At 47.8% G+C, this 141115-nt stretch overlaps 4 protein-coding genes across 16 annotated transcripts; 2 read left to right on the top strand and 2 right to left on the bottom strand.

Annotated features, from left to right (window-relative positions):
* Window positions 1-4359: 4359 nt before the first annotated feature.
* On the top strand, window positions 4360-22810 carry RAB11B (RAB11B, member RAS oncogene family). 2 transcript variants are annotated; one of them, XM_064469798.1, is made up of 5 exons: window positions 4361-4518; window positions 10787-10982; window positions 12930-13123; window positions 14706-14786; window positions 19330-22810. In XM_064469798.1, exons 1-5 carry the CDS (start codon window positions 4440-4442, stop codon window positions 19473-19475), a joined length of 696 nt encoding a protein of 231 aa, XP_064325868.1. In that variant the 5' UTR covers window positions 4361-4439; the 3' UTR covers window positions 19476-22810. The 2 variants fall into 2 exon arrangements, with proteins under 2 accessions (XP_064325869.1, XP_064325868.1); XM_064469799.1 differs by lacking the exons at window positions 14706-14786; window positions 19330-22810 and adding an exon at window positions 13561-14676 and having other exon boundaries at window positions 4360-4518.
* Window positions 22811-24952: 2142 nt separating this feature from the next.
* Window positions 24953-74077, top strand: MARCHF2 (membrane associated ring-CH-type finger 2). 7 transcript variants are annotated; one of them, XM_064469571.1, is made up of 7 exons: window positions 24962-25040; window positions 32760-32976; window positions 33668-33859; window positions 38881-39116; window positions 43502-43697; window positions 65241-65450; window positions 73279-74077. In XM_064469571.1, exons 3-7 carry the CDS (start codon window positions 33821-33823, stop codon window positions 73435-73437), a joined length of 840 nt encoding a protein of 279 aa, XP_064325641.1. In that variant the 5' UTR covers window positions 24962-25040; window positions 32760-32976; window positions 33668-33820; the 3' UTR covers window positions 73438-74077. The 7 variants fall into 7 exon arrangements, with proteins under 7 accessions (XP_064325643.1, XP_064325644.1, XP_064325641.1 ...); XM_064469572.1 differs by having other exon boundaries at window positions 33664-33859; window positions 38884-39116; XM_064469570.1 differs by having other exon boundaries at window positions 33664-33859.
* On the bottom strand, window positions 56007-94785 carry LOC135316365 (lon protease homolog, mitochondrial-like). The gene is given in 14 exon segments (XM_064469580.1): window positions 56007-60991; window positions 77419-77506; window positions 78213-78391; window positions 81609-81747; window positions 83627-83737; window positions 83739-83842; window positions 85519-85602; window positions 85992-86121; window positions 86693-86754; window positions 87321-87549; window positions 90216-90335; window positions 90749-90837; window positions 94441-94651; window positions 94653-94785. Coding segments are annotated over 14 exon segments (1848 nt in total). The 5' UTR covers window positions 94739-94785; the 3' UTR covers window positions 56007-60775.
* Window positions 94786-97345: 2560 nt separating this feature from the next.
* On the bottom strand, window positions 97346-124231 carry LOC135316272 (excitatory amino acid transporter 4-like). 6 transcript variants are annotated; one of them, XM_064469243.1, is made up of 12 exons: window positions 123708-124225; window positions 119570-119827; window positions 118550-118687; window positions 116479-116683; window positions 115585-115627; window positions 114633-114973; window positions 112110-112343; window positions 104468-104662; window positions 103896-104030; window positions 102343-102446; window positions 100053-100080; window positions 97346-99394 (listed from the first exon to the last, which is right to left on the bottom strand). In XM_064469243.1, the coding sequence occupies exons 2-11, from the start codon at window positions 119781-119783 to the stop codon at window positions 100076-100078; spliced, it is 1614 nt and encodes a 537-aa protein (XP_064325313.1). In that variant the 5' UTR covers window positions 119784-119827; window positions 123708-124225; the 3' UTR covers window positions 97346-99394; window positions 100053-100075. The 6 variants fall into 6 exon arrangements, with proteins under 6 accessions (XP_064325313.1, XP_064325312.1, XP_064325311.1 ...); XM_064469242.1 differs by lacking the exon at window positions 100053-100080; XM_064469241.1 differs by lacking the exons at window positions 97346-99394; window positions 100053-100080 and adding an exon at window positions 123193-123286 and having other exon boundaries at window positions 102058-102446; window positions 123708-124223.
* Between the last annotated feature and the right edge of the window lie 16884 nt (window positions 124232-141115).

Below are 141115 nucleotides of genomic sequence, written 5' to 3'. Positions count from 1 at the left end.
CAGCCAGTACTCAATGCCAGCTGGGGGAAGGCTAGCCCAGGAACTACAGCCACTACTTTCTCCTGTGTCTCAGTCTTGCCCTGTTCTGCCATGCAAGTCTCCGCATCCCATCAGTGTCAATGCCACTCCCTGCCCCCAGATCACAGTCCTATGCTGGAGCGTGTGGCATCCTGCAGCCCTTCCAAGGTCCCTCTGCAGATGAAGCCAGTTCTGGCTGTCTGTTTTCAGCTGGAATCCTCCAGCTCCTTCGTTTTTAACAAGTACTTGAACTGCAGCTTGTCGTTAGCATCTGGGAGCCCAAGGAAGGATGGGGCAGCTCCCTCTGGCGACACAGAGAGAAATGGCACCGTGAGCTGCTGAAAGCACGAATATCCTTCGGGTTCCGGAACGTGGCGGCTCCCCAAAACCGGCTGCTGCAGGGGCCGTGATGTGCTGTGCCAGCTCCTGCCGTGACAGTCCACCCAGGGCTTCGAGTCCTCCCAGCAAAAACCTCACCGAGCAGCTGGAAGGAAGGGCTGCTGCTCGTTTTGCATGCTTTGAGGGGCTGCGCTGGAGGCGGTGATGGGGTCCAAGCTCAGCACATGCCAGGTGGGTAAAGGCTGCGGGGTCTGGATATGGTGGGACAGAGCTTTTTGGGGCCAGAAGCACTGTGGGACGGGCTGGGGCTGCAGCCCAGCAGGGTGACACAGGGCTGGCATGTGCCTCGATCTGCAGCTGGGACTCATCAGTAGAATCAGATTGAACCACAGCTGCTTTGGACCTGGGGGTTCTTGCAGAGCATCATTAGATCAAGAAGTTGCACATCAGGTACCAATGTCCTGACCCGTCTGCGTTTGGCAGCCCCAGAAAGTGAGGAGAGCCCCCTCCAAATTCAGCCTGCGTCTGAAAGGCAGAAACAACTGCCTGGAGATCTGACAGTGGGGCCTCAAGCCCTTTTTTATACAACAGTGGAACCCAAATAGCTCTTAGTAAGGTTTAGCAAAGAAGGAAGGCGTTTGTGCATACACAGAGCTGCACCAGCTCAGGTGGTCAGGCTGAGCTCCCTGCACTGGTAGCACCGAGGTCCCATGGAGTGGGGGAGCCAAAGGCATTGCCCTGAGCCCCCACCCAGCGTGACCATCACAGAGCACCACTGCGAAACAAAACAGTCAAATTCCTGCTTGAACCTGAAACCTGCTGCAAAGCCAAGAAACAACAAATTAATAACAAGTGACGAGTTCTCCACCTACCGACACTCCCCAGGTCCCCCCCAGCCCAGCCTCCAACCCCTGGCCTCACCAGCGCCAGCAAGAGTCACGCTTTCAAAGCCGTCCCTCGCTCCAAATGCCTTGGGGTGCCTGGCGGCATCAGGCCTTTCCTGGTCCTCCCAGTAACTTCAGCTCTTCTGCTGTAGCTCAGCACCATCAAGCACAAATTGAGTTTCCTGAGGACGTCTGGCATGGCTTTGCAAGCACCTGCACCCTTACCAGGGACACCTCCCACGCAAGGTGGTCTGGGGTGGCTCCCTTGGGGGTGCTTGCAGACACCCAGGGGACCAGATCCTACTAAGAGGGTGGGAAGGGGAACCCCTGGCTCAAGCATCCCAGGCAGGCAGCTACGCCCCAGGGCACGGCAGGGGCTGAGGCACCCAGGACAAGAGGCAGCATCTTGGGTGACTGCTTTGAGCAAGTTTTTAATCACATAAAAAAAGAAGCATATGGCATAGGCCTGTCTGCTTTTAAGTGTATGTGCCCCAGCATAGCTTAAGAAAATATTTGGGGCTTGTAGAACCTCTTGCTGCCTGAGGCTTGATGGCCGGCAACCAGTTCAAGAACACACATTGGATTTCCAGAAAGGGTCCGCAAACACAATGCTCTGTCAGCAACCGGTGACATGTGGCTGGTTTCGGCGACACGACCAACGCGGAACATACCACAAGCCTGGGGGGCTCCTGAGGACGAAGAACACAGGGGCTCCAGGCTCATGCTTCACTCCATGCCGTCCCGGGGCAGCATCTCTCCTCTAACTCCAAGTCATTACCTGCACTCCCCTCACTCCCTGCAGCCCATGTTAAAACTCTACCACAGGGGATTTCGGAGCCAGACAGCACTCACGAGGATACCTCTGTTGTATATTGCTCTTTAAAACTTATGGCAACAATTCCCAGGCATTGGAAGAAGGAAAGAAGAAAGGGATTTCCATCCAAACTGATAAAAATATAACTTGGGGTTTTTTTACACCACCTCCCCATCCCACCCCACCCCCCCACCTCCAATATTCAGGTCAGAACCAATTAAGCTACTTGTGATAATGAAAATATGATGTTTTACTTCTGCTGTGCCCATTTTACCCAGCACAAAGTGAGGGAAGCAAAGGCCTTGTTTGTGAGACCAGCAAGGAGCCGCCCTCCTCTCCTTCCCTTCACCCAGCCACTTGCAGAATGCAGCATTATCAGGTGTGGGAAACTCAGCACGGGATAATTCCCCTTCCCAGGAGTTTCTGCATCCAACAGGTTCCAGCTTTGCTCCTCCTGAAGCTATTTAACTATTCATCGTTTGGATGCTCGATGTCTCTGGCCCTGCTCTAATCATTGCTTCATAGGGCCATTTTCTGTGGTCCTGCAGGGATACAAACAGCATCAAGAGGAGAGAGTGACAACGCCTCCCTGCAGATCCTGGTTGTTAAAACTCCCTTTGGCATGGGAAGGTTTAGAAGTCCAACACCCCACGCTGAGCACCAAAACTGCAAAGAAAAGGTGAAAAGAAAGGTTTCCTCCCTGCTTCAGCAGTCGCTGCCTGGCAGAGAGGAGCAAATGGCCCCATCCATTGCTAGATCAGCATCTTCTCTAGACCCCTGCTTCTATGAATTTTTGGCTTTCCTTCCCAGCTGCTTCCATTGCCCGATACGCAGTGGGGATGCCTAGATGCAGCTTCCCACGTGGCAGTGGGATTGCAATGCATTTGCAGCATGCTTTGTTTTTCACCCCGTTTTCAGAACCTGGTTCATAAAAAGAACGATTTTCACTGAGCAGGAGCTGGATGCCCCCACCAATAGCTGATAGGCTGGGTGCTGCCTCTTTGCGTGCTCCCACACATTTATTAGCACTTATATTTGGGAAATGGGACCCTTTAGAAACCACGATCCTGCTCGTCTGGGGTGTTCGGGTGTCTGGGGGAAGTCAAGGGCAGCTCAGTGCTGCACGGCCCAGAGGGTCTGAACCACCATCTCCCCCTTCCCCAATGCGGCTCGTATGTTGAGCACCTCCCAAGGCTGGCAAAAATAAGTCCAAAGCCATCTTTTTCCTCCTCACTGTCTCAGCCTTGCTCCCACGTGATACTGGAGACCCACTAATCCTTCAGCCAGCTAAAGACTCCCCTGGGGAAAGTAGGGCAGACAAGCCGTGATGAACGCAGCCCAGGAAAGCGAGAAATCCATTTGATGAGCAGAGCGGGTTTCCCCACACATCACAGAGAGAGAAGGGAGGGATCCATTGTCTTCCCCGTGAGGGTTTGTCACAACTGCAAATCCAACACGCCCAGTGCGTGCACATGCTGTGTGGGGCAAACGCCGGAAGGAAGGGCACCAGAGCACCCAGGATGCCCCAGGCTCCCTGAGCAGCTCTGGGGGCTGGCCCTGCAGCTCAGGCCAGGCTCGCAGGGTGGGTTGCCACAGCCCTGGTGTCAGGAGGGCCAAGGGCCTCCTGCTCAGAGCCCACGTGGCTACACCGCACCACGGGATAGCCTTTTGCTGTCATCGTCACCTCATGCAGGAAATTGCCTCAAGCCGTGCCAGGAAAAAAAAGGTGAAATGTTTTCCTAGAACAAGTTGTGTCAGTGTTCAGGGTTGGTTTTTTTTTTTTTTCCAGAGCAGCTTTTTCAGCCCTTATTTCACGCAGGAAGGTGAAGCCCTGAGCGTGGCATGGGGCAGGACATGCCCCAGACCCCAGAAACCGCCTGAAGAGCAAAGGGGGAACGCGATGGTGTCGAGCTGCAGCTGAGCACAGCTTGGGGCAGCTTTAGAGAGACCCCCCCCCCCGGCACTTTCGGCCCTTCCCGACTCCTGCCCCGCACCGGAGCGGGCCCCTCTTCCCCGCCGGGCCCCTCCCCCGGCCCCGCCCACCGCAAACCCCACCCCTCCCGCCACAGGCCTCGCCCACCCCAAACCCCGCCCCTCCCGCCACAGGCCCCACCCCATCCCGGGCTCCGGCACCGCCTCGTCTCGCCGGGTCCCGGTTCAGGCATCCAAGCACCGCCCCTCCCACCCCACCCACCCAAGCTGCTTCGATTGGACAGCGCCGCCCCCCAGTCAGAGGCGCGCCCGCCGTCTATTGGGCGCGGTTGACGGGTCTGGCGCGCAGCCCGCCTCCTGCGGGCTCTGGCGGCCGCTGATAGGCGGTGGCGGGAGAAGTTGTCGTGTTCCGTCCCATCCCCCCCCTCCCCCTCCCGGCTGGGCCGCGGTCGATGCCTGGCAGCCAGAGGGTCGGTACCGCCGTCATCGCCATGAGCACCCGCGACGACGAGTACGACTACCTCTTCAAAGGTACCGCCGCCCGTGCCGCGCCACGTTGGCAGCGCCCCTCGGCGGGGCCGCGGCGGCGCCGCGCCGGGCCCGGCCCGGCCCGGCAGGCCGCGCTGCTCCGGGCCTGGGGCTGCCGCCGCGGCCTTTGTGCGCGGGGCGGCCTTGTGGGGGTAGCGCCCGCCGTCTCCGGTCCCGGCTGGGCCTGGCGCCGGGCTGCGGCGGGGAGCGGGGCAGCCCCGCGGGCCCGGTCCGGTCCGCCCCGCCGGGGGCTGCGCGCTGCAGCCGCCGGTTCTGATCCCCGCGCCGGGAGAGCGGCCCCGGCAGGGGTGGGCCGACCCCGGTGATGGCGCCGCTAGTGCGGGTCGCTCGGGCGGTCGCCCCCGGTGTGGAGCCGGAGCTGAAAAGACTTGAGCTTCGGTGGAAACTCCTTCGTGGGCCGAGCCCGAAGGCTCGTGACCGAGGCTAGGAAGCGTTAACAGCGCGAATTCGGCTTTGCCGGGGGGTATTTTGATATTTCTTTCCCCGTACTTGTGACATTCTGTGTTGTCCAGCAGCTGCGTGAGAAAATGGGGACCCGCTGGGTGGATTTAGTGCTGCTTTTCACCGGCTCAGGTGCTTTTAGTTGTTGTTGGCGCCCTGCACGCGTGAAGGCTGCCGCAGGCCGGGCTCCTGTGGGTGTGAGGATGCTGGGGCTCACCTTTCCCTGGCGTGTCCCTCAGCTCTGCCTTTGAGGCCTAAGGAATAGGGTAGAGGGGGGAAAATCGCTCGCCTTCACGTTTCCCAACCTGTTTTACTTTTGGTTCTTCTGTGGTAGCGTGGCTGAAGCCCTGAGATTCAGCCAAAGATGAAGGCGAGGTGAACGCTGCCGTCTGTGGGTGCTGGGGGGTCTGGGAGGTGTCTGGCTGTGCACTCGCCCCCACTAGAATTTCCTGGCGTTTGATGTTGGGGCACGCCGTACCTGCCTGGCCCCTAACAAGGGCAGCAGCAATGCCACACTTCCTTCTTGATGGAAGGAAAGAGCAGTTGCTTGTCTGTTAGGCAAATGCATCCATAAAATATTTCTGTTTGGTGTATTTGTTTTACAGGCTTTAAGATAGCGGGGGGGGGGGGGGGGGAAGCCCTTATTTCTTCTCTGCCTATAAAGCAGAAGACTAGCCTCCAAAGATGTGCTAAACTGTCTGGGTCTAAATTAGTTTCTTTCTGAAGTAATTCTACTGTCTATTTCCCAGGTGGTTTAATAGCCAGGAACTTGAAAGCCTAAAAATTTTATCTCGTTTTTTATTTCTGTGAACAGTCAATTAGGGAGGCAAAACTGCATTAATCTTTAAAAATACTTATGCCCCTTTGGAATGCATTTTTAATTTTATCTGGAGTAGAAACTTAACCTAAAGCTCTTTGGTTAGGAACCATGCTCTTGTCTCGATACTGCAAAGCAACTTGGCATATTTTGTATCACTTAATAAAATGGGGGAGAGAATTGTCCTTTTCTGTGCGTCCTTTGGGTGGGGGTAGTTGTGTGGATTTTATTTTTAAATGAACAAACCAACCCACAAAAACTCCCTTCCCTATCTACTCATCTTTTCCTTCTTTCTAGACTTTTTGGGACTAGGCAAGAAATAATGAATATAAATGGGCCCAAGTGGGATGAGGTCTTTGCTGTAGGACCAACTCCCCTTCCTTTCCCTTCTGCCCCCTCCAACAGTGGAATTAAATATCAAGGGGAGTTGACATAATGAAAAAAATAATGTCCCAGGGTTTGATTGACTTAGCCCCTGCTTAGCTACACAGATGGCTTTTGGATTCTCTTCTAGCAGACACGTGTAGTGGTCAGAGGTAGAAATAATGGTGGAGGAGGGTTGCAGTCTGGGAAAGTTTTTTATTAAATTTAAGGTTTGACTGTTTCCCCTACCACCTATTTCCAAAGGGAATTTGGTTGGACTCAGATGGGTGTAACTGTAAAAGCTAAAATCAAAGAAATGTGCATCCTTGCGTTGTAATACTATTTGGTATGACTCTGAATGCAGTGTTGCTTAAGTCACAATTTTTCCTTTTCTATGTAGTGGAAGATCTGGAACTGCCTGTATAGGAACTTCTGTCATTTAGCATAGGTTATATCAATCAGCTTTGTGAAAAGTTTAAAAGGCAGAGAGCTCCGTTTACTGTTAGTCTCTTTCATGTGAAATACTGTCTAAAAAACAGTTGTTTGGGTTGAAAACAGCCAAGGAGTTTGTAGCAACAGTTTTTGTGCATAGCTGGCTCATTGTTCTTGGTATTCCCTTGCATGCAAGAGTGACCGCTCATGTTGTCTGGTGGCTTGTGCTTTAGCACTGGCCGTTTCAATAGGGCTGCAGGAGAGACGAATGTTATTGGCTTATCAGGTCTAGCACACAGTAGGCGAAAACTAATTTAAGGTTTGGTGGCACTCTGGGGATGCGAGCGTGGTTATAGTCAAAGCTGCTCTGCCAAACTAGTGCCTCTTTATCTTTATTCCTAATTTCCCTTTCTCCTGTGTGCATCCCAGCAGTCAGAACTGCTTATTTTATTGATCACAGCAAAATGTTGTTCTTTAACAAAATGACCGAGCCAACCTTTGGGAGAACGAGCTGAATTCTGTATGGGGGCTGTGCAGGATAATGGGGCTGTGAGGATCCTGTTGGAGATGCGTTTTGGTGGTGTAACCCAAGCAAAGCCAGTGGTTCAGGGCTCTGTTCCCAATTAGTTTTGTAGCTGGGATGGTTAAAAAGCAGGAACTTTTCATGATGAGTTTTGAATGGGTTGGATCTGGAATTGGATTCATGACCTTTTTAATAGTTGTTAAAATATGGGAAGCCTTGTACCTATTAAAATGTGATCTGCACATTAATTTTCCTCTCAAGATGATTAGCTATTATCAGTGTTTATTTTAAAAATTAAATCTGACGTTGTGCAGATGTATGCTGGCTCATGAAAAAGGAAGGAAAAAACACCTGTAGAAAAAAGAGCTTCCCTTTACCTTTGTGGGAATTTAGACTGCTCTGATTAGTGCTTAAGCCTAACAAAGGCTGTGCTTGTTAAAAACAAATGCATGTCATATTAGTCATCGATATCTGGCAACCTTATGTACTTAATATTTATAATGAACCCTGCTTATGTGATCTCTGCTAGAGAGAGTTTTAATCTTGATTGTTTAAAAGAATATGTTCTTTTTGCCAGAATAATAAACTAGTGTATTTAAAATTCTATCATAAACTTGATTTTTTTTTTCCCTTACCCTGGATTTTTAATTGTCTTTTGCTTACTGTGGACCAGGGCCCTGAGGTATGACACAGGTGTCTGGGTGGTGGGATTGTGCTCCATCGGGTGGCTGCAGGTCTGTGTGTTGTGAGGCCTGACATGCTGTGGGAAGCAGAGGGGTGGTGGCGGCTGAGATCTGAATGCTTTGCTGTTGACAGACGGGTAACGGTGAGCGGTGACCCGCAGACTGGTACCGTGTGGGGGAGGAGAGAGAAAGTCAGGGAAGACTGAAGGAGCAGTGCTGCGATTTGGGGTGTAATCGGGGCGCTAAGCGTGGCTTGTGTGCTTACAGGCATCTGATGATGATTGGTGCCGGTTATTGGTTTGGGTCACTTCCCAGTTAAAACCAGTGCATCTTTGTGTTACCAGTGTGGCCCTAAAGTCTGTCTGGGGAGTGTGGCTTCATAGATCCTGGTAAGCTGGGTTTAGGGAGTATTCAGGTTCTTAGGTCTGACTTGGAACTTTGTCTACTCTGATGAGACTTCTGCATTTGAACAGGCAATGCTGTCTGGCCTGTTCCTGAATTTAGGAACTTTCCCAAGAACTAATAATTTAGTCCAGAATCTTGAAGGTATCTTCTTGCTCTATTCCTGTAGAAAATAAGTTTGTGGTCCTGTCTGCATGTGGGCCTCCAGTCTTAGCGTCTTTTTCCTGAAAGTGAAAATACTAGTTTAATGCTCAAGATTGAGTATTAACAAGAAGCACCTGGAGACTGGAAGGTGGAAAGAACATTATGTACTGAGTTGGGATCTGGTTGCCTTCCTTTGTTACTTCTGCATCCATTAATTTCTCAAAAATACTCACAAGCTCTGCTAAACATGGAGCAGCCTGGTGCTTTGCTGCCAGATTGCAGCAGAGGTGAGTAACCAGCTACAGTAGTGCAGGACCCCCTGAATTTTCTTCCTGTGACAGATGGAGTTAATGACCTGGGAGCCATTTGCATGGTTTCTGCACAAAGCTGATAACTTTAAAATGCCAGAGGATAGGTGGCTAGAACCTGGGGAGACAGCTGGGCTTTCTTGAGCTGCAGATTCAGGAGAAGGTAACTCCCTTCAGAAACAGTTGGAAGCTTCAGGGTTTTTCCAAGCTGGTCTAGTTTGTGTGGGTGTTCTTACTTCCATCTGGTTATGCTCAGGGCTTTGCTGTAGGATACAGCCTGCTCCAAGCCAGCAGATCACTGTGCAGGATGGGTGACTTTCAGCTCGTTCTTGGAACGCCCTGTGGAATCAGTGATGAAAAACTGTTTGTCTAGAAAATAAAGCTAACAAAATCTTAGAGTTAGAACTCATAATAGAATATTTTTTTTTATATATCTGTTCTCATACCCTAAAAAATGGTTCAGGCTGTTTGCCAGTGAGGAGCTGATTTAAGCTATCCCGGGTGGGGAGTTGTGGTGCTTTGCCACGATCCACTGGCTGTCTGTTCCTGCCTCTGTTGTATTTTGCCTGTTCAACTGTGCTAGCACAATTGTCTGTCTGTGCTGTCAGCCAGATGAAACGGCGTGGAGGGAGTCCGGAGCATTTCAGCAACTTCCCTGTGCAGCTTGGGAACTGTTGCAGCAGAGTAACGGAGGGCTACAGCAGAAGTTTGGGGATGTGCTAGCAGGGGTGGGGAGGTATGTGAACTGGAGCAGCGTGCTGCCAGAGCTGTAGCCCGAAACAATAGCCGGAGCAGAAAAAAAAGCTGTAATAACACTAAAAGGCAAGTACGGCCCTTGGCCCTGGGAGAATGCTAGTGAGCTCATTCTGGAAGTGTGTCATGAGAAGAGTCTTCTGTAATTTGTTGTGGAGGGATTGGGGATGTTTTCTGCCCATGTCTGCTTTTCTATAGGAAAAACAGATTGTATGAATGAGGAAGATCAACAAATCTGTACTTCGAACTGAAGCAGAAGACTGCTCACACCAGGATACTGGTAGCTTGAATACCAAAGTTGTATGTGATACGGTATTTGCTGAGACTGAGGGAGGATGGCCTAGTCACTTTTAGTCTTGTTTCCCTTTACGCATTTCTTGCTCTAGTCAGTAATACAGTGATTTAAGAAAATGTGTGTAGTTGCATTAGCTGCATAGTGAAGAACCTAGTGTGACAAATCTTGTCTTTGGCGTTGTTGTTGATAAGGTCTCATGGAGAGCCTGCTCTAGTGTGGCTGGGTATGAAGCAGCAGCGTGTTCAAGCAGGAATAGCCAAGAGGTGTGCCTTGGGATCCACGGAGAGCTTCAGCCCCAAACTAGGGGGAACTCCTATTACAAGATGTACTTCTTATTTTCACAGTTCCTTTCAGTAAAGCTGGGGTTTGTGTGCTAAAGATCTCTCCGTGCTAACATTTTTCTGTTAACACGGCAACACCTCATGTGGAGGCAGAGGTTTTTAGCTCATCTTTTACTTCTCATGCAATCTACTGGAACTCGTTTTGCTGGATGAAGTTCTGCTGTGCTTTGTATCTTGTTTGTAGTATCAGATGACTCCTATTTTCCCCTTTTTGTGGCAAACATATTTATGAATTAAATTATTGAAATAAAACACCCTGTATGACCCCAACAGGGACTACAAATAATTGTTTACTTACTGTGTTGGGTTTATTTTCTAAATAAAAATAGAGTAGGCTTATACTTGCCATGTTCTTGACTGTAGTGTTTCTTAAAACATGGGTTGCAGCCTTCCTCTGCAAAAAGTTGAGGATGCATGGGACACAGTTACCTCTAATTACCGGCAGTGGCTTGGGACCTCCAAAGCAACGTTTATCTCTTGACAGTCGCTGTAGTGATTTCTCATTTCCACCTCTGAGGAACCGAGCAGCTGTGAGGAACAAAAAGGCTTGGGGCTGCTCTGGGCCTGGGGAAGCAAGCTGTGAGGAGGAAAGTCTGAGGTGGTGTCAGTGTAACTTTCTCCTATGTATGTGGCTGCACAGCTCCTCTGGGTCCTGCCTGCGAGGCAATGTAGCAGCCAGGTAGCACCACTGCATTATGTAAATGCTGGTATGAAGAATTAATATAGAAAATAATGTATTTTCTTTCAGTTGTGTTGATTGGAGACTCTGGAGTTGGGAAGAGTAATCTTCTGTCACGTTTCACACGCAATGAGTTTAATCTGGAGAGTAAGAGTACCATTGGGGTGGAATTTGCCACCAGGAGCATCCAGGTGGATGGGAAGACGATAAAAGCACAGATCTGGGATACTGCAGGACAGGAACGATACCGGGCCATTACCTCAGCGTGAGTACTGTGCCTTTGCTCAGGCTAACAGCAGAATTCTGGCAGAGATGGTACAGATAAACTTATGGGTAGAGAATTAATGAAACATATTTGTGACACGTGACAAAATCATTATGACAGACTTCAGTGTAGATGCAAGTATTAAGATAGCAAATACTTCTGTGTTCCTTGATTAATGTAATGGAAGTAATTTTTAGATTCTAATGATACTGTTCTAGAAAAAATGGCAGATTAAATAGAAAGTGTGGGAAATTCTGTTTGAGTCTTATGATTTGGGTTTTTTACCTGCCCTGGATGTGCTATCTTCATCACGTGGAATGAGTGTCATTTCTGATGGATGCCATCAAGTTTTGGTCTAGGCATGGCAGCTTACCATAATGCCAGTGGCTTCTGGTCTTCATTGGCCCCCCAGTCTTGAGATTTAGGGTATTTTTAGGACAGTCTGCAGCCACAATCTCCCTTGAAATCTCAGTGACTTTGAATCAGTCACAGCCCTGAAAATCAGGTCCAAGAGTGCATGCTGAATAACCAGTAAGTAGGAAGGCAACTGTGATAATGCTGACTCTGCAGCATTAGGCACATCCCTATTTAGAGCAGTGGTGTTGAGATCCTTTCATGTACGGCACCTTGTAAATCCAGACAGTGTCTCAAGATGTAACCTCTGGGTATATCTGTTTCTGTGCAGGTAGTAGGCAAAAGTACCTTTTAGAGGGGGGAAAAAAAAAGCAATTGGCAGGCCTAGTTATCCTGGCCATGTTCTGATCAGTGAGCTGAAATCTTGTAGTGTTACAGATGTATATCAGTATTTTAAAGGTACAAACTTAAGTCATGCACAGATTGAGCCATTTGTAGTAAACTCAAGGTAAGGGGAACTTTTTCCATTGAGGTGAAATAGGGTAATGCAGAATAGATGGATGAAAAATAGAAGAGTGTGGATGCCCAGAGGGAATAACCTCTAGGGAAGGAATGCAAAACTAAAGTAACGCAGAAGCAGATGTAAGTGGCGATTTCAAATTGCAGCTTTTCCCTAATTGTTAGTATGTTTTTCAGAAATTTTTTTGGTGACCCTTCAATTGTTGTTACTGCTGTAAAAGGTTAGCAGAAAAATTGCTGCCTGAATGTGGTTCAGCAACAGACTTGACCGATGAGAATCAGTGCATCTGTAGTCCTGTGATCCTGCCTCTCCTTTGTGCTGGCATGAGCTCTTCCTTGACACATTGCTAGGCCAGTTCAGCTTGCTAAGACAGCAGAATGCCAACCAGCAGTCAAAAGTGAATGTGTTCTGCTGACTTGGTGCCCTGAATCAGTTCAATGATGTGTGGGACAGGTGCTGGTGGAGCAGAGGAGTAAAGGTAGGGTTGTGTGGAAGAGAGGTGGATGTTATAGGATTGCTGATACAGCTTGGCTTGTGGTGTCCTGAGCCCTTGGCTTGAGCTGAAATGGGCCCAAACCTGCACTGAGGGAGCAAACTCTGTTCTTGGATTATGGGCTTGTGCATAAGTGTCAGTATAACCCAGAGTCCCCTTCTTCCCCCTTTAATTTTTAAGAGGGACAGAGGTATTTGAAAGATCAGCAACAATTACTGACATCTTACTGAGGACCGTTTTCCTGGTAGAAAGAGAAGTTACAACTTCAAAAATCTCACAGTACTGATTCTGAGATCACTGTTTTAGCAGACTAAAGATGTCATGGCTTCTGCAGTCTCTCCAGCATTTTGTTACACACACTGGAATTTTTTAGGAATGCTGTTAAAAAAACAGCATTTGGAACTTGATTGTAGGCTTAAAACCTCAACAACAGTATTTGCATGAGCACAACTTTTTCTGAAGTAGGTGGGGGGAATGTTTTAACTTTTTAGTAGCAACCAGTATAGAAGAGCCGAATACCAGGTTTGTCGGTATAACTCGGACAGAGCTCTCTGTAAAGGAATGCGCCTTATGGTTTCAGATATTACCGTGGTGCTGTTGGGGCTCTTCTTGTCTATGACATTGCCAAACACCTCACCTATGAGAACGTGGAGCGCTGGCTAAAGGAGCTGAGAGATCATGCAGACAACAACATTGTCATCATGCTGGTGGGTAACAAGAGTGACCTCCGCCATCTGAGAGCTGTGCCCACCGACGAGGCCCGGGCTTTTGCAGGTTTGTAGACAGTGTGCTCTAGGTTGATGCTTTCTGAACTAGATGTTGGTGTAAGCTGTCATCACGTTATTGTTTTCCAGGACTGAACTTTCACTTCAAGTTTTATTTTTGACCCTAAAAAAGGCATTTACTTTTTTTTTTAAAAAAATGGAAATATCTTGGATGATTAAATAGCGTGTGTGGCTGTGGGTATTTGGGAGTTGTTTTTGTGTGGTTGTGTGTTTTTGGTTTAGCTTGGGTGGTTTTAGTTTTTGGGTTTTTTTTTAATATCTAGTGGTAGTACATGTTTTTGAAACACTGTCCTTGAGCTGCCTGATAGCTGAAGATTGAATACTTCCTCTAGCAAGGCTAGGAACAGTAAGCAACATTTAGAAGAGAAAATGTCACAATATAAATATAAAACATCACAATGCAAAATGTCTTTCCTTCCTTCCTAGAGGCCTGGTTCTACTGAGTACATATCAATGTGGACAGCTGCAAATGAGTACTGAACTTTCTCCTAGATGGTGTAGTTTCCCCTCCAGAGTGCTGATGTAGTAGTGTCATCTAGTTTAATTTAAACGTATCAGACTTGGAGATTATAAATTGTTGGGAGAAATCGAGGGTTACATGAGCTGCTGCCACTGCATACTTCTCTCTTCCTATCTTGTAGAGCCCTGGTCAAATACACTTTTGCCCTATAGGCTGAGGGACATTCAGCTTGCTTTTGTGTGGCTATCAAGCTTGGAGGTGGAATTTAAAAGTATAGATTTTAAAATCCTCCTAGGAATATTGCTAGGGCTTCCTTAAATGTGTTTTCTGAAGGTTGTTAGTAATCAAGTACCCTGTGGTTAGTAAAACCACTTTAAATTTTCAGATGAATGGGAAGTGAAGTCTATGTAAGAGAAGCAAAACAAGTTAATAGCACCCGAGATAGCGCGTTACTTTAGTCACTTGGTTCAGCATCTTATTTTTTACCCCTGACTTCCTACTAAGGCTGTTTTCAATAGCTAGTGATGGTACAGGCATTGCCATTTAAGCTCTATGACTGAAATGTGCCTATTTCTGGGCAGACAGTACCATTCTCAGTGTGGTGTTTGGGTGTTAATCACAATCTTTTTAAAAAAAAAAGTATGTTCCATTGTAAGAAGAAAGAAGAAAATAGACTGTATTACCAGGGGTTTTATTGTAATTTGGAGGTGGGGTCTGATTTGGAAAGTGTAGGTCTGTTTATCTTTTTGGGGTTGCAGAGAATTGTGACTCCTGTTGCAGCCAACATGCTTTTCCCTGAGCTCTTACTGAAGGTATTTCTGGGAGTGATCCGTAGCCAGATGAGAATAATATTGTATTGCTTGATTGAACAAGGGCTGCAGTGAGGAAAACATTCTCATGCTATGGAGAGGCAGCGGTCAAAGGTGATGCCACTGAAATGCTAGCAGCTAAATAAATGGTGCAGAAAGTTGTTCCTAGTGTAACAGGAAAAAAAACCACACGCCTGTGCCCCAGCTGATTTGGTGTAAAAATAAAGGTGAAAACCTCAAAGTAAAGGTGAAATAAAGCACTATTAAAGTTTTTTAACTGAACTACTTGTTATTTATTACAGAAAAAAATAACTTATCTTTTATTGAAACTTCTGCTCTGGATTCAACAAATGTAGAAGAAGCCTTCAAGAACATCCTTACAGGTATGGTGTGTTACGCATGCAGAGAACCTCCTGAGGCAGTGGATCTTCTTCATGGGCACATTTTGCGGTTATCTAGAATGTTTTAGAAATTAACGTTGGGAACAGTGGTTAGTTTGCAAGCCTTCTAGTCTTTATAGAATCATGGAATGTCCTGAGTTGGAAGGGACCCACGAGGACCATCAAGTTCAACTCCTGTCCCTGCACAGGACAGCCTGCACAGGACAGCCTTGTCCAAGTGCTTCTGGAATATTGCCAGCCTTGGTGCCATGATGCCTCCCTGGGGAGCCTGTTCCAGGGTTCCACCACCCTCTGGGGGAAGAACCTTTTCCTAATACCCAACCTAACCCTCCCCTGGCACATCTCCCTGCCATTCCCTCGCGTCTTACCTTTGTGTTTTGCCTCCAGCCTCACACATACCTTTCTGCCCAAGAATATGGAGGTTTGTAGTCTCCTGATGTTCCATAAATTCAAGCTGTTGCAATAGCACTGTTGTAAAGGCACTAGTAGCTCTGTGCCTGCACAAAATCTAGGCAGTGAAGCAGCCACAGCCGTGCTAGCAAGTTGAATGTTCCAGTTTGTTCTTTTGCACCGAAACAGACCAGTACATAATATTTTTGTCTGGACTATTGAACTCTTGTTCTCGCTGAATGGCAAGGGTTGTAGGTGACCATGCACCAACAGCATAGCTGCATGCAGGCTACCTTCTGGGGATGTCCCTGAAGAGTTCCTGTGATAGTGGCCATGTGCCAAAATGAGGCTAGGGTTTATGACTTCCACTGCCCAAGAATGCTCCTCAGCATGTGTAACTGCTGTAGATGTGGCTGCTGAGTGCACAGTGTCCAGTTGCAGCTTCTGACTTGCTCTGTGTGGGAATGCTCATGCCATAGGCCCACTGCATGTAGTGTCAGGTATTCCAGGTCGTAGGAGTCTACTACTTGCTTTTTTCCTCTTTCAGACTGGGGCTTAGAATTTCCATTCCTTAAGTTGGAGCTGTTGCCTGCATATATTCTCTTGGCCCTGGAGTAAGGGTTTAAGGGAGCAACCTACTGCACAGGAGGCCTAGGATTCACCAGCAAAGCTTTATCATTGTTGGTACACCAGCAAGGCCTCCTTACTGTGCTAAGCCTACTTTTGTTAGTAAGCTCACAGGGATTTCCAGCTGGTGTTTTGCAAATTTGACCTGGGTGCTCATTTGGCCGCTGGAGGAGTGCAGCTCTGTTCTAGGCTAAATGTGGTACATGGGGAACTTGTGGATTTCCTTCAACGTGAGGTTGGCCTAGAAGTGAGTTGTATGGGCATGACATCAGAGAAGGAGGAAGGACAGGGCTGAAGTGGCAAGGATATGTGCTAGGAGATACGTAGCCTACAGACAGTAGAAGTGGGAAGCACGCAGAGTGAGAGAGATGCTTAAAATAAGCATTGCTCATTTCTGTGTTGTTACCTCGGTCGGGGTGGGTAACATTTCCTGAACTTGGGGTTTGGCCTAATCTTGCTCTAATTTTAGTTAGACTTTAGTTTGTATGAGTGTGTCAGCACTGTACGCTTTAGCACTTTGTGTTCCAGAGGATGTATTGTTCTGACACCAGTGTGAGGTGACTCTGCATTTGGGTAGCTCTGTGACTGAGCTAACCCTCGGAAGCATAGTGCTGTTGTGCCGAGGGATGTCTGAAGTAAACAGGCTTGGGCCTGCAGGACTGCAAACTGGAGCTAAGAAATCCTGATAAACTTGAGTATCTCTACTTTCAGAGATTCTGCCTTCCACTGTGTGTTCTGCAGTAGTCATATCTCAAAATACTGTTTGAGGTGACAGGGAAGTCGATGCTTCAAAGCATAGTCTTCCACTCCTAAAATGAATGAATCAGTAATTGGCAAAGAACCCTTAAAATAATCTCTAAATAGGAAGAGGGCTATCAAACAGGTATTGGATTACTGTTCTGCCTCTGGCTGCCCCATGAGGTCTGAATCTTGTCCTAAAGAGGGGAAAATGCCATATAATTTGTCAGTGTCTTCGTTCCGTCTCTTGAAAAGCTCTTTAAGATCCATACCATGAACATGAAGAGTTGGCAAGATTCAATTCCTGACTACTGCTTACCATAGACTGAAACTATCTCTACAGTCTTACCCCATACATTGTTTTGTGAAGTTGTACCTGATTTACATGTCCCACAACATCTCAAGATGAGCATTTTCTGAGCTTTGTGACCAGATATTGATTTCAGTTAAATGAGAATGAGCCTTTGTTCTGGTTCTAGCTGATTATCAGAAGGGTCTGGTGTATGTTGCTTATGGGACGCTGACCAAAGAATTGTCTTTGTATTATTGTTTATTGATTATGTATGAATGACAGCCTATTGCTGGGGAAAAAAGCTGAGTTTTAATATGGTGAATTCTGTAAGGCAGGATCTTTTAGGTTTCTTCTGCAGAGGTGTGTGGGAAGGAGTAGGAAGTGTTGGGATCACTAGGTCTGGTGCTGGCCAACTCTGGAACCAGAAATGTGTTGCAATTAGAGGAAGTTGACCAAGAAGAGGCAGGCAGGAGAGAAAGGATAGCTAAGCTGCTCCTATAAGTAAAAAGCCTGACAAACTAGGAATGGGTTATATTTGTTCCCCAGCAAGATTTGCGTTGTTATTAGTGCTGCTGGTGAAGCAACTGGAGAATACTGCTGTTGAGAGAAAGCCAGAGAAGATCATCTGGTGCCTGAGCTGGGACTATCTTCTGTAAGGCTGCCCTGCACAGAAGATTCACTGCTTATCTGTGACACTTGGCTGGATCTGAGGCAGCTTGCCTGGTGCTTTGAGATGGTATCCATGGTTTTAGTGCTCGGAGCATAGTTCAGCAGTCAGCACCCATCCTGTCTTCCCTTGCAGTGTTGTCCTGAGACTGACCCTGGGTAAAGAAGATAGCCTAAGGTTGCTCTAGGAGAGAGTTCCAACACAGTCTGCTGTAACAGATAAGATACTTAAGGAGCCAGAACTCGAGCTGAGGTCAGGCCTGGGCAAACTGACCTCAAAGCACTATCTCTTACAGCATCCTGGGCTCCCAAAAGTGTTTAGATTGTCCAGTTCAGGCACAGTGGGGATGTGGCTAGTAACACTGAGTAGTCCTGAAAAGGCTATTCTTGAAGTGATTACCTGGTGGAGAATCATCCTTCTAAGGGAGAAGAAACCTGGGAAAATGTGCTGTGTAGAGCAGTGAGTTGGGAGCCACTGTGGGGGACTTGGAGGAAGGAAGAGGGTGGTAGCAGCAGGACAGGAATTTCCTTACTGGGGACCAGTTTGAGGAATTACTAAAGACTGGAGGAGGGGGAAAAAAAACCACCACCAACGTAAAACCAACCAAACAAAAAAAACCCCACACAGATGCTACCCCAAAGGAAAGAGGGCTTGGCAATGACTCTGAACAGCTAGTGTTAAAATACATCACTGAGCATGAAGGGGGATGTGACAATCTCTGTACAGCTCCCCTCATCCCTTTCATAAAAAGAGCTGAAGGTAGCCAATGGCGACAAGATCAGTCTTGGGTTAAAGGTTTCCATTTTAAACAATGCAGGTATGTGTAGCTGCTTAAAAAAAACAAACCCCCAAACCCATAAACAAACCCCACATAGTCCCCCATGATCTTTAATCCTTATGAAAGACTTTGGGTGTTGCTGTTTTGAGGCTGTGGCTGTATGAATGTGACCATAATATTTACTGCAGACTTCCAGGGAGGTACTTGCCCTTTTCCAGTCTCACAATGGAGGGAAGTCAGAACGAGGGCTTATAGTCAGTGAAATAAGTAATCTAAAAACCTTTCAAATTATTTCTTCTAACTAGGCAGTTGAAATGGTTTGTTTCTGAAAGATTTTAACCTGGTAGTCAGTCTCTCTTAATCAGTTACAGCTTTGTGGATCTGTGTGCTTTCAGGCATAAATTAATTTGAGTCAAATTAATTTTCTCAGGAGAAGCATTTTTGGATCAATATGGGGCTTTATGGAACCATGTGGCTTTTCACTGTCATAGATGGGAAAACTGATTTGTTGCAGAGAGGAGCAGGCATTTCTGTCCTTTGGTAGCAGCTTGCCAGAAGCTGAAGTGTGAAATAGATAACCATCATTGCTGCCGCACAATGCTGTTTTGCAAGTATCCTATTGATTGGTGTTTCTAGATTGTTGCCCATATTTTTAATCAAAAATAAGATTATTCCCTATTTTAGAAATTGGCATTCCTGCTCCTTTCTCATTTAGAAAGCCTTTTAAAAATATCCATGTTTGTGGAGTCATTGAAAAAAGACAGTGATAGGAAGTGCTATTGTGGAAGACAGTAAGGATTCTTGTCTTAATGACTTTTCCAGACAGAGCTGGCATATCCATTACAGAGCTGGAAAGCCAGCCAGATGTTACATGCCACAGCTGGTCAGACTAGATTCCCTTTCACAGCTCTCAAGTTAAAATCTTCCCATTGTTGGGTTCTAGCATCATCTTTGACAGCTTGCTTTGACGCGTGCATGTGCTCCATTGGAGGCAGTGGCCTTCTGGGCTCTAACAAGTCTGTTCTCATTTCAGAAATCTACCGCATTGTTTCGCAGAAGCAGATTGCAGATCGGTCTGCACACGATGAGTCTCCTGGCAACAATGTAGTTGACATCAGTGTCCCACCAACCACGGACGGACAGAAATCCAACAAACTCCAGTGCTGTCAGAACCTGTGACCTCCTGTAGATGACTCTTGTGCCCTTCACTTCATCTGCGCTTCGTCTAGAAACTTGTGTGCACTTCTTAACTCCTGTGATTCAGTGACTCCCTCTTCCCCCCTTTACCCCATTCCCAAGTCTCCCCTTTCATCTTAGAGCTTTGATTATAGGGCTAACATTCCCCTGCCTCTGAAATTCCCTTCAACATGGTGACTTTTGGGCTTGAAATGTAGGCACTGATCTGATAGACATGTTTGTGTTGGAACATCTGCTGCTGGATATTATCCCATGAAACACTCTCCTCAAATGGTTTTGGGTTGTTTTTTTTTCTGGGAGAGAAACCATGGGGACTTGACTATAACAGTTGAAGAAATAACTACATCTAGGTGACAAGGTTGTTTTCCTTCCATAGTCAGATATTTTTTCTTGTGTTTCTGTAAACATGGGGGAGAAATTAAAAGAAAATAGCTATCCTACCAAATGCTCTGTTTTCTGTCCTGATAGTCTTACAGTGAGGTTTTTAGTGGCTGCACACACATAAGAAAGCTGTTTAAAATAACATTACTTATTATGTAATTACCCCTAATACAGTTAGTCTGGCTGTGTAGTTTACAGTTTCCTGCTTAGGAAATCTTTCTTCTTATTTGGGAACAATGAAGTATGTCTGCATTGCTTTCTCTGCCACCATGAATGCCTGTGCTGCTTGTGCCAGCTTCATGAAATTGTTTAATATTTATTCATGGCTTATGTTAACTGATTAACGTTATTGTACAGTAAGTGTCAGCATATTGATTTCAGAAATCTTTTGCAACCTGTACAAGCAGGCTTATTTTGTACTGTAGATCAGTGTCTGAAAGCAGGATCTTCTATAGTTCCAGGATTTTTTTTTTTTGCATGCTGATTTTTCTCTAGATCTTTCCTACCCCTGTTTGAGTGAAGCAATATTTTCATGTCATGTATATACCTGCACTTGGGTTTTGGTTGTTGTAGAGAAACACAATGCTTTATACATTTTGTAAAACTTATGCAGAACTATAGCATCTTGAACTTTCTCTTAATGATCTTTCATTATTGACCTTGTGCATAATCTTCTTGACCTGTACTAAAACGCATAATATTAAGATTTCACACAATAACTACTAACCTGTTGTTTTCCTCTTATTCTGTTTTACTGAATTGCAGACTAATTCTCAAACGATTGTACTTCACCTGATGTAACAGATTTGTTAGCAGGGCTAACTCCTATCATACTTTGTTTTGCTGAATGGGAAGACTGTTATCACAGCTTCGTGTAGTCAGTCTCTTGCTAGCTTGTGAAAATCATCTATGATGGCTTCTCATCACTCACTAGCTCTTACACACTTGCATCCCCTCTGGTATATGCCGAATGTTATGATGAGGCAAATACCTGGTGGAACTCTCTAGAGGAAGAGTTGGAGACCATCTGTTGCTCTCTGAGGCTAGTGAGGCAATTTGCAGTGAATTTTTGCTCTGTGTTCTGAGACTGTACCTCACTCGATGAATCCTATCTGCATATTAGTGAGTTGATTTTTCTTTGCTGATACAAAGCAAATACAAAACTGTGAATTGTGCTTGAAGGGGAAATCTGACATTCCAGTCTCAACTGTTCTGTCTGGCTATGTAATAAAATTAAGGGCGGTTAACTTTGATGGCTTTTCTTTTATAAGATTTCCAGACCGATGCCTTTAATTTTGTACTGTATGCACCTAGAGGGCTATAGTTCACAGTAAAGGGTGCATGTGGTGCCTAGCACTTTTCAGCTTTGTTTAGAGGATGAATTCAGGGTGAAGGGGTGCATGCTTGCAGCCTAATCCCATTGAATGAGGATGTGAACTCCTCTTTAGGCATCACAGTGCTCTGCCCTAAGGGTGTCCCAGTTCAGGAAGCACTTTCAACACTTGGTATTGACCTAAATAGCTGGTTGAGAGAAGGTGCAGCCAGTGGGAACTGGAGATGTCTCCTTTTTGTGGTCCTAGACCAGCATGTGATGTGCCGTCAGTATTTAGAAGGCTGGCAGATGAGCATACCATCAGAGAGGATGGAAAATTCTGAGGTGTTGAAAATATTTCATTCAAGAAGAGGTGGACACTAGTGGAGCTGGGCTCCTTAATTTTGAGCAGAACTTTTCAACTCATTTCTTCAGGAATAGCGTGAGGATGAAGCATCATGCTGTTAAGAAGACTTATTAGTTCGCAGTGATGTATTAATGTGTTTACTCTGCAAATCCCGTTCTTAACATGAAGTTTCTAGAATCAATCTGGCCTGGTATAAGAAGCTGAGAAGCAGTTTAGTCACTTCCTTGTATCTTAAAAGATATTTTCTTTAGTATTTGACTTTGTGGAAGGCTCTAAACTTTGCCTCAGATTCCCAACAAAAGGTTCATGTCTAGGGCTTAAGTGCTGTTAAATTATATGGGTATCGAAGAGACCTTGTACAACTCGATTGTGTGTTGACCAAAGTCCCCTCAGGGCAGGTGGCTCTTGGACCTGTATGGTTCATGCCAGGCAGGATGGTTTGTTCTGAGATCTGTTGTGTGGTGTGGAAAGGCCTACCGCCTTTTGCTGCAGGACTGTTTGGTGTACCCGAGATGTGGGAAGCACGTGTGTGCATTCATGTGCGCACACATAGCTTATGCGAGTGCTGTAAACTAAGCAGTGGTTTTATCTGCTGTGGTCACTCAGTTTATTAGACTATATTGACTCTTCCCAGATTGCTGTGTGGCTCTCCAGGCAGTTAGACATAATCCTTCTGTGGATTTGAGATGTCTAGACTAAGCACAGGGCCATTAGTGCCAATAGGAAAAGGACAGCAGACCAGTCAGTTCTGCCTGGTAAAACCATCTTCCTGTGCATAGACAGGGGAAAATGCTTTTGACCTTGACTGCCCTCGTTTCCTGCTGAAAGCACTGTGCACTCCTCAAACTATAGTTACAGCCCAAGCTGCTGTTGGTGATGGCTACTGAAATTGCAAAGGGGAAGGCTTAAAGGAATTCTGAGGAAGCTTGAACTGTGGAAAGAGCTGTCTGACATTCAAAGCTCTCCAATAGGCCACAATCCGTAACTGCGCTTTCCTGATGTGAAAATGTCCTGGTTTCGCTTAAATGTAGCCTCACCTGGACTGCTTCATACTGCAACTTTGCTGGCTCTGTGTGTCTCAGTATTGCCGTTGGGGAAAACAGAAAAAGTTCCAGCACTCTTCTGTCTGCCATAAGAGGTTTGAGGGCAGAATTTGGCTTATGTAAAACTCGCGATGACGGGAAAGCTGCCTGTGAAAGAAGGAACATGTGCCATACTTGCTTTACTTGGATGTTGAGGATGACTTTCACTTAACTATAGAAAAATAACACTAAAAAGCGCTGGGTGCTTAGCACCCAGTGTCAGTAATATTAACCTCAGTTGAAGGCTCCTGCTGATATTTAGACCAGGTCCTCCAGTGCAGAATTAAACAGGAATCTTTTCTGCTAACTACCCTCTTAATTATGGGGACAGTAAAGGCCAAAATTCACATATAAAAGTGCTTTGGTGGTGAGCACACAAACAGGTAATTGGTAAAATAAATTCATGGGGTAGACTGCCTCAGTCTAAGATCTTTTCTTCCTGTTGAGTGAGATGCCTACAGACTAGATGACTTAAAGTCTGGGATCCCCACTGAGAGTTTGTCTGTAGCCTGCACAGGACAAAGTTTGGTTCATAGGAGAGTTTTAAAGCTCTATACTTGTATTCATGTAAAAATCCAGTTGATGAGTGACTGCTTGCTACTTTGTTGAAAAGATTTTTGCATGTGCTGTGGAGACCATCAAAATTTGGTAGGAGGAAAAGGCACTATGATCTGTTCTTCCCCCTGTGGCTGCTTCTCAGCACTTCTAGCAGGTTAGAGGCAGTAGAAAGACTGTTGCATCCTAGAGATCCCCCCCTGTTTGGGTGCTGTTCTGTTAGACCACTTGCAATGACCCCACAGTATGTGGAAAGGCTGGTAACAGGGTATTCTTGTGCAAACAGGAGAGCGTGCTCTCAGCTGGATGTGCCAGGATGGTAACGATTGGTCTGTGCCTTTTACTTGAGTAGGTCACTTACCAAAAACCACTTGGAAAAATGTACAGTAGGTATTGTTGCTTCCCAACGCTTTGATTCCTCCTGCATGCTGTACTGTTGCAGAAGTTGTGGATGTGATCTGTTTGTGGGCTGTTAATGGATGTCTTGCCCATGCTTGGTGATCGTTTCCCTTCCAAGCATGAAGGAAGAACTTGCTTAGAGGTTCTGGACTCTGTAGAAGGAAAAAGATCCTAATGAAGTGACTCAGTCACTTAGGGAGGCCTTTTCCCTTCAGAAAAAAAAAAAAAAAAAAACAAACCAAAAGAACCCATGAAAACCAGTATTGAAGGTAGGGGCCTGAATTTCAAATAAGAAAAGAAAAATCAGGCAATCGGAGGTGAAGACCAACTGTCCTTCAAGTAAAATACAGTGAGCCAGGGCTGAGGTTGGATTCTTTTGACTTGCAGACTCTTAATACAGTCTTAATAAATAATACAGTTTGAATGGTGATTAACAGAATGTTTCCATGAAACTGTCTCCAGGGCTGCACTGTTTCAATAAGTAACAGCCATTCTCATTTTAAACGGGTCAGATAATGCACGGTAGTGTTGTCTCTCAGGCTTTGTAGGCTATGAAGAGCACTGGACCTTTATGCAACCCAGAAGAGAGGTTCTTTTAATTTATTCCTGGTTCCTGTGTTAAGTGCAATTCACTTTGTAAATATAGACATCACTTAATTTTTGTGCATGGTTATGATGTATTGTGGATATAAAGATTGCCAAATCATACTCTGTGTGTAGTGTTTGGAACAGAACTTAACTGTAGACTAAGGTGGGAATGTAACTTTGGAGCCGGTACAGTGCTGCCTCGAAGCCCAAGTGCTGGGCTACCCCTGCCATGGTGGGGGGTGACCCCTGGGCTGTGCCCCTGCAAGGGTCAGTTACCCTGGCCCTCTGCTACACCAGGAGCCGATGTTCCTGAGGGCTCTTCCCCTCGCTTCAGCCTGCGGGAGCCCAGTGCTCTCTCGGATCCGGTCTGGCACCGACAGCAGCCGCGGCCCTGGGGGAGCCAGCGTACGGGTCGGGGGGGGGGGCGCTCCCCTGCGCCGAGGGGCGGAGGAGGCCGGTCCGCGGTTTCCAGGAACAGCCGCTCCGAGCAGGCGTGTGTGGAGCCGACCGAGGCCGAGCAGGCATGGGGCCGCGCCGGCCCCCCCCCCCCCGGCCTGGGGGGTTCGGCTCCGCCGCCCCGCGCTGCGGGGGAACCCTGAGATGAGGGAACGGCGCGTGTGCCCTTGGCCGGGGTACTATTGGCTAGCGGCTGTTGCCAGCGGGGTCGCGTTGCGACGCCGGCCGCGTCCCGCTCAGCCCATTGGTTGCACGGCCGCTGGCGTCAGCGCATCGCGGCGTGGGGATTGGCGGTCGGCGCCCCTGTGAGGGAGGGCGATGGCGGGTGGGTGGTGCCCGGCGGTCGCAGGAGCCGGCGCTGGGACGGCGCGCGTTGAGCTGAGGGGCCGCGGGCGGCGGGACCGCAGGTACTGGGTGGGGCGGGCGGCACCTGCGGGTCTGGGGGCAGCAGCCGGCCCGGCCCGGCGCAACCCAGCGCCCCGCTCCCGGCTGGGGCCGGCTGCCCTCAGGTGCGGGGCTGTGGCGGCGGAGTGGCGTCCCGGGCGGGCCGAGGCGGGTGGGGTCCTGAGAGCCCTGATAGCCCTCCCACTCCCCCAGCTCCGTCGGGGGGGATGTCGCTCAGCGCCCCGGTGCCCGGCAGTGTCCCGCACTGGGGTGCCGCAGCCGCGCCCTAAGGACGCGCCGCGGGGCTCGGGAAGGACAGCTGGCCGGGGGCGGCGGGGCCTCTCCCGCGGGAGCTCTTCTGCCCGTCCCGCCGGCCCTGGGCTGACCCCGGGCTACCGAGGTGTCTTATGGAGCGTTCGCCTCCAGCTCCGTGCCCCAGGCGCGGCTATCGGCAGGCCCGGCCGTGCCTCCGCCGCCTGCCCCGGCCGTTCGGGCTGCGGCCCTTCCTGGCGGAGCCAGGGAGCGGGCTGATACCCATCCCCGGCGGGGAGGGCTGGGGCGTTGTGTAGAAACAGCCTGGGAGACAAATGGTGTAAGCCCGGAGGCTGGAGCAGCATTTTTTTACATCTGCCCGTCAGTCTTTCCTTCCGCAGTTACAAGTAGTTAGGAGGTGACTTCTCTGCAAATGGACTCTGCCTGTTTTTTCTCCTCTTTTGGAGTGCTACTGGCTCTTGTTCTAACACATATATTTGACCTGCGGAGTGCTGCGTGGTGTGACAGGGAATGCACTGTCTTGCAGAGCTTGTTACAGAGATTTCTCGAGAGTGAGCTCAGCGTCACAGCAAAACTCAAGAACTTGCTACGGTTGTGTGCTGGAGCACCAGCTGCCTTCCTCTGTGGCATAAGCTTAGAGTTGGTGGTTGACTTTTCTTAAACTGGGACCTATGAATCTCTCTATCTCGCTTAAACCAGTTTTCTTGAGACAATTTAACTGCTAGCAACAGAGACCAAAACTGCTCGTTTGTGGGATTTGTCTGAGGGACGGGTCTGTGGCTCGTGTACAGGAAGGCGACTGTGACATTGAGGGTACTTTTCTCATGGTCTCAAACGTTTGCCCTTGTCATATGAGCGTGTTCTCTATCTGATGGGGAGACCAAGATTAAAACCTGAAATGCCACGCAATGGCCTCAGACTGAGACTTCTCGCTTATCCGTGCAATGGCCTGCGCTGTTAGTGCCCGCAGAAACGATGCTCACCTAAACGTGGGGTGATGCACTTGCGCTGTGCAGTGCTGCTACCCCAAGGGTTCAGGCTGTTGTGCGACTTCTCTTGGCAGAAGATGTGCAGAGCTCAAATCTTACAAGTGGGCAGGCGGGCTGTCTCTCAGGTCAGTGTTGATGATGACTAACTGGCCAGGGTTAGCCGGAGCAGCTCTGGCTTTTCGTCAGGCTTGTTTGTATTCAGCACACCATCCCTGCAGTGTCCAGAGAGGAGGCTGACCTGCCCCAATGTGTGTGTGATAAAGATCTGTTAGCGGGGATGTGCTTCTCATCCCACCCTGTGCCCTTTTTCTGCTCACACTCAGGACTGTTTATATCCCCCATTCAACCCTCCCTGCTACTAGCCCTCATTTTCCTTGGGCCTCTCATTCTCTTGCTCCACTCTCCTTCCAGCAAGCATTTATCTCTGCGTCTTTCCCTTCTGATACAGTTTCTAGCACTTTCTCGACCTTCTTCCAGGTTCTTGTCAAGAATGCCTGTGATGCCACTGTGGTAGGTCAGCTCCGATGGCCGTGGCCAGTCCCATTTATCCACCCCGCTCCTGGGGATGTACAGCCCTGCTCAGCTGCCGAGCTTGCACATGCACAGAATAATCCTTTTAACAGCTGGATGTTAGCCTTGTCTTTCCAAGGCTTAAGTGTTTGAATACTTTTTTGCATCTCCAAAGGATTATGGAGATAGCTGCAGGGGAAAGCGTGTGGAGAGCTAGAAGAGCCCTGGTTTTCCAGATGCGTTTGAAACTGTGATGCTGTGTCACCCTTCGGAAATAGAGGCTTGAAGGGAAAGGAGCTGGGACTGGAGAAGTGCCACGTGCGCTGTAACAGTGAATTTAATACCTCCAGTTGAGGACGCAAGGTCTAACCGCCCCCAAGCACGTGCAGTGGGCCGTCACAGGCAGCCTCCATCAGTAAGGAAGTCTTAACTTTGCCAGGAGCGGACCAGGTGGCACAGGAAACAGCTGAGTGTGAGCTTAATGTGTGCGCCATGGATGTTACATACCAGCTGTAAACCCAGGATTGTCTGTGTGTGGTTAGTTAATTAACACCACTGGCAGTCTTTAAGTGGAAACAGGAAAAAAAGCACTGGAACTAATGGTTTCTTGTTTCTGAGGTATTTGACTGCCCTTTTTTTGCTGTGGAATTGCACTGAGGCTGCCGAGTGAGGTCACCCCGCGCTGGACGCCAAGGAGACCATGCAGATGAGCAGTATTACAGATGTACTAATTGTAAACAGTTTCCAACAGAGTTCTTGCCTCAATAGATGCTGGAAGATGGGCTTTCCTATTCTAGCTTATTGATGCTGGGCAGGATCAAGCGAGTGCAGGACACGATGTTCTCCTGGGAGGAAGTTAGCGTAGATTCTTTGAAACGGCATGACCAAAATCAACCCAAAATGCATCCAGCACAAGCTGGGCAAATTGAGGCTGGATATGGGCTCTTGAGACACTGTAAGTCCTGAGGGCCAGCTGCTGGCCCTCAGGATGTGACTTTGTAGTAGTTCTGGGGGCAGAGATACAAAGTAAAACGCACATTTAGGGGCTTTTTTCACTATTGTTTAAAATATCTTTGCTTTTTACACTAAAAACCACAGAACCTTTCCTTAGAACATGAAGGGAGGAGTCAGGCATCCTGAACTATAAACTACAGGATGAGTTTATTTTTCCCCCACTTGACTTTGACTCAGCTTTGGATATTTAGAGATTTCAGAGTTTCTGTTTTCTAAACTGTTGTGGGTTTTTTTTTCCCCGTTCCAGATTAAAGTTCATAACTGGTCTCTTCTGCCCCCCAGTCTTATTTACTCTGGTTTACTTATGCTTCTGCATGCTCTTAGCTCAAACCCTTCCCATGAGAGAGAAATTATCTCCGTTTACTTAAGTTTGAAAATGTAAAAATCCCCTTGAAAACACACTCTGCACTTCTAAGTTGGTAAGAAATGGGCACGCAGTTTCTGTGATTTGAGAGATGAGCTGTATGAAAAACAAAGCTGTGGGTCACTTTTATGTGAAGGAAATGAGCACAGCACCAAATCAGTGTGAAGGGTAGGCAAGCAGTTTCCATGAAGTTTGTGTAAAATAGCTTTCTCTGGTGCTAAAAGGATGGATGAATCTGTGCTGAGGCACAGTGTGTGGCTTATTGAGACAGTTAATGTCATGCATGTGAATAGCAGGTTCTCCAAGTCTGGTCTTGTTCTTTTCTAAGCTCTGACTGCAGTGGTGCTGCTCCCTGGGGAGGATGCCATCGCGCTTGCTCTGTCGTCTTTCTGTGTTTGCTGTAGTTAGACCAGGTCGGCCTTAGCTCATCAGCATTGCAGCAACAAATGCAGGTTTGCTGGGAGAGGTGGTTACCCACTTGCTGAGCATTTGAGAGAGTGCTCGGCTGTTTATCCCACTGTTTAAAAGTGGAAAAGTCACTGCCAGGCTTCTTGGGGTTTTGGCCACCTTTCCTGGTGGAGCTGTGCTGGTTACAGTTTGTGGGAGCTCTAAGCACTGATGGTAGAATGCAGAACGGGCAAAATCCTGAAGGCATGGACTGACAAAGTGTCTCAGGGCAGGGACTGAACCGTTTGTATCCTCTGGGAAAGTGAATATCCCGATAGGAGCTGTACTGACCTGCAGCTCTCCCTACCTGTCAGCCATGCAATGCACTCCCTGCCCCAGACCTCTCTAGGACAAGCAGTGTTACAATTTAGAATCTGATTTGTCCCCATTTTCAATCAAAATGGGCATCTGTAAGTTTTCTTCCAGATTTTACATAGCAATTCTAGCTAAACTTTTCAATTCCTGATAATAACACAAGAGGTGTCCTGGGGTGCATTAAAAAGAGTGCGGCCAGCAGGGCGAGGGAGGTTCTCCTCCCCCTCTACTCTGCCCCAGTGAGGCCACATCTAGAGTGCTGCGTCCAGTTCTGGGTCCCCCAGTTTCAGAAGGACAGGGAACTACTGGAGAGAGTCCAGCAGAGAACTACCAAGATGATCAGGGGCCTGGAGCATCTCCCTTGTGAGGAAAGGCTTGTTCAGCCTGGAGAAGAGAAGGCTCAGGGGGGATCTCATCAGTACTTATAAATATCTGAAGGGCAGGTGTCAGGATGATGGGGCTGGACTCTTTTCAGTGGTGCCCAACAACAGGACAAGGGGCAATGGGCACAAGTTGGAACATGGGAAGTTCTACTTAAATATGAGGAAAAACTCCATTCCTGTGAGGGTGCCAGAGCAGGGGCACAGGCTGCCCAGAGAGGCTGTGGAGTCCCTTCTCTGGAGACATTCAAACCCCACCTGGACGCAGTCCTGTGCCCCTACTCTGGGTGTCCCAGCTCAAGTAGGGGGTTGGACGGGATGATCTCCAGAGGTCCCTTCCAGCCCCCACCATTCTGATTCTGTGTGGTTAACCCCAAGGGCGGGCATGCTGTACCTGTTCTTGCAATTTTAATCAGTTGTCATGAAGTCGGTGACAGAGTGAAGGAAACATCCTCCTGCTGCTCCCAAAAAGAGGGAGCCAAAGGGCAAGGAGTGTTCTGGCTTGGCAAATATAAATACAAACAAATCAAGCCTAGTTTCTAAAGCACTTCCCTACAAATAGGGGAATGCTCCAAGCTCTTGCAGTCTTGGCTTTAACACCTATTTCTTTCTTTGGAGCTTTGTGAGCTTTAATTGTGTTTCAGCTGAAAGCTGTTTGGGTTTAGATTTGAGAGTGGTGTGAGGGAAAAGGTAGACTACAATTGTGGACTGTTCTCAACTTTTTTTATCTCTTGGTTTTTCTTGTACTTCCCTGTAGCTGAATCAGTTGAGGCCTGTGTCTCCAGAAGAACTGGAAATACAGCCTAAGCAAAGCATTGCAAACTTAATTTGGGGGGAGGGGGAGACTGGGATTTTGCAGCACTGATATCAACTGTGAAGTTTCACTTCAGGGTTGAGAAGGAGATTTTTAGTGGTAAGGAGTGGGCAGAAGGGAGACACTAGTGAAATCAGCTAGGATCAGCTAATCCTCCTCTTTGACCATGGAGAAAGAGGATGTACTCGGTGCCTGCTTTGGAGCTCTTCAGATGCAGGTGGGTGGTGGGGTCGAAGGCTGTGGTGGTGCCTTTGCTGGAAAGATCTTTGACAACTGAGCATGCTTGTGCTGGTTTTGCCTGAGAAGGGGTTAATTTTCTTCACTGTCGTGGTTGGCTACCTTTCCAGCTTCCCATGCTCTGTCACATTGGCAGGAGGCTGGGAGGGGCAGGGCCACGGCTGGGGCAGCTGACCCCGACTGGCCAATGGGATGTTCATTCCATACCATGTGACACCATGACCAGTACATTAAGGGGGGGGAGTTGCGGCTCAGGGAGGCACGGCATCGGGTCGGCGGGTGGTGAGCAGCTGCGTCGTGTGCTGTTTGTTTCAGCAGTTCATCGTCCCCTCTCCAGGACATCACTGCCAATGAGTTTGCATACGAGGATAGTGCACTCTGTACAAACTTCCGCCACATGGGTCGTGTGCACTCGGCTTCATCTGGATCTTTGGATGACTGTTGATCGTCCAGGTCACCATAAATCACCTCAAGCACAGCTAATTCCCTTAGATACTGGATGCCTTTCTCCATAGTTGTCCATTTTCCTGGGCGATATGTAACATCTTCTTTAAAGGGATACCTTTCCTTCACTCCAGACAGGAGTCGCCTCCAGAGGCTGAGGGCTTGTGTTCTTTTTCCAATTGCTTTGTCAACGCCCCCTTCCCCAGAAAGGGATCCCAATTGTTTGGCTTCTTTTCCCTCTAGTTCCAGGCTACTGGCCCCATTATCCCAGCATCGGAGCAGCCAGGTGACAATGTGCTCACCTGAACAACGGCCGAAATCTTTTCGCATATCTTGCAACTTGCTTAAGGACAGGGATCAGGTGGTCTCTATTTCATTTATGACTTCTTCCTCCTCTCCTTGTGATGGCCCTGGTTCTTCATTATCCCCTTCTAAACGAGTTGACGTCTGCTTCCAATATTTCTTCTTGTGTATGGGGGCAACTGATACTGGTACGGGTTGATTCTGAGTCAGCTCCAGTACTTGTCCTGGGGGTTTGAGTAGCCACAGTGCCAGTCACTTTGCCTTTCAATCCAGACGCCTTCTCTTCCCCTTTGGGAGCACTGAATACTGTTGAGCAGGGCTCGGTATGCATGGGCCAGACCCCAGCATGTTGCAGTTATCTGTGTCTCTCTGGAGTTCCCAGCGTAACAACATACTTTCTCCAAATACTCTACTAGTTTTTCAGGATTCTGCACTTGTTCGGGGGGGAAACTCCAAAACACAGGGGGTGCCCACTGCCCTAGGGATTTGCCCATGCTATCCCACATGCCCTGCCACTCGTAACTATCAAGCCTTGGGGCAGATTTCTGGGTGATATTCTTAAGTTGCTTAGTCAAAACCAAAACAACATGCCCAAAAAGTAACAATAAGTGCACCTTAACCACCCAAGGATGTTCAAGATACAAAAAGGTTGTTGTAACAAAGGCAGAGACATCATAGAACAAAGTTGCAAAGGTATTATTCTGTATTTCCTCCATATAAAATCTCTCAGAGGAGGAGGTATAATTGCTAATTGCCTCAGCAAGGTGGTATCCAAAGTACAGTAAGGGTTTCAGCAAAAACCCCAAATACCAGATAAAGCTGGAAACCAGTGTTTGCATAACAAATCTCATAGGCAAAACGTTACTAATCACAGCAGAACACAGCAGACTCAACAAACCAACACCGATCTTTAACACCAACTGCAAAAAGGACAACATGGTGCTGTGACCAGCAGCTGTTGTTATCTCCAACCCTTGAGCCCCACATTGGGTGCCAAAAAAGACTGTTGTGGTTTAGCGGCAGCTCAGCCCCACACAGTTGCTCGCTCACTCCCCACCGGTAGATGGGGGAGAGAATCAGAAGGGTAACGCTCGTGGGTTGGGATAAGAACAGTTTAATAATTAAAATGAAAAAAACAACGATAAAAATGCAATGAAAAGGAAAACAATGAGAGGTGTGAAACCCCCAGGGGGTTGAGGGGGAGGGATGAACCTCCAAAACAAACCACACATGACACAGCCACCCAGCACCACACCTCCCTGAGCTGCAACTGCCCCCCTTAATATACTGGTCATGGCGTCACATGGTATGGAATGAACATCCCATTGGCCAGTCGGGGTCAGCCGCCCCCACCATGGCCCTGCCCCTCCCAGCCCCCACCCCCCCCGCCACGCGGCAGAGAGCGGGAAGCTGGAAAGGTCCCTGACCACCACAGGCACTAGTGAAGAGAATTAACCCCTTCTCAGCCAAAACCAGCACACCAGTCACTAGGTTGCCAGCGCTGCAAGATCTGGTGATGAAGTGCAGCTACTGCAGAGGTTCATCAAATACCCTGAAAGATTTGGAGAGGAGCGATGTGTGTGGATGTAGGCTTTGGAAAACAACAGTTTATTGATCATGAAGGCTCACTGCAATATTTTTTTCACTAACAGGGAATAGAAGTCAGATCCTGGCAATGTGTCTGGAAAAAAAAAAAAACCAAAAACATAATTTTGTGGAAGGCTGCCTCTTCATCTGTGTCTGGAAAACAAACTCATTTGCCATCAAATCGTAGGCTAGATAATCAAGACTTCAGAGAGCTTCTAGAATATGCCTAAATAGTGGCTTGGTATAGAGAAGTTTTGATCATTTCTCCCCAGTGGGAGCTGGGTAAGTGAAGGCTTGCATTGCTTTTTCACTGTTGCTGAGTTGTGTTGCTGGAATAGTCAAAAGGCAGTGGAGTTGAGTCCCTGGCGGTGGTAGATAATGTACAGATATGACAAAAACAGGAGTCCAAAAAGGCTGCTTCCTAGAAGCATCTAACCTCCTCCTGGGTGTTACACGGTTAAACTTGGAGTAGCTTATGAACAGCTGAAATTCAGCCCTAGGGATGAGGCAGGTAAGCCTCTGTGGACAGCATCAGTGCTTCACAGTAACTCAGCCTGTATGTTCTGCTGTTAAAGGTGTAGGAGGAGGGTCCTGGTGTGATGCTTCATTAGAAGGTTCATGAGCTCCCAGGATATTGTTCCCTGATATTTTTTTTTCTTGCTTTTTGGGGTTTGTTTTGTTTTGAGCCTAGGGTCAGGTCTGTCCTGTGACTGATTCACAGCTTTGCTCCACTGGCACCGTCTGAAGAGCAAGTTAATGCTGAAGTTTTTACAGCACCTCTTTTAACTGTGACTGTCAACCAAATGTTGCAGGCAAGGCAGGAAATTGAGAAGCTGCCTGGGGAGTGAAATGCTTTCTTGTGTGTTATTTACTAAATTTTAAAATGCTTTAAAAGCTGTTGTGTAGCATCAGATCTTATTTCGAGTGTTGGGTATGTGTCATAAAATGCTGTGTCACTTTTCTCACTAGGTAGGTCTTGCTGCACCCTGACTTATAGGACTGTTGCATTCAGATGACTTCTGAGCATATGACTTGAGATTTCTGTCCAAGTCCTGGGCGATGCAAGAGTTGCAGTGAGGTCTCATAGCAGAATTCCCTCCTCTGTGGGGGGAGCTATCTTCAGCTGATGGATCAAGTGTGTGCGGATCTGTTGCTGGCTTTTCAGGTACTTTTAGGGTGTTATGCAGGAGACCTGCAGGGTAACTTCTGGGAGTCAGTTGATGTACAAAATTGTGTACTTTTTTTAAAGAACAAAATCATGCTGCAGTCTTCAGTCCTCAGCAGAGAGTATGTTTAAACAAACCAAACTGAAAAACAAAGCCCTGCAGCAGTTTGGGACCTGTTTGGGGGTGTTTTTTTTGTTGTTGTTTTGTTTTTTTTTCTTTAGATTAAACCTTTTAACAGTAGCAGGGAGCACTTCAGGACACTAATTGCATCCTGCCCATGCATATCTTTGGTGGCAGTATCTCAGGGTGCGTAATTGCTGTGGGTGCGAGGGTCTGGAGGCCAGAGCTTGCTCCCGGTGATGTATAGGAGTTGGGGTGCGCTGCCCAGAGCCTGGGTGCCTGTGCCTAGAGCACGGGGGCTGCAGGTACACTGATTAGTCACTGCAGCCACCTGCAGCAGGCAGTGCTGGGTGCTGGAAGACATGTTGCAGGCCTGGGATTGGACTTGGGCTGTGGAAAGATGTGTGTGAGCTGGATGAGACAGGGTGTGTAGGAGCAGGTGCTTAGATGTGGTGAAGGAAGCAATTCTTTGTACTCGTCTCCCTCAAGAAGTTTTTCTTCAGATGATCTTAGGGCCTCAGGATTTGGGCAATCCAGTTTGTGTGGTGAAAAGGAAAGCATTGATGTTTGGAAATGCCCTTTAGCAACTGAAACCCTTCAATTCACTGATGACGTTTGCAGGATCATATGATTAGAAAACGCGGTGTCTGCCTACCCAAGTTAGCTGAAATGGGTTTGGAAAGCAGGCTTGGGTGGCCTTGCTCCTGGGGGTTAAATAAACATCAGCTTGTGTGAGCGGCAGTCGGAGCTTTGGCAATCTGCACACAGAGAGTGGGTTACTAGCTAAATCTTTAAAAGAAAAGAAAAAAAAAGGTACTTGCATAAAGCTGCGTGGGTTATGTTGGTTATCTCCTCATGTCACTGCAATGAGGTGCCAGATCTTGGTTACGATAATCAGGGAAACAGGTTGCTCAGTGGGAGGAACAGACTTAGCCGCTGGCAGCCTTGCCAGGAGGTGTTTTGGGTTTTTTTTTTTTCCCCTCAGTGCAGATGTTCCAGGGAAGCTAATCTGTATAGAAGCTGGTGCATATGAGCTGCACCCAAAGAAGGTGGAGCAGTTTCTAGTTGCAGTTTGCTCTGGAACCTATCAAAGCCTCAGAATTTCTCCAAGGGTTTACACCAGTTGAGATACTCATGTAGGCAGGCCACAAGCAGCCCAGAGGAGCTGTGACCTGTACCTAACAGTTCCCCTTTACCATGATCATTTGGCCTCAGCCTTTCCTGTTGTCTTTCTCCTCTTGACTGGCTTTTCTCCTTGTGGCTTTGATCAAGGTATTCATCTGGCCTGCTATGGTTTCCCTGTCTGGGAGAAGTAACTGTCTTATTGGGCTGCAAAGTCTAAATATGCAGAACTGAGCTGGGGGACCCTTTAGCTCTTTGTCTTCTGTTTTTTCCTGCTCTGCATGTCTTCGGGATGGAGAGCAGCGGTCCAGCCTGATCTCTGCTGTTGAGCTGTTCAGACATTTGAGGGAGTTTTGAAACCCCTGTTGCCCTTTGGATGATATACACAGGATCACATATCTCATTGCAATGCCTGAAGGCTTGACAAGGGGGATGTTTTGCTGGCGTGTTTTGCATAAGCCACGGAGCAGGCAGGGTCCTGCACCAGCACCGTGGTCTCTGCCTTGGAGCAGTGAAGAAGCACTAGCTGCTCTTCGAGGAACCAACTCGTCTTGCTGTATGTGTTTGGGTTTTGGAGTCCTAGTGTATAACTCGCTCTTCTGAGCCAACTTTCCACAAACAGGGTTTGTTTTTCTTGAATTTGAGTAATCTCTACAAACGCAGCCCTTTATATCCTGGATCTGCTCAGAAGCTGAGGATATGGTGAGAAGAGATTTTTGATTTATTTGCTCATGTCTAACTGCAGCAGCAGAGGGGATATTGATAATAAATCTAATGTCTCAGAGACTTTTTTTTAAATTAAAACAAGAAATGTATCCCCAAGGAACAGGCTCCAAAATCACAGCTGCCCAGAAAAAAACAGTATGTGGTTCAAACCAACTGTTTGGGTCTTGATTCTGACTCCGAGTTTTTGGTGTTTCTGCTGTAATGTTGGGTTTGGGTTCAATGACCTGTTGACAGTTGTGAGAGAAGGCTGCATGTTGATGATCTGAGCCTTTAGGGAGCCAGAAAAGGGACTGGCTTGGCTGTACACAGGAACTGGTTCATGTTCAGCTGGGTATGAAATTGGAACTAGAGTGCACTGCAGATGTTATCTTTGGATTTCAGTTACTTCCTCACTAACTGTATCCATGAAAATCTTGCTGCTTTTCCTTTGTATTTGCTGAATGGCATGAGTCAGATATTAAAGCAGTGACTTCAGGTTCCACCCTGGGATGGACCCCGACAAGGAAACGCCAAATAACTTTTAATAGAAAACTGTGTTTCCTGGTGGACGGCAGGGTGGCGATTCCCTTTCAGCCCTGAGTAGGGCTGCAAGGCAAAGACACGGTGCTGCCTGTATCTGTCAGATGTGGAGCACAAAGAGCCTCAGTATAAATACTCTCAGGACACAGGGAGTGGGGGCAGTTTTATTCCAGTACGTAAAATGTACCGTTTTCCTCTGGACTTAAAAATAAACAACATTTTGCCTGAACAAATGGAGCCAACCTTTTTATTAAAAGCATATATCTTCTCGTGCCTGGTTCAGTAAGAGGCTTTTAAAATTGAAAGAACTCCTTAACTTGCAAAACAGCTGACTTAAGTCATTCCAATAGCATTTATCATCTTACTTTTTGCTCCTTAAAGTTGGAGAGCTTGTAGCTTTTTTTCTTTTTTTTTAAAGGAGAGCAATAGGAAGAGTAGCTCGAAGCCTGTGTACTCTTTGCACAGGTGGAGAGAGGCTGAGTCAAGGCAATGCTGAGTCTGAAAGTTCATTTTTAAGTTTATGGAAAGATTCCCATTTATTTTGATGGGGATTGACCTGCCCCCAAGCTCACGCCTATTCCTGTTCAGATGCGGAGGAAGGATTACAGATAGTTATCAAGAGCAGCTTTTATGAAGCTATTAGAAACTTTTCTACTAGAAATTAGGAAATATTCAGTAACTTGAGGGGATGGTACCAAAGCTGGCATCTGGTGATGAGACACCAGTGCCTCTCTCCCTCTTGAACATGTTCACCACGAAGGGAGCTGTCCTGACAGATGAAGCACTTGCTTGTTTAACATTTGTTTAATTTCCAAGACACAAAAGAACACTTGTGCTTACCCAAATCTGTTTTCAGGGCTTCAACAATCACATTCTCGTTTGGGCTTTTTTGTTTTCTTCCTCTGTAGTCTGGCCAAGCCTCCAACCAGCAACAAGCCCTTGTTTTCTTTAGCTATTTGAGTTTGATTTAGGCTTAGCTGAACCTGACGAAACTGCTGTTTCATGGGAATGTTTGACTCCTGTTGTGCACAGAGATCTCAAAACAAAAAAGCATTTCCTTGCATGGGGTGGTGAAGGTCTGTTTGCCCGCTTCTACCTCCAGGAGACAGAGATTGAAGATTCCCCACCCCCATGCCCTAAATTAAACAAACCTAATTATTTTCATCTTTCTTTGGTAAGTTTTGGGGTTGGGGTTTTTTTGTTTGGTGTTTCCCCCTGCCCTTTTATCCTTTTCATTGCTTTCATTTGAACTTCTTTTATGGGTTTGTTTCTCTCTTGAAATCTGGCCACCAGGATGAGACACCATTCCAGCTATGAGCCCAGCAGGACTGGTGCACGGGAATTATTGTGCATGCCTTACATAAGGCAGTCCTGTTTACAGACACAAGGATTTTGGTCTTTACCAGCAGTACGATGTTGTTGGCTTGTGTTCAGCTTGTGACTAATTGTAACCCCAGCTCTTTATTTCTGCACAGCAGCCTCTTAGGGACCAGGCTAAAGGAGATTGGAGAAAATGTTTTTTTTCTGAATCTGCAAAGCACGCCTACCTTTGGGACTGAGATATTCCCTGTCAGGCAGGAGCACAACTGTTGCTGTCATCCTGGGTGAGCTGCTGCCTTCCTTCAAAGGCAGAGAGCTCTCCCGTCTGCACATGGCTCATCTGAGCCAGCTCCTGGTTTGTCACGTTGGGCTTTTTCTCTGCATCTTCTCCCCAACTCTTGCATTTGCTGCTTGTTCCTTGCGTTCTCTTTACGGGGTAAATTGCAGAAGAGCTGAAAACGTGATGGTGTGCTTTGCTGTTTGCACGTGGCTGTTATAAACATAATAGGTCTGAAACGTTGGAAAGGAGGAAAACCTGCCCGCTGCCCTTTCTGTGGAGCTCTGGGAGGGTTTGCAATGCTTTTGGGTGGTCAGTACCTGCACGTTTGCTGTTGGGGTGTACCACGTGGGATGTAGAAATGGAAGTGCTTGCGTTTCTGTAAAGAAATGAAAAAAATGGAGAATCAAAGATGGGGGGAGCCTTTTGAGTGTGGTGGACAGGCTCAACCTGAATGCAGCTGAGAGAAGGCCCTCCCTGAACTGAGCCATGCAAAGTGGTTTAAGTGCCATGTTCAGGTGAAACTGCAACTTTTACAGAGGGTATGAACATAAATTTTCAGGATGCTCTAGGCAGAGCGTTGTTGGGCCCGTGGGGCTTCGGGTTGTCTTCAGCATCTCTGCGTTGTCAGCACTGCACATTCGGTTTGAAAGGCTTCATCAGGTTAAAGGGTGTGTACCTGGAATTCTCTTTGTGAAAGGCAAATTTGCAATGCTGATGCTAAATTATGTAAGTGGGACACTTGGAGCCTTAATTTTATGGTAAGACAGCCTCACAAAGCCTATTAAAGGGGATAGAAGGCTATCAAAACCCATGGTTGTTGGGACCCTGGGGTGCTGTCGGCCTCTGCGGAGCTGGAGGAGGGTTGGCAAGGGGGTTCCTGCGCCCTGGCTGGGTGGTGCAGGGAACCCAACTCTCACCGCAGTGCCGTTCCAGCAGGTCTCCGTGCCACTGGTGCCGGTCTCCGGAGCAGAGGGGCCCGGAGCTGCCCGGGCCATGACGACGGGCAACTGCTGCCACCTCCCCGGCTCCCTGTGCGACTGCCCAGGAAGTGCCCCCCTCTCCAAGTCGGTGGAGGACACTGACATTGGTCGCCCGCAGTATGTCACGCAGGTCACCGCCAAGGATGGACGGCTCCTCTCAACGGTGATCAAGGTGCTGGGTGCACAGAGGTAAGGCTGCTTCAGGGTAGGGGCTTGGGATGAATGCATCTGGGCTTTTTTTTTTTTTCCCGCTCTAGAGGTAGAGGGAGATGACAAAGTCTTGTTTGGGAAGGAGTTTGCTGGGGCTCTAATATTGAGTGTGAATCCTCGTTAGCCACATGCTTCCCGGGCCTGTGCTCTTTGTGAGAGCTCAAGCCGGTTCTATGTGCTGGTGGACTGGAACTCACGTGTTCATCAGAACCCCCTAGGCCTGCGGGCTGCTCCAGTGTGAGGCAACGCAGGTGGCCTCTTGCCATGCACCTCTGCCAAGTCCTTGCTGAGCAGCAGTGAAGATGGGATGCTGTGCTAGCAAGGGCAGCGTGCTGTTTGTGGAGATGATTTAAAGGCTGAAAATGGACCACAGCCCCTGTTCCAAGATGGTTGTGGAGTAAAGGTGTGGTGTCGATTTGCAGCCCCAGGGAGAGGAGGGTATTTGTATTGCAGGAACTGCAGTGTCCAGCTATTGCTAGAGGGGATGTGTGGCAGCTTTGCTTGCTCAGACTCTTCCTGATGTGACTTCCTAACATGTATTTTGAGCAGCTTCCAGAGCAAAGGACACTTGTCAGCATTGTTCAGTCCAGCTAGTGAGACCAGTCACATTTTGTGTTCAAATCCCGTCTGAACAGCTGTTGTTTTTTTAAATGAATTTGGCCAAATGTTGATGAGGTGTGAAAGCAGTGTCTGCAAATGTTGGGGAGGAAGGCTAGATGAGAACTGAGGCAAATGTAATTGCTGTATCTAGCAAACCTGGAGCAGGTGAATAAAAATGCGAGGGGAACTGAGTTTGCTCTCTGACAACAGATAGGCTGGACTAGAAGTTGTGTAACCCCTTAAAACTTGTGGAGGTGTAAAAATTGGGTGGGGAAACTGCCTGGGATTACAGGTTAAAAAAAAACACAACAGGATTCCTCATGTGAGTGTATTCATGGGACACCAGTTCATTCACTTTAGTAGTGGTGGGTTTCAGTCTCTTCCTTGTCACCAGCACTTAGCAAAGCAAAGCCAGGAGCAGTGTGACTGTGCTGGAAGGTTGGATTAGTGATACAGTCCCTACAGCCTGCTGGAAAACTGTGTTTGTGGGTGTATTGTGTGGGAGTGTGATCAGGCCCCCTCCTCCTCCGTTAAGAAGGAAGGAAAATGGAGTCTGGTAAGAATTCTTTTTTCCTTGCACTGTCAGCAAATTTTTTCCTTCTGGATTGTTTATTGGTAGCCAAGGTTATATTAATGTGCTGGAAATATGAAACTTCTCAAACAGGAAGAGAATGGATGAAATATCTTACAGATGCTTTTCTTAGGAAATAACAGATGCACGAGAGCACTGGAGGCTTGGGGGTTTTTTGGTCTGCCCCTGTCGCTAAGGCTGTGTGAGCAGACTGTAATTTTGTCATTCTGGTACAGCACTGAGCTTTATGGCAATAAAGGTTACAGAATCATCAAATAATTCATATTGAAAGGGAATTCTGGAGGACATCCGGTCCAGCCTCCTTTCGGAGCAAGGCCAACCTCAAAGTTGGATCAGACTGCTCAGAGCTGTGTCCGATGCAGTTTTCAGTGTCTCTGAGGATGGAGTTTCTACCACCTCTCCAGACTCCCGTGGCAGGGATTGTTCTGGCTGAAGAAGTCCCCTAAATAAAAGGCACATGAAAAAGAGGAGGGAACAAGGGTCAGTGGTTCACTGGTGATGTTCAACAGAGAGAAGGGGGCGGTGCAGTGGGTATATGTTGCTTCACAGCCCTAATTATTATTTAAAAGTTCAATTGGGATGAAACCTGCTAAACATTGAGTTGAAAGTGGTAGGGATTTCTTACCTGTGGTGCACCAGGAGTCTTGCTTCTCCTTTAGTGAGCTGACGCGCACTTTCTTGCTGGCTCTTCTCTTCCCTTTGTGTCCCACCAACCTTTTTCACCAGTACGCTCCTTTTCCTTGCACTGTGTTTCCATGTCTTGCTCTTGCTTTTTCTGTTTTGTCTGATTGTGTGAACTAATGGAAGTAGCACTGCTGCTTTTGAAGATTGCAAATTGCTTGTTCTGACTGTTGTGTTGCAATTCCACAAACTTCTTTTGCAGTCAGGTGGGTTTTTATTTTTCAAAGTCAGAATAGCAGTGTTATATGAACTCTGAGGTGGGATCAGTGTGGCTTTTGTACTGTCAGCAATATGTGGAAAAAGGTGATAGCTGATACAGCTCACCTGTATTTCAAGAGGACATGCAGTAGGGTCTTTGAAATTAGGATGTTCCTTTCTCACCCTCCCTCCCACCCCCAAATCTGTGCAACTATGTATTTAAGAGAATTATTGTTGTGTGAAAGAAATGGCGGGTCAGAAGGTGGGAAAGAAGTGAGATACTAGTAAGTGGCTTGTTTTTGTGGTCCAGGGAGGGTAGCCCTGCCCTGGGCCTCTGCTGTCCAGCATTTCATTCCTAAATTATCTCAGCGAATGGCAGACACTGTAGAGATGTACTGAACTGCTGAGGATAGCCAGCTTTGGTGTCTAGAGCCATGTGAGGGTTCCCAGGGAGCCCAAGTCATCCTCATTATGGGGCTGGCAGATGTGGCACAGGGCTTCAGATGTCCCTAGGATACCCTTGGACCTAAAACGGCACTAGAAGCCTGACTTTAGAGAGTTGAACGCATTGGAAATGACTGCAGGCTAAACTAACGGTTGCAGTTCTGTGTGCAGTGATGCAGATGAAGAACAGTAGTCTGGGATTTACATACGTGCTCGCAGGTTTGGAGGAAGGAGATCTTGGGCGCACCAAGGCGTTTCTGCAGTTACGTGCAGCAGTGACCAAAAGGCAAGTAAGATGCTAAGATTTAGGAAAGCAATGAAGAACAGAACACAGTCGCTGCAAAAATCCCTGGTGTGCCTGCATCTTGAAAACTGTAGCTCTGGTCCCTGTAGCTCTAAAAGGATGTTTTAGAAATGTGAGAGGTGGAGGGAAGGGTAGCGAAGGTGATCGGAAAGGTGGGTGTGTTTCTGTCTAAGGTATGACTGAATAGGCTGGGACTCTTCTGCTTGTGAAGGAGGTGACTGAGCAGGCTATGATGGAGGTCTGTAAATCTGGGGGGTGCCAAAAACATTGTCTTTTAGAGGACAAGAATTAGGGGATAGTACACAAAACAAACAAATGAGAGGTTTCAAGCGAAAAGGACTTGGTTCTTTGTGCAGCTAGAGAAAGTCCTTGCAACAGGAGGACACTGGACACTCTGAGTTTACATAGGCGCAAAAAAAATTACTTTAGTCTGTGATGGAAGTTTGTTGCATGAGTATCACCTGATACACCTGAGCTAATGGCTGCGGGATGCTGGAGCAGTAGCACTAATCGTCCACGGTCAGCGATGCCAGTTAGAGGTGTGAGGGAGTGTCTTGGGAACAAATGGGTGGTTTGAGTGCGATCAGCAGTGCAGGCCTCCTGTGGGGAAGGTTGCAAGTGTCTCTGAAAGCTTTAGATACTTCCCTTGATAAGCATTTCTGGCTCTGTGAGGACTCAAGGGAGCAGATCTTGAGCATGAAACAAGAGATTTGATTCTGTAGTTGAAACTTCTAGCCAAGGAGGGGGCGAGAGGTGGTCGTCGGTGAAGCACCAAGGCATTTCTGCAGCCAGTTAAAGGCCTGAACGCTGCAGAACAGTGCTCTGCACAGCGGCATGCAGATAGGATGCTGAGTGAGTTACTGCGGTGTGATAGCAGAGGGTTTGTATGCTGAGAACTTAGTCTGGGTGACTGCTTGACATGAAATACGTTGTGTCCTTGGAGAGCTGAGCTTCCAAGGTCAATGTAGTTGTCTTTAGATATCGCTGTTCCTTACCCAGGATGCAGAGCAGAGATGGGGTGAGAGTGGGTAGGAGATCTGATAAATGCTACTATACTGCAAACCTCTTGAGTGGCTCCAGGGGTCTGGGGGCACGCCGTGACTAGCATGGATCATCCAGCTTCACTTCGGGCTTCTGGATTTGCATCAGTGCCTCAGAGTTGGTTTCAGGTCCAGTGTCAGCCTCTCTGCCCTCTGTGAGTGGAGCTGGAGACAGGGGCATGTGCGCTGCGGTCCCTTCTGCAGCCAGCTCAGCTGGCCAGGCTGACATGCCAGCTTCTCTTGGGTGTTGTGGTGCTCATCAACACAGCTTCTAGATTTTACTGACTTAAGATGTCCTGGGTACTTCCATGCTCTCCTGAGACTGGTTTCTTGCTGCAGCAGGCCGCTTTGCAGAGTGGCAGCACACCTGGCATGCTCTGCCACGCGCTGCCTGCTGTGCGTGTGCCCTTCTTGGGCTTGGTGGACTTGGACCCCATTTTCCGATGTGGCTGTATCATTCTGCCTGCTCTGACCGTGATTTCATTCTGTTTGTCTGCCTCTTTAGTGACGGTCCCATCTGTCGAATCTGTCATGAAGGTGGAAATGGGGAGGGACTGCTTTCCCCGTGTGACTGCACAGGAACACTGGGCACCGTGCACAAGAGCTGCCTGGAAAAATGGTTATCCTCCTCCAACACAAGTTACTGTGAGCTCTGCCACACAGAATTTGTTGTAGAGAGAAGACCAAGACCTTTGACAGAGGTACCACTTTCTTCCTGCTTCACTTTTATTTCCTTACCATCTGAGAGAAAATGACTGATTTTTCCATACTGTCCTTATGGTTCTTGCTGTCTCCTCCTCCTCGCAGTGTCTTAGCACTCACAAAGAACAATTTGTTTAGAGAGATCAAGTCTCTCATCAGACCAAGTGATGTAGTTGCAAAAATGCAGTGGCAAGGTTTCGGGCAGCTCTTACCTGTGAACCCTCCACACGCTACCTGCCCGTGGCAGGCTGTAGGACTACAGAAAATATCGCAGTTGTAGATATAATTTAATGCCTGAGCATTGAAATGCAGAGGTCACCACGTGACTGACTGAAATATGATGCTCGCAGAAATATTTTTTCCTGTTAGTTTTAATCTTATCTCACAGTGTTGCATTAGCTCTCACATGTGACTTCCTTGTTGTGCTCTGCTCTGGAAAGTGAGATGTGGCGATTGCTGATACTGTTCATAAAAGACCTGTCCTCCCTTCACTAATAACGATGTGTGCTTCAGAGCCTCTGGGTCTTGCTCCTTCCTGCTGAGCTGTGGTGCCCTGCCACTGCCCTGTGTTCCCCCTAGTCGAAGGAGAAAGCAGGACATGGCTCAGCCAGTCCTTATGTTCCTCTTTGCCTTGACCGTAGAGGGACCAGGTTCCTGATGGGTCCATCAGCCTCCCAGAGTTGGAAAGTACAATCCAGGCTCTGGTTGGTGGGTTGGCTTAGGGTTTTTTTGGGTTGGGCTTTTTTTATCACAAGGCTTTCTTCATTGCCCAGTTTAGGCAGTCTGCTGTGCTCACATTTCAGACTTCCTTTGGCCCCTGAAGTTTATAGCGGTTGCCTGTACTGATGCCCTTTACATGTGGGGAACAAGAGCAGCTTGGATTAGGTTATCTTCTGACCTCAGCATTCAAGTGTACATCCCCAAAGAGGAATAAGTTAATCAGTGAGTTAGAGTACAAAAGGCTGTAACAGTTTGTTTTAGAAGACAGGTTAATCTCTCTAAATATCTGTGAGTTGTGTTGCCAGGTGAGCAGGTGATGTTGGTATGGCTACCGTTTCTGACGGTGCTGCAGGACTATGTAAGGGGTGTTGCTGGCACACCTGGGGTCCACCTGGAAGGTCAAAGGAAGGTCCTGCAGCCCTTGCTGCCCGCACCCCATTCAGATGCCTGTGAAGCTGCAGGCAGGCCCTTCCCTGTGTCAGCTTGCTGCTAGGCTGGGCTTTTGGGTGTTCATTCAACACAGTGTGCAACTGCAGAGAATTATCAGTCTGCTGGTGGGGATTTACAGTTAAGAGTTTTGGGAGCCCCCCAGTCCTGCGGCCATCAGCAATGAGAGAAGTAGAAAAGCATCATCTGGAGCCACCACTGCAAATACTGCGCTTCTTTGCATGCACCCTGACCCTGCGGGGTTTTTCATCACATCCCTCCCTGGCTGTGTTTGGACTATGGCACATAGCTCTGTTTTTTGTTTCAAAAGTTACTTTTCCTGCTGATAGTGTTTCAAACCAATGCAAAGCAGTGCTGCTGCAGCTGTGCTGTCATCAGTGAGGCTGCAGAAGGAGGTCTGTGAGCTGATTCTTACCAACAGGCTCCTGTTACCTGCCAGCTATCGGGGGTTTGTTGGTGCCTGCCACCAGAAGTGTATGTGTGGGGAGGTGGGGATTAATCTGGTTTGTAACTGTGACTGCTCTTGTCCACTTTTTCCTTCCCCTTGCTCCATCAGTTAGATTAAAACCAGGTCACAACTGGAACTCGCTGTTGCTTTTCCCATCTCTGTTTCCATTCCCATCAATTCTAGAGATTATTTCCTTTCCCTTCCCACCTCCCTTTGGAAACGATACCTGCCCCTTCTTCCTGCAACCCCCAGCTCTCCTTCCCATGCTCTGATCTCTGGGTGCCCAGCAAGCCTTGGAGGGGAAAAGAGCCCCCCAACTGGGGAAGCATTCAAGCCTCTGTTTGCAAAATTGATGATCAGTTTTAATGATTGTTTAATTTACAGCTGACTGTCACTGATTTGGCAGCCCCAGATAGGAGAAGGCTTTAGACTACAGTGCTAAACCAAACCACATATTTAGCAAAGCAATTTGTAAGAGACCATTACATCAGTGGTTAGTGATGTCTCAGTCTTATTGCTTTCCTCCCAGCTGCTAAAACATATAAAATAGCTCTTTGACCAAAAACTCTCAAATGGTTGTTTCAGAGGTTGAAAACCATTGCTTTAACACATTTGGGAAGGGCCGTATCTTGGCTTTGAGGATGGACTGCAGGTGAGCCCAGTAACAGTGAGCTTGCTAGGTCCTAAGTGGGTGTCGTGGTTTAGCGGCAGCTCAGCCCCACACAGTCGCTCGCTCACTCCCCACCGGTAGATGGGGGAGAGAATCAGAAGGGTAACGCTCGTGGGTTGGGATAAGAACAGTTTAATAATTAAAATTAAAAGAAAGCAACAATAGAAATGCAATGTAAAGGAGAACAACGAGAGGCGCAAAGCCCCAGGGGAGGGGGAACGAACCGCCGGAACAAACTGCCCGCGCCGCAGCCGCCCGCCGACCCGACGCCGCGCCGCCTCCGCGCTGCCACTGCCCCCCCTCAATATATTGGTCATGGTGTCACATGGTATGGAATGAACCTGCCATTGGCCAGTCAGGGTCAGCCGTCCCCACCATGGCCCTGCCCCTCCCAGCCCCCCCCGCCACACGGCAGAGCGCGGGAAGCTGGAAAGGTAGCCGACCCCCACAGTGAGGAGAATTAACCCCTTCTCAGCCAAAACCAGCACATTCTCCACCCCTTATTCCATACCATTTACACCATGCCCAGGTCCCATATGATGCAATACAACCATACCAACCACCACCCCTCCCCTTCCCATCCTTTAACATAATACACAGACATCATTCCCTTAGTTCATGGACCTTCCCTGTACAATGTCCATTAAAAATGTCCATTGAGTTCACCCAGTCCATGACTCTGGGCTCCATCTGTTGTATCAGTCTTTCCGGGTGGGAGAGATGGTGTGTGGCGTTGGGTTGCTGCATACCGAGTCAGTCATCGTTCCATCACTGCTGCACGGCTTGTTTCATAGTTGATCTTCCATGGGTTGGGAGGCTCGTACTCTGATATCATTGGTACAACACAGAGGTGACACACAGTATTATATAGCAGTTCACATTGTGCCATGCAGTTCATTGACTGTTTTCACCCAAAATCAAATCCCCTTGAGGCACACATCGGATTTCTCCATCCTCCCGCATCACCCACCAAGTGCACCCAGGTCCTCGAGCAAACGCAATCCCACGAGTGGGTTTGCCTCTGCTGGAAGCAGGAATAACCCAGACTGTCTTGCCCAGCATATTTTTTATGTGCACTACAGGGACTCTATCCCCTTCCACAGTACGTAAGGATTCTGATTGGGCCGGGCCAGCTCGCCTGGCAGATCCCCTTGTGTTGACTAACCAGGTGGCTTTTGCTAAATGTGTATCCCAGTGTTTAAATGTTCCACCCCCCATTGCTCTCAGTGTCATCTTTAATAGTCCATTGTATCTTTCGATTTTCCCAGAGGCTGGTGCGTGATAGGGGATGTGATACACCCACTCAATGCCGTGCTCTTTGGCCCAGGTGTCTATAAGGTTGTTTCGGAAATGAGTCCCATTATCTGACTCAATTCTCTCTGGGGTGCCATGTCGCCACAGGACTTGTTTTTCGAGACCCAGGATAGTGTTCCGGGCAGTGGCGTGGGGGACAGGATATGTTTCCAGCCAGCCGGTGGTTGCTTCTACCATGGTGAGAACATGGCGCTTGCCTTGGCGGGTCTGTGGGAGTGTGATATAGTCAATTTGCCAGGCCTCCCCATATTTATATTTCAGCCATCGTCCCCCATACCACAGAGGCTTTACCCGCTTCGCTTGCTTGATTGCAGCACATGTTTCACATTCGTGGATAACCTGCGCAATAACGTCCATGGTCAAGTCCACCCCTCGATCACGAGCCCACCTGTATGTTGCATCTCTCCCTTGATGGCCCGAGGTATCATGGGCTCACTGAGCTAGAAATAGTTCGCCCTTATGTTGCCAGTCCAGATCCACCTCAGCCACTTCAATCTTGGCAGCCTGATCCACCTGCTGGTTGTTCCGATGTTCTTCAGTGGCCCGACTCTTGGGGACGTGAGCATCCACAAGACGTACCTTTACAACCAGGTTCTCTACCCGGGCAGCAATATCTTGCCACAGTGCGGCAGCCCAGATGGGTTTGCCTCTGCGCTGCCAGTTGCTTTGCTTCCACTGCTGTAGCCAGCCCCACAGGGCATTTGCCACCATCCAGGAATCAGTATAGAGATAGAGCACTGGCCACTTTTCCCGTTCAGCGATGTCTAAGGCCAGCTGGATGGCCTTTACTTCTGCAAACTGGCTTGATTCACCTTCTCCTTCAGCAGTTTCTGCTACTTGTCGTGTAGGACTCCATACAGCAGCCTTCCATCTCCGGTGCTTTCCCACAAGGCGACAGGACCCATCAGTAAACAGGGCATATTGCTTCTCATCTTCTGGCAGTGTGTTATACAGTGGGGCTTCTTCAGCACGTGCCACCTCCTCCTCTGGTGATATTCCAAAATCTTTGCCTTCTGGCCAGTCCATAATCACTTCCAAGATTCCTGGGCGACTGGGGTTTCCTACTCGAGCCCGCTGGGTGATCAGTGCAACCCATTTACTCCACGTAGCATCAGTTGCATGGTGTGTAGAGGGGACATTTCCTTTGAACATCCAGCCCAGCACTGGCAGTCGGGGTGCCAGGAGCAACTGTGCTTCAGTACCAACCACTTCTGAAGCAGCTCGAACCCCTTCATATGCTGCCAATATCTCTTTTTCAGTTGGAGTATAGCGGGCTTCGGACCCTCTGTATCCCCGACTCCAAAACCCTAGGGGTCGACCTCGGGTCTCCCCTGGTGCTTTCTGCCAGAGGCTCCAGGTAGGGCCATTCTCCCCGGCTGCGGTGTAGAGCACATTTTTAATATCTTGTCCTGCCCGGACTGGCCCAAGAGCTACTGCATGAACTATTTCCCGTTTAATCTGTTCAAAGGCTTGTTGTTGTTCAGGGCCCCATTTGAAATCATTCTTTTTCCGGGTCACTTGATGGAGGGGGCTTACGATCAGGCTGTAGTGTGGAATATGCATTCTCCAAAAACCCACAACGCCCAAGAAAGCTTGTGTTTCCTTTTTGCTGGTTGGTGGAGACATGGCTGTTATTTTGTTGATCACATCCATGGGGATCTGACGACGACCATCTTGCCATTTGATTCCTAAGAACTGGATTTCTCGTGCAGGTCCCTTAACTTTACTTTGTTTTATGGCGAAACCAGCTTTCAGGAGGATTTGAACTATTTCCTTCCCTTTCTCAAAAACTTCTTCTGCTGTATTGCCCCACACGATGATGTCATCAATGTATTGTAGGTGTTCGGGAGCTCCACCTTGTTCCAAAGCATTATGGATCAGTCCATGGCAAATGGTAGGGCTGTGTTTCCACCCCTGGGGCAGTCGATTCCAGGTGTACTGGACCCCCCTCCAAGTAAAAGCAAACTGTGGCCTGCACTCTGCTGCCAGAGGGATTGAGAAGAATGCATTAGCAATATCAATTGTGGCATACCACTTGGCTGCCTTGGACTCCAGTTCATATTGAAGTTCTAGCATGTCTGGCACAGCAGCACTCAACGGTGGAGTGACTTCATTCAGGCCACGATAGTCTACCGTTAGCCTCCACTCTCCATTAGACTTCCGGACTGGCCATATGGGACTGTTAAAGGGTGAGTGGGTTTTACTGATGACTCCTTGGCTCTCCAGTCGACGAATGAGCCCGTGGATAGGGATCAGAGAGTCTCTGTTGGTGCGATATTGCCGTCGGTGCACTGTTGTGGTGGCGATCGGCACCTGTTGTTCTTTGACCTTCAGCAACCCCACCACAGAAGGGTCCTTCGAGAGGCCAGGCAAAGTAGACAGCTGTTTAATTTCCGCCGTCTCCAAGGCAGCTACACCAAAAGCCCACTTGTAACCTTTTGGGTCCTTGAAATACCCTCTCCTGAGATAGTCTATGCCAAGGATGCACGGAGCCTCGGGGCCAGTCACAATGGGGTGCTTCTGCCACTCATTGCCAGTTAGGCTCACTTCGGCCTCCAATACAGTTAGCTCTTGGGATCCCCCTGTCACTCCAGCAATGCTGATGGGTTCCGCCCCTATATAGTTTGATGGCATTAAGGTACACTGTGCACCGGTGTCCACTAAAGCTCTATATTCCTGTGGGTCAGATGTGCCAGGCCATCGGATCCACACAGTCCAGTAAACCCGGTTATCCCTTTCCTCCACCTGGCTGGAGGCAGGGCCCCCCTAGTCCTGATCATAGTATTCATCACTCACTTCCGGTAGATATGAATCACGGGTGTCTCTGTTAAGATCAGTCAGGCCATCAGCACTTCTGCTCCTCTGCCTAGAGAATTGCTTACGGGAAACTGGGGCAGCAGCTCTCCTGGAGAAACTTCCCTGAGTAATTGTTCTCCCTTGCAGCTCACGTACCCGCGCCTCTAAGGCTGAGGTAGGTTTTCCATCCCACTTCTTCATGTCCTCTCCGTGATCACGCAGGTAAAACCATAGGGTGCCCCGTCGTGTGTATCCCTTCTCTTGAGCCAAGGGACGGTTACTCCTAATGGCTGAGATACTGGTCCGTACTGGTGGGGAGTAGGACATATCTTCTTTGAGTTGCTGGAACTCTCGGGACAGTTTCTCAACAGCAGAGACGAGCGAGGAAGAGAGATTCGCTTCATATTCCCGGAGTCTATCAATCAACTCAGCCACCGTTGGTGTCTCGTCATCTTTCCAGGACATCACTGCCAATGAGTTTGCATACGAGGATGGTGCGCTCCGTACAAACTTCCGCCACATGGGTCGTGTGCACTCGGCTTCATCTGGATCTTTGGAGGACCGTTGATCGTCCAGGTCACCATAAACCACCTCAAGCACGGCTAATTCCCTTAGATGCTGAACGCCTTTCTCCATGGTCGTCCATTTTCCTAGGCGAAATACAATATCTTCTTTGAAGGGATACCTCTCTCTCACCGCGGCCAGGAGCCGCCTCCAGAGGCTGAGGGCTTGTGTTCCTTTTCCAATTGCTTTATCAATGCCCCCTTCCCTAGAGAGGGATCCCAGTTGTTTGGCTTCCTTCCCCTCTAATTCCAAACTACTGGCCCCATTATCCCAGCATCGGAGCAGCCAGGTGATAACGTGCTCACCTGAATGACGCCCGAAATCTTTCCGTATATCCCGCAACTCACTCAAGGATAGAGATCGGGTAGTTTCCGTTTCTTGTACACATGGTTCCTCCTCCTCCTCCTCTTCTCGTGATGGCCCTGGTTCATCGTAATCTCTTTCTAAACGAGTTGACTTTCTCTTCCATGATTTCTTCTTGCGTATAGGGGCGACTGATACTGGCACAGGTTGGTCCTCTGGTTCAGCTGCAACGCTTGGCACTGGGGTTTGAGTAGCTGCAGTGCCTGTCGTGGGGGTTTGAGTGGCAGCCGTGCTCATCACCGGGGTTGGAGCAGCTGCAGTATCTGTCGCAATGGGTTGGGTGGCCGCCGTGCTCATCACCGGGGTTGGAGCAGCTGCAGTATCTGTCGCAACGGGTTGGGTGGCCGCAGTGCTCGTCACCAGGGTTGGAGTAACTGCATTCTCTGTTGCGGCGGGTTGGGTGGCCGCCGTGCTCATCACCGGGGTTGGAGTAGCTGCAGTCTCTGTCGCGGCAGGTTGGGTGGCCACAGTGCTCATCACCGGGGTTGGAGCAACTGCAGTCTCTGTCACGGCGGTTTGGGTGGCCGCAGTGCTTGTCGCTGGGGTTGGAGTAGCTGCAGTGTCTGTCGTGAGGGTTTGGGTGGCCGCAGTACTTGTCACGGGGGTCGGAGTAGTTCCTTTCTCTTTCCCTTGGGGGTACTGAATAGTGTTAAATAGGGCTCGATAGGCATAAGCCAGACCCCAGCACATGGCAGTGATCTGTATGTCTCTGGAATTGCCAGGGTGACAACATATTTCCTCCAAATGTTCTACTAATTTTTCAGGATTCTGCACTTGTTCAGGGGTGAAGTCCCACACCATGGGGGGTGCCCACCGTCTTAGGCATTTGCCCATACTTTCCCACATACCCTGCCACGCATAGCTATCAAGCCTTGGGACAGATCTCTGGATTATATTCTTAACTTGCTTACTAACCTTAGACAGATCTGATACCACTTGCCAAAGCAATATCAACAGATGTATCTTAACTACACAAGGATGTTCAAGATACTGAAAAGTTGTTGTAAGGAGGGAGGAGACATTACATAAGATATTAGCTACGGTGCCATTCTGTATTTCCTCCATAAAAAACTCCTCAGAGGAGGAGGTATAATTGCTAATTGCCTCCATGAGGTGGTAGCTGTAGTACAGTAACGGCTTCCATGCAAAACCTAAATAACTGATAACAGTCAAGGCCAGTGTTTTAATAACAAGTCTCCTAGGCAAAATATCTCTAATCACTGCAGAGCACAGCCAGCTGACAGAACCAACAGCAAGTTTTAACATGTACTTTACAATCAGCATGGTAAAGACTGGACAAGCTAATACTGCGAGCAGATTAATCAATGCTGTGACCAGCAACTGTTATTATCTCAAACCCTTCTCGCCCCACGTTGGGCGCCAAAAATAGACTGTCGTGGTTCAGCCTCAGCTGGCACCTGAACACCACGCAGCCGCTCGCTCACCCCCCCCCACCCCTGTGGGATGGGGAAGAGAATCGGACGAGCAAAAAGAACTTGTGGGTTGAGATAAGCACAGTTTAATAACTACAATAGAATGATGATGATAAATGATTATGATAATAATGACAGTAAGGTTAATATAATAAAAGGGAAAAGGGAGGAAAGGGAAAACAGGGAACAAAAACGCAGAAACACGAACGATACAACCGCTCACCACCCGCCGACCGACGCTGCCCGTCCCTGAGCCGCGATTGCTCCCTCCCTCCCCCCGGCCAGCCCCTCCCAGGTAGCATACTGGGCATGACGTTACATGATATGGAATATCCCTTTGGTCAGTTTGAATCCACTCTCTTAGCCGTGCCCCCTCCCCTCCCGGCTTCTTGTGCACCCGGCAGAGCATGGGAAGCTAGACATGTCCTTGACTAGTATAAGCGCTGCCCAGCAGCAGCCTAAACATCTGTGTGTTATCTCAACAGGTTTTTTTCCATGCTAATTTCAAAGCACAGCACTATACCAGCTAGAGTGAAGAAAATTAACTCTATCGCAGCTGAAACCATGACACCCAAGTACAGTAACAGTTTCAGCAAAAACCCCAAATACCAGATAAAGCTGAAAACGAGTGTTTATATAACAAATCTTGTAGGCAAAACATTACTAATCACAGCAGAACACAGCAGACTCAACAAACCATCACCGATCTTTAACAGCAACTGCAAAAAGGACAACATGGTGCTGTGACCAGCAGCTGTTGTTATCTCCAACCCTTGAGCCCCACGTTGGGTGCCAAAAGACTGTCGTGGTTTAGCGGCAGCTCAGCCCCACACAGTCGCTCGCTCACTCCCCACCGGTAGATGGGGGAGAGAATCAGAAGGGTAACGCTCGTGGGTTGGGATAAGAACAGTTTAATAATTAAAATTAAAAGAAACAACAGTAGAAATGCAATGTAAAGGAGAACAACGAGAGGCGCAAAGCCCCGGGGGAGGGGGGGGAAGGGAGGGGAGAGGGGGAACGAACCGCCGGAACAAACTGCCCGCGCCGCAGCCGCCCGCCGACCCGACGCCGCGCCGCCCCCGCGCTGCCACTGCCCCCCCTCAACATACTGGTCATGGTGTCACACGGTATGGAATGAACCTGCCATTGGCCAGTCGGGGTCAGCCGCCCCCACCATGGCCCTGCCCCTCCCAGCCCCCCCCGCCACGCGGCAGAGCACGGGAAGCTGGAAAGGTAGCCGACCCCCACAGTGAGGAGAATTAACCCCTTCTCAGCCAAAACCAGCACAGTGGGCCAAAATTTTGAGTGTGGGTTTCAGATGTTTTAGCTTAAGAGCTAGCAAAATATTCATGCTCAGAAACAAACATGTGGAAGTGCGTTTAGCCATAGTTCACAGATGCCGTAGCACCTCGTAACAAGTACAGGCTTAGAAAGGCTTAGAAAATGGCATACTGGAATAAAAGCTCAAAGACCAGCATATGTTGGAGGAGTTTCTCCTCTGACACTGAGGTCTGCGCCTTCAGCAGGCAAGTGGAGCTTGCTGGGACAGTGTGACAGGAAAGTTGTGGGTCCTCCGTGCACTTTCTTGCCTGTACTCCAAGGTGGATGAGTGCGTGGCCCAGGTCAATCAAATTTTAATTCCTGTTGAAATCTGGCTAGTTCTGCCCCTCTGAACTGGAGCCTGTAAGGGTATGGTGACCAACAAGCAATTTGTGAGTGCCGAGAGGTGATGCGTGGGCAGCATTTAACGAGCCTCAGACACAAGATAAATGCCACTGTGTTTTCAGAGAGGACTAGACCCCTCAAACCATTACTGGTAGCTGTCAAAGGCTTTGGGATGTGAATTATTTGTTACTTCCCATGTTTGGAGACTGTCTGCGAGCACAGCAAAGGGGTTGATCTGCCTCGTTCTGGTGTCTCCTGTGTCTGCTGGGGGAACAGCTTGCATAAAGTGCCATTAGTGCCTCATGAGTTTGGAGGCTGGTAACCACCTGATGAAAAGCTGCCAGTTAGCTGGTGAGAGCAATCCCTGCCATAGAGCAGAGTCTAACGTGCAGCTTGCCATCATCGTACAGCCCGAGAGTAATTCCCTTGCCTGCAGTTCACTGGCAGCAAGCGTTTTCCCTGGCTTAAGGAGCAGCCTGCAGCCTGGTTTGATAAATCCAATGGTAGTGGCCTGCTCTTGCTCTTTCCCAGGGGCCGGCAGCGCTTCCCCACCATGTTACCGAAAACGGGAATAAACCTCGTAACACCAATGTAGCGTTAAAAGGCAGGCATTCTTTATTCATGGCACCAGATGCATGGGGGATTGCTCCTCCTAACGTGCATACCTTACCTTCCCATGTGATTTATATAGACTAAAAATATACATATTCCTTTTATCCATACATATTCGATATTATTCTCTTTGGTGATTGGAACAAACTTGCTCGCTTCACAGGTAAATTATTGCGCAGGCTCAGTTGTCCTTTCCCATTGTTCTCTTTTGAGTAGGTGGTATTACTTGGGTTGGTGGTCTGTGAGTCGGTGGTCGCGATCTCCCCCTGCCGGAATTACCTTTTACCTACTTGGCTCTTAATCTTGGCAGTCTTGGCTAGTTTTCTCAGTCCACTACACGAAACCACATTTTGTCATCCTTTTCTGACAGAAGCACATTGTCTATTGTTTTGTTCACATTAATGATTACCGAGGGACTAAAATGCAGATCAAAGAATACACTGATTGATATACTCCATGTCCCCAGACTTAACGCCCAGTTGGATAGGGCTGTACAAGGAGTATAGCAACATCCATGGTTGGTTAATTCCATCACTCTGGTTACAACCACGCGACAGAGTGCTGGGTGTCTGGTACAGCCGCACTGAGCAGCGCCCGTGCTGTGGCTGAGGCATGTAGGGCTGCCAGGCCTCCATGTGACACAGTTCAGCTGCTAAGCGTGTGGCTCAAGTGGAGGGCTCCTGCTAGAGTGCAGTGGCTCACCTGGCTGGAAGGACCTCCTCTTGTTCTGCTACTTACACCAGGCTGTAAAACACTGATCCCTGCCTGGAGTCTGGGTTAGACGTCCTGGAGTTCAGTTACTTGTTTTCCTTGGGAGTTGTTAGAACTGCTCTGAGCTTCTGCACCACCTAAATCTGTGTTCATCAGAAGCAGTGACAATGAGCATGCTTCGCTATGTGATGTTTGCTTGGGCTTCTTGTTCACTTAGAGGCCAACTTACAGAACTTGGCCACCCTCAGAAGCGTGCCTGCTGTTAGCAGAGGCTCTGCCCTCAGTGCAGAGCCCTTCTGAAAGAGCTGATAACCACTTCGCCAGCCTGCTGGTGCTTTCTATTAATACCCTTTGTCTGCAGTCTGGTTGTGCTGGTTTTGGCTTAGAAGGGGTTAATTCTCCTCACCGTGGGGGGTCGGCTACCTTTCCAGCTTCCCCGGCGGGAGGCTGGGAAGGGCAGGGCCATGGTGGGGGCGGCTGACCCCGACTGGCCAATGGCAGGTTCATTCCATACCGTGTGACACCATGACCAGTATGTTGAGGGGGGGCAGTGGCAGCGCGGGGGCGGCGCGGCGTCGGGTGGTGGGCGGTTCGTTCCCCCTTCCCCCCTCCCGTTGTTCTCCTTTACATTGCATTTCTGTTGTTGTTTCTTTTAATTTTAATTATTAAACTGTTCTTATCCCAACCCACGAGCGTTGCCCTTCTGATTCTCTCCCCCATCTACCGGTGGGGGAGTGAGCGAGCGACTGTGTGGGGCTGAGCTGCCGCTAAACCACGACACTGGTGTTAATCTCATCCCCACACCAGATTGGGCCAAAACTCTTCACCAAATACTTTTGGGAAGTGTCATCCCCAAGTTATTAATCTGTTTCTGAGAAGAGGGCTGAGGAAAGAGGCTGCTTAGTCATTTAAAAATGACACAGTTCCCTCAGCCACCTTATCTGAGAAATCCTCTGCTCCTTTGTTGCAGGGAGGGAAGTATTTTGAAACTTACAGGGAAATGATGCTCGTGTGTGTGCTGTTTAGTAGCGCTGATAAAAATCTGTTCACCAAGTAAAACTGTGAAGTCAAAATAGAAATCAGTGAGCACTGGAGCATAAATGGGATAGAGACTAGGAGTGGGAACAATGTGGGAGCATGCTTTATCGCAGTGGTGTTGATAAAAGGGTCTGTCCCAGGTGTGAAAGGCTATCCAGGCATCCTGGTCCTTTTCTGCTTTCACATGGCCACCGTGAAACCCACAAGAGAATTAGGTGACATGCTACCTGCTGATGTCGGTCCTCACAGGAGAAAGCAGCTAGCTCTTGCTGTTTGCTCTGCTGTGTCCTGCCTTGCCAGCCTGGGGACACTTAGACCTGCTTGTAGTGGCTGCGGTGGTCACCGGATGGCACAGCTGATCTCCGTGTGAATGGGCCATCAGCCCTGTGAAAAACTAGCTCTGTCTATGTGTGTTTGAAGAGCTTTCAGAAGGAGAGAGGCTGAGAGCTGACTGTGGAGGCGTGTTGGCGAGCCCTGTGAGGAAGCTACATGGTCGAGTCTAAATGCTTCTGCAGAAGCTGCAGAAAGTTCTTGAAAGTCAGGAAATGCCACAACCTTAGCTGCCTTAGTTTTTACTTTGATCTTCTTGTATATCTGCATTACAGTGTGGTATCTGCTCTACATGGTCACAGACTCGTTTTCCAGGATTGAAAGTATGGGTGAAAGATGCCCGCTAGCTAACTTTGTTTATGCCACTGCGTTGTGTGGCTGTGTGCTCTTGCATCCCTGCTCACAAGACAAAATTATTCATTTCCCCGTGGGCTTCTCTGGGGTACTTATAGCTGTAATATCTGAGCACTTCCCAAACAGTAATTTAATTTTGCAGTCTCCTTTAGGGATTTTTATTTTCTTTAAACAGCCATTTATTTATGTTGTGGACTGTTCAACATAAAAACAGTGTTTTCTGCCAGTGTGCCTGATCCCTGAACTGGGAGTGGGGCACTTGTCTGAGCCCAGAGCCAGCTCTGACAGCTGTGGGCTGACTCATGGCTGTGGGGAGGATATCTCCTGCAGTTCAGCCTAGTTCAGTTATTTTTTAACTAAGAAGCTAGTTGAAAGCTGAAAAAAAAAGACTTTTGTTAACTGTTAGGCTGTGAGATTGATGGGCTGAGTGCTTTTTTGAGGGCATGTTTTGAACCACTGCAGGTGAAGATAGAGAGTTGAACTGCAGTTCCAGGTGCCCGGGGAGGGTCTGTAGCCAGAGGTGCCTGTGCTGTGGAAGGACAGAGTGCCTTCTGCTTGACCCTGAAATAGCCTCCAGCACAAGAGGGTCATGGTCTGGGGCTCTCGCGTGAGGAGCATGTCCCCAGCAGAGAATGAGATGGCCGAGCCTTGGAGGGGGATGGTTTTTCAGTACTTGACTTGCCTAAATCAATGTTAGTTTAATGCACATCCATATGTTTCCAGGGAAGCGGTCTGAATCCATGAGACTCTAGCCAGCATTGCTGGCACAGTCAAAAAGTGCAAAATACATTTCTGTGTCACCTGGAAGGCTTCAGCAACAGGTATTTAGATGAAATGTTCAAACCATAAGTTGTAGTGCATACAGCTTTCCTGGAACAAAGAAGAAACTACCTGTTCCAATAACATTAAGCACAGAAAGTGCTCAGTTAGCGCCTAGGATTCATCTTCAGGAAATATCTGTATCTTTGCTGTCCAGGGCATTGTAAAAGAAGGAGCGCAGGCCTTTGAAAATGAAGCATTGCTTCAGTCTAGGCAGCTCTTTCTCCCAGGACATGGATGGTCACCCAGTTCTCTAGGCAGGGTTGGGTTTATTTGCCCTGACTTTTTACATCTTAAATTTACCTCAGCCAAACCTTGTTCTTTAGAGTCCTGTAGTCTATGGAGAGAAATAAATGCCTCTAATGATCAATTCCTGCCTCCTTAGAAACCTAAGTTAGGATGGGTCACCTTGTCTGGAGGTGCCTGCCTTTTTCTGGCTCCAGGAGAACCAAGGTAAGTGCTGCTACGGGCAGCTTGTTGTACAAGTCTCAATATCCCCCCTCTTAGTGTTCTCCCTTCCTTGTAAACTCCTTTCTTTTGTCTGTGGCTAAGTCCATCACAAATGTATTTTCTCTTACAAAGTGCTCTCCCTGCTGAAGATGCTTTGTCCTCTAGGATTTTCAGGCAGAGCCATTTGGTACTGTATTGGATGCATTGTGTATTTCTAGGAAGCATTATCAAGGGTGATGCTGTGGCTTAGGTTCTACAGCCACAAGCAAGCGTGGCCCTTCTGTACAGCTCCTGGTCTTCTCCCTGGCTGCAGCCCGCTGCCCAAAGTGAGGTGGGAGCATGGGTTGGTCCGTGTTTTGCGTACGTGAGCCCACTCCTGCCCGTTTGCCCTCTGCTTTCCCAGGTTACCGGCAAAAATATTTCCTTTCCATGGCCACCCTGTTTTGTGTATTTTGCTGTGGCACTGACCCTCTCATTTCTCTTTTAAATTCATTAACCGCTTGTAAAGCATTTTAACTTTAAGCTATGGTTGATTTTCTCCCCCTGAGTGTTTCTAAATGGGAAACACTGCCTCTGCTCCTCCGAGACTCCCATTTCAGGCCATCTGCGACTCAGCTTTGGTTTCCCATCTCCTTTGGCCTGCATTGTCCATTGGGCAGGCGCTGTCTGCTTGGCCTGGCGCAATCCTGCCGTTGGGCAGTTGTCGCCAAGGTCTCTGTGCGGAAATGTCCCGGGCTGGCAGCTCGGGCAGGCGTCAAAGCAGCGGCTGTTTGATTCCAGCAAAATGTCAGTCTGTGTTAAAGAGGAAGGATGTAAATTTTTTCCACACATCGTGTAAATCCTAGGGAGAGGAACCTGGGGGTTACAGGACAGCTCTGAGAGTGGGCATGAATCTTTGGTGCTGAGGCCAAGGCTCTGGCTTTGCTAAAATTACCAGGATGCTGAAAGCCAATGTATCCTGGAGGTAAAAGCTAATGAGTGTTATGCATGACTTGTTCATAATGCTTCTCTAAGTGTTTAATACCTGTGCTAAAGCAAAACTCATTTGAGACAGCTCACTAATCCCAAAAAAGATTTCTCTGGTGAATCAGTCACCGCTGGAGCAGTTTAGCCACACCCTTTGTTCCCATATTTCTGTCCTTGCAAGCCAATTTCATGATGGAGCCCCAAGAAAATTCTGCTTCCATGTATTCAGTGCTGGTGCTTTCCTGCAATAGGTGTGTTAACATGCTTTATTTAAAAATGGCAGATTTAGTACTATCCGTGTGTCCCTGTCCTTCTAAGGGTAGCATGCAGTATAGGAGACTGACCTTTTTTTGCTCCTACTGTTTTTCTTTGTGTTTTATTATGCAATTTAGATTAAAAGATGCTTATTTTCCACTGACTGCTAATACTTTTGGCTCACTTAAGCTGGATATTTTATATAGGTCAGTGGAATTTTTTCTTTTTTGTCTCATAAGAAAGTACGACTTCCAAGCACACCTGTCGCCTGCAAGAAAGCATGTTTGAAATTCTCAGGAGATGTTTGCTTGGCTGTTTGGGTCACGCTGGAGTATGAGCCACCTCCTGTGGGTCTGCCTCACGCAGTCGTTCTGCTACACCTCAGTAGTCTCCTGTACCTCAGTTGCTGTGGGAGATGCTGCTGGGATGTTTTCGGTACAAGCAAAGTGAGGTTTGCAGGGAGCAATAGTGATGTTGTTGTTATTCCTGCTTATGTTGTTAGGAAAAGAAATTTTGCCTCTGGGTGCAGTGCCCGGTGCAGCAATTGCTGCCCCCCCCTTCAGTTCAGAGAACTGATGTGACGAAAACTCTCCCCCACCCTTCCTCCAGCCTTATCTTCCTCGCAGAGACTTTTTTTCTTTGCTTTCCTTGAACTCTTCTGCTGAACTCACTGCACCATTCTCTTTCTTGTCTGTGCTCCTCTCCCCCTTCCCTGTCTCTTTCCTTTCTCAGTGCAAGCCCATGTTAGACTCCCGTATCTAGTGAAAAATAAATCACTCTTGGCTCCAGCTGAGTCCCGTTCCTCTCTCATCTCTTCCTTTCTCTCTTTGCTTGCATTTGCTGTCTGGAGATGCTCTTCTCAGATCCCACCCTAGATCGTCTTGGTATTGCTCTGTGCAGTCCCTGGCACTGCTCTGCAAACCTGGCCTCTTTGGGGCCAAAACTGGAAATACTTCATCCCTGCACTCTTGGCACTTACCAGCGCTAGTCTCTTCCTTACATGTCCATCTTCACCGTTTTGTCCAGCCCTGTCTGTGCCCTGATGATCCAGAGGACCTGCTACCAGTGGGGTTTCTCTGGGGTGCAGCTGCTGGTGGTGCCATGACCTTGTATTTGTGCATGTCATGGCACGGCATTTCCTGTGGTGACGCCAACCACAGAAGCACCTGCTGCTGTGTAGGAAAGTGTCCTGGTGACCCACAACACTGCTTGGGTCGGTTCCCCTCCTGTCCGCCATCTCTGTCGCCCCTGCAGCTCTTGCTCTCCTTGGGTCAGCCCAATGCCCTGTGCTTCCCGGTGGCTGGAGCCAGGCTGAGTGCATCGGGAAGGCTCTCGTGCCTGTAAAAGGAGATATTCAGCTTGTTGAGGTTTGCGGAGCAGGAATTTGTGCAATGGGGAAAAGAGGATGAGGAGGGGCAACTTTGCAGCTTTTAACTGCTCTGCTTGCAGGACTAGGGGTGTGTCTGGGTCTTGGCTTCCTGAACTCTGGGTACTCCATTGGAAAATGTCACTCCCCGCCTTGGTAAAGGAAAGAGGATCATCCTGCTGGGGCTGCCCGTGGAGCTTGCTGGCCTGCAAGGAGGCTTTGGTGGAGAAGGGATGTGACGGTCCTTCTGAAGCTGCGTTTTTTGATTTGACACGTTTCTCAGAGCAGTGACAGGGCTGATAGTGCTGTTGTCAGTCAAAGTCATGTTTTTCTTTCTGGCTTACACAGCCAGGCACCAGGTCAGCAGTGAAAGAAAAACAGGCTCTGAGCAGCTACAGGCTAACTGGTGCACAGAAAGGCCACGGGATGTTTTGTAATGCAGTTGGCTTTACACAGCTAAATACCCCTGTTGTTGCTGTGGCTTGCATCATACCGTAGCTGTGAAGCACACGGGGAACTTTGTGGCAGGGTAAGCCGGTGAGATTGGCAGGTCACGCTGGTCCTGACAGTCACCAGAGTGGGTGGTCTAGCTGTGAGGCTGGGAGAGACCTGAGCACATGCTGACCGGAGACTGCTGGCCCCACTGGTGCTGGTCCCGCACCGTGCTGGTCCCACTTGCCACAGGACTGCCATGGGGGATGTGTGAATGCTGCATGCAGTGTGTTTTGTGAAACAGAGGCTAATAGCTCACAGCCACTTACATTTTGCAACACAAGGTAAATGAGCTGTAAAAATCAATGTACGCTTATTCTAAAACACCCATTTATAAACCCCCCAGAAAGACTGCAGGGTGCTGAGCACTGTTGGGGCAGTCCTTCATCAGTCCATTCCCCCGGTCCCAAGTGGCAGAATGCAGCCCAGCTCTGAGACATGTGGAGTAGCAGGGGCTGTGATGGACTGCCTGGGAGACTGCTCTGTTATACTTTGAGCTCTGCTCTTGGCTTCCAGAGGAGCTGATGATGTCCGGTGTCTTTTTCTGCATGCCCTCCTCCTGCCTTCTGTCACCTGGGGCTCACCCTAGTTTCATGGGCCCCGCAACACCCAAAGATACTTCTTTTTTTTAGGTATTCTTTTTTTTCTTTACTGTGTCAGTGCATATTGGCAAAGTAAATCAACTACTTCAAAAGGAAATTAATTTGTTTCCTGCCTTTACATGTTTGGCTCCCATCTTAGGGAGGAAGAAGGAGTTTCAAAGGTCATGAGGAATATAAATAGAATAAAATTCAGTAAAATACCTATCTGCCTTCAGTCCCTGAGGTTCTTATTGTATGAGGGTTAAAAGTGACCCAAGATGTTTTCTTACAGGGGATGGGGTGCTCTGGGATTGCTGCTAGAGGGATGTTCGCCCAGTTGGGGTAATTCAGGGTTCACCTGAGTGCTGTGTAGCTGGGGCAGCCCTGTGCTGGTTGGAATAGGGAAAGCCAGGCACACGGCCAGGGGTTTGAATGATGGGACTGCCAGTGCACTGTTTGTAGGTGCAGCTTTACTGCGTAGCTGTAGAGCTTTGCTGTCCAGCCTTGCTTCCTCTTAGGGTTGCTCAGGACTGTGTGTGGTCCTTATCTTCCCCATGCAGCTCATCACCACTAATCTCCTCTGCAGAGCCACACAAGGGGTGACTTGCAGGTCTGCCTCCCTTCTCCCAGCCCCTCCTGTCCAAACCACAGTTGTGGCTGCTCTGAAATTTCCTTCTGGATGTCTGGCCATCAAGTTATGCTCAGAATGGCCTTTAAAATGCTTCTAATTTGTCATCTGTTACAGCAGGAGCATTACTAGATCCCCAGATCTGTGTTCTTCAGCTCCCAGCTTGCTCTCTAGCTTCACTTGTGCTTGCTCTGTTTGGGTGTCTCACATGCTTCAGGTCACACCTCTAAAATATCTTGCTTATCAGTCCTCCCAGCTGAAATTCCTGACCAGGCTCTTATCTGTTGCTGCAGCATCCTCTTCTCTGTTCTTGGCCAGCTCTGTGTGCCATCACAGGTGTCTGCAGAGCATGCTGCTACCGAGGCTCTGGCCACCCCAGCCACAGTCCTGTTCCTTGCCCAGGTTTGCCATCTCCCCGTTCTCTTTACAATTTCAACAAAAGTTGTCTGCATTTCTCATCCTCACACCCCTGCTGTGTCTCGCTGTACATCCCTCACATTAGACTCTCTCTGTAGTTAAACCTACACCAACTTGTTTGCATCCTTCTGTGCTCCCCTTCTGGGCCAACACTTTCTGCTTGTCTTTCTGGCCAGCCATGTCTTCAGGTTACCTGTGCTCTGTGTTGGCTGGTGTGGTCTCATTAATTTCTTGCATACCTGCCACCACTCCTTCTATATTGCTATTTAAACTCTGGTTTCCCCGTAGGGAAGGAGCTTTGTGTGCATAGCTCTCAGATGGGTCCCTTCTCATGCTGCCTGTTCAAAAGCAGGCACCCTACCCCAAGTCTTGGCAGTGGGATGTGCCTGCCTGGCCCTGGCTGCCTTGGGGATATTCCCTTCCCTCTTCTGACTGTGCCTTTTTGATCACGTACTCCCAATTATTATTTTTTAGAAAAAAAAAATCCTAAATGAGACCAGTCATCCTTGTGCAGAAAAGGAGGAGGGATCCAGCAGCCTGGCATGCAGAACTCCCAGTAAAAATGTGCTGTAACAACTCTGGGTATTGGTAGGAACCACAGCCGCTTGCTATGCTAAAAAAGGAAAGGAAAGGCTGAAAATAGCATAATCCCAGGAAAGCTAGGACAATCGCTGTTGTTGATGTCAAGGATCTAAAATGAACCCACATTGGAAGCAAGTCAGGACTCTTAAAAGTAGAGCTGCTTTCATTCTGCAACCTGCTAATTTTTGAGAACTGCAAGAGAAATGCTTGCAAAGCTTCTTGATAACACAGAGCAAAGTGCAGTAACCTCCACTGGGATGGATCATTTACTGCCTGGGAAGAAAGCGAGCCTGAAAATGGGAAGGAATACACCAGAATTTGCTCTGTCCTGGTCCTGGTAGATCTCTTCTGCCTGTAACGTGGTGGCCAGCAGATGGCCACCAGCAGTAGAAAGGTCTTGGGGATTTTGCAGTTGTGAAGGTGGAGTTTTCAGCAGCCTGTGTGATCATGCCTTGTCCCATTGTGGTCACTTGTGATCCACGGAGATCTGGGAGAAAGCAAAGGGGGATCTTTCCCCAGCCAGCCAAGCTCTGTGGCCCTCCTCACCTGACAGTCATGCTGCTTTTTCTTTCTGAGAGAAAGAAACAGATTTGGGCACAGGTTTTTTATGTAAAAGAAAATGGATTTGTGTTACCTTCCTCTGCTGGGCCCAGCCCAACACCGTGGCCCCTTGGTTCCTGTCCTGCTTTGTCTGCTCAGGTGCAAAGCTTTCTGCTAGTTACTCAGTTTCCTTTTGCTTTTCTGTTCCTTGGTTTCTTAGTTGAAGTTATATGCTTTTTTCCTCTCTGTCATCATCTCAGTGAAAATACTGGGTGTGTGGGTGTTTGCGTTCCCCACTGAAGGCCCTGGTTGGGTGCCAGGCTCCCTGGTGAGCAGCACTGCCGCGGCCCGCTCAAGCCCCGAGGACAGCGCTGTACCCTTGAGAGCACCCTTTCTGCAGAGCTGTCTTGCACAGTCTTTTAGGCAGACCTGGGCATTTCAGATTTGATGTAAATCAGGAGTGAAACTCTAAAATGCCATGATTCTCCAAAAGGAACCAGAAGGCTGGGTTTTGGGACAGCTGCTCTTATGGCTTGGCCTGGCCACAGACCCCAATGCCCCAGTTTCCCATAGTCCCTGCACCAGTTGCAGAGGCCTGGATGTGTTTCTACTGAAGCTCAATCCAAGATGTGTTGGATCTTTATACTAAGCCAGACTACTTGAACCAATGTCCCTCTGTCTGCTAGCTGCTGCCTGTTCCTCGCTACTCCAGTGAAGAGCCCAGGCAGCTCCTGTATTTACTACTGCCTTCCCCTGCACATATCCTTCAGTTGTCTCTTCTCTTTCTCTTGTTGGTTGTTGAAAATATACTTGACACTCGCTAGCTCTATTTCTGTGAAGGTTTATGTGAGTTAAGTGTATGCACCAGGTGCATGCAGAATGCAGAGAGCACGTGAGAGCTTCCCAGCAAAGCAGTCCTGTTTTGCTAGTAGCTGTGCGCTCTGCGTGCTGCTGACTAATGCCCTCCCTTCCTTCCTGCAGTGGCTGAAGGATCCCGGTCCCCGCAATGAGAAGAGGACCCTTTTCTGTGACATGGTATGTTTCCTGTTCATTACTCCCCTGGCAGCGATCTCCGGCTGGCTGTGTCTGCGCGGAGCCCAGGATCATTTGCAGTTCAACAGCCGACTGGAGGCCATTGGACTCATAGCACTAACTATAGCACTTTTCACAATCTACATCCTTTGGACGCTGGTAAGTGTCTGCTGCCCAGGGCCTTGTTTCTATTCAAAAGGGAGATTGAAGTACTGGCTCACACCGCATCGGTGCGCCCGCCATTTCTGACTCCCCTTGTGAGAAAACCTTGGGCTCTTTCTTTTGAACGTCCATTTAGTTATCTTCAAATGGGAGGTGCTAAAGTTGCTGGCTGAGAATGAGAAACCATTTCCTGATCATCTGCTTTCCAGATTGACATGGGAGCCGTGATCCCTGGGGTGTCATGTGCCAGGGCACAGACGTGCCCAATCGTGGCTGGGGCTGGGTGGGAAGGTCTGGTGCTGGGAGCAGGCAGCAGTCCAGCTGTCCTGCCTCTTCCTATTTTCGAGAAGAAACACAAACTTAGTACCCAGGTGGTTTAGGGGAAAAATAAAATCTGGAAAATGTTTGACCCCTAGATAATCTGCTGTGCTGTCCCTCCGTGCTTTGTGCTGCCCAGCACGGGTTGGCTGTGCCCGAAGGAGGTGCAAACTGGCTGTTGGGGGTCTCTGTGGCCCCACAACTCAACAAATTCCTGCACAATATTTTTAAGATGTCAGTAGCACAGAAGGGTGTGTGCAAGGAACACCCCAGCCCTGGGGAGATGTCTGACTTCTCTCTCATACTGGGCTTTTGGATGCAAGCCCTGAGCCAAGGCTGAGTAGCCAGCCTGCCCTGGCCCGCTGCTGCAACGTTAGAGTGGTGCTGTCAGGGTCGGAGGCACCGGGGATTAGTGGGAACCTGCACTTGACACTCTCTGGGTGTTGAACTGAACCGATCTGTGCTGGGAAAGAGCTTCCTGCAGATGCCACACTTTCCATCTTTTTTTGACGTGCTGAATTAGGCAGCCAGGAGCTTGCAGCTTGGAGCGAATCCAGAAGAGCACAAAAGCAAATGTGAATTTGCTGTGTAGCACATCTGTGAGTGATCCCAGCTGAGGTCCCAGAGGAGCAGCTGGACTGGGGCACAGCTCCCTGCCCTGCCACTCCCCAAGCCCTTGGAGCTCCCAGGCCAGGGACTTCCTTCTAGTTCCCATTCAGTTCTTTTGTATTCTGTTGCTAGGTGGCTTTCTGGGTTTGGATCTTCATTTCAGCTCTCCTGTTCAAAGCCCTGTGTGTGCTCATGCCCTGTTGATACCCTTTTCCAGCTGCTTGCTGGGAAGCACCATTTTGGGAAGGGAAGAAGTGCAGTTGCTGGAGAAGAAACAGTGGGACCCCAAAAAGCTGGCAGTTCTGCGGGCAGTAGAAATGCCGCAGCCCATTTCCCTGACATCTCATGCTCCGATCTCTGAGGAACAGCTTTCCCTGGGGTTAGGATGTTCCTTGCAACTCTCCCACACAGACTCAGGTGCCAGAGGAGGGTGAGCTGGTGCTGCAGCCTTTGCTCCAGGGGTGTGCCTGCAGCGAGAGTGCCTGATCGGTGATGCTGGCAAAACATGCAGCAATTGCAGTGCACAGGGAGTGGTTCAGGGAAGTCTCCAGTGCTGCATGTATGTAGCGCATAAGGTTCATTTCTATAGAAAGCCAAGCTAAATTTGGAAACCTTATGAGGAAGTGCTTCCATCTTCTCTGTCTCAGGACTGATCTGGAGGAAACAGAAAAATGGGGTGTTTCTGTGAAATAATGAGTCCTCACTAAAATGTCGCTAGTTCTGTTGTGCTTCACCAGAGAAGGACTTACGTGAAGCCCCTTTTCACATTTACTGTATTCAACTGTGATTCTTCTGTGCCCCACGGGCTGTGTAGCACAAAGGGCCATTACATGGGTAGGTGGTGATGGTTGTAATCAGTGTTACGATTGTGAGAGGCCCTGGCCAAGGCTGTAACTCCTTCCTGTAGAGCAGGAGCTTTCCTTGAGCTTTACACCATTAGCTCCCCATTCACACACTGTCTCTGAAGACTGCAAGATGCATTTGCGTCTTGTTTATCAGAAAACCACCTTATTCCTAGTTTTCCCTCTACAACAGGGAAAAGGGGAGCGTACAGATCAATAAGCTAAATTACCTCAATGCCACAGCACAGCTCTATTTCTCATAGCAGATTTCTGAGACCTATCCAAAAGTAATAGGAATACTGACTTTTCCTTGTCAGCCATACTTCCTGGTACTTCTTACTTGCCAGCCGTTTCCTGTACTTTTACAGCGTACAAAAGCTTGGTTTTGATGAGTGGCTGACTGGATGCAGTATTTCATTTTCTTGCTCATAATTTCTGGGAAAACAAATAGGAGGGAAATATATTCTTGTTTTATTCCTTCCTTGAGAAATTCTAGAAAAGTTTTATTTCAGCGTGACGGAATCAGCAAGAGCTGTGAGCAAATCTGTAGTGGTGGTAACGATTGCAGAAGGACACAGCAAGGAGTCCAGCCTGCTGGGGAAGCACAGCTCAAAGCTCCCCCTTGCAGGGCTGCTCTGAATGACGGAAAACCAGCGGGAGACAGGCACCATCCGATGATGATCATCAAGTCTCGTTTATTGGCAATTAGCAAATATCTTTTATACCGTTCGTAAATTAGCTCATACCTATTTGCAAAAGCATAGCTCATCCTTGGCTGGGAGGTAGATGCCAACTCCTCCCATGCTTATCTCCTGTGTTCAGCCTTGCAATTAGCAGTTACTTGTTTCTCACACTCCTTTACCGGTCAACAACAGCTGGGCCCAAGGTCGCTCCGACCCTGAGCCTGTCCTTCTACTTCAATGCCCGCTTTCTGCTAGCCGTTCCCGGGCTAGAGTTTCCCACATCTCCCCCTTTTTCTTTTGTTCCTTGAGAAAGGAACACGGCACTCATACTTCTTTCCATCATTTGTTGCATACATTGCGATATACAAGGGACATACATTAATACAATAATAAACAGTATAAATATTATTAATCCCATCTGCAAAATACTCTTGATCCCATTGCCAATGCCCATCCATTAAACAAGCTGTTAAACCAATGCCATGGATCATCCTGTCTTACAGAGTCTACATCTAGTAATAAGTCAGATAATGCCTTTGATGTGGCATTTGTTTGCTTAGCTAGCCAACACCCTAGCTTGTTTAATGTCGTGAGGCTTTGAGCAGCACCAACTCCAGGAGCCAAGAAGGAAACAGCTATGATCTTTGTAGGATTCCAAAATTCAGCTGTAGAGTCACAGTTATCCTCAAACTTATGAGTGCTCCTTTCTCTTCTCATCTTTCTATGATGTTGATAAATCATTGAAGTGTTAGGGGTAAGAAACGTTAGGCGACCTATAGAGCAAGGCCCTCCCTTTATATGTGACGGGATGCCAGGCCAAGCCCGATCTCCACAAATTAAAAACAAACCTGCAGGTAGCGCAATAGGCATATTGTTAGAGCGTGATATATTTACAGAGGTATAGTTACACCAAGCAGTAGCATTAAGAGAGCCCGCAAGGGCAAGCTCTTGTGGTTCTGGGCCTACGGGGAGTACATCATCCCAGATATCATACTCAACAAACACCGAAGGGGCGTCACGCCACTTAAAGGGAAGCTTCCGAGTTATATTATGCTGCTGTTGCAGCTCCGCTACGGACTGGGTAAAAGTCATAAAGGTTGCATTACTTAAAGGCACCCCAATAAGACATGTGACAAATGGGGAGTCAGGCGTTGCTAGGCTGGCACAAAAGCTAGTTGTATTCAATGATCTAGCTAGCGTGACCCAGATATTTTCTCGTGGGTCAAAAACGTTAGGTACAAAGGCAGTGCTACATACACTTAAAAGGGCTAATACCCATAATTTCTGTTCAGCAGAGCTCATTATCAGTCCGCCTTGTATTCTCGGTCGAAACCAGACCAAACCTCGGGCGCTATGCACCCTCTGGGACCTTTGTTCCTCCTGGACCGTGGTTATTCACTGGTGAGTGCTGCACAGCGCTCCTCTGGGTTCCTTCCGCTGATCCCAACCGTTCAGGTGCCGCTTCGGCTGGTGCCGCGGTGGGCAACTGTTCTGCGTCGCGCTGTGTGGGGGAGGTGGCGGGTCTGGCACATCTAGCTGGAATCCATTGCGGCCCTGTAGGGGTAGAAACACAGAGATACCCCCTCCCCCAATATAAAACCTCCACAGGCCCTGACCATACACCCGTATGCGGGTCTTTGTATTTGACCCAAACTCGGGGTAGCTCCCGTTCGTCTTTTTTCTGTCTATAGTGAACGATGACAGCAGGCACTCCCTCAGAGCCAAATACACACAAATAGTTTAACACAAACAGTGCTTTTACCAGCCGCTCTTGCGGGTCTTTTATATCTGCATACTTTTGAACATAGGTTTTCAGCAACCCATTAGCTCGTTCCACTATTGCTTGACCCGTTGGGTTGTGAGGGATACCTGCAATGTGTTGTACTGACGCACCCACGCAGGAGGGTTATCGTGTTCTGCAAATAGGCATAAGTGATTTAATACAAACAAAACTTTTGCACAAACAAAACTTTTGCCATTCCAACACCCTTATCTTCCCCCCCTTTTTCTTTTTGCACTGAGTAAGTGCACCCAAAATGTGAGTAGAACCATGGAGTATGGGGAGATCGATGGGGAGATCGGGGTCCAGGCGGTCTACTGCTCTCTGGACGATCTCGGAGCTAAGACGTTGTATCATAGTGTGTTGTTCAGCAGTCGGTCGGACCGGCGCGGCAGGGTCAGTGCCCTTTAACGTTGGGTGAAAAACTGAGAGTCACTGATGCGCCACCCGAGGTATTTCCATACCGGTGAACGTTGAACCTTCTCTGCTGCTATTACTAGGTCGTGTAGCTGGAGCTGTTGCTGTAAATATAATTCTTGCTGTGCTGAGAAAGGTTGTACTTGCGCAAACAAGATGTCATCCATGTAATGGTAAATTATAGTGTCCGGCCATTGCTGCCTCACTTCTTTCAATGCAGCATCTACAAAGAGTTGACACAGAGTAGGGCTATTCTGCATGCCTTGTGGCAATACTGTCCACTCGAAGCGTAAGTCAGGACCCTCTCTGTTGATTGCCGGTAACGTAAATGCAAACCGCTGGGTATCCTGAGGATGCAGCTTTGTAGTAAAAAAGCAGTCCTTTAAGTCAATAATTAGTAAATGCCAGTCAGTTGGTAGCATGGCTGGATTTGGAAGGCTAGGCTGTAAAGCTCCCATCGCTTGCATTTGCTGATTCACTGACCGTAGATCATGTAACAGCTTGAGATGTCCTTGATCTAATTGTTGTTTTATTAATATACGGGCTTGTTGTAGACTTTCCCGTTTGAGCGGTCACTGCCCGACCCATACTGGCTCTGCTGTGAGCCATGTCAGTGGGATTGGGAAAGTCCATGTGGCAGTGACCCTCTTTGGTTACTGTTGAGAGTTTTTGGCTGGACCCAATGGGGCGAGAGCGGCACAAACTTGTTGCTGAACGCGTACCATTCCCTGCCCAACTTCCCTTAATGCTTCAACTAACATAGCTCGGGGGCCGGGAGGTACCCGACTCATGCGTTCAAGCATCACCTCAATGCCTGCGTCTAGGGGAAGTGTAATTAAAATGCTTTTAGCAGCATGGTTGGAGTTTTCCATAACACATTGACGCAGCAATGGGCCCTTCATAAAAATTTTCCAATCAAGAGGATTATGGTGTGCTAATAAATTTTGATTGTTAGCAGGGTCCGGTTGATAGATGACAGGGAAAGCCTGAGCTAACAAATCGGCGGTCTCTAGGTCCCCGTTCTGTAATGCCTCTAACCCGATTTTCCGCCAGTCAACCTGGCTACGCACAGCAGGCACAGAACGGTGACTAGACAGCGTGCTCGGCTTATTTTCCTCCACCGGAGAGACTACATCACATAAATTTTCAATATCTTCACCTCCCTTTCCCAAGCTTATTCCTCCTCCGCTAGTTTCTACAGATGTAGATTTATCAGGGGCGGGAGGGGGGGGAATAAGGGGTTTTCGAGGTACGACAACTGGGATCCCCGAGAAGGGAGGTGAGAGATTGTCTAAGCCAATTCCAATCTTTCCAGCATTGGGGTCACAGTTGTCTAGCCGATCAGAGGCGGCTGTTGCTAATCTTTTTTCAGTTTTATATTTTTTCATACAGTTAATCACTTCCCGCCAAGGTTTCATTAGCTTTTTCGCTGTCTTATCGTCATCTATCACCAAATCCCACAAACAATCACCATAGGCTCTCCACTCCTCTACTTCAAAAATCGACTCCGGTTCTTTAAAAAACCCTTTCGCTTTACCCACTGCAACTAATCCTGACAAGTCTTTTAACTGACTTACTCCCCGCTTTTCTAAAAAGCGCTTTAATAATTCGAAAGCTACCTCGACCTCCATCGCCCGATGTGAGGAAAATCAGCGTCTTTGTACGGCTCTCGCTCCCGGGTTAGCTTCAACTGAGGAAAGCGGATCCCCTCTTGAATCCCGAGGTTGGATCCAGGCCGGAGGGTCGGGACGTATCAAAAATGATGCATAAATCGACTCCTCTTTGCCCCCTGGCCACCGTCTGCCAGTGCATCTCCGTCTCTCACTGATGTATCCGAAATAATCCTTTTCAGGTGTGGGTTACTAAAGTGTCCCTTCTCGCATCCCCAGCTTATCAGCAACGGTAGTTCTTTGCGTAGATCTATACCCTTAATGCTACGCCTTTCTAAGAGGGATGTAAAGAAATCATATGCTGCTTGCCTCTGCGTTGTGCTCGTCGGCGCCGTTGCAGCTCCCAAGGTCTCGGCAGCACGTATCGGCTGAGCCCACCTATGTGGTCGCCCAGGGCACGCAGACTGAGCCCACCTATGTGGTCGCCCAGGGCACGCAGACCAGCTGCGCTGTCTGTTTTGCCGTCCCTCTGCTTGCAGGACCCGAACCCTACGCTGGACCGTCCGTGGTATCACGTCGGGGTCACCATTTGACGGAAAACCAGCGGGAGACAGGCACCATCCGATGATGATCATCAAGTCTCGTTTATTGGCAATTAGCAAATATCTTTTATACCGTTCGTAAATTAGCTCATACCTATTTGCAAAAGCATAGCTCATCCTTGGCTGGGAGGTAGATGCCAACTCCTCCCATGCTTATCTCCTGTGTTCAGCCTTGCAATTAGCAGTTACTTGTTTCTCACACTCCTTTACCGGTCAACAACAGCTGGGCCCAAGGTCGCTCCGACCCTGAGCCTGTCCTTCTACTTCAATGCCCGCTTTCTGCTAGCCGTTCCCGGGCTAGAGTTTCCCACACTGAAACTGCAGGGCCAGCTCGTGCCTCTGAGCCAGGCTGGTTCAGGTCCCATCCAGTCTTTGCATCCTCTCCTGTCTCCCTCTGGGTGGACAAGTCTCCCAGGCCACAGCGTTGTCAGAAGAAATGAGTCCAACCGATGTCCTGTTGTTGCAGACCAAGGCAAGAAGGCTTTTGCAAAGGGCAGAAAAGATCCACTGGGATCTGTGAGATGGGAGGAGGCTAGCTGGATTCAGCCACTTGAGGCTGGTCCTGTTGAGAACCCCTTGTTTCACCCAGACAAGGTGCTCGCTTCAGCCTGTGGCTAGGGTGAAGGGGTGAGTTGTGGTTCCTCCCTGCCACAGCTCACTGCCCTGGTAACCAAACCCAGCTGAGCAAATTGTCCCCCTCTCGGTGCTGCCCAGAAAGCCCCTCTGGCTGTGCCACGCTCAGCCTCGTATTACCAGGAATTAATTGATTCCTCATCAAAAGCTCAGGACATGGAGTGCCCCAAACTGTTTCAGGGTCAGTGCAGTCTCTGTTGGTCGGGGGTGCTGGTGGATTGGCAAGGAATATGCGGCAAGCACGCAGAGGGCAGGTGGGTGACCGTGTCTTCTCACGTGCTGACTTGTGACAGGGGCTTGGTAACCAGAGCGATGCATTATCGCCCACCAGGTTTCGTTCCGCTACCACTGCCAGCTGTACTCGGAGTGGCGAAGGACCAACCAGAAGGTCTGCTTGATGATCCCAGCCTCACGGAGCCCTCACCCTGTGTCCCACTCCCTCGTCTCTGCCAAGCTCATGAAGAAGACAGCAGATGAAACCACCGTCTGAGCCATCCCTCGGCCGTTGCGCCACGTGGCTGCTGGGGCAAGGGCAGCCCTCTGGGGCTGGCAGAAGCGAAGAGGGTTGGGTGTCCCCGCACATGCAGGAAACGCGGCAACTGTGGAGGCACTGGAAAGCAATCATCCCACCTGAAGGGACTTTGCAGTCAGCACGTACTTTATGCTATGGCAAACAGACAGATAATTAATGTCTGTCATGAAATGGCCCAAAAGAGCCAGATGGCAGAATATGCCTGTCTGCAGGGACACTTTCCTATGACTAAATACCATACATGGAAAATATCTCCCTGTATATATATAAAAATATTATTTTTTAATGGCTCTGCATATTGTGTTTCAGTCCTTTTGTGTTGCTGTTCTAAGCTTCAGTATAGAAGCTGGCAGCCTGAGCTCATTCAGAGGTTAAATCTATGCCTTTTCTCCAAAAGAGCATATAAAGAACACTTTTCATCGACCGTTCTTGAAAGTCCCCTTCTCCTTTGCACTAAATTGGTTTTGATAACACTGCAGCAGCCTTTCCCATTACTCTTTGGTCTGTTTCGTGGTGTTGATGTCCTTTATAGACAGTTGTGTGTTTTTAATAATTATTATAATCCCAGAAGGAGTAAAATGATGTAATACTGAATGGAGACATTTTGTATTTGTACTGTAACTTTGAGAATTTCAAAATAAGTTTCAAAATGAGAAAATATCTTCCTGTGCAGCTGTGATCTCACTAAACGCTTTCCTTGCAGATCCTGGCTCATCCCCAGGGCTTGGATGCACTCAGCTCTTGGTGTGTCTGGCAAAGGTAGATGGAGGATCCGAGGGTGGGAAGTGATGGCGCGTACTAGCTAAACCGACCATTGCCTTTTGTTTTTAAAAGATTCAGAAAGGACTTTTCCTGACCCTAAAAGGTGAGAGCTGGAGTCTCTGTTTGCTGATGTCCTTTCACCATCTTGAGGCTGGACCTCTCGTAGTATTGGTTACACGCAGACCTTACGGGACAGGCTGCGCTCTGCAGCCACTCAGCAGGATGCAGATGGTCTCGGCTGTCTCCGCACACCTTATTTGCACATGCCTCAGCAGCAGCTGGAGGAGCTGCTGTGATTTGGTTCACCCCTGAAAGCACTGCCTGCCTGTTACATGTCCTCTAGTGAAACACCCCAAGTTTGCTGGTTCCCAGAGAACAGGCCCTGGGTCCCTTCTCCTGCAGGGCCAGCCTTCCTCAGCTAATGAACCCCTCTGTCTTGGAATGCCCAATCTGCCAAGGGTCTCCCTGAGTTTGGCTTTAGTCCTTGCCACTCTCTGCCTCCCCACCCTGCCAGCCGATGCCTCTGCTTGGTGCTGTGCTTTCCTGAGCCCCGTGAGTGGAGCAGGCTGTAAGGACGCCAGCATTGGCACTGCTCTGGTGAGTGCTCCAGAGGTGTGTGCAGCTGCTTGGCGCGAGCCTTGGCTCTCGCTCTCGTCACGGTAAGGGCAGATAGCAGGGAGGAGGCCGGCTGTAGGGTGTCTGTGCTCTTACAGCGGGTGGTGGTAGTCATGCACTATGTCCTTCCGCTTCTTTGCTGAACCCAAGTGGATCAGTCCAATTCCCTGCTGGATCGAGCCCTGTAATTCCTTGAATTCAAAGCGCCATGTGCCATTCCTCTTTCTCTAGCTGGAAAGCAGGATGCTTTTCTTTATGTGTCCCGGTCCCTGACCTTATGTGCTGGTTTTGGCTGAGAAGGGGTCAATTCTCCTCACTGTGGGGGTCGGCTACCTTTCCAGCTTCCCCACTCCACCGAGTGGCGGGGGGCTGGGAGGGGCAGGGCCATGGTGGGGGCGGCTGACCCCGACTGGCCAATGGCAGGTTCATTCCATACCATGTGACACCATGACCAGTATATTGAGGGGGGGCAGTTTGCGGCTAGGAGGAAGGCGGGTGGTGAGTGGCTGTGCCGCGTGCAGTTTGTTTTGGCGGTTCATTTCCCTCCCCCCCCGGGGCTTTGCGCCTCTCATTGTTCTCCTTTACATTGCATTTCTGTTGTTGTTTCTTAATTTTAATTATTAAACTGTTCTTATCCCAACCCACGAGCGTTACCCTTCTGATTCTCTCCCCCATCTACCGGTGGGGGAGTGAGCGAGCGACTGTGTGGGGCTGAGCTGCCGCTAAACCACAACAGTCTTTTTGGCGCCCAACATGGGGCTCAAGGGTTGGAGATAACAACAGCTGCTGGTCACAGCACCATGTTGTCCTTTTTGCAGTTGGTGTTAAAGATTGGTGTTGGCTTGTTTAGTCTGCTGTGTTCAACATTTTGCCTATGAGATTTGTTATGCAAACACTCGTTTTCAGCTTTATCTGGTATTTGGGGTTTTTGCTGAAACCCTTACTGTACTTTGGATACCACCTTGTTGAGGCAATTAGCAATTATACCTCCTCCTCTGAGAGATTTTATATGGAGGAAATACAGAATAATACCTTTGCAACTTTGTTCTATGATGTCTCTGCCTCTATTACAACAACCTTTTTGTATCTTGAACATCCTTGGGTGGTTAAGGTGCACTTATTGTTACTTTTTGGGCATGTTGTTTTGGTTTTGACTAAGCAACTTAAGAATATCACCCAGAAATCTGCCCCAAGGCTTGATAGTTACGAGTGGCAGGGCATGTGGGACAGCATGGGCAAATCCCTAGGGCAGTGGGCACCCCCAGTGTTTTGGAGTTTCCCCCCCGAACAAGTGCAGAATCCTGAAAAACTAGTTGCAACTGCCTCCATTAATATACTGGTCATGGCGTCACAATGTATGGAATGAACATCCCGTTGGCCAGTCGGGGTCAGCTGCCCTGGCCGTGGCCCCACCCCTCCCAGCCTCCTGCCCACATGGCAGAGCACTGGAAGCCGGAAAGGTTCCTGACAACCACAGGCACTACAGTGAGGAGAATTAACCCCTTCTCAGCCAAAACCAGCACAGTAAGCTAATACACTCTCCTTACACTGCCCAAGGTGCTAAGTGCCTACACACAGCCAGTCCTCACAGCTCATCTAGTGGCCTTTGCAGCTTTCATAGAATCATGGACTGTTTGAGTCTGGTAGGGAATTCTCGAGGTCATCTTGTCCAACCCCACTGCTCAAGCAGGGCTGCTCAGAACCATGACCAAGGCTGTTGCCTCTTTCAGCATTGTTCATATTCTCAGAAGAAGAGTTTACAACAGGGCCTCGCTCCGCTGTGTTTTCTCCCTAAAGAGCAGCGTTACCTACATGGACATAATGCAATTTGCTGCTATGGCCAATGCAAGGCTCCCACCAACACCACTTAAGTGCCATGACCTACAGGTTTCATTACCCTTCAGATCAAGATACTCACTGGTTACATTATACTGCAACTCATTACCCAGTTTCTTGGTCCCCCATACCATTCCCAATACATCTGCTGTTGGTCTTTCCCAGGCTCGGCACACAAGGAGGCTAGGGGGACCTTTGGTCTGTTCTGAACACCTGCTATTATATCCTGTCCTTATCTGCTTTTCCACAAAGCAGTAGGCTGGTAGCCCTGTCTCATTCATTCTCAAATCAGACCACAAATTGACTGTAAGCATCTTTTCCCTTACAGTCTTGCTTTAGACCTTCTGAGAGCGCAACTTTTTCTAATAATCATGTGGAAAATAGTGTTTTTGTGGACAATGATGTACCCACACTTAGGTAGGGAACACGAGAGCTACTGAAGCCTCTGAATGCACAGCCAGCTCAATTAGAATCCTCATGATCAAAATAGCTGCAATTTAATAAGGGCACAACTGAAATATTAAAGTTGAATTCTGCTATAGGAAGAAAAAACAAAGGGTCTAAGGTATCACTGTCACCCAAAGAACTTGACAGCCCAGCCTCATTTAAATAAAAAAAAAACCACTGAGGTTTTTAGGAGAGTTACTGCTTCACCTTTCCTATTGGGGTCAAGAATTGATACATGTTCTTAAGAGCAAAAACTACAAGAAAGACCAGATACATCACCTCATCGATCAGTATAAGTGGATTCTCTGTCTTGGACATCTTCAGACACTGGATGATTTTTCCTGGCATTGCTCCAACATACATCCTCCTGTTTTACCAGAGACTCTATTTAGGGAACCATTGTGAAGTACAGTACACATCACACAATGTAGCATGCAACTGATGGAACAAGTATATCCTGCTGGGAAACAAGTCTGTATTTCTTCTACATCTATCAAAAGCATTCTCCATCACCGTACTAAGCACCAAGACCCATCCAGTCTGATTCTAGATGTGAATTTTGCCACAATACTCCTGGACTGCAGCTTTTATCTTTAGTTTTAACCCTTTTTAAAATTAGAGGGAAGCAAAGAGGTAAGGCTGAAAACAGAGAAATCTGAATAGTGACTTCTTGCTTTTTGGGTAAAGAAACATTAGAAAAGGGAACGTTTCATTCCCTCGCTTGGTAGGGACAAAAAAAGGAAGATCAGTGTAAATCTAAAGATACACTGAAGGAACAAACTGCTAACAGCAAAACACAATCTTTCTGCTAGAGGGAACTGGCATCCAGGAACATGCAGAAGCAGAGCAAGGGGGTAACGACAGAGTGAATGCCAAGAGGCACAGAGCAGAGAACACCCTGACAAGTATATAAAATATTTCTCTCTGCCTCTGTATCACAGGGCAGAACCTCGCAGATGCAATTCACACTGCAGAACAGCTACTCTTCTACATTGTCCAACTTCGGTTAGGTTCCTATTTTGACAACATTAATAAAAACTGCTAGATAGAGAAACTGCTTGAGTTACACTGACCTGTGTCCTTTTATTTCTGCTACACCAGTCATCCCTCCAACACTGAAGCGGAAGTACTCTCTGTTTAGGGTTCTGGCAATGGAGCGGGCAATGCTGGTTTTGCCAACCCCAGGGGGACCATAAAAACACAGGATCTTCCCCTGGGTGGATCCTCACAGCTGGCTGGCTGCTATAAATTCCTGCGGAACAGATGAAGGACCAGTAGTGAACAGAGGGCAACTGCAGCCACAGCAAAACATATTTGTTATCAGGTCAAGAAACTATTAGAAAACGAGCATCACACACAAAACTGGTCCTCAAAGGAGTTGGGGAAGGCAAAAGGAAAAGCTAAGGATACTGGTGCACCTCTTTTCCCTCTGATTATTTACACAGTTGGTTGTCCATGGGTTTTGTGCTCTTGTGCTGGTTTTGGCTGAGAAGGGGTTAATTCTCCTCACTGTGGGGGTCGGCTACCTTTCCAGCTTCCCCCGCTCTGCCGAGTGGCGGGGCAGGGCCATGGTGGGGGCGGCTGACCCCGACTGGCCAATGGCAGGTTCATTCCATACCATGTGACACCATGACCAGTATATGAGGGGGGGCAGTTGGCGGCTCAGGAGCGGCGCGGTGTCGGGTCGGCGGGCGGCTGCGGCGCGTGCGGTTTGTTTCGGCGGTTCGTTCCCCCTCTCCCCCGGGACTTTGCGCCTCTCATTGTTCTCCTTTACACTGCATTTCTGTTGTTGTTTCTTTTAATTTTAATTGTTAAACTGTTCTTATCCCAACCCACGAGCGTTACCCTTCTGATTCTCTCCCCATCTACCGGTGGGGGAGTGAGCGAGCGACTGTGTGAGGTTGAGCTGCCGCTAAACCACGACAGCTCTGTACTCATCTCACTGGGAAAATTAGTCTCTCCCTCCACTGTTCCGGAGTGGGAAGACAGACTTCCTTAGTTCTCACCCAAGTTCCTCAAGATACATGCGAGCATCTCCTACTGTACCACTTCTTTGCTGACTTAAACTTGCATCTTTTCACACTCCTATGCTAGGCAACCCTCAGATAACACTCACTGTCGTGGTTCAGCCTCAGCTGGCAACTGAACACCACGCAGCTGCTCGCTCACCCCCCCCCACCCCTGTGGGATGGGGAAGAGAATCGGACGAGCAAAAGAACTTGTGGGTTGAGATAAGCACAGTTTAATGATTACAATAAAATGATAATGATAAATGATTATGATAATAATGACAATAATGTTAATATAATAAAAGGGAAAAGGAAGGGAAAGGGGAAAAAAGGGAAAAAAAACGCAGAAACACAAACGATACAACCGCTCACCACCCGCGGACCGACGCTGTCCGTCCCCGAGCCGCGATTGCTTCCTCCCTCCCCCGGCCAGCCCCTCCCAGTTAACATACTGGGCATGACGTTACAGGATATGGAATATCCCTTTGGTCAGTTTGAATCCGCTCTCTTAGCTGTGCCCCCTCCCCTCCCGGCTTCTTGTGCACCCAGCAGAGCATGGGAGGCTAGACATGTCCTTGACTAGTATCAGCGCTACCCAGCAACAGCCCAAAACATCTGTGTGTTATCTCAACAGGTTTTTTTTTCCATGCTAATTTCAAAGCACAGCACTATACCAGCTAGAGTGAAGAAAATTAACTCTATCCCAGCTGAAACCATGACACTCACCCATTGAGAAATCAAAAGATCACAGTTCAGAACTGAAGTCTCAACTGCTCATACACTTACAGTGGGAAATCACTGTGCCAGTGGGCAGAGTTGTGGTTCCCCTGTAACACGCTAGTTATTTAGAAAGATGAGCCTTGAACTCTTCCACCTACAGCACTGAACTCCACAGCAATGCTATACAAGGACAATAGCACCAACCTAATTAAGGCTTAAACCTGCATGGATATTTCTCACTACCTTAAAACCATCAGCCTCGCTTGCATTGCTGCAACTGGGGAATCTCCTCTGCGTGGAATTAATCACATCAATAATCAAAACCACAGACTTGTATGATGCAACTCCATCTATTTCCATATAAAGGCTGGGCCTAGTCAGCATGAATAGTGCTGACAAGCAACATAAGGGACTGATACCCAGAAGGGGTTATCTGCTTGCAAGTGTGCAACAATAGGCTTACCATAAATCATTCAAAATAATAAATGAGATTGCGAGATTTAGTCACAAGTCTTGGGCACTACTAGGGAAAGAAGCCCCCTTTGGCTGCCAGCGAGGAGATACTTCACAACCTTTATCTTCTTCTAGAAGAGACAGGAACAAAGTAATTTAATAAAAGCAAAATCCCAGGATGTCTAAGAATTTACTATTCATTACATATAATGACATCGTACTGTTAGCTTAGGAGATGCCTACACTGTTCCTGTGCACAACGACTACTGAGGTGGCCTAGGTACCATCAGTGCTGTCCCCAGGGTAACAAAACTCAGCTATATACAGCTTGTGGGAACAGCAAGAGAAACCACCTTACTACGCTCTTCAGAAGGAAATGGCCACGTTGAAGGCCAACTACACTCAACAGCTTCACCAGATCTGCTAAGCTCCCACCACAATTTGTTAATGCAAAGCCAGTATCTGCAGCTGTCTCCCCCCCACTTTCCCTTTCATGCACTTGCTCAGTACGATACAAATCCTGCCAGCACTAGGATTGTCTTTCACTGCTTGAAAGCATTGGCTGGCTACAAGGAGGAGCCTATTTCTGTCCCCTGGAAAGGAAGGCAGCTCCCACAGCAAGTTGTTGAAGTTGTTGCAACCTGTTGCAAATACCTACTCTTACCTAAAACAGCTTCCCTAACCACAGCAAGCACAGGTGGGACATCCTCAGGCAAAAGTGACAGAAGTTGTGGAACAAGGCAGTACTGAAAACCACCCTGTCTGGTTCTATGAGGGCTTTATTGCATAGACTATAAACCCTTCAGCAGTCAGCACAACTCTGGAGATAGGTAAAGTCTGTGAGGCAAACATGCATCTTCGCTAACCTCCCCCCTCTTAATTTTAGAGGCATGAGTAGAGGTTCAGTGTGTTTTGAAAAGCCAGTAACTTTGCCAGTCAAGCGGAAACATTTTAATAATCTCTGAATGAATTAAAATCCAGAGACTGCTTCCCTTGGACACTTATTCACTTGCTCAGCTTTAAGTAGGAAAACAGTACATTGCTATGTGAAATCAGAATATGACATTCATTGCCACGAGTAATTAAACACATTAACTGATCACCAGAACATTCTGTTCTTTGATTCAGCTTTCTGTTTGATCCACGAATTAACACAAATTCAATGGAGAGCTGCAGTCTGAAACACAACCAAAATGCCTGATGCTAAGAAGTGTGTGAAACGGAACACACTGCCTATTCCCGCCAAGCAGTGTGTGAAATGGAACACACTGCCTATTCCCACCTTACCAGAATTCGCTTCTTGACGTCATCCATTCCATAATGATCCTCCTCCAGAACTGCTCGGGCTCTGGTCAGCTCCAGGTTTTCCTTGCTACACTTACCCCACAGGGTAGATGTCAGCCAGTCCAAGTAGTTCCATGTAACACTAACAGAAACACAAATGAGAGTGATTTGACAACAACCAGCTCATGCCATCCTCCACTGCCTTCCAAAACAACCTCATCCAGAACAAGTCAGATATAAACTACTCGTGGAAGGGAGACTATGAAAAGAACATCATTATCTGGGCAGTCATTGCTAACCTTTCATTATGGTCTTCATCCCCTTGTTCCTTCCCCCAGTTTTTGCTTTCCTGAGACAAAGAACCTCCAACATACTATGCAAAGACCTAGATTTCTGCACACAACTTCCCTGTATGATTTTTTGGTGTGCAGCTGGTTCCTGTCTGAAGACAAGCAGGACTGTTTGTAAGCTCTGCACTACTGTCAACTGTTTCGATCAGGTCACAAAACTTAAAGATAAAAAAACAGTTTTCTCGGTTTCCCCAGTGGATCAAGAACATAAAGAACAATTCCTGGATCAGAAGCAAGGAAAAACAGCTGGATGTACAACACGACAGAGAAGGATTTAAGACTGGGAGATAAGGATGTTAGTGCAGCAGCTAACGGTTGAGATAATCAGTTAAACAGACTGCTACTGAGGAGAACACCAGTGCATAAAAGCAGCACTCATCTGTTCTAAACCTCTGCACACTCAGATCAGGGATTCAAATGTACAGGGAGGTCTGCAAGATGCAGTAAATAGCAAATTGTGCACTGTTGTGAACACAGAGAAGCACGGCCTTCCCATGTTGGCTGGCTGGTTCCAGGATTCACTCTACGGGGACCAACACACCAACAGAGCTTTGGCTTTTTTCTCTCAAGTACTTCCTTTGCCATCTTAGAATCACAGAATCATTAAGATTGGAAAAGACCTCTAGGACCATCAAGTCCAACCATCAACCCAACACTACCATGTCTCCTAAACCATGCCCTGAAGTGCCACGTCTACACATCTTTTAAATACCCCCAGGGATGGTGACTCCCCCACCTCTCTGAGCAGCCTGTTCCAATGCCTGACCACTCTTGCAGTGAAGAGGTTTTCCCTAATACCCAATCTAAACCTCCCCTGATGTAGCTTGAGGCCGTTTCCTCTCGTCTTGTCACTAGTGACTTGGGAGAAGAGACCAACACCCACCTCGCTACAGCCTCCTTTCAGGTAGTTGCAACCACTGTTATTACTCTGAGGGAAAGGGAAAGGCACTATGCTGGCTGTGAAGCCCAGTGCGTCTTCCCTAGCTTCCTCCCTCCTCCCAGCATATGATTATCAAGATATTTCTCATCCAAATGACACGTCTGCCCTCAAACACAGTCTTTTACTCCATAAAAGATATTTTGTTTTGGAAGCAAAGATCCAGGACGTTAAAGTGCTGACGAGTCCACTGACCACTGTATTTTCTAGCGCATATTGCCTCAGCAGACAAGAAATGTTTGAAGCAAGCTCAGTTTCTGACAATCCATGTCACGGATTACGTGGTATAAGCTATTCACTCCTCTGCAATTTCAACCCTGCCCCAACGCTTCAGGGACCACCTCAGGTAGCTTAGCCAGCGTCATGTGTTAGCAACTAGCTTCGCTTCTCTCACATCTAATGAAAACACCTAAGTACAAGAGAGAAGAGCCAAAATTAAGGGTTGAAGGAATCACTGCACATTTCACGAAGGGTAAGGAACCACACAGTTCGTATCCACAGCATTAGGCTGCAAGAAAAGACCTAAAATGATCAAGAGAGGCAAATACAGTAAAACAGGAGATTTGGAGAACAATCCTAGAAATAGCTAGGACGTGATCACATGCTACATTAGGGAAAACAACTATGACAAAAAGAGAAAAGAAGCTCTTAAGGTAAAAGCTTCACAGAATTGTATTGATTTCCCTCATTCTCCCAACTAACCCTGACAGCAGAGGACAAAGCCATACACTCACTTGAATTCTGAGGAGTGATTATCCAGCAAGCCCAGCTTGTTCAACTCTTCGTCAATCACATCCATGATGTGTTTTGGCACTACCAGCTCCTTCAGTCGCTCACGAAATTTCTATAGCATCCTTGTCCTCTTTTTCCAGACCTAGCTCTTTCTTAATGATCTTCAATTGCTCTTGGAGAAGGTATTTGCGGTGTGTTTGCTTAATCTTCTCCTCAACCTAGATACAGCAATGAAGACAGTAACTATTCTGTTCCTGGCACAACCCATCAAACATCAAATGCTTCCAAATACTTCTCAGTTATGACCTTCTCAGCAACTGAAAATACTACTCTGAAGTCATTTGCAGCATGTTCCAATATAAAAAATGACTCTATGACACCGTCCAGCTGCCTCCACTGGCCATGATTCAGTACTTCAATGTTTTGTTTATGCTGGGGAGACCAAAAGATTGGCAGACTAAGCCAGATGTGATTTCTCTAGTGCCAAATAGAAGGGAATAACCACTTCTCTCGATCTGCTGTCTACACAACTGCAAACAGAGCCCAGTACGCAGCTGGCCTTCCTTGCCACAAGGCCAGACTGCTAATTCATGGTCAGCTACCTGGTACGTGGGGGCCTCAAAGTCCTTTTCTGCAAAGATATTTTCCATCCAGTTGGCAGCCAGCCTGTCCTGTTGCACAGGGTTACTCCAGCCCAGGTGTGGGACTCTGAATTTCTTTGCTGAACTTGAGTAGGTTCTTACTGACTCCCTGAGAGACACCACTAGTAGGTAGCTCCAGTTAGCCTTTATAGTGTTGATCACAACCCTTCCTGCCCAGTAGTCTAGCCAGTTTTTTCACCCACCTTGTACTACATCCTTCCAGTCTGTAACATCCCAGTTTGGTCATAAGAATACCATGGCTGCCCACAACAAAGGCCTTGCTAATGTCAAGGTATACAACAGTCACTGTTCTCCCTTTGCGCTCTAGGCCTTCTTATCGGAGAAGGCAATCAGGTTCATGAGGCACAGTTTGCTCTTGGAAAATCCCTCTGGCCCTTCCAAACCATGTCCTCCTTCATTTGCCTGTACAGAGCTTCCAGAAGGATTTTCCCCATAATCCTCCCAGGGACTGAGGGCAGGCTAACATGTCTGTAGTCTCCCCGATTCTCTTTCTTGAAGATGTATATGGCATTTACCTTTTTCCCCACTTACCAGGAACCTCCCCAATCACCACAGTGTTTTAAAGATGATTGAGACAACAAAACAATGACACTGATAAGCCCTCTCAGCATCCTTGGATGCATCCCATCTGGTCCCACAGACTGCATGTGTCCAATTTGCTTAAGAAGCCTCCAACAATCCCTACCCCGGTCCAAAAGCATTTTGCACTTAACATGAATTTTTAAAGCCCCAATTATTGGGAGTTAATAAACCCAGGAACTTTTGGCTCTGTATACACAAGTCTCTGTACTTCATATACTTACTTACCATTTTGATGCAGTTATTGTTTTCTGATTAAAACCTACAAGTCAGTTCACAGTGGTTAGCAGAGGGTCTTTTAAAATAGCATTGTGCTATTTACACTATTATGTGCTATACATAATATTATTTTCATAATATATATTTTCACACAGATGCTTGGAAAACTGCAGTCCTCTAGGATTGGCATGAAATTACAACTTGGACGCAGTTTAACAGCAGATGCCGTGGCCTCACATCTTGTTACTTTTACAACACGCACGAAAAATCTAATTTCTAATGGAAGAAAACTAGCAGATCTTAACTCTAAAACAACTTCCTCTTAGAGTGTGTACTGTTGTCTTGCTTTAAAATTCTTCACTGGACGTGCTAAGCATCACAGTGGTGGACATGATACAAATACACACAAGGTATGTGTTACTTGAAAAACTTACCTCCCTTCCAAGATGCTGCTGAAGTTTGCTCAGCTCATATTCCTTCTTTAGAAGGGAAAAGGCTTTGTAAAGCCGTTTGGGAATCTGGAAACAATAGACACAAAATGAGTTTTCAGACACTTGGCAACTCCCTGGGAGAAAGGGAGAATAAAAAGTTCCCAACAGGTTGTCTGGGAGAACTCCCCAGCACCTGGAGATGTAAAAAGACAAACCACATAGCAATTCTACAGCATGCAACCAATGCGCTAAATAATTATTTGCTACCAAAGATTCAGAGCATTCAGCCTTTCCCTTAGGCAAGTTATTAACAACTTACTGTATCCTTCAACAAGAACCTAGTCACTGATATTAACCTACCATCAAACATAGTACTGAAGTCCTCTCTCTACTGAGGCTGGTAACGAAACTATGACAGATAACAGACATACTTTTGATTCAGTTAGCATAACTTTAGTTAAAAAGCTTCATCTTACACTGGTTTCTTCCAAGATGTCTTGAAGTTCTTGTGACTCTGCCCCTGTTAGTGCTGTACCCATGTCACTCAGATAGATAGGGTTATCTACCACATGTTGTCCAGCCTGCATCATCTGAAGTACAGACTCCCTGAAAAAATGGTAATAAAACCCAAAACGATCAGTAAACTTTTACATTCGTAACTCCTTATAGAGTTATTTACTTTTTATGACAGAGTAAAGAAATGAAACACAGCTCAGTTTCATAGCAAAAATAACTATTTTTTTAAAATTTGACTAAGCCAATACTCAGTAACAAGCACATAAATCACTTGATAAACGATCGCTAATAAATAAAACCAAATATTTGAAATGCTCTCTTAACAGTTACATAAAATTTTTGTGTGCCAGTATGCCAACATTCTTACAATGCTCATATTACATGAATCAGACCACAACACTTACTGCAGCGAGCTTCACTTCGACCCAGATCACCTGCCATAGGACTTATCATCCTACCTTGTATCCAAGTTTCACATCAGGTTTTCAAAGCTTCCCGTTTCCAACAATGGATAATACTTGCATCCCAAACCAAAGTTGTACGTGACAATTCAGCAAATATCTCTTCTTCATTACAGCAAAAGGACAAATGGAATAGATAATCTCAGCGTACTCCAGCCTGAGACCACGCTGTTCCCAAAGCAGGGCAGCATGGGAAATACCTGTACAAGGGGTTCAAGGCAACGATGTCCCGGATTGTTTTGACAATTTCTGCAGTAAGTGCCTACGAACACAACAAAGATTTAATCAACAAAAAGACTGGAAAAGGACAGACAAGGCCTCAGTACAAATATCACATTCCCCAACCTCTCCAGCACGGGAGCACAGAAACACAGCCCCTGGCCACCCTTCGGCAACGGTGTGCTGCAGTGGTACTTGGGGGGGGCGGTTATTCTTCCTGGGAGACAAGGAAAGGCAAGAAAGGCTATAGGCTGGCTTCCTGCGTGCACAAAATTTAACGGTTCTTGGCCAAAAGATACGATCAGGTTGACTGCTCAAGTCACCTTGGAGCAAAGACTCAGTTTGCTAAAGGAATATTATACAGAGATTTAAGCACAGCTCAACCTCTTCATTCAGCAAGTTTTTGAAGTGACCAGTTCTAAGGAATTGAGCTGTTGTAATGAAAAAATCATTATTTTCATGTAATCTCCTCAGGCAGTGACTATGAGAAGGAGGAACTGGTTTTTGAGGTCTGAAATTTGAACCTTATTTTAGAACTCTTCCTTTTAAGCAAGAAATGGAGATGCAAGTCTACAGGACAAGTCCAGGCTTGCATGACTGTTCACTCACTTTAACCTCTTCTGTGATCTGAAAATCTTCATGAACCACGTTCTCTACTTCTACCATGAGAACTTCCTGCGAGGAAGCAGCTACAGGATCTAGTACCACTTCCACAGCTTGGTCCTTTGCTCCAGGCTCCTCTTCAGCCTCTTTCTTAGAGCGCTTCTGTTTCCTTCTAACTTTCTGTTTGTTCTCAGGCTCCTCAGGTTCAACCTCTAGTTGCTTGTTTATATGAATTCTGATAGCCAAAAGAAACCAGCTACAATCAATTCTCCTGTTATATGTGATTTCAGCTCTTCAGGGTGAAAAGGAAAGTCTAAGTTGCATTTTGAGTAAACTAAAATTCCAGACTTTGACAAAGGTGACTGGTTGTACACGTTTTGACAAGATTTAGCTTTTGGTTAATTTTGTCAAAATAAGGCTTGATTTAGTAAAACAGTAATAATCAAGTTAACTGACCACCGAATTAGCCTATTGGTGTGCGAATGAAAGGCCAAGGGCAGCTGAGAGCACCTTTATCAAACTGTGTTAGCTTAGACCAGTTGCAGAACTACAAAACCAGATTTTTAGCGATTGAAAGAAGAATAATCTAAATAATGGTGGTGAAAATACACATGCACACAAAGCTCAATATCATGGACTGTCTGACGTCTCAGTGACAAGTTGCAGCACACGAACAGAACAACTAACAAGGCATCATTGTGAATAGGTCTGTTCAGAGCTAGTTTCTCTAGCTACATGAACCAACAACTATGATGTGGATTCATACCCTCTTCTTGTCTCTTCTGAAAAGGAAGCTCACTGTTTCACTTTAATTCTGAATATAATATTCTGTTATTTCAGTTTTCTGGTTCTCAGCGATCAATCTCCCTGCTTTAAACCACATGTGCTCCATTACTGTAATACTCAATATTACACACCACGTGTATAACGGGACCTTGAAGTCATTCCGTACCTAGACATTTGAAATTTTCATCTATTACACAAAGAGATTTTGTAGATTACGATTTTGAAAGAGATCAAACCCACAATATATTCCACAATAATTAATTATTAATCCCTAAAAAGGGACAGGCAGGATGACATGGCATAATCACCTTCCAAAAATTAGTTTCCCTGTTACTGCTTTTAAACCTTTCTGAATTTTGCCTGCTCTGTGGGCAACCTCACGTCAGACGTTTTCAAAACAGATTATGACCTACAGTTCTCCAGAAAGGGATCAAAATCTTGCCTCTCCACTGGCTTAAAAGGTTTCCCCGCTAAATACAAGTGCTGGACAAACACTCAGGAACTGCAACAGCTTTTGGCAAAGTTCTTACTAGGCTGGGAATAGAGTCAAAAAACCCTTGTGGTGTAGCAGACTCCCAGCTCACAGGATAACTGCCGTTATGCACAGGGTGTAGATCTTATTTGCCATGTAATCTCCTTCAAAAAATAAGACCTCCTCAACTACTCCGACTATCTGCCACCAGCAACTTTTGACTAATTTTGACTGCTCTTGTCAATAGAATAGAGTCTCAGACAATTAGATTCAAAAACATTTTCTGGATTTGCTGGGTTGCTGGTGGTGGAACTCAGTTGCTGGGTAGAACATCATCCCACCGCAGGACAACTGGAAAGGAGTTTGGCAGCAGCCAGCTGGCCAGTCAGCATATAAATATCTCTGGATTGACTACAGGAGCTGCTGCCCTGACCCAGAAGGCATGCTAGAAGGTGGATGGGGAGAGCTAAGGCAGGGATTTAGAAATGAGAGGACCCATACTTGCAGGACACTGCATTTCATTATTTTGGCTGCTGATATAAGAGTTTCCTTTTCTATATTTTCCCTGTGAATGCAGCGCGCTCCTCGGGTCTGATATCCAGTGTGGTCCCTGTGGACATGACTGACCAGTGCTCTGTGTCTCAATCAAATAAATAAAGACCAATTCCCCACACCTTCCAAGTTATAGGGAAATATTTCTATTCCAAGTAAACCAAAACCAACAGCTGCCTATTTCCAAAATCTAATCAAACGAGGTTGTGCTTTGATAGTGCAGCAGGACGTCTTAAGACTTCATTTGGGAAGGAGCTGACTTGCAAACTCATGCAAATTCAGCTTCGAGAAGTACTGCCCATTCTTTGCTGTCCAGAACAAATGCAACTGAAGCAAAGTGAGTGGGAGGGGAAAAAAAGCAATGCTTCAAAGCAAAACCCACTCTGAATCTGTCTCCCCCACCATGTTTCTGCCCTTGTATTTTCCCTTCTACTGGAAAATAATTTAATGCTTTCAAAACCACAATTTTAGCTCAAAATACTTTTTAATACTTTTAAAAATATCCTTTTAATACTGGCACAAATAGCTAAATCTATATTCCCAACAATAATTTTATCTTCTTCAATTCAGTTCTGGGACAAGGTTCCGCAGACAAGACGTAATTACAGTTCTGGACCACATTTTTTTTAAGCAAAAAATACTGGCTTGAATTAGTTCCAGAGAATTTCCTTCACCATTACTAAACCTTGCTGCACTTGTCAAAGAAACTGCTACACTTCAGCTTAATGAATGCTTGCCTGCGTCACATTACGGTTAAACGAGAATGACCACAGAACGGTTTGGGTTGGAAAGGACCATCTAGTTCCAACCCCCCAGCCATGGGCAGGGACACCTTCTACTACACCATGCTGCTCAGAGACCCACCCAACCTGGCCTTAGCTCTTCCTTTTGGGGGCTAACCTGTCGCATCTGTAATAGCGCTCAGAATATTGGGGCTGGAGCACCGGAGCACTATCAGGTTACCTGGTAGTAACAAAGCAAAAGCTCGCCATACAAGAGTTGTGTACAAAAATCCATATACATGGTGAAAACAATAAAGGCATCTGTTTACAAGGAAGTCTGGTGAGATGCAGTGAAAGTACAATACTTGCCTCCGGTGTCCCATGACTATCATATGCAACTTGTCTCCAAGGTCCTGCATTTCATGAATCTGTACAAAAGTTCCCATCTGGTAGATTTCATTCAGATCCTCCACCACATCAGATTTATTGCTATTGAGAAAAAAAAAATTGGAGTAGATATTCAGAATCTTGAGAAAGCAGGTAAGATTTAAAAAAAGAAAGAAACAATCATTGGTTGCAGAACTTTAAACTAGACGCAGGAGCAAAGACCCTTCACTTTATCCCCACCGTTACCACCACGTAGCCCCTTTCCAAATCATCCAACTACCTGGATGGCTCATCTCCCTCCCAAATAACAGCCGCCTTTTCTAAAGCAAGCCCCAAGTTCCTCGCAGAGCTGGTGGTGGCAATGAAAACTGTCACAGTAAGAGGATGGCCCAAGCCTATACACAATTTCTGTAATGCTATCCAAGGCAGGGAATTTCAGATCATAGCTTTTAGTGTAAATGCAGCCTAGCCATGGAAATAGCTTATTTTTAAGAAGATCAAGAGAAACGACTAACTTATCATCCTTTTTAAGGAAAACACCAGCATAAGGCTGGGCAAAACGAACTTTCCTCCTCAGCAGCTCAACCACCTTCTTATTTTTTACCTAGGACAACAATAGGTATGAAGTCAGAGGTGGGTATTCCATAGGCTTTGCACCCTCAGTGTGTAAGGCCAGGCATGGTAAAACCCTATGACTGAATTATGAAGTCTAATCTTGGATTTTTCTAGTCTCGCCCTCATTAGGGGACAGCAAATTGGAAGCGGGGGAATATTAGAGAAACTTGAAATTTGAGTATTTAAAACGAGTCGCTGAGTACGTAAGACAAGCTTGAAGACAGGGGGAGAAACTAGGCCTAATCTGTACAAGTCTTACGAGCAAGAAACCTCTCAGTCACTTGAACACTTTATGAGAGTTTCTGTTGCTATCACTGTTCCCTTCCCCTTCCCTACCTGTATGTCCCAGCTCTCCACTCCTACTGGGGAGCTAGTCCAATCTTCCCCATCAATTGCCTGAATTCTGCCCACCCACCCTAGTTTAAATCCTCTCCTGCACCCACCAGCCTACCCAAGTCCCTGCTTCGAGTCCCAGCCAGTATTTCTTCCTGCTTGACTTTCTTACTCCCCTGTGCTCCCTGGATGCCACACATCTGTCCCTGGCAGATCTCCCACACCACTGTAATTGTTATCATAGCAGGCAGAACCCTCAGTCACCGAGAAAACACCTCCTTGTTAACTTTGCTGTTGCATGAAGTCATGTTGCCGACCACGGAGTGTTCTTTCAAAGTGATGGACATAAGCTGCACTGCTCAACACTTTTGATAACAAACAGCTTGGCCTTGACAGAGCAGCATGAGCAAAACCACTGTTGTTGACCTATTCTAATCTTGGCACACCTATTTTCATTTTGCACAACGTCTAGTAAAACTATGCTTGCCAGTGTCACAGACATCAACAGAAAGAAGAAAATTAGTAATTCCATATTGACTGTAGAGACTTCATGTTGTCAGGAAATAAAGTATTAAACAGAAGCACAATGAATTCGCAGGATAAGAGAGAGCATTTAACAGATATCTTAATGTATGATACTGTTAACCTGTGCATTGAAATTAATGACTTACACACAAAATTGTCATATGATTGCGTGCCTAAAGATCTTGATGTTCACAAGTCCATGGGGCCAGATGGGATCCACCCGAGGATACTGAGGGAGCTGGCAGAGGAGCTTGCCAAGCCACTCTCCATCATTTATCAGCAGTCCTGGTCAACCGGGGAGGTCCCAGATGACTGGAAACTAGCAAATGTGACACCCCTCTACAAGAAGGGTTGGAAGGAGAATCCGGGGCACTACAGGCCTGTCAGCCTGACCTCGGTGCCAGGAAAGGTCATGGAGCAGATCATCTTGAATGCCATTACACAGCACATGTGCGGGACAACCAGTGGATCGGGCTCAGCCAGCATGGGCTTATGAAAGGGAGGTCCTGCCTCACTAAACTGGTGACCTGCTTAGTGGATGAGGGGAAGGCTGTGGACGTTGTCTACTTGGACTTTAGTAAGGCCTTTGACACTGTCTCCCACAGCATTCTCCTGGAGAAGCTGGCTGCTCACAGCTTGGACAAGTGCACTCTGCGCTGGGTTAAAAACTGGCTGGATGGCCAAGCCCAGAGAGTGGTGGTGAATGGAGTCAAATCCAGTTGGCGGCCGGTCATGAGTGGTGTTCCCCAGGGCTCAGTGTTGGGGCCGGTCCTGCTCAATGTCTTCATTGATGATCTGGATGAGGGGATTGAGTGCACCCTCAGTAAGTTTGCAGGTGACACCAAGCTGGGTGGAAGTGTTGATCTGCTGGAGGGCAGGAAGGCCCTACAGAGGGACCTGGACAGGCTGGATCGTTGGGCCGGAGCCAACGGTATGAGATTCAACAAGGCCAAGTGCCGGGTCCTGCACTTGGGTCACAACAACCCCATGCAACGCTACAGGCTTGGGGAGGAGTGGCTGGAGAGCTGCCTGGAGGAAAAGGACCTGGGGGTGTTGGTTGACAGCCGCCTGAACATGAGCCAGCAGTGTGCTCAGGCGGCCAAGAAGGCCAATGGCATCCTGGCTTGTATCAGGAATAGTGTGGCCAGCAGGAGCAGGGAGGTGATCGTGCCCCTGTACTCGGCACTGGTGAGGCCGCACCTCGAGTACTGTGTTCAGTTTTGGGCCCCTCACTACAAGAAGGACATCAAGGTGCTGGAGCGTGTCCAGAGAAGGGCAATGAAGTTTGTGAAGGGTCTGGAGAACAAGTCTTATGAGGAACGGCTGAGGGAGCTGGGGTTCTTTAGTCTGGAGAAGAGGAGGCTGAGGGCAGACCTTATCGCTCTCTACAACTACCTGAAAGGAGGTTGTAGCGAGGCAGGGGTCAGTCTCTTCTCCCTAGTAACAAGCGATAGGATGAGGGGAAATAGCCTCAAGCTGCGCCAGGGGAAGTTTAGGTTGGATATTAGGAAAAACTTCTTCACCGAAAGGGTTGTCAAACATTGGAACAGGCTGCCCAGGGAGGTGGTTGAGCCTCCATCCCTGGAGGCATTTAAAAGAAGGATGGTCGTGGTGCTTGAGGATATGGTTTAGTGGTGGCCTTGGTAGTGATAGGTTAGCGGTTGGACTCGATGATCTTAAGGGTCTTTTCCAACCTTAACAATTCTATTATTATAATAATATATAATCTTCTCCTTCCCCCAACACATCTAGAAAGACACTACAAGTTGCACATGTTAGATTTGGACATGCAAAAAAAAAAAAAGACTATTGTAAAATAACTTTATGACAAATAACAGTACAGGAATAGGAAACTACTGATTCAGTTCTTATTACATTTAATCCAAAATCAGATAGTGTAAATACTAGTGAGGAGCAAAAATACGAGTACTTGTTCCAAAATTGTTGCATTTCAATAGGAAAAAGTATTTCTGGCCTGTGAGTTCAAGTCACGTATCAAAGATTAAATTTATAGCTCTTGAAAACACATATAGAAGTGCAGATCACACTCGGAAATTTTGAGATTACCATCCCCATCTCTCAGCCCCCTCTCCCGCCATAGCACTGTTGCTCTACACTGAACTCATGCTTTCTTCTTGTAGCTCAGTTTTCTGCTTTCACAAATATTGTTCTTGGTGCTGACACAAGCCCATGAAACTAAACCAAGGACACATTTGCTTAACCTTCAGAAAAAGAACACAGAGAAGACAGCAAACTCTTAAAGAGTTTCTGCATGAATCACTGACCTTCCCTGTTCGAAGCGGCATTACTGACACTGATGCAATACTTATGAAACTCAAAGCCCGTAACTATCCCAAAAGAAACCACTATTCCGATACGGCCAAGCTACCTAGTTTGAAACAAACACCAAGAAGCAGGAGGCTGTACAGCGTTACACACCTTGCTACCCTCCCCAGTACTCTGCAATTAAAAGAAATCTGTAAAGACAAACCGTGGCTTTGAGGAGAAAAGGTCGCCCCGTATTACCAGAAGCCGGGAAAGGAGCTCATGCCCCTGCGCCCACGGTCAAGGGCGGTTACGCCGCCCACCAGAAAACCCCGGCCGAAAAACTGCCGCCCCCCCTTGAGGGGCTCTCGGCCAAGGGCAGGCAAAGCCGCCCCACGACGGCCCCCCGGCCCCCCCACCACCCGCCCCACGACGGCCCCGCGGCCCCGCTCTCCCCTCCCCGCCTCACCTCGATGATTTTGATGAAGCGCGGGAAGACGGGGTTGCGCGTCCCGGCGATGAGAGGGACGTTGGGGAAATGCTCCGGGACGAGCAGCGGCGTCAGCGCCTTCATGACCGGCCCGGCACGGCCCCGCCGGCGTCCGCCCCGCCGCTGCCGCTGCCGCCCCGCGCCGCTGCCGTCCTCCAGCGCGTCGCCCCCCGCCAGGCCGCCGGGGCTCCGCTGCGGCCAAGAGGCGGCGACAGCCGAGCCCCAGCAGCGCCAGCCGCCAACGCCCACACAGCCGCAAGCAGCGGGCAACCGCCATACTTCCAGCGCGCGCCCCTGCGACACTTCCGCCCCGCTCCCCGCCTCGCCGCGGCCCGCCCTGCCGAGGGGCGCGTGACGGCGCGCACGTCCGAGGCTTCCGGGGCTCGCGAGTTCGCGCCCCGGCCCCGACCCCTGCCGGGAGCACGACGGGGCTGGGGACATCTGGGGGGGGGTCCGGGGGGATCCCCTCCTCACCGCCGCCGTTGCCTCAGGCCGGCCAACGCCTGGTCTCACGACGCCCTGGCTGGGGGCAGCGGGTGCACAGAAGCCAAACTGTGCTGGGTGAAACAAGTGGGGAAAGGGGCATACAGCCAAAAATGAGAGAAACTCCCACTGGAGAAGGGGCTCGGGGGGTCCCGTGAATGTGGCTTTGGCCACTGCCCCAGCCGGACCCTCAGCAGGCCGAGGCCTCAGTGGTCACTTGGAGGCAGTTGCCCAGGACCGTGTCCAGGCAGCTTTGGAGTGTCTCCGTGGACGGAGCGCCCACAGCCACGCCAGGCACCTGTGCCAGCGCTCAGCCGCCCTCGGTGAAAAAGTGTTTCCTCGTGCTAGGAGGGAACCTCCTGTGCTTCAGTGTGTGCCCATTGCCGCTTGTCGTGTCACTGGGCACTGCTGAGAAGAGTCTGGCTCCCTCTTCTTTACACCCTCCCTTCAGGTGTTTATATACATCGGTAACATCCCCCTGAGTCTTCCCTTGCCCAGGCTGAACAGTCCCAGCTCTCTCGGTCTTTCCTCATGAGAGGTACTCCAGTCCCTTCATCGTCTTCATGGCCCTTCCTTGGACCCTCCACTATGTCCTCTTGCACTGAGGAGCCCAGAACCGGACACAGCACGCCAGGTGTGGCCTCACCAGTGCTGAGCAGAGGGGAAGGATCACCTCCCTCGACCTGCTGGCAACACTCCTCCTAATGCAGCCTTTGCGACAGGCACGCTGCTGTCTCGTGTTCAACTTAGTGTCCACCACGACCTCCAGGTCCCTTTTCTGCAAAGCTGCTTTCTAGCTGGGTGGCCCCCAGCTTAAACTGGTGCATGGAGTTATTCTTCCCCGGGTGCAGGACTTTGCATTTCTCTTTGTTGAACTTCATGAAGTTCCTGTCAGCCCATTTCTCCAGCCTGTTGAAAGATTGAATGGAATTTAAAGATTCAAGGAAGCCTTGAGACTTGTCTCAGTGGTATCTGGTGAAAGGACAAGAGGCAATGGGCACAAATTGAAATACAAGAAATTCTATTTAAACAAAGAAAAAGTTGTGTTGTTTTTTTTTTTACTGTGAGGGTGATTGAACAGTGGAACAGGTTTCCCAGAGAGGTTGTGGAACCTACATCCTTGGAGATGTTCAAAATCCAGCTGGACAAAGTCCTGAGGAACCTGCTGTAGTTGACCCTGCTTTGAGCAGAGGGGTTTGACTGGATGATCTCCAGAGATCCCTCAGCCAAACTGCCTCTACCACACAGGAGACTGCACAGCTGGGAGGGCAGGAGGTGTGGACTTGTCTGTATATGCACCCCAAGTACACTAGTAGGCTGTAATGGCCCTGGGAAGCCTCACCTGGGGCCCCTACCCACACTTATGAGACCAGGAGCTCTAAGCTCAGCCCTAGGCCTTCATAGCCTGAGCTATATCACTGGAGGAGTACAGGTCTCTAGTTCAGCAACAGCTGTGACCATGCCTGGCTGTGGTCCCTGTTGATCTGAACCCCAATCCCCGGACTAATTTTTCAGAGCTTGACCTCAGCCTTGCCTCATCACTGAGTGCCTGCCCAGCAGTCACCAGACCTGGCTTGACCTCAGACCTGCTTCATCACCATGCTATTGTTTTATGGTCTGGACTCTTGGCTGGACCTGGTCATCATCTCTGAGTCTGTGCTGCTTGTCTTCCTTGGGTACTGTGGGACCAGGCCCTGACTGGTGATGCCCTTGCCCCATCAGCTCTGTTATTCACCTCGGTTCCTGTCCCTTAGGGAAGGGAAGACAGAAAAAAGGGTTACCTAAAGGGAAAAGATATAACAGCTTTCATTTTGCTCAGATACCATGCCATTAATGTAACATTTCAGTGTGTAATGTAAATGTGCCTCAGAGACCTCTTCCACATAACCTTTCAGGGGAGGTCTACGTTGGATATTAGGAAAAGGTTCTTCCCCCAGAGGGTGGTGGAGCACTGGAACAGGCTCCCCAGGGGAGGCATCACGGCACCAAGGCTGGCAATATTCCAGAAGCACTTGGACAAGGCCCTCAGAGACATGGTGTGAATTTGGGGCTGTCCTGTGCAGGGACAGGAGTTGGACTCGATGGTCCTTGTGGGTCCCTTCCAACTCAGGGCATTCTGTGATTCTATTCTATGATCCTATGATTCTTTGGTGTGGATTTCTGAGATGGAAGTATGTGCTTGTGTGCTGTGTACTGCATGTGAAGTAAGCCTCGTGCAGCTTTGCCAGTTGATGGGCATATGCAAAAGATGGCATCAAAGAAAAAGCTTTAGGGGAAGGCCTTGTAAAAATCTGAATTTAGTATTTGACCCATGTCATAGGCACATGGAGATAAGGAAGCATAATACATAATGCTAAAAGTAACATCCATAACTTTATAAGGTCACGGTCCTGAGGAACAATAATAGAAAAAAAAAATGGAAAAGCATTGTGGAAAAAAATTCCCTTTATTCTTCAAATATGCAAACTATCTTTATTAACACTGAAACTCACAGCATGAAGAAAAAGCCCTCGGGAATCAACATAGTCAAACTGCCAGAATGCTATGAACACACTGTACAGGACGGATCTCCAGTTATCTCTTTCTTCCTTGGGCAGAGCAAGAGAAGGACATACAATTTCAGGGCAGATCTGACTCCTGAATCAACGTGCATGTATCACATATGTAATGTGAACATGGCCTATCATCTGAAAATCCATATTCTTCATGGATTTTCTCTCTTAAAATTAATTTTGAAGAGAAGTGCTCTAATCCAAGAGCTCCTCGTGTATGTATGCATTGAGATAGCTCTTTGTTTCATCCCAAATATTGCCTATATAATCGTTAGGAATAACTCTCTCTGCAAATAGGAGAAACTCAGAAAGTTTCTGCAAGTAGAAGCAGCAGGACTGCAGTGAAGAAAAGACTGCATAAACTCTCAAGTGTGGCGATTCATGACACAGACTCCGTATTCATGCACAAGCAAAGCCAAAAGCTGTTTATTCACAAAAGAGCAGCCTTAATATAGTCTGCCTCCTGAGCTAGTCTTTTTCCATTCTCGCTGCCTCTGAACGTGTTCTATCACACTAGCTCCACGTATGGTATAAACATAGATAAGCGCGCTCTCCTGCTTCGGTGCTCCAGCTGTGCTCCTGACCTTCTGTCCCGCGTATCAAGGCCTCAGTTCTGTGTTTTTGTGGGTTGTTTTTCTATCCCACGGCTTGCGTCCAATAAGGGCGATGAGATCACGGGAGGCCACATTCACTTACTCCACACTCAAGTATCGGATGATTTAAAAAGACAGTTGATAAATACTTTCAGTTAGCTACTTTTGAAGGCTGAGTTAGTACAAGGTCAGCATTGGGTTTGGAAGGAGTACAAACACTTCTGTATTCTTGGCTTAGCTCTTAAAGCCTGCCTCCTTGCCAAGTCAGATGTAGTGGGGACGTGGGTCCTTGGGATATACGCAGGGAAGTCAAAGTGGAGAATTTTCTCTGTACATTGAGAAGTTCTTGTTACATCACCGGCAGGTACAACTCAAAATTGGCATGGATTGAGCTCCTTCCTGGTAAACCTTGCTTTGGAAGATTCATTACTGAAGGAAGTAAAATAGCCTGTGTTGTTTCGAGGATGGGATTAGTTAGATAAGTCGATGTGGGCACCAAAATTGTGTGCAGCTTTACAGAGTGAGAGTTTAGTATTGCCTTTCCTTCTTGGATTAGCAACAAAAAAAATTAACTCTGTGTATATGTATGTCTGTGCACATGTGCCCCCTTCATATATGGGGGGGTGTGTGTGTATGTGTATATATATGCAAATTCCTGACAATACTTTACTGTTCAGGTACTGTAAACAGATAGATAATACCAATCATAAACTGATTAACAACATGGGTAAACACCAGAGCTAAAAACTATCAGCTGAATTATGAAATTCCCCATGGGAGACTGGTTTTCAGTATTTGAAGATGAGGCCTCTACTTGTTTGTGCTCCATTAATCTTGTGTTGAAAGCAGGAAATCACAAATGGCAAGGCTTGCAGTGTACTACTTTGTGGGGCGATCTGAGATCACGTTGATGCAATGTGTTATGGAGAGCCCCTTTTGTCATATGTTTACATGTCTGCTAACAGCAACTGAAAACAGGTTAGGCTCCTGCTGAGTTTTATTAAAGTATCATTAGGATCCTTCCAGGTAGCTTTTCAAAATGATTGGGCTGGAAGGACCCTTTGCAATATTTCTAAACCAGAAAGCACGTGCATATATTATAAAGCCAGAAGGGACCCTTATTATCATCTTGTTTGACTCTCTGTATAACACAAGCCATAGGACTTCCCAGGATTAATTCCCATTTGAGCTAGAGTTCAATCCAACAATCTTTTCTTCCAATTCATCTGTCAGTTTGCCCTTGATATAAAGGAAGTCTCTTCAGGATTAGAATTCAGTGCTTTCTTGAAAAGTTGGACAAATAGTCTGGGGGGAAAAAAAAAGAAAAACAATGCAGCTCAATATAGTCAAATATAAATTACTAAACTTAGGTAACAATAATCAACTGCACAAACACAGGCTGGGAAATTACTAGCTAGCCAACAGTTCTGCTTAAAATGATATAGGCATTATCATGTGTTACCACGGGAGTGGAGTCAATGCTGTCATGCCGTTGTGAAAAAATAAAGTACTTTATTGGGTTTTATAAGCAGGTCTGTTCTTTATGAAGGTGTAGACTCATATCAGCTGAGCTGTGTTAATGATAAGCTAGTGCTGTCTTAGCCCACTATAGATACAGGTTAATGCAGTGTATCTTAAAACTCTTTGATTAAGATCCAGTCTTCAGATCCAGCCATCTCATCAGAGTCTAACCTCACTAAGATTTAAGATAAGATGAACAGACTTGAATTTGCTGTATGTATGCATCATGGACAGTTATCCTGATCAGCTGATGCATGGCATGCTGTTAAACTATGGTAACTTGAGTCTAAGATCTAAATCTTAATGTACATTCTTTCCTCGGTGCTCAGCACTAATAAATCTTTAGCTGAATTGTTGTGTCAAATTTTAGTTACTCCCCTTTAAGAAAGCTGTGGAACAGCAAGGAAAAAGTCCAGATGAGAGGAACGTGAATGATTATTACCTGTGAGGGTATACTGGGTCTGTTTAGTCTAGAAAGGAGAAGAGCAGACATTATAATAGTATTCATACAAGATTAAAAAAATGCTGCAAAGAGGAGGATAATAATTCGTTATCCTGCTCACTTGCCCCCTGCTAGAGCAGATCTCTTGTCAGAATAAGCAACCTGCCTCCCACAGTCAGGAAACAGCCTGCTGCCTTAGGGTCTAAGGCCAACTACTCCCACACAGAGCTACAATACACTTCTATTAACCCTGCTCTGTTATCCACTTTCATGTGGAAGAGATGTATTTGTCCATTTCTCTCAGGTTCCCAACAATCATCCAACCCATAAAAATAGAATACTCTGCCTAGAGGACGTGGAATGTCACAGCACTGATATATAATTGTGCAATTCCTGAAAGACCAAAAAGAGCCTCAGGATCTAGCTTTGGACATCTCAAGAAATGTGTTGTAGGAAGCCTTGCTAGTGCTGGGGTGCTAAGCATGGGAGTTGTGCAGTTGTGGTTGGCAAAACTGATTCCGCTGATGCCTCTGGGGTCCTTCTTCCTGAAGTCCACTTAGGTGCATCTCTGAGTGTAAGGCTAGGGCTTCTGGATGAGAAGGATCAGCGTGGAAAGCCAGGGTAGAGATGTTTGAGTATTATAATGGATTTGGAGTAAGGAGCAGACCTCAAGTAAAAGCTGCCCCGTTTAGATAGTTCAGCTGTGCAACAGGAGGCTGCAAGACAGCTACACTGTAGTAGCCCAAAACCTGTGGAACCTTTCCATATTCCTGGTTGTCTCTAGACATTCATATTCTGGATGTTCATGGACCTGGCTGTTATGGAGCAAGCCCTGCTGGTCCTGTTCACTGGAGTGAGAGATACAGGCTGTGTTCCTGGCCATGCCAGGGAAGGGGGATAGAGCATGGATGAAGCAGGCTTGAGCCTCTGAGATGTTTCAGATGTTGTGTGGGCTTATGTCCAAGTGTGTTAAACACAAGCTAAACTCCATTTGGTAGGAACTGAGAAATTTATCCTGAATTTGTAAGTTTGGGGTCTGGCAAACTTGTACAAGTGCTGGGAAGTGCTTGGGTACTGCCTATAAATAAGGAGCTGTAGAAAGACAGATATTTTGAAGCACATTCTGGAGCAATGTGACTGAAGGGAAGTAACTTCTGAAAACAGCCAAAGATGAGCAAAGGAACAGTTTCCTTTGGAGTCTTATGATGAGGAGTGAAACTTTTCTGAGCTAATCTGGGGTGGCAGGGAGTCATTCCTGGCGTGGAGGTACCATCCAGCTCCTCAGGTGGACAAACTGTTCTTAAACTTTGCATTTCCCCTTCTGGTGTTACCAAGAGGAGAACAGCTTGCTAAAGAGAAATGAAGTTAACTGGTGTTTGGCAGAGCTTGGTAGGGGGGAAAGCTATTTCAGAGGCTGAATAATGGATATAATAAACTCTTTAGCAGCTTCCACTAATGAAAAGCCTATTGACCCCTATTTGTGCTACCAGCCAGCACAGTATGCCCTGTCCCTGCTGTATGGTCCCACATTCCTTCAGGAGATGGGTGACTCTAGTATCTGCAGCCAGAAGGGTTGCCAGAGGAGTGAGAAGCTCTCAGGAAGCATCATCTGCATAGCTGTGCAAACACCAGGACTGTGAGTAAGGAGGACACTGTGTTTATCATAAGCAGTCTTGCCAGTGAAGAGCTGAAAAGGAGTGCTGGGGGTCTCCAGAAATCTCCAAATGGCCAGTGCTAAAAGCTTTATGAGCTTGGGGGAAGCCCCTGACCAAGTGAAGGCTTTGCAGCTGTATCCTGCAGGGTGGAATCATCAAGGCAACATTTTGGTGTCAGTCCAGAAGTGGTGGCATCCCTGACCCACCCTGCCACTTAGCTCATACTTTAGCTCAGAAACAAAGGAGCTCCTAGCCAGCTCATTCACTGAGTCTTCTTTACTCAGGTCTAACTCTTGGACCCCATAAGAATGACTAAGTCAGGCTCTTGTGGAATAAAACTTTCTTCACAGTTTAATTTTCACCTCTTTAATGCCAGTCAGAAAGAGATGAGGGAGAAACAGGGTCAGGGAAGGCTGCATGTGGCAGAGGGGGGAGAAAAGTGTGCGTCTTGGAGAGTGGATCTTTCTCTGTCCTCCACTATGGACTTCTGTTTCAAGTCTTGGCTTTTTACAGCATTAATCTGCACTCTGCTGCCCGATTTCACATTGCTGTCTCACTCCTGGGGTGCCTGTGGGTGTCGTTCTGTGGGCAAACCAGGTGGGAGAGCTGCTCTTTCTCCTCTATCACAGAATTACCAAGTTCGCAGTCCTGTGCATCTAGCTCATGCCGGGAGAGATGCTCCACAATGCCAGCCCCCAGAGAATCCCCCAGGACGTTGGTGGTTGTTCTAAGGCGGTCCCTGAAAAATTAGAGAGAAAAATTAAATATAGCTTCTTAGTAACAGCTGCGGGGATGAAGACTATTTCAAGAAACATCTTCAATGAAACTTTTTCTACTTTTCAAGTCACTCTAATACTTCACACTTCAACATTGACATGAAAATGAGTCCCAAAGAGCCTTCCTTGACTGATAGCCCTGAGTACAGGCTTCACATTCATTCCTGCTCTATTGCATTCCCAGTTTCTCACTGAAAAGTTTTGAAGTTGCCACAAAATGAGGGAAACATTGTTGTGGTTCCACATGGACACTTTCCTTTCCAAAGGGCTGCTAAGGCCTTTCTGCAGACTCAGATGAGCCTCGCCACATCTGTTACGCTTGAGTTGCATTTTGTTTTACAAAAAGGGCAGAAGTTCTGGTGCAAACATATGACTTTTAGTGCTGCTGTGGAGCCACATTTCCTCAGCATGGACAGTGTACACTAAGACAAGGCACCAGATTCTTTGTGCAAAATGGCAAATCTAAAACACCCTTTGCAATGAGATATTCTCCACAACCACAACTGTATGTAAGAGCAGAAGCTATCACCAGTCCAGCAACCCATCATATCCTTAGGCAGTAACAACAGGTAAGACTTTTGGTACCTGATTGAAACCAACCTTTCTGGGTAAGTACAAGAGGTAACCTGGTGTCTTAGGAGGCAGGGCCTTTTCCAGCCAAGTCTGTTCTTATGCACAGTTCACAGGAGAAATGGAGGTGTTGGGCAAGAATGTTTCCAACTGCTCAGCCATGGCTGGGAGCAGACTTTGGCTGCTTTGGCTACAAACCAGCAATACAAGATACAGAAGAACAGAGGAAACACTGACAGTGTATTCTTGAGTCAGGATTTTGTTGTGTTTCACAGAGTGAGGACTGTGCACAAATGCATTCTTCAATATAGTTCCTGAGAGTACTCCTGTGAAGTCAATTGTCCCAAGGTTTAAAAGGGAAAGAAAGGTGAAATGGAGCAATGTAGCTGTCTAGCTGCACCTACCTAAACACTCCTCAACTTTGTACAGCCCAGTCTCATCCTACTTTCTGTGTCTGGCAGCACAGAACCATTGCTCTGCAGTGTGAATTTGTTTATTATTGGCACAACCTGTCCGTGTTGGTCTGGAAATAGTTTCTGGGTTCCTTTTAATATAAAGCAAACTAAGGACATTCTGCTTGGTGACCAGGCTGATCTACAAGTGACCTCTGATGCCTTGGGTCACTGAAATACATGGTGAAGACTCCAGCATGGGCAGAGAGGGCTACGGTGCAAAGGTCTCATGGATACAGGTGTGTTTTAACCTTAACAATATGTTACTGAGGCTGCATGTAGCAGAAACATTGAGCGTACAAACTCTGTAAGCGCTGGCAGGGAGCACAGAGCAGTGCATGTTGCTGAGCACAAAACTTACAGAAGACTTGTGCTGAGCACAAGACTTACAGAAACCAGTCCACAGCGATGATCAGTGTAATGTCTTCAGTTGGCAGCCCTACTGATGTCAACACTATAACCATAGTCACCAGTCCTGCCTGGGGAATACCTGCAGCTCCAATGCTGGCTGCCGTGGCAGTGATGCTGGAGGGAACAGGAAAGCACAGCTATTAGCAAAGGGAAGAAAAGAGGTAGTTGCATTTGCAGAAATGTCAGGTAGGAGCTCAGACTCATCATCTACAAAACATCTTGGCAGCCTTCTTGCCCTGGTCACTGAGCGGGATGGCGACACATGGGTCATCAACACAGCAGCGAGGCTCCCCCCTGCCAGGCACCCATCCATAACAGACAGTTCCAGCTAAGGGATGGCCCAGACCTGGAAATGCAATAAGGGCTCAAGTGGAGCCTCAAACGTGTGGTGCCGTATGTGCTTCTACACTTGGAGGTGTAGTACACCCTTCTTTTCCATACTTTTTTTTCCTCATTGTACTTTCTGAGATAAAGGACAACCTGAGCACACCTCAGATAAGCCAACAAAACTGAAGCCCTTCCTGTAGTCCCACAACTCTTTCAAAAGTCACCTTATTGTGATGATCTGCCCGAAGTCAAGTTCATAGTTGTTGACTTGCGCAATGAAGATGGCTGCAAGGGCCTCGTACAGAGCAGTGCCATCCATGTTAATTGTAGCTCCCACAGGCAGAACAAACCTCGTGATGCGCCTGTCCACACCATTGTTTTCTTCCAGGCACCTGAAGGTGATGGGCAGAGTTGCTGAGCTGAAAGGAATTTACAAAACAACATGAATTGGGTATATGCTGACTTTGGAAGAGAGACTAAGCCTCTTCCTGGTTTATGACCTTACCCACCTGCTTTTTCACCCTGCCATGTGAGCCAGAGGCCAGAAGCTGCTAGGAGAAAGAACAGTCTAAGCAAGGCTTCTTCAGATATAGTGCACACTGCAGTTGCACATTTAGCCATGGCTTTCCTCAGGGGGCTGGGACATGGGCTGTGTAGCCCTGAGGCTGATGATGCTGGTATAACACCAAAAGAAGGTGATTCTGGAGGATTCAGTGTACATAGGACAGAGCCTCAAGACCAAAACTCCTTTTCCAGCTATTAAAAATATTTGAGCCCTTTCTCATCCCCCTCAGTGCATAAGACAACACTGACCCATGTGTGAGAATATATCTTGCAGAGAAAGCAGAGAATTGTTTCTGAAAGAGAACACAAGCAGGAAAAATGTAGTGTGTTTCAGCGTGAGAAAGCATGTAGGAGAGACTGTTATGTGCTTGCCAGGAAATGGACATAGCAAGAAACACGGCACTTAGTGAAACAACAGCTATCTAGAGTCCCTTGCTTTGGCCGTGTTAGTCACTGAACATATGGGTGTTTATGCCTTTGCCCAGGCCTTCTGTGAGTTTAATGCCAGCTGCATACAGTATGTGTGTCTGTGTACGTGTGACTTTGCACAGTACATGTGCAAATGTGTGTGTAAGTACATGTGTGTGAGAGGTATGTCCATGGGGAATAATGCTGCAACTCAGTGGGATTTGATATTTATCCTGATGTAGTGGTTTAGACGGCAACTCAGCCCCACACAGTTGCTCACTCACTCCCCCACTGGTAGATGGGGGAGAGAATCAGAAGGGTAACGCTCAGGGGTTGAGATAAGAACAGTTCAATAATTAAAAATTAAAAAAAAAACAACAAAAATGCAAGGGAAAGGAAAACGAAGAGAGGTGCAAAACCTGGCGGGGGAGGGAAGGGAGGGGAGAGGGGAATGAACTGCCGAAACAAACTGCACACGACGCAGACGCTCACTGCCCGCCAACCCGATGCCACGCCTCTCCAGAGCCGCAACTGCCCCCCCTTAATATACGGGTCATGGTGTCACATGGTATGAAATGAACATGCCATTGGCCAGTTGGGGTCAGCTGCCTGGCTGTGGCCCCGCCCCCCCCAGCCTCCTGCTGACTAGGCAGAGTGCGGGAAGCTGGAAAGGTAGCCGACCCGCCCACGGTGAGGAGAATTAACCCCTTCTCAGCCAAAACCAGCACATTCTCCGCCCCTTATTCCATACCATTTACACCATGCCCAGGTCCCATACCATCCAATACAACCTTACCAACCACCACCCCTCCCCTTCCCTTCCCATCCTTTAACATAATACACAGACATCAGTCCCTTAGTTTATGGACCTTCCCTGTAAAATGTCCATTAAAATGTCCATTGAGTTCACCCAGTCCATGACTCTGGGCTCCATCTGTTGTATCAGTCTTTCCGGGTGGGAGAGATGGTGTGTGTGGCGTTGGGTTGCTGCATACCGAGTCAGTCATCGTTCCATCACTGCTGCACTTTGCTTGTTTCACAGTTTATCTTCCATGGGTTGGGAGGCTCGTACTCTGATATCATTGATACATCACAGAGGTGACACACAATATTATATAGTAGTTCACATTGTGCCGTTCAGTTCATTGACTGTTTTCACCCAAAATCAAATCCCCTTGAGGCACACATCGGATTTCTCCATCCTCCTGCATCACCCACCAAGTGCACCCAGGTCCTCGAGCAAATGCAATCCCACGAATGGGTTTGCCTTTGCCGGAGGCAGGAAGAACCCAGACTGTTTTGCCCAGCATACTTTTCACATACACTACAGGGACTCTATCCCCTTCCACAGTATGTAGGATTTCTGATTGGGCAGGGCCAGCTCGGTTGGCAGATCCCCTCGTGTTGACTAACCACGTGGCTTTTGCTAAATGTGTATCCCAGTGCTTGAATGTCCCACCCCCCCATTGCTCTCAGTGTAGTTTTTAACAGTCCATTGTACCATTCAATTTTCCCAGAGGCTGGTGCGTGATAGGGGATGTGATACACCCACTCAATGCCATGCTCTTTGGCCCAGGTGTCTATGAGGTTATTTTGGAAATGAGTCCCGTTGTCTGACTCAGTTCTCTCTGGGGTGCCATGTCGCCACAGGACTTGTTTCTCAAGACCCAGGATAGCGTTCCGGGCAGTGGCGTGGGGGACAGGATATGTTTCCAGCCAGCCAGTCGTTGTTTCTACCATTGTAAGCACATGGCACTTGCCTTGGTGGGTTTGTAGGAGTGTGACATAGTCAATTTGCCAGGCCTCCCCATATTTATATTTCAGCCATCGTCCCCAATACCACAGAGGCTTTACCCGCTTTGCTTGCTTAATTGCAGCGCACGTTTCACATGCGTGGATAGCCTGCGCAGTAGCGTCCATGGTCAAGTCCACCCCTCGATCACGAGCCCACCTGTATGTTGCATCTCTCCCTTGATGGCCTGAGGTGTCATGGGCCCACCGAGCTAGAAATAGTTCACCCTTATGCTGCCAGTCCAGATCCACCTCAGCCACTTCAATCTTGGCAGCCTGATCCACCTGCTGGTTGTTTTGATGTTCTTCAGTGGCCCGACTCTTGGGGATGTGAGCATCCACATGCCGTACCTTTACACCCCAGATGGGTTTGCCTCTGCGCTGCCAGTTGCTTTGCTTCCACTGCTCTAACCAGCCCCACAGGGCATTTTGCCACCATCCAGGAGTCAGTATAGAGAGAGAGCACTAGCCACTTTTCCCATTCAGCGATGTCTAAGGCCAACTGGATGGCCTTTACCTCTGCAAACTGGCTCGATTCACCTTCTCCTTCAGCAGTTTCTGCTACTTGTCGTGTAGGACTCCATACAGCAGCCTTCCATCTCCGGTGCTTTCCCACAAGGCAACAGGACCCATCGGTGAACAGGGCATACTGCTTCTCATTTTCTGGCAGTTTTTTATACAGTGGGGCTTCTTCAGCACGTGTCACCTCCTCCTCTGGTGATAATAAAAAATCTTTGCCTTCTGGCCAGTCCATAATCACTTCCAAGATTCCTGGGCGACTGGGGTTTCCTACTCGAGCCCGCTGGGTGATCAGTGCAACCCATTTACTCCACGTAGCATCAGTTGCATGGTGTGTGGAGGGGATGTTTCCTTTGAACATCCAGCCCAGCACTGGCAGTTGGGGTGCCAGGATCAACTGTGCCTCAGTACCAACCACTTCTGAAGCAGCTCGGACCCCTTCATATGCTGCCAATATCTCTTTTTCAGTTGGAGTATAGCGGGCTTCGGACCCTCTGTATCCCCGACTCCAAAACCCAGGGGTCGACCTCGGGTCTCCCCATGTGCTTTCTACCAGAGGCTCCAGGTAGGGCCATTCTCCCCGGCTGCAGTGTAGAGCACATTTTTTACATCTTGTCCTGCCCAGACTGGCCCAAGGGCTCCTGCATGAACTATTTCTTGTTTAATCTGTTCAAAGGCTTGTTGTTGCTCAGGGCCCCATTTGAAATCATTCTTTTTCCGGGTCACTTGATAGAGAGGGCTTACGATCAGACTGTAGTGTGGAATATGCATTCTCCAAAAACCCACAATGCCCAAGAAAGCTTGTGTTTCCTTTTTGCTAGTGGGTGGAGACATGGCTGCTATTTTGTTGATCACATCCATTGGAATATGACGACGACCATCTTGCCATTTTATTCCTAAGAACTGGATCTCTTGTGCGGGTCCCTTCACCTTACTTTGTTTTATGGCAAAACCAGCTTTCAGAAGGATTTGGACTATTTTCTCTCCTTTCTCAAAAACTTCTTCTGCTGTGTTGTCCCACATGATGATGTCATCAATGTATTGAAGGTGTTCTGGAGCTTCTCCCTGTTCCAGTACAGTCTGAATCAGTCCATGGCAAATGGTAGGACTGTGTTTCCACCCCTGGGGCAGTCGATTCCAGGTGTACTGGACGCCCCTCCAAGTGAAAGCAAACTGTGGCCTGCATTCTGCTGCCAGAGGAATTGAGAAGAATGCATTAGCAATATCAGTTGTGGCATACCACTTGGCTGCCTTTGACTCCAGTTCGTATTGAAGTTCTAGCATGTCTGGCACAGCAGCACTCAACGGTGGAGTGATTTAATTCAGGCCACGACAGTCTACTGTTAGCCTCCACTCTCCATTAGACTTCCGGACTGGCCATATGGGACTGTTAAAGGGTGAGTGGGTCTTACTGATGACTCCTTGGCCTTTTGGTTGGTGAATGAGCTCATGGATGGGGATCAGAGAGTCTCTGTTGGTGCGATATTGCCGCCGGTGCACTGTTGTGGTGGCGATCGGCACCTGTTGTTCTTTGACCGTCAGCAACCCCACAACAGAAGGGTCCTTCGAGAGACCGGGCAAGGTAGACAGCTGTTCAGTTTCCTCCGTCTCCAAGGCAGCTACACCAAAAGACCACCTGTACCCTTTTGGGTCCTTAAAATACCCTCTCCTGAGGTAGTCTATGCCAAGGATGCACGGAGCATCTGGGCCAGTCACAATGGGGTGCTTTTGCTACTCCTTCCCGGTTAGGCTCACTTTGGCCTCCAATACAGTTAGCTCTTGGGATCCCCCTGTCACTCCAGCAATGCTGATGGGTTCTGCCCCTATATAGTTTGATGGCATTAAGGTACACTGTGCGCCGGTGTCCACTAAAGCTCTATACTCCTGTGGGTCAGACGTGCCAGGCCATCGGATCCACACAGTCCTGTAAGCCCGGATATCCCTTTCCTCCACCCAGCTGGAGGCAGAGACCCTCTAGTCCTGATCATGGCAGTCACAACTCACTTCCTGTAAATATGAATCAATTACGCTTAGAAATGAAATCTGCGCTTCTACTCCTCTGTCTGGGGACCTGCTCACTGGAAACTGGAGCAGCAGCTTTCCTGGAAGAGCTTCCCTGAGTGATTGTTCTTCCTTGTAGTTCACATAGCTGTGCCTGTAGGGTCGAGGTAGGCTTGCCATCCCACCTCATCATGTCCTCTCCATGGTCACGCAGATAGAATCATAGGATGGCCCGTGGTGTGTATCCTCTCTTTTGAGCCAAAGGACGCTTATTCCTAACAGCTGAGACACTACTCTGTCGAGGTGGGGAGCAGGACATATCTTCTTTGAGTTGATGGACCTCTTGGGATAGTTTCTCCACAGCAGAGAGTAGCGAGGAAGAGAGATTTGCTTTGTAATCCTGGAGTCTATCAATCACCTCCTCTACCGTTGGTGCCTTGTTCTCTCTCCAAGACATTACAGCCAATGAGTTTGCATACGAGGATGGTGCGCTCCATACAAACTTCTGCCACATGGGTCGTGTGCACTCCGCTTCATATGGATCTTTGGATGACCGTTGATCGTCCAGGTCACCATAAATCACCTCAAGCACAGCTAATTCCCTTAGATATTGGATGCCTTTCTCCATGGTTGTCCATTTTCCTGGGCGATATGTAACATATTTCTTAAAGGGATACCTTTCCTTCACTCCGGACAGGAGTTGCCTCCAGAGGCTGAGGGCTTGTGTTCATTTTCCAATTGCTTTGTCAACGCCCCCTTCCCTAGAAAGGGATCCCAGTTGTTTGGCTTCCTTCCCCTCTAATTCCAAACTACTGGCCCCATTATCCCAGCATCGGAGCAGCCAGGTGACAATGTGCTCACCTGAACGACAGCCGAAATCTTTTCGCATATCTTGCAACTCATTCAAGGACAGGGACCGGGTGCTCTCCGTTTCATTTATTACTTTTTCCTCCTCTCCTCATGATGGCCCTGCTTCTCCATGACGTCCACTTCCAATATTTCATCTTTTGTATGGGGGTGACTGATACTGTCACAGGTTGATTCTCTGGTTCAGCCACAGTGCTGGTCCTGGGGGTTTGAGTAGCCACAGTGCCTGTCACTTTGCCTTTCAATCCAGAGACATTCTCTTCCCCCTGGGGGCACTGAATACTGTTGAGCAGGGCTCAGTATGCATGGGCCAGTCCCAGCATGTTGCAGTTATCTGTGTCTCTCTGGATTTCCCAGCGTAACAACATACTTTCTCCAAATATTCTACTAGTTTTTTAGGATCCTGCACTTGTTCAGGGGGGGAAACTCCAAAACACTGGGGGTGCCCACTGCCCTAGGGATTTGCCCATGCTGTCCCACATGCCCTGCCACTCGTAACTATCAAGCCTTGGGGCAGATTTCTGGGTGATATTCTTAAGTTGCTTAGTCAAAACCAAAACAACATGCCGAAAAACTAACAAGTATACCTTAACCACCCAAGGATGTTCAAGATACAAAAAGGTTGTTGTAATAGAGGCAGAGACATCATAGAACAAAGTTGCAAAGATACCATTCTGTATTTCCTCCATATAAAATCTCTCAGCAGAGGAGGTATAATTGATAATTGCCTCAACAAGGTGGTATCCGAAGTACAGTAAGGGTTTCAGCAAAAACCCCAAATACCAGATAAAGCTGGAAACCAGTGTTTGCTTAACAAATATCATAGGCAAAATGTTAATCACAGTAGAACACAGCAGACTAAACAAAGCAACACCAATCTTTAACACCAGCTGCAAAAAGGACAACATGGTGCTGTGACCAGCAGCTGTTGTTATCTCCAACCCTTGAGCCCCATGTTGGGCGCCAAAAAGACTGTTGGGGTTTAGCCGGCAGCTCAGCCCCACACAGTCGCTCGCTCACTCCCCCACCGGTGCGATGGGGGAGAGAATCAGAAGGGTAACGCTCGTGGGTTGGGATAAGAACAGTTTAATAATTAAAATTAAAAAAAACCCCAACAACAAATATGCAAGGGAAAGGAAAACAACGAGAGGCGTGAAACCTGGTGGGGGGGGAATGAACCGCCGAAACAAACTGCACATGACGCAGCTGCCCACCAACCCGATGCCGTGCCTCTCCAAGCCGCAAACTGCCCCCATTAATATACTGGTCATGGTGTCACATGGTATGGAATGAACATGCCATTGGCCAGTCAGGGTCAGCCACCCAGGCCATGGCCCCACCTCTCCCAGCGTCCCGCCAACGTGGGAAGCTGGAAAGGTAGCCGACTGCCACGGTGGGGAGAATTAACCCCTTCTCAGCCAAAACCAGCACACCTGAGCTCAGCATTTCAGTGATACAAGCAGAGTCATCACCATGGTTGGTAAGGAGGAATATGGGTCATGCACTGATGGTTAGAGATGGCCCCATGATTAGGTCTCCTGAGCAGGGGAGTGGGAATTTTTCTGCTCTCAGATGAGTTTGGCTGGACCAGTGCAAAAAGCTGCTAGTGCTAGAAATTGTGAGACTGCAGTGCTGCACTGAGGGCAATGGAGTGCTGAGAAGCAGCCCCAGAGTATCCTCACCAGCCCCAACCCTACTCCTGTGTAGCTGTCATACCTTGAGGAGGTGCCCAGGGCTGTGATGAGGGCCTGCAGAAGCCCTGCAATGAATACCCAGGGGTTTCTGTGAGTGACGATGAAGTAGAGCAGTGGCAGGATGCAGAGGGCATGAATGAGGAGTCCAACGATGACGGTGAGCGTGTACATCCCCAGCTGGCCTCCCATCACTGCTAGGTCATCCATCTCCAGGATCTTGCCAGCAATTAAAAACATGATTCCAACTGGGGCATACCTGTGGCAGAAACACAAGGCTGAAGCTCAGAACTGGCGCCAACACTCTCACACCAACTTTAATGCATGCTGTCTGGACAAATCCCCAATTAGCCAGCACACCAGAAGTGCTCACTGAGCCCAATCGTTGGATGATACTGCTGGTTTCTTTTCTGGAAACCTAGAGAGAGCTGGGACTTGTTCATCATATGGTAAAAAACCAGCACTTGTTGCACTGTTGGGTACTCCCTGCACTCTGTTGTGAGCACAGCTTGGGCACTGGTGGAGGTTTCCTCCTCCTTCTGGGTTCCCTACATGTTTCCACAACACTCCTTGTAGAATTGATAGGGGAGGTTATGTAGAGGAGTCTTCAGAGTTCCTTCCTTTTCTAACAGAACTTGGGCTAAGAGTGTGCTTTTTTACTGAGGCACAGGGAAGTATAGGAGAAACAGGGAATCGGGGAGTAAAAGCATAGGCTCTGGGATATCAGCCTTGCTATCTGTTCAGACATTGACATTTAAGGAATAGGAACATATAGGGAATCCAGATCTGGTGTAGCAAGGGCTGGGCACACACACCTGTGAAAGCAGCCATGGCTTATATAAAAACCCATTCTGAGGTACACTGCTACCCTTTCCATTCCTTAAGGCTTTTTTCCCCCTCCATAACAATGCATATCATGAGCAGCAGTGAGGCTCCACAGAAAGGAAGCCATAACAACAGAAATGGAGAATATCATGGGCACTAAACTAAACATGGACAAATAACTGGACCAAAGAAAATCCAGCTCCATGGCCACACCTCTCAGGGCTTGGCCTCTACAGCTGAAGAGCTCTCATGCAATTCATGCACAAGGCTCAGAGGTCCATATGCCAAACTCCAACTTATCCTGGGAGGTTTGGAAAAGTTTCAGGAAAGGATTTCACAAATATTTCATTTCCTTTGACCTTTCTCTTAGAAGATATTCTTGGCTGCAGCTAGTGAGCAGAGCTCCCCAGGAAAAACAAGCTCCTGGGAGATGCTCTGCAGACTGTGGCATCAGGAAGGAGTGCTGGGCTGCAGCTGACAGTCCTGCCTCCTATGCCAGCAGGATTCTGTAAGTCAGGAGGTCTCTCCAGACACTACCTACTGTATGTGCACAGGCAGTTTTCTGAGTGTAACCAATGTGCTATACATCAACACCCTGCCTTCCTTCACTGCAAGGGGCAGCTGAAGGAGGGGATGTTGAAGTCACCTTCAAATTGTCCCTGGGAGTAGTGTGCAGGTCTGCTTGTTCCACTGTGCTTGTGCTCTCCCTTCTGTGCCTTCAGGCTACTCTTATCTCTTCTTAGGAAAGCAAGGCCCCAAGTTCTGGCTCATCTGTGGAGGAAAAGAGCCCAGAGGGGCTGGGGCTCCCCAACACTCTGCTATGAGCTCAGGGTTGTTCTTCCCCTTTGTGCCTTTCTGTGTAAGGCCTGTCCCCCGTGCCCAGGATGTTGCTCTGAGGTCAAAGACTGTGACTAGAAGACCAGAGAGTGGAAGCTGGAGTGATCTAAAACGGGAGAGGGTGCGGAGCTGACAGATCTCCCTCCCTCTCAGACACTCCCATGTATTCTGCCAGCACCTGCATCTCTCCTGTCTCGCAGTACCTACCACAAACTCCTATTCAGACATTGACACCTAGATGGGTAAAGAGCATAAACCAACAAGATTCGGTAAAATGCTGCCTTCTGGAGAAGACTCATCTCAGCAATGCCTTGCTTATCTGGACCATGTAGAACAAGCAGCCTTACACAGAAAGCAACAAGCAGCTGAGCTCTAGAGGAGTTGGGATCTGGGAGACCTCAAATTGAAAGGCAGTAACTTTGAGTTGACCTTGTCAACCCAGCTCAGTTCTCAGAGCTAATGCATACAGATGCCACCCTGAGTAGCAGGAAAGCGGCAATAGGTTATTGAGATTCATAGCTAAGTCAGACTCCTGGAACATAGCTGGAAGGAAAGCTTTTGGTGGGAAAGCCTCACACCCTACCCCTGTTGGTAAGGCTAAGAGATCTTCCACTCCAGCTCTCTGGTCTTCCAAGGATATTTCCAGCAGCCTCAAGGAAAGCAAGTCCTGGTGTACCTGATATTTCTAAGGTAAAAACAAAAAACAGGAAATGAAATGTAAACAAATATCCCATCCAGACTTTTCCCTCCATCCTGATGGAGCCAAAGGAGAGCTGTGCCCATCTGCTTTTCCTGTACATGTCATCCTTAAAGCTACCCCACTTCTCATCAGGTCAGCGGAAACTGCACCTGCAGACCTCCTGCTCCAACCGGCCGTGCTCCTCACCAGATGATAATGGCCACCAGCCTCATGATGGCTTCGTTGAGGCAGTTAAAGAACTCCCGCAGGGCCCGTCCCTTCTGCTTCATGCTGCCGATCACCAAACCGAAGCACATGGAGAACACTACCAGCCCCAGCGCGTTCACCCCATTGGCTGAGCCTGGGATGGGAATGACTTCTTCAAATGTCAGCACCTCGGAGATGGTCCCCAGGGCATGAGTGAAGTTCTCCAGGATGCCAGTGAAGTTCTCAGGCACAGGGATCTGAGTGGTTGTCACACCTGCTGTGACATTGCTGCTGTGGAGGATGGTTCTGGTGAAGACCCTGGTGCTGTACTGCGTCTTGTACTGAAAAGACACACATTCTCAGATGTACTCGCAGGCCCTGGTTCAGGAGCTCAGGACAACATGCTATGCTTTTGCATCCCTTCCTAAAGAAAGGAGAGTGCTGCAAGTTCACTGCTGACCTGTGGGGGAACTTGCCTGTTCTCAAACTCCCTAGCTTAGTACTTTCATCAAAAAGTTCATAGAGCTGAAGGTCAAAAGAGACCACTGGAGCATCTCACATCCCTAGGACCAATATTATTCTGGCTTCTCTGATAACTCTTTGTATTGCTTCCAAGGACACTAGCACTTCAGAAGAGACAAATCCTTGGAGAATCTGCTCACATTTCACTGCCAGTCCAAGACTGCTACCTGAGATCACATAAACCCTTCCTGACTCTGAGTGTGGGATGGGATGGAGGTTGAAGCCCCCATCTACAGACAGCTTGAAAAGCTTGCGTGGGGGGGTGCTGTAATACAGACTAATGACTGCAACACCTCCTGGAGCAGTCAGGCTTGGGGAAGTGTGACGGCAGTATAAAGAAATTGCTACTCTATCCCTCAGAGAAGTAGGCTGCACCATGGTCTGGGGCAAGGGAGCAAAGGGGAGTGATAGGCTAGGTGGGATTTCGTACCTGTTTGAAGCAGGCTTCTACCAGGTTGGGTGGGAACATATTCCTGCAGTAGATAAAACAAGGAAAGAGTTATTGTCCTGTTTGACTAGCAAGAAAATATGGGCTTCCTGGCCAACACTTCTGTCCTGGCGCAGTGTCTCAGGTCACAACTCTCACAATGCCAGCTCAGGCTACAGAGCAGATGGGCCCTTTCTCTCTGACTGACAGAAGATAAAAATATGCTCATCTGGAGCAAGGCACCCTCCTGCATCTTTTCAGACTCCAGAAGAGTGTATTTCAGGTATGTGGAAAGAGACTACACACATACAGCACTAGGATACGGGTTCATTGTAAAAGCATCATCAAACCCAACTGAACCTGGAAACAATACCATATTACAATTTTTAATATACTGTCTTGCTCTCAGCCTCATCTCTACAGCTGTCATTTGAGCTCTCTGTTATGTTGTACCTTAGAAACAGCTTTATACCACCTGAGAAGGTACATCTTTGCAATTCACTGTGTAAGGTCACAGCAAGGGAGGGAGAGACAATGTCTTGGGAACCACTTCCTCGATTTCCTTGGGTCAGTGAAGATGGATAGTTGGAGTAGCCTTTGCTGAAGGGCATGTAGTTATTGATAGTTTTCATTACTTGTTTTGCTGAGCATACCCTGGCCTCTTGCATTAATACCTCTAACAGAAGGGCTGGACTCCAGAGCTCCAGGCCAAGCGTTCAATTTCAGAGTGGCAAAGCCAGTTAGCTAGACTGAGCTACAAGTAGTAGGCTGGGTAGACTCAGCCATAAAGTAGTAGTACTTTATGTATATATACTCAGTATACTCAGCCCCGTAGTAGTATGGGGGAATATAATCTCACTGACATGGTCTCAGTGTGAGACCATCTTGTTCACCTACCTCACCAAGTCCATGAAGGCATCTGTGGTCTGCACCTGCTCAATTCTGCCTTCTCGGTGAAGCTTTTCCTTAGATCCTTTTCCTGGGTGGATGATGATCACCATGAGGATGCCAATGAAAACTGCTATGATCGTGGTCACCATGTAGTAGACGACAGCCCGCATCCCCATCTTCCCTGAGGCTCTGCCATCCAGCGAGGCCATTCCTGGGGAGTAACACAGAGAGACAAGGTGAGAAGGTCTATTGTCTTGGAGGGAAGGGGGAAGCCCGAGGAAGATTCAAAGTGTGCAGGGCACATGCGTGAGTTGGATGAGGAGCTGGGGTCTCTAAGGAAGCACAGCATACAGGGGCAGACTTTCGAGCTCCAAAGTGATGTGGATATGGGAGAACGTGGCTTGTGGTTATGAAGAAGCATAGCACTGATGGGTCTTAGGCTGCATTTGGAAATACAGCAATTTCCTCCTAAAGCTCTCAGAAGGGTAATAATCCTCTACTAGTACATTGGACCTTTAAGTCCCTAATGGTGGGATGTTTCAGCAGGTGGAATGCCTTGCTGTCCCTTCCTTTGTCTGAAAGCTTGACAGGGGCAAGGGGAGCAGTTCATTGCAATGTTAAACCCTATGGTCTTGTCCAAAGGGACTGGGGTGGAGATTGTAATGGAAATACCTTTAAATTGTTGTAACCCATGATTTGAGTTGCATGTTATAGGAATTACTATATCAGGAACCACCCAAAATAGCAGAGGACAAGTCTTACAAGCAGCAGTGACCCAACCTGAGCTGGCTTTGGTGCCCCATAACTCCACGCAACACCCCACCTCTCTTGCCCTGAGTGACCACCAGAACAGACAGAGCCCAAAGTCATGGACTAAATTAACTCAGTGGTCATTTGGGGACATTTTACAGACATTTTATGGACATTCTACAGGGATGGTCCATAGACTAAGGGAATGATTTCTGTGTATTATGAAAGGATGGGAAGGGGGGTGGTGGTTAATGAGGTTGTATTGGATAGTGTGGGACCTAAGCATGATGTAAATGGTATGGAATAAGGGGTGGAGAATGTGCTGGTTTTGGCTGGGATAGAGTTAATTTTCTCCATAGAGCTAGTGTGGGGCTGTGTTTTGGATTTGTGCTGGAAACAGTGCTGCTAATACAGGGATGTTTTCACTCCTGCTGAGCAGGGCTTACACAGAGTCAAGGCCTTTTCTGCTGCTCACCCCACCCCACCAGTGAGTGGGCTGGGAGGGCACAAGGGGTTGGGAGAGGACACAGCCAGGACAGTGACCCCAACTGACCCCAGGGCTGTCCCACACCTTATGATGTCCTGCTCAGCACATAGAGCTGGGGGAAGAAGAAAGAAGGGGAGAAGGTTCGGAGCGACGGCATTTGTAACCATTGCGTGTGATAGAGCCCTGCTGTCCTGGGGCTGGCTGAACACCTGCCCGTGATGGGAAGTAGTGAATGAATTCCTTCGTTTGCTTTGCTGGTGTGCGCAGCTTTTGCTTTACCTATTGAACTGTCTTTATCTCAACCTGAGTTTTCTCACTTTTACTCTTCTGATTCTCTCCCCCATCCCACCAGGGAGAGTGAGCGAGCAGCTGTTTGGGGCTTAGCTGCTGGCTGGAGTTAAACCACGACACTTCTATGAGGACCTGGATGAAACAAGCTCTCCAGCCAGTGATCAACTCCAGCTCTTTTGGATGGACATGAATTAACTTTCCCTGGGCTGGAGGAAACCTGAAGCTGACTTGGGCAACAAACTTCTTGATGTTTGAGGTTATGTAGGATGAAATCCTTGTTAGTGCTCAAGTGTTGAGCATTAGAAACATCACATTGTGTCCTCTCTAGTCTTCTGAGAAAGCACAAGGCCTTCTGCTTCTCTTCCCCACTACTGAGCCAGCAGGGCTATGAGTGTGAATCATGTTCACTACAGCTGTAGGTTCAGGCTTGTCACTATTAGCCAAGCTAATCCAAGCACCTCCAGGGCACAGAGGGGTACTCCAACAACAGCTAGCATCTGTCATTGCTGGTTATTGCTGTGGCTGAAATCAGCAGAAAGCACTTCTCACCTGTAATCAAGCTAGAGACAATGAGAGGAAGAACCAACATCTGGAGCATACGCATCAGCAGCTCGCCGGGGAAGGAGAAATACTTGATCTGGCGATAGGTCAGCTGGTAGGGCCGGAGGGAAAATGCCAGGATGATCCCTGTGGATCAGCAAGGGGCGAGAATGGAAATAGAACAGTGTGATCTAGTGCTCTGTCCCTCAGCCCCACAGCTGGCTTTTCTCTTTCTCACCCTCTTTCAGCTCCTCTTCTCCCCAAAGGAGCAAAAGCTCTTTCTTTTTCTAAAAGTCTATGATCCAGTTTTTACTGTATGCTTTCTCTCCCTCTGACATATTTATATGCACAGGACCCTCAGGCTAAACCACAGGTCTCCTTGTTGCTCTGTCTTCTGCTCCTCTGGGGTCTGTTCCCAGGAAGCTCATGAACACAAAAATGCTGTGACCGGAGATATGATCTCCCAGCCAAACCTATCTGTGACTACACAGTTCAGAGACTTTGTCCACCCACCTCTTAAAGCTGAGTTCAGCCAGTGAGTTAGAGACGTGAAGCCTGGATCAAAAGCTAGGGACAATCCACTACCTGCTGGGCAGATTTAGTTTACATTGTGCCCAGTGCATCGTTGATCCTTTGCATCAGTTCCCCCTTCTGGAACTGTTAGGATAAAGCTGTGGGATGAATCTGAAGGCCCCTGTGCCTGTAGCTGCACTCACAAGAAGCCTCTGAACAAGCCTGGATGATTTTTTATGAGGATTGATAGAGGCGGATCATCAAACCCATTCTGTTGTAGACTGTTCCCAAGCTGCAGCCAGCAAGGATCAACAAGGACTCCATCACACAAGCCCTCTGCAAGGTCTGTTGTCCTTGGACACAAAAGTGCTTCTGATTTACACAGCATTTTGAGCTGTCAGCTCATCAGCTTCACCTCCCCAGCCAAATCATTATGATAAAATAAAACCTTTGTATAACAAACAAACTTTTCCCCATATTTATAAACGGTGCTCAGTGTTGTCACCAGCTCCATACCTAGTAAGACTGCAGCAATGGTGAAGAGGACAAAGGCATTTCTTCTGAAGAAGCTTTTAGCACTGTCGGCAGTGATACTGTGCATTCGCTTCTTGGCCCGCGCTGCCCGCTTCTGCACTGCCTGCCAGAAGCGCTGCACCCGGCTCTCGGCATTGAGCCGCTTGTCTGCGTCCTCGTTGAGGAACAGGCTGTTGATGTGGCTCTGCTCGCTCATGGTCAGCACGGCTGCTCAGTCCCCAAGGCACAGCTCTGCCTATGCTGGGCAAGGAGAAGCACAGGAGGGAAAGCGTAAGCTGCAGCACCTGACACCTTGCCTTCATTTTTAGGTAATTTCCCTGGGGCCCTGAGCAGGTTTATTTAGAGTTGATTAATAAGCTCCTCTGCAAGGAGCAGACCCCGGGGAAAGATATCTAAAGGGCTGCCAGGGTCTTGTCATGACCACTCTGGTGTCTCTGGAGAAGCTCTGGCCTCTGTAGTACCCAACCTGCACCGAGGAGTGGCTTGTGGTGGAACTGGGCAGACAGAAAGGGCTCCACATTCACCTAGGCTTGTTCTTAGGAGTTTTATCAGTTTGGACAGGAATTAATTTTTATCACCTTGCAATAAAAGCAGTTCCTGTATACAAACTGTTCCAAACAAGACTAAGCAGCAAACAACATTTCTGACATAACTTCTAGATGGACAGGCCTCTACCAGAACAGCTTTCCCCATGACAGCCAGCAGCACCAGCTGTTTCTGCAGTAAAGAACATAATCCCTTTGCCTTCTGTGGAGCCTGAGGATAATGCTTTACTGACTTTTCTTTGAAGCACAATAGGACTTTCAAGTAGTATCTCTTGTTAGACTCCACTGATGGGGTTAACTTGCTGTCCTGTCTTCACAAATACTAAGATTGAGATCAAACCTACTCCAAAGAGGTAAAGAAAGGACCAGTTCTGTGCTATTACCTACTGCCTTCAAGGCCTGGAGCAGCCTACTGTTCTTTAACTGTTTATTTTTTACTATTATATCCATATTCCTCAGAACAAAACCCCAAGGGGGCTGCACAGACATTCCAGTCCACTCTGGAGTGCTAAAAGGCACCAGCAATCCAACACTTCTTATCATTAGGAGGATTATCGCCTGACTATGCAGGTGCCATTTTCCTATTGTCACCATGCCTTGACAGATACAAGGTCTGAAAACAATTCTTGTTCCCAGGAGTTTGCAAAGAAAATGCAAGTCTAGATGAAACCAAAGAAGAACAAAGTCACATTAGAACATCAGCAGGTGCTGAAAGACCTTTCTTTGGTGTTGCAAGTCAAATAAGAGCTACTCCATTTGCAATCCTAAATTTAAGTCACAGAAACCATCACAACTGGGATTACATTCTCTATAAAATATGCATCTAGTGTCTGCCATTTGGAGCCAGATAAACGCTTATCATGAATTGGAGACATCACCTTAGAGAGGAATTGGTTCATGGTACAACATTGCAAGGTCATTTCCAACAGACAGATGGAGGAAAACCTCCATTCTGATAAAAGATTTGATTGCACAGATGCTAATACCTTCATGAGGTGGAAGTGGAGAGTCACCTGAGGTGGCCCAGCCAAGTCACTCTAAGCCCTCCCAAGGCTCAGCTGTTTGAAGGCAAAGATTCTGGGCTCTTGCTGCAGGAACCTTGCAGCGCTGCTGCGGTCACCCAAGCTGTTGGATCAGCAAACAGCATTCTGTGGATTTTGGTTGGCTGATTCCAGCTTGATCACATACTCACTCATTACACCACCCTGATTTTATCTGTTGATGGAGCCAATACACATCAGACTGGGTAAAAACTGCTTGTCTTCCTCCTTTTCACTGCCAGTTCTCCTACTTTTCACAGCTATGCATGAGAGAAAGAAACTGCAATTTATATATTCCTTCGGTTCATTGAGTTTTTGCCCCCTGAACTCCACAGTAGGTTAAGAAAGTATGGATTCAATCCCCTGTGCCCTAGAATAGACTTGTGTTATTTATTTAGTAGCCTCCCAGATATAGGGTTGGACAAACAAAATTATTAGCTGTCAGGTTCCAATGAGTCAGGACTTTCATACATCTTGTATCCTCCTGTCTAGCCAGTTACTGGCATCACTGGCCCTACAAGGAAGAGGACACCCCTCAGATCTCACTCTGCCATCATGGACTCACTGAATAATCCCTTTTGTGATCCATCTTATCTTCTTTTGCCTGCAGGATTTCCAGAAGCCTGTCCCAGAGTTTACTGCCCTTATGGTGAGAAAAGTAATTGCAGTGTCAGCGGCTGGAGGGGTAGAATAGAATAAATAGACTCTTTCAGCTGGAAGGGACCTACAATGATCATCTAGTCCAACTGCCTGACCAGTTCAGGACTGATCAAGTTAAAGCTTGTTATTAAGGGCATTGTCCAAATATCTCTTAAACACTGACATGCTTGGGGCATTGACCGCCTCTCTAGGAAGCCTGTTCCAGTGTCTGACCACCCTCTCAGTAAATAAATGCTTCCTAATGTCCAGCCTAAACCTTCTCTGGCACAGCTTTGAACCATTCCCACACATCCTGTCCCTGGATCCCAGGGAGAAGGGATCAGCACCTCCCTCTCCACGTCCCCTCCTCAGGAAGGTGCAGAGAGCGATGAGGTCACCCCTGAGCCTCCTTTTCTCCAAAGGAGACAAACCCAGAGTCCTCAGCCACTCCTCAGAGAACATACCTTCCAGCCCTGTCACCAGCTTTGTTGCGTTCCTCTGGACACATTCAAGGACCTTCACATCCAGAACGGCACACAGTGCTCCAGGTGAGGCTGTACCAACACTGAATACAGCTGGATAATCCCCGCTCTTGACCAGCTGGCTGTGCTGTGTTTGATGCACCGCAGGATGCGGTTTGCCCTCTTGGCTGCCAGGGCACATGGCTGACTCCTCTTGAGCCTGCTGCCGACCAGCACCCCCACATCCCTTTCTGCAGGGCTGCTTGCCAGCCACTCCTCTCCCCAGTGAGTCTTGTGCCCACCGTTACTCCCTTGCAGGGGCACAATCCGGCATTTGGAATTGTACAGTTTCATCCCATCAATCACTGCCCAATGCCCCAATATATCGATCCCTTGGCAAGGCCTCTTGTCCCTCCAGAGAGTCAACAGCCCCTCCCAGCTTGGTATCGTCAGCAAGCTTGCTAATGGGACATTCAACTGTGGCCTCCAGATCAGGGATCAAAATAGTGACCAGCACTGGCACTAGGGCTGAGCCCTGAGGAACACCGCTGGTGACCGGTCACCAGACCCATGGAGCCCCATTCGCTACAAGCCTTTGAGCCCTGCCATCCAGACCAGTCTTCACCCAATGCACCATCAACGTGCTCATCCTACAGCTGGACACCTTCGCCAGAAGGATGCTGTGACAGACAGTGCCAAAATACTTACTAAAATCCACAACAACGACCTCCACCCCCTTCCCTCCATCCACAGGGTATGGACCTAGATAGCCTAGAAGGATATCAAATTGCTTACAGAGGGCTTTCCTTTGTCAACCCATGTTGCTTGTGCCTGATGATGGCATTGTTCTTTAAATGCCTTTCAATATTACTCAGTATAACCTTCTCCATATTTTTTCCAGGTGCTGAGGTTAGACTCACAGCTCTGTAGTTCCCTGGATCTTCCCTCTTGCCCTTTTTGTAGATTGGAATAATGTTGGCCAGCTTCCACTCAGTGGGAATGCGGTGTGACTTCCTACAGCAGAATGGATTACCACCTAAGGCAATCAGTTCTAAAAGCAGAACCACCAAACAAAGTTTCAAGCCCCAAAAACTCTCTTCCGTACTCCCAAACCACTCACTCTTCATCAAACAACCCAGCACACCTTGGTAAGGTGAAGTGCTAACTTACTTTGCCATGCAAAGCTATCGTCTCTTTAGTGAAGTGAAAACAGTCACACTGACGGCTCTGAAATCACCCATCTGCTACACACAGACCAGACTCCCCATTTGCCACAGTGACTTGGGAAGACCCACACTGAACCAGGAGTACAGAAACGCAGACTCACCTCTCCTCCAAACTTTGCCTTTCTTAGAGTTGGACCATACCACAACAACGGCACGAATTCCTGTATAGGGAAGGTGGAAGCAGAACTCACACATATTAAGGGACTCACCTGCTCTTTTCTCCAAATGTCTCCTCCTCCACGTGCACTAGAAAATGTATTTTTGTGCAAAACAAAATGAAATTTCTAGTTTGATATGGGAAAGTTCAGGATTAGTCATCTGATCCCATGTTCCACCATATGCTCAGCAGCCTTCTCAGAGCAAAACTTATTGCACAGAAGGAACTCGCCAGCAGAACTTGCTCCTGTTGATGTCCCCACCCTTTTGCTGACTTGCTCCCTTTCTCCATATGCATATTTTGCAATATAGCAGCCCCCTCCACAGCACATTCCCTCTGTGTCACTGGCCTGAAATTGTGTAAATATTCTTGATTGCATCAGCTGGAAATTCTCAGACTGCTGCAGTAAGTCATCAAAATACTCATGCACATTAACAGTCTGGCAATGGCTTGGATTTGCCTTCTTGTGAGGAAGAAGGTGGCTTTGCTCTCTTGATGAAGGTTCTTCCTTGGTGAAGGCTGCTTCTCCAGGCTCCACTCTCCCAGAAGCACTGAGATATTTGAGAGCATTTTTGGAGGTAACTTCAAGGCTAGAACCAGGAAGCACAGGATATTTTGCAAGAAAGTTCAGCATTGCAAAACTAATGCCTAGTTCCTGGTAATGAGGTTGCACATAAACAGTGGAATTGTGGCTATTTTAGGGACATCAGTCAGAAGATGGTGAAAGTAAAAAATGGGGAAGGAAAACTTTTGCACTACATTTTTTGCCCTGTTCTTTGCAGATTTTTGTGTGGTTATCTTCCCATCTACCCAGGGAGAAGATTTCCAGCATGGCGGGAGGAGGACAATAGTGCTTAAGGTCCTATAAAGAGCTAGAAAATAGAAAATCTCTGAATCAACTGAGATGCGTCTGTTCCAACTTGCACCGTATGTTGAAGAACACCCCTCCCCTTCATGCCTTGTCTCTGCTAAAGCAGCCAACATCAGAAAAGCTGAAACCATCCAGTGTGCAGCACCTTCCCATGAGTGTGTTTTAAAGACAGAAGGTAGCACAATCCTGGCTGAAGGGAAGGAGGAGCTAGCCACCGCACACTCACCAGGAAACAGTTCTGCTGGAAGGCTAAGTGTGGTAGCATCAGGGCCCAAATTGCACACTTTTGGCCTCCATGTGCACCCTGGTCCTCAAATACTGCTTCATTGTAAAAGGGGTGTAAGCAATATCAGGACGTGAAAATCCTTTCATTTTCTGAAGTGCATCCTAGCTCTTCTCAGCTCTGTGACAAGGACATGTAAACATGCCCATATTCTACAACCTACTGAGTGTTTTTTTTTGCAAGCTTGTTGGACATTTGCGCAGAGGGGAATGCTGGGCACAAACCCGAGTCTGCCCATCTATCTGCAGTGGTAAGGACAGTGATGAAACTGCCCCAGCAGATGGGCTGAGCTCTCTGCTCTGCGTCCATTGCTCCGCTGCAGCCTGGTGGCATGTGGGGAGAGTCTCATCCCCTGAAACACCAGGAACCGAGCAGCTCCACACTTAGAAACCGAGAGTAAAATATTGCATGCAGCAGAGAAACTTCTTAAAATATTATCTTGAATGTGTGCTTCGACCACAGACTTTCTGGGAGGCACTCAGCCTCCCACATCCTTATCCACGCCCCTCTCCCAGAGAAAAGGCCAGCTTGTTAAAATGGCAAACTGGGGAGAGCAGTAGAAGTAAAAGGCAATCTTCAAATGCATCTAATTGAAGAAAAAAACCCACATCAGTAAGAATATAACCTCAGTGTCAGATCAATGGTTTTTTTAAAAAAAACTTTTGGCAAGGGTCCTGCATGAGTTTTTAAAGCAATGGATATATCATGCAATGAAAAGGAAGATACGCTTATGATCACTTGTGGTGACAGACAAAACCAAAATGGGTAAAATTTCATGGCTATTTTTGCCAAAAGAGAGTTTTCAGTTGTGAGGTCCAGTAAGAAACTATGCAGAGCGCTGAGCTATTCATGTGCTCACAAATGACGTGGAAGATGAAATGCTGTGTGAGTAAGTGAAAAGCAGTAAACACGGGAAGAATAACTCTCAACTGCACACTCTAGTGACTCAAAAAGCTAATGGATATATAGCATGAAAGCACAGGCTGACAGAAAAGCAGAATTATTATGGAAGAAATTAGGGGACAGAGAAGAAAATGGTCTTATGATGACATGCTGTCCTGGTTTCAGCTGGGATGGAGTTAATTTTCTTCATAGTAGCTGGTGCAGTGCTGTGTTTTGGATTTAACATGAGAATAATGTGATAATATACTCATGGTTTAGTTGTTGCTACGCAATGTTTATACCAAGTCGAGGACTTTTCAGCTTCCTGTGCTCTGCCATGGGGAAGAGCCCCAGAAGCTGGGAGGGGACACAGCCAGGACAGCTGACTCAAACGGGCCAAAAGGATATTCCATACTGTATGACCTCACGCTCAGTATATAAGCTGGGCAGAGTGGGCTGGGGGGCAGTGACTGCTGTGCGGGGACTGGCCAGGTGTTGTTTGGTGGGTGGTGAGTGGTTGCATCACTTATTTTTCCTGGGTTTTGTTCCTCTCTCTCTTTTGTCATTTTCCTTTTCATTACATTTTTTAAAAATTTCATTATTATTATATTTCAATTATGAAACTGTTCTTATCTCAACCCACAAATTTTCTTACTTTTGCCCTTCCTATTCTCTCCCCCATCCCACTGCGGGGAGCTGGGGAGGGTGAGCAAACAGCTGAGTGGTGCTTGGTTGCCGACTGGGGTTAAACCATGACACCTACAAATACAGAGCGTACTCCCTCTCTGAGAGGATGAGTGTCATCCCCAGGCCTGCCCTGCTTGGCTTGCTCCGGCACCATGTGGCTCCATCCTTGCTGGGCAGACTCTGCCATGCTGACCATCTCCTTGTGCCCAGCTTCCAGTCCCTTTGGGAGCCATGAGCCCACGCTGCTCCCTGACAAGGCCTTCCTGGAGGCCAGGTATTTGGCGTTGGTCCCTGAGGGTATATGCTTGGCATTTCAGACTTTGTCTTGTGATAAAGTGAAAGTGCTCAGGCAGGAATTAGGCTTGTGGGGAATAATACAGCTGTTATGTTGCAACATTAAATGCTCAAAACCATCAAATGCTCAAAACTGGATTTTTTTTTAAGTACTCAGAAATCTACATGCACAACTGCTATGTCACAGCAACAGAAGAAAATGAAATCATTGGGGCAAATTTTAAGTCATTTGCTGAAGGAATTTTACACTTAACTCAGATTCTAAGAAAGCAATTGTAAAAGCCATCATTTTTTTCTTACTTTGTTTTTTGTGCAGGCTGAGCTCCAGAAGAAAAAACAACCAATGTTTGACATATAAAACTGCCACTGCGGAAATGCTCCTGCACTCAGTTATTCAAAGAGCAGCATCAAGAAGCAGGCTGTATTTCTCAAGTTTTTTTTATGCAGCGAGAGATTTTGCACTTCTGTATTGAGGCAGCCTGCATCCATGGGAGCCCACAAGCAAGTTCCTCCGGAGCCGTGCACTGTGAGACTGTCAGCAAGGGTTAAGTGGAGTCTTTCTGCAGGAATGCATGGGCCATGAACCTGGTCTGTGCACTGGGCAGGCACGGAGACTCTAGACTCTGTCTACCTGTTTCCTGGTGTGTGGGGTAGAGCCCTATGGGAATGGTGTCTGAAACTGGGGAGTGTTTGGTGCAGGGTCGTGCCCAATGCTATATGTTCGTAGGGCTGCATCTGGGGGCAGGATTGTGGGGGGCAGCTGGAGGAGATAGGCTGCATCTGTGTATGCAGAGATACACAGCTAAGAGAGGGCCCAGTTCCATGTGTAAAACAGCCCCCAAGAGGTCAGGGCAGTGGTGCTGGCCAGAGAAGGTCAGTTCTGCATGGCAGTGATGCATTGAGTGTCTGCCAGGGAGAACAGGCAGAGTTTGTGCTGCCCACAGAGAAGCCGTTTCACTGTTATGTTTGTAACCAGTGGGGGAAACTTACTGGTCAAACAGAGCTTCTCGTGTCTTAGCACTCCTTCACAACAGGAACAGAAACTACATTTAAGCCTATGGAAAATAAATCTACTCCAAGCCGTCTCATAGCTCTGCCCTCACTCCAGTCACATGCAACAGCCACTGGGGCCGTGGGGCTGTGAGCTTTCCGAGCATGAGGGGAAACTGCAGAAGGTCTTTGGTCTGGTTTTGTCCAGGCAATGGTCAGGGTTGGGCTGTGCTGGGTGAAGAGGAAATGCATTTGACTACTTTACATAGTCCACATGAAACTAAACGCTTGCAAACCACTAACAATAGTGCAGCCTTTTCTTAGGGCCTCCATCCAGTACATCGCCGCTGGGACCCCAGAGCTCTGGGAAGGTCCCAGGTGGGACCAGCACCAGGGTCCGGAAACTCTGTTGTGTTCATGCCAGCAGGTCAAGGGAGGTGATCCTTCCCCTCTGCTCAGCACTGGGGAAGCCACACCTGGAGTGCTGTGTCCAGTTCTGGGCTCCTCAGTACGAGACACAGACACACTGGAGAGAGTCCAAGGAAAGGCCACAAAGATGATGAAGGGACTGGAGTACCTCTCATGATGAAAGGCTGAGAGAGCTGGGACTGTTCAGCCTGAAGGAGAGAAGGCTCGGGGGGATCTTATCAATGTATACCTGAGGGGAGGGTGTAAAGAAGACAGTGCCAGACCCTTCTCAGTGCTGCTCAGTGACCAGGTGAGAGGTGGTGGACATGATTTTAAGTACCAGGAAATTCTTCTTAAGCATAAGGAAAGGCTTTTTAACTGTAAGGCAGACAGAACACTGGAGCAGGTTGCCCAAAGAGGTTGTGGGGTCTCCATCCTTAGAGATATTCTAAAGCTGCCTGGACATGGTCCTGAGCAACCAGCTGTGGTTAACTCTGTTCTGAGCGGGGGGGGTCGGACTAGATGACCTCCAGAGGTCCCTTCCAAGCTCAGCCACACTGTGATCCCTCCATCTTCTGCTGATGTGCTGTGAGACAAGGCTTTACAGGGCTTTTCAGACAGCACTGACACACCCTGTCCCTGGCAGTGTCCTGGAGCAGATTTACATGTATGATTAGTACAGTGCCATGGTCTGGTTTGCCACTCTTGTCTCACCCTCTGACACCTCCACAGCCCTCTTGCACCACGCTGAAAGATGAACAAGAAAATGCTGCTTCATGGAAGTGGCCAAGTGCCATCTATGGCTATTGGAGAGATCATGAGGACCCCAGGGGTGTCTCAGCAGAGGGGGAGCTATCAGTCAAGTGGATCCTCTGTGAGATACTCCTCTGGGAAAAGGAAGATCCTGGCCACTGGCAGGATGTGGCATTACAGGGCATTCTTGCCATGGTGTGTGGGGCTGGAGAAAGTAAATGCAAAGTTCAAGTGAAGACTTTATCTGCCTTCTTGCTCTGTGCTTTGTTCTCTCCCAAGGCAAAGCATCAGCAGTCGGCCTGTGCCCTGCTTCCTCTGCCTACATATAGCACACTGGCGTGGCTTTCTGATTGTTAACATGTCCAAGAGATGTCAGCTGAATATCACATAACCAACCCCAAGGAAGGCAAAAAACTGTGTGGTCAGCACAGCAGAGGAGAGCTCCAGGCTCTGGAGGGTTCAAGCTCTCGGCTGGGACAAACCCAATTGTCACTACTCAGAACAAATGGATGGGCGACAACGATTGAAATGCTGGTGCTTTACATCATTGTCCCACTATTGCTAATGTCTGAGCAGAAGAACACACAAGGGGTTCATCTAATTAGTCAGTTTTACTCCTGGGACTGACACAAGTCAGTCAGCCAAATTAGAAATGCCCACCACAAAGTCTCTTCCAGGTTTGCCAGCCTCCAGGTACAGGGGGAAGTGTGGCAATACAATCCCAAAGCAGTGGTGTTTAGTACAGCATGTACTGTCACACCACTGCCATGGGCATGGAGCCTTGCTACTAATGGGATGACACTGGAAAAGCATCAGAGTCCGCATCCCCCCCAACAACAGCTACCCAAGGCTCCCTCATCCCTCTGCTAATGCAACACTTTTTCATTGCTGAAAGCCAGCCAAAGACTGTGAAATAATCAGCACTTTTGAGCCAACTGTTTCTCTTGTCTCCAAGGAAACTCTGCTATTATGTTCAACATCAAAACAAGCAGGATTTTCAAGGAGGGAAGTCTCCATGGGTAGCAGCAGGGAAGCACCCTAAGAGGGAGAAGAGGGAGGCATCTCTGCAGGAGGAGAGGGGTTGGAAAGGGCTTTCCACAAGCTAAGCAGATATGGAGGGGCAAGGCAAGGGGTTGCTGAGAAAGCTGTGCTACCCTTTCCAAGGTGGACAGCTTCTGGTGCTGGGTCACGCAGTGAGAGGGGGGCAGAAGTTAAATACCCCATCCTTGTGTGGTGGGAGGGAAGGCTCAGTGCTTGTGAGGAAGGGATGTGCCAGGCTGTTCGAGGGAAGGCAGGCAGGGCCATGCTCTGCCCAGCGTCCTGACAATTGCAGTTAGCAGCTATCAAGTCCTACTTGCTTTTGGGCAGATCATTGGCACTCCAGAGTAGGAAGCTACAGTCCCTCTACCACCAGCTAAATAAAGTAGGTGCTTTGCAGGGACTGTCTTTGCAAGGATGGCAAAGGAGGAGTGGATGTCTCCACTCCTGCCTCACTTTTCCCCCATCAGTAGCTCAGTGCTGTGGTCAGGAGCACTGAATCCAGCCACTGTGCTATTAGCTGGGTGTTTTTCAGTCCTGAGGGCCAGGACAGAGAGGGCTCGCAGACCCCCTGGCTGGAGGCATCCTCACCCCTCATGCTGTTGGATCCTTTGCAGCCTGGCCCATTGCTTGCCCTTGGGAAGGGCAGGACAAGCTGAAAGCAATGCAGCCAAAGTGCCTATGCTGAAAATTTCTATTCACAAGCCCAACTGGGGTCAACTCAGCCATCTTTGTGTTGCTATAGCAGCCCCTGGCAGGGCTTTCCACTCACTGAAGTACTAGGTTATCTCTGTTTTCCAGTTGCTACTTGGCAGCCATCTCCCTCCCAGCCAACTCCTAGCACGACACTGGACCCAGGAGGAGAACGGATCTGCCCAGGGTCCAGCCACTGGCCCATCTCTGTGAGAGAGCACCAGCTAACAGGAGGGGAATGTGCAATGGGCAAGAATTTCAGCCCAGCTGAGCTCTACAGTGACAAAGTGATCGGCTGGTTTGGGGCCTAAGTTCGACACTGGGAGATCAAGTGCCATTCTCCCCATTGCTCCCTAGTCACGCTAAGGTCCTGTGATAAGGTTGTCTCTCTCTAGCTGCCCACCAGGCAGTTCACCCCAGCCAATAACATACAGTCCCACTTTTAAAGCACTCCCCTCTGGGCAGTCCCCTGTCCTGAAGCAGGATGAGAGCTATCCCTGCTGCTCTCTCATGCATATGCCCAATGAAATCTCCTTTTCTGCTTCAGCCCCTGGACCTGGCACCGCTCTTAGTCATACATTCAGATTTGCTGACAAAACTACTCACCTGGAACAAGTGCCAGTTGTCATGCAGGAAGGGCAGCAGGTCTTTTTCGTCTTGGGGGATTATTCTGAGTTGTTTTGTTCTTTAATTCTTTAAGCTCAAAGGCAGGAGGCAGGGTTTTCTCCTTAGAAAGGTGCAGTGTTAGCAGAGAGCTCTGAGCGGTACCTCCTGAGAGAGGAAAGGAAGTCTGTAATATGCTCAGGATACATGGCAGTAGGGGGTGGGGGAGTGGCATGTAGGAGGAGACTGAAAAAATCTTTGATGATTGCAGGAGACCAGAGCACAGAAAGCACCTGTCACCATGGTGTTGCATGTAGCCCATACTGGATTTAACACTACCAGTGTTTTTGCACTTTCTTCTGTCTCCTCACACAAGCTGCAAAGAGAGTTAGCAGTAACAGAGAGCAGGGCAAGCTGTTAAATGAGACCCAGATCTCATCCCCATCCCACTCCTGCCCCTCAGCCTGCTCCTTCCACAAGGGTGTCTGCGTGCAGAAATCCATCCAGCAGCAACAGCTGGATACCCTGAATGGGCAGGCCCTTCACCAGTCCAGTCTGTGCAAGCAGGACCTGTGAGATCCAGACACACCCCTGTGGTTTGTCCAGATCATCCCAAGGGGGTCGACATGTGTCTGCGCCTCAGCTGAATCACTGTCATTTTCAGGCGAGGCACAAGGAGGAATCGATTCACTGAGTGTGCAAAGTAAATATGTTAGCAATACAGTCTGTCAGGGAGCCAAGCTCTGCTTTCAAGGAAGCGAGCAAAACTTCCACTGTCTTTACTAATTGATCTCTTAAATAGTGATTCCTGCTGCAGTTTCTCTCATAGAAGTCCTGCATTTCAAAATTTCCATTAAAGAACTACGCCAAAACCACAAGGCAGGTTGCAGGTGTGAGCACCACACAGAACAGAGCAGAGTGAAAAATTATGTCCAAAAAACCATGCCCCAGCATCAAGGTTACAACAGCACCTCTCTTTCTATTCCTACCTGCGTGACTCACAGGGGACATAGCCGTTGTTTCCTGACAGTAGCCTTAATTCAGGTGGCACCGGTGCAGGGCTTTGCTGTGTGCTCCAGCTTCAGCACAGCAACAGCGATGCATTGTGTCTGCAGCTAGAACCTGCCTCAGAGTTTGAACTCATCCAGCAAGAGGTAAGTCAAAGCCAAAGTCTCAGGCTCATCTGACAGAGAGTCCTGGAACTGAAATCCCCCCGAGCCCTATGATGTCCCCATCAGACTCTGTGGAAAGAGGAGAGCCAGACCTCTTCAGCCCATGTTACAAAGAGCAGCTCCCAACACTAACTGGCTTTTTGGAGGCGTTAATCATAGAATCATTGAATCATTTAGGTTGGAAAAGCCTTTTAAGATTGTTGAGTTCAACCGTAAATCAGGACACTACTTAGATGGGCCTTCGCTGGATGGGTCATTTGGAGCCTGGGGTCTTGACTATCTCTGTAATTCTCCCTTCTTCTAAATTGCTCCATCTGCCGAATCAGCATGGACACAGACTGTTGCTGCATCAGGAGGCAAGGACACACTGTCTGCACCCGACAAATTGCTTGGTTGCTCACATGTAAATGGAGAAAATGGCACTAATCTTCCTATTGAAGGCTGCACAAGTTCAGTGAGGTCTCAGGTCATGCAAGTGTCAGTGGGGAATGGAAACCTGAGCCCTGTACCCTGCAAAGTTTCAGTCATCTTACCAGCAAAGCACGTATTGGAATGGGCTATGCAAGAAGATAATTTTATTCCAAAATGAATGTCTCTGGTTATGGGGAACAGACTCCAGTGCTCTGCCTGCACCACACACCCAAAGCACCCTTGCAGAAATGTGGCTGAGAGCCAGTCCAGCTCAGAGGGAAAAGGAGGCGGGTCGGGGCAGCACAGCCTGGTACATGGCTGATCTTTGCTCCTTCTGCTGGGTCCACGACATCGGCTGCCAGTGGGGCAGTCCCAGAGAAAGGACATCTCTTATTCTTTGTGTCCCCGCTTCTCTCAGTGGCTTAGGCAACAGTTTTTCTTACAGAAGGGTGTCCAACTCTACCGTTAGCTGTCTGCTGGAGGCTCAGGTGACCTGCAGCAAAGAGCGCTCTGTGCCTGGATAAGTGCATTCCTGACACTACCCAGAGAGGGGCAGAGCTGCCACGCACTTGGCCATCCCTCATCGGCTCTTCGTTTGTCCCTGAATCTATCTCGGGGAGAAATGGTTGGCTAACTGTCAATAACTGTCCTTTTCCACCTCCTATGCCTGAAGTTCAGCTTGGCTTCTAGAATCTGTACTAAGTCCTACCCAGTTTTTTAATCCCCAGGTTAATACCCCTCAGCCTTTTTGAGCTGTAAACTCTCGGTGACGAATGCCTTAAACCTTCTCCTTCAGCAACTTTTTCCATATTTCAGTTTGACTTGCACCTATAGCAATTTCTAGACACCTTTGACGTATTAAATAGGATGCAGAGCAGCAGTCTGAAGCTATGGAGGAGGTGAAGAGCTCTGGTCCCTCAGGATGGAGGTGCCTGATGCCCAGACAGAGCCCTTCCAGGGTGGAGCAACCCTTAGGGAACAAACTCCCTCACATCTCTCCTCTTCGTGAGTGCCAGGCACGTGTGATGATCCACATCACCCAGAGGCCATGTGATACTGTAAGTTATCAACAACAGGTAAAAAGGAAACTCACAATGTCACCCTTGTGTGAGGCAATGAGAAAAGATATGACAACTGCGCCGCATGTCACTTAGTCACCTTATAAAGGGTCTTCTGATGCTATCCTTGCACAGCCCTTTGAAGATAAAGGAAGGGCTTGTTGGGAAACAGCCTGAAATAGCTTTCCCAAATCAGCTCCCCGGTGATTTTCTCCACAAAGCACCTTTCAACATGATTTATGCTAATCTCACAAGTAGACTAAAAATGTTACATAGGGGCAGGGCAGTTTATTTTGGTCCAGTAGAACAACTACTTCTTCATTATCTCTTTGGGTTTTTTAAGACATTGATTATCTATTGGATCTTTAAAAAGAAAAACACCTAAAGATGGGCTAAAGTGTTGATTCATAATGTAATGATAAGGAAAAAACCCACACGTGACTCTCTGTTAGCATGCAGTTGTGGCAAATTCGGTTTGCTATAGACCACCTGGATGAGGCATCAAGGCTGCGGGGATGGGTTAGGGCAGATGGCTGTGTCCACCATCCCATGGTTTCACTGTCTTCCAATTGCATTAACCTTTCGACAGGGCTCCATTTATCTGAACTGCTGACCCACCCCCATTAAGGAGCATGCTGTAATGACTCGCAGGTGTGAGCATGTGCCACACTGTCACCGGAACATGTGGATGACTGGGAGGATGCACGTGAACCATCCTTACCTAGATGTGTCATAGGGACATACGTGTCTTCTGTATAGAAAACCACTGGGATATTCCCAGTTGCTAATTGTCGTGGGGAAAGATGTGATTTTCTTGTATGTTAAGCAATCCTTCAACCCTTCCTTCCCTGGATTTTGCAACTCTGTGGTCTTGTTCTCCTTGTTACAGTAACCTTAATTTGGGGGTTGGGATTAATTTTGTATCCTGCACTGCTCACTTGGCCCAGGGAGCAGAGTCCAATTATGCATCTGTGACCTTCATTCCAAGTTAGCAGAGTTTCTGCAAATGAATCTCCTTCATGTTTCACAGAGCTGCTCAAATAATGGAATTTCCTTCCTATGGGAAATGCCAATATTTCAACATTTATTTTTGCCCTATTTTGGAACAGAACTTCAAAATTTCAACTCTTTCAACACATGAAGTTCAGGAAAGTTCAGAGATGTAAAGAAATGTTTTGGTTTGGATCAGACTGATGTAAATCTACTCCTACCTGTGCTGTAATATTTCTTCATGTGAGTGCCTCTCACGATAATTTTTTTACCTCCTTCACCTCAGACTGCAACGCTCATGATACGCCTGTGTCCGTGTCCCCCTGTAGCTGAGCTGCTATGGCGCATCATCCTTGATGCAGCCTGAAGGGTGAGCAAAGGCCAAGGAGAACAGGGCCAGGAGGGCTAAAAGAGACAGGGCATGCGATGCAGTTCTCACCGACAGCACCTGCCAGGACATTTTGGTTAGAATTTCTGATGGGACAATGAAACACAGAAAGTGATAGTTAAAAAATGGTATATCTGACAACAAAAAATATTACCCCAAATTTTTGACTGGGTACTTTCAACTGATGAGTGAGACAAACTTTTGTGAACTCCTGAAGTTTCTGTCATTCAAAAGTGCCTTCATTTTCTCCTTGGTTCTGCTGAGAGCGTATGTGATTGAGACATTTCAGCTATTTTGAATCCCAGCTCATGCTCCCTGCTTCTCCCAGGTGCACAGGGAACTTGTGCTGCACACTTCTGGGAGGGGCTCTGCTTTGGGAGTTTGTGTCATTTGTTTTGTACATTTTTTTTTCAAAATCTCTGTATATCACTATATACACTGTAGTGTGAACAGCAGCTGCTGAAGGTGGTTGCTCTGGTAATGCCCGAAGTCTTAAAAAAACCATTTTGTCAAACTGTTTAACAAACTTTACTGACACTTCCACTGGAGAATGAATCCCCTGCTCCCTCCCCTAAAGGTTGCTTGGTGGAAACTCACCCGGATTCCCCCAGTGTGACAGTAGGTGTGAGGAGCCAGTTAGCTTTTCTTCCCTGCCCTAATTCACCTGACTCTTCCTTCCAGCCCCATGCTTTTCTCTGGCACTACAAACTGCCTAGCAGTTGTTCTGCCCGATGTATTTAGGTTTCATGCCATAAACAAGTTAATTCTAAAGACCTTTTTTTGGCTTGCCTTATTGTATTTGTACATTTAACTCTACCCTATTTTCTATTTTACCCATGCCTTAGGAATGCAGCTTTCTCCCATAGTTTGTGCATCACAGAGACAGTTCCAATGCCCATGTGGCACTGTTTTTTCATTTCCTTTCTTGCATGAGCAGATTGCACCTATCCTCCCTTCCCACCACTGCTCTGCCTCCAGCAGTCTGTGCTTGGCTGTGCTCTGTATGGCACAAACAGCTTCTCTAGTTCTCCTGCTCCCAGGTTTTGCAGCCCTCTCCCTGTTCGCTGTTGCAGTGTCTGTGTGCAGTAGAGGTTCAGCATGGATGCTAACAGCCATCAGCTGCCTGGTCGTGTATTAGCACAGAGTTTGTGTTCTTTGTTAAGATGGCCAGAAAATCACTTTCTGCTTCTGCAGTAGATCAGTCATAAAAAGCAAAGTACCAGAGCTGTCTCTTCTATGCTCTACTGGCATTTTAGCTATTAACTGACTCTTTACACATACTATGAGATGCTTCTTTTTGCACTAGGCAGTTCTCTCACAGTCACTTATAAGTTTTGACAGCTGAATTCGAGATGTGCCCGGCTGCTCTAGGCACAGATGTGCACTGCAGCCTTGCAAGTGCAATCACAGCAGGTAGAGGCATTTCTCAGGGCCCACCTTCATACACCATTTGAAGCATGATGAAATGCATCCTGCCAGAATGAGGGATGGCATCACTCCCAGGGATTGCCCTTACAAAGATATAATTTCTTATTGAAACCCTCACATGCAAATTCATTCAATGTGAATATTTGCTGCTGTGGAGAAGGGTAGCGTTCGATACAGCACAGGATGGATGTGCCTTGCCACAGCTGTCCTGGGAGGAGGGAGAAGCCAGGGTAGACACAATGGCTGGGCCTTTTCCTGTCCCTTTCTCCCACACCCTTATTTCCAAAAACTGCTATCTGCCCAGCAAGGGGCAATTCAGACTGGCAGGTTAGCTGAGTGCCCGTAATAGAGTGAAATGAATGTGATCCCTTCATCTCCTGCCTTGTCTGATCTCACTCCATTCGTTCTGAGTGATGCTTTTAGAATAGTGAGGCTCAAATCTGAGGTGGTTTCTTGCAGGGTCTTTTCTGGGGATATTCACCTTTACAAAGCTTTTCTCTGCCCTTTCTCTGCTCTGGTCCCTCCCCAGCAGCTCCTTCCTGCCGCTCTTTCCCAGCTCCTCAGCCTCTCCTGCTGAAACAGCTGGGTGATGATGGGGCAACCAAGAACCAAGAATGGATAGGGAGAAGGGAATCCCACCCAATTTCAGAATAAGATTTGGGGGTCTCAGGAAACACAGGTTATTACGTTTGATCACTCTGGAGCAGTCTCTGGCTTGAGTGATGTTAGCAGGTCCCTGAGAAGCCATGGAAGGGGAACGTTAATCTTCAGTGCAGCGTGGTGGCATCCCATAGGAGAGCCATGATAGCAGGAAGGCCAAAACTGAAAGAGCATCTGTGTTGAGAGGAAGCTGCAGAGCTGCATGTAGGGTATACCAAATTGTCCAACTGCAATTTTTATGTAGCCAAGCAATACAAAAATAGCAAACAATATTTCTTGGCAGCAGCAGTGGTACTCTGAATACTAGTGGACACAATTATTATTTGTTCTGAGCGTGGTTTGTTTCTGTGGCTGAGACATTCTGATACAGCACCTTTGTGTACACCCTGCTCCATATTAATAACCTGAAATGTCGGAACTGGTGATTAATTACTTCAGGGGAATGGCTTGCATGGCTTTCCAATAACAGCATGCGACTTTCTTTTGGGCATCCCATATCAGTAAGTTGTACAAACTGGAGAGAGTCAAAAAGCCTTACTGTTGTTTCAAGTAGCTTGGTCTGATACTACTACGGGCTAAGTCTGCCTTCTCTGAGCTGGGAGAACAGGATGGAAACGCTTTACTTCTGCTGCTCTGATGATATATTTGTCCAAATTTAACTTGGCCCATTTTCTTTGGCATTCTCTGCATGGTATTACCATTGGCATTGTGCTCTTCTCCAACAGCTCCCAACGCTGTATATGTGTATATGTATTACAAGGACAAAAGGGACCAATTGTGATCATCTAGTCTGACCTCCTTTTCCAGGACAGGAATAGCCCTGTGTTAATTAATTTTCTTATAAGTAGAATATACTATTTAGAAAAATTTCTGAACCTGCATTACTCTCTTCTGGCGGTGATGAATTCACCACAATTCCAGGCAAATTATATAAGCCTGGGTCTACCTGACCCTGGAAATTATGCATGATAATTAAGGAAGAAGCAGTCAGCTGCTGCTGTAGAGTTGCTGAACTGAACTTACTAATGTTAATGGTAATACTGACATTGATACACCAAGAGGCTGTAGCTTAAGCAGTGTAGACATGCAAACACTCATGCATACAGCACCTGCAGACACAGTCTTAGAGGCTAAAATGCAAATGAGATCTGGCGTATGAAAAGCTTAGTCAAGGTGGATGAACCTGCAGCAGTCACAGGAACAGCAGCACCTCCAAGTTTCTTCCAGACACCCCCTCAAATCATTGCTTCCCTCAGCGTAGATTTACATGATTCCTCCTCTTCTCCTCCCAAGTGAGATCTTAGACTATGGACCCAAGTGATGTGTTCACTTCTGGGGTCTGATTTTGCAACTTGCTTTCAATTGGGAGTCTGCCCAGTTATTCACTGGCTTTCTGGAAGGAGAATTCTAAACTATAGCACTTCAGAGAAAGCAGAGCTCTAGAGGAAATCTACACCCTTGGCTTCCCTTCACTGAATTGCAGAATCCCCTAAAACTGGCTGCTTTCAGCCACTCCTGATGGACTTTCTCTCGGAAAAGCATGCTCTACCTCTCTCTTCTTGAGAGACTTTATCTCACTCGTTTTATGACACCGTTCTGTCATGTTTCTTAGGCTCCTAATTTTGACAAAACATCTGTTCACCTTGGAGTAGAACCTTGCTGTAAGACCCCCAAGTGGAGATCTCAAAGGTTCCTGGATCCAGCAGGAATCTTCACATCTTCCCAATGTGGAGCATCTCCTGGAAGCTGTATCAGAAAAATACAGAATCTCCTCTTAAGGACTGCAGGTGATATTAAATGCATCTCCTTGCCTATCTGCCTTTGTAGGCAGAGAATCTTGTATCGATGTCATATTTAGCTATCTGCCTATCTTTGGATCTTGTCCAGTCAGCAAGATCTCTGCCAGATCACTCTTTTATAGGTGTAAGTACATTAATGCAGTGTTAAGTCAATAAACCAGCTTTCACATTAACAGTTGAATAGGTTGAGCTTTATAAGCTTTTCCCCTCCTGGTACAGCTTTGATCACTTTGAAGCATTTCAGGGGAAAGTATGACCTTCCCTCCAGAGCTGGTGTCTCAGTAATAGCTTTGCCCTGTTCAGTGCTAGAGGATGTTCTGCTGGGCACCTTTCACCCACCAAGACGGCACAGATTTGGTGCCTGGGTCTCCCTGGCACATACCGACAGCAGCTCAGTGCACGCACAACACTGGGCTGTGATTCAGAAGGTGTCCGTACACGTGGAGGATGTTCCGAGCTGGCTGTCCCTTGCCAGCACGCAACAGAGCCATGTAAGGGCAACCACACTGAACGGACTCCCTTCCTCCTCTAACCAAGCACCCTTGCTGAGTTCCCAGACAGCGAGTTTTCTCCCCATCCCCTAGCATGGATCATAAAGCAGACGGGTGAAGCAGTGGCCCCACATGCCTGTGGGTGTCAGGCTGAGCTCAGGCAGGCACGCAGGGCCCAAGTCCTTGCACAGAGAAGCTTGGAGTGGTGCTGGCTGCACGCTGTCAACAGAGGAAATGCAAACTGTCTCACAGCTCATTACAGAAACTGAGCCAAAGGGAAGGCACGTTCCCAGCTTATCAGGCCACCTCCTCTGTGAGCTCTCTGATCTACTTTTCCAGTGATTGCTCCTGACCTAGGAGAAGCCCCTGAGAAATCTCACAGTTCATAGCCTGTAGCTAAACAGGCATCTGCAAGCATCCACGGTGGGGAGCCAGGAACGTGGCACACGCAGTCTGAGTAACCAGCTGGAAAATTCCACTCCTCTTCATCGCAGCAGACCATGCTGAAGCACTTGGGAAACAAACCTTGCCAGCAGTGTGTTTATCTGCTCACTGGGCTGCTGCTCTGCTTTGCTCCCATGAATTGTGCCACATTTGCCAGGATATCCGCACTATCTGCTCAGCCCTTGCTTAGCCCTGCAATAAGAAGTAGCTCTGGAACAGCATCCTGCCTCCTTTTCTCTGCTTTATAATATTTTTTTTTTTAGCACTGCTGAGAGTCAATACAGAGTGACACGAAGGGCGAGGCTCCAGAACAGGGATGCCCACAGAACTGACCTCTCCACCAGCTCTGGCCAAGCTGAGCACAAGAAATCAGTTCCTCTGGTGTTTTTGCTCCTTGATCCTCTACGATCAGCTCTAGACAACCTCTCCTCGCCCCAGATTAACTCAAAACCTGCTAAATTGAGTAAAATTGGTCAAACAACTTACAGCAGTCTCTTCTTACTTAAAGACTATTAAACCATAAATGATAAAGTAATATTAATAAATGCTAGCCTTCAACACTGAAGGAATCCCAACTGGCTGAGGATCTGAAAGCGTTCATGTGCTCCCAGCTCCCATCTCTCTCTCTCTGCCTTATTTGCACACATTTTTCCCCCTTCTTGGCACATTCCCACCCACGCATATGCTCTTACCTCCCGAATTTGCAGCTGGAATCGCTATAGGCTTGTTTAATCCCTTGTTAGGAGGTGAGAAAAGCCTGCCGGTGTCTGGGCAGAAAGCCTCATGCTACAATGTCACTCAGGTCACCAGCATACACCCAGTGCTAACCAATGGGAATAAATCCCATGGGAATTAGACAGCTGTAAATCCTGGAAACTACGCTTCACACTTTGGATGTACTATTGCTGGTTTCCTTGCAATACTATGCAACGAAATAATAGAGAAACCTGCAGATTTAAGCAGCAAATCAAGAAATAAATATTATTCAGACTTTTCCTGTAACGGTCCTAAAACACAGAGTGTCTCACTTGCTGATGACCACAAGGTGCCCCGCTGCTTCTGGCCATGGGACGCACAAGGAAATGCAGACCAAGCGGTTCCACAATTATGCAAGGGA

Source organism: Phalacrocorax carbo, chromosome 19, assembly GCF_963921805.1.
Source record: "Phalacrocorax carbo chromosome 19, bPhaCar2.1, whole genome shotgun sequence".
NCBI lineage: Eukaryota > Metazoa > Chordata > Aves > Suliformes > Phalacrocoracidae > Phalacrocorax > Phalacrocorax carbo.
This window is presented reverse-complemented; position numbering and strand designations above follow the sequence as displayed.

Coding starts and splice junctions, on each gene's coding strand:
- MARCHF2 (XM_064469571.1), top strand. CDS start 33,821: ATGGATCAAGTGTGTGCGGATCTGTTGCTGGCTTTTCAG. Junction 33,860..38,880: donor ATCTGTTGCTGGCTTTTCAG/GTACTTTTAGGG, acceptor GTGCCGTTCCAG/CAGGTCTCCGTGCCACTGGT. Junction 65,451..73,278: donor TCTACATCCTTTGGACGCTG/GTAAGTGTCTGC, acceptor ATCGCCCACCAG/GTTTCGTTCCGCTACCACTG.
- LOC135316272 (XM_064469241.1), bottom strand. CDS start 119,783: ATGAGCGAGCAGAGCCACATCAACAGCCTGTTCCTCAACGAGGACGCA. Junction 112,344..114,632: donor CTGGTGGCCATTATCATCTG/GTGAGGAGCACG, acceptor TTTCTGCCACAG/GTATGCCCCAGTTGGAATCA. Junction 104,663..112,109: donor GCCCTGGGCACCTCCTCAAG/GTATGACAGCTA, acceptor AATTCCTTTCAG/CTCAGCAACTCTGCCCATCA.
- RAB11B (XM_064469798.1), top strand. CDS start 4,440: ATGCCTGGCAGCCAGAGGGTCGGTACCGCCGTCATCGCCATGAGCACC. Junction 4,519..10,786: donor GTACGACTACCTCTTCAAAG/GTACCGCCGCCC, acceptor ATTTTCTTTCAG/TTGTGTTGATTGGAGACTCT. Junction 14,787..19,329: donor CTTCAAGAACATCCTTACAG/GTATGGTGTGTT, acceptor TTCTCATTTCAG/AAATCTACCGCATTGTTTCG.